The sequence below is a fragment of the Plodia interpunctella genome, chromosome 13 (assembly GCF_027563975.2).
Source record: "Plodia interpunctella isolate USDA-ARS_2022_Savannah chromosome 13, ilPloInte3.2, whole genome shotgun sequence".
In the NCBI taxonomy this organism is placed as follows: Eukaryota; Metazoa; Arthropoda; class Insecta; order Lepidoptera; family Pyralidae; genus Plodia; species Plodia interpunctella.
The window spans coordinates 153717-275612 of NC_071306.1; the positions used below are offsets into that span (position 1 = coordinate 153717).

The following is a 121896-nucleotide window of genomic DNA, read 5'->3' on the forward strand; positions in this document are numbered from 1 at the left end:
TTCCAGTAAATATTTCTTAAGAAGCGTCCGATGCAGTTGAAATGAAAATAAAACTATTTTTCAATGGCACAGTATTTCACTTCACCCGGTGTCTGCAGCGAGCAGTTAAATACGCTTTACAACTTTCATTTAATTATACTTCACATTTAAGTTCTTTTATATCGTCACTCAATTAGGTAATTGTATATTTCTTGGGTTTCCGTATTGGTACAGTCTACCACATGTAAAGTTACCCTACATGGAACTCTATGAACTCTCACATCTGAGCGTTCCCGGTTTTATCCCCAGACGTTGAGTATCTGAGCCCAGAATCCGCTGGAACTCTGTGAACTATGCGACGGTAATAATAAACATTATACGACCACGGTGGCGAAGTGGTAAAGTTCTTGCCACTGAATCGAGAGATCCCGGGTTCGATCCCCGGTCGGGTCATGATGGAAAATGATCTTGGATGTTAACACAAGTCTTGAACTTGCTTTGAGGCTAGCTCAATCTGTGTGATTTTTCCTAATGTTATTTATTTATTTATTATATACCTACTCTTATATCTTCCTTAGATTGAATTTGTTTTTGAATTGAATGTGTTTTGGTTTTTTGGTAGGTTAATATAAATAATAATAATAAGCGTTTAGTTATTAATATGCAAATGATTGCAAGAAAAATTGGCGGCGTTGTAGTACAGGATATAGGTAGTTGTGCTAGTATGTGAAAACCTTAGGGGATATAATAAAATTAATTTATATTCCATGATGCATAATTCGTCCTACTTATGACATTCAACATATCATTTATCGGAAATGAAAGAAATTTAAATAATTTTAAGTTGGTACATACTTTTCAAACCCGTTTCATACATCTTTAGCAAAGAACTGGTCTTAAACCATCCAAAGTTTGGAAAACTCGCCGATAAATATTGCAATTTATTTGTTTTCGTGTTTAAGAATTTATTACAGTTTCAAAACAATTGGAGAGCTTAGCTGTTTAAAACAAATACTATTTTTCAGTAAATCTGTACAAATGTTGAGTTCTTGAATTTAGAAGTTAAAAAACTTATTTTGGTCGTATACATCAGCTGCAGATTAATTTTCTACACAAAACGACCGACTTTAAGTATTAAGAACGACGCGATATTTCCTTCAAAATTCAGTTGCAAGACTACACCAAAACAAAAAGTAATATTCACATATATATAATGCAAGTTAAACAGGTAGGACGTTATATGTATAGATATTTTAGGATTACAAACACGGACAAATTTCACGTGTGTCTGGTTCGTATAATTGCCACGCACGGCCTAATTAAACCTCACACTCATTACGTGAACAAAAAGCTTTTACACATAATTTTGTTTTAGACAGTCCTAATTTATTATTAACTTTGTTTCAAAAACCTCAGCTTAAACAAAAGAGTTTATTTCAGTGTTGAGATAGTAAATAGAGGATAATCGCTGCTATCTATAAGTGAACTATTTCATAGAGAGGTATATTATTGTATACTTGGAAATTACTATTACTTAATTTAAAAATATTAATTAATTCGGCGATAAAAAATAGGAAATCAAATCATTTATTCAGAAATTAGGCCTTCACAGGCACATTTTCACGTCATATTCTAAATGAAATGTTTACCATAGCTTCAAACTACTAGCATTTCGGAACGACCACTGCTGAGAAGAAATGCCGAAAGAAACTCATTCAAACAGTGTTGGTCCCTATTATGCCAGACGGGCTTACCATTTTTTTAATATAAATTTATGTATAATTTTTTATCAGTAATATAACAATGTAAGTACACAATAAAGTATACTGAAACATATTATGATTGTGATCAAGTACTGATGAAAGGAATATATATATATAGAAGAAGTTAAGTTAAGTTAAGTAAGTCAGAAGTTTTAGGAAGGGTCCAAGGTTTTTTATCATTTAAATAGTCGCTAATTGTGTAATAAGCATTAGCCATTAAAGCATTTTTAATATATGATTTAAATTTTGGCATTGGCAAGCTAATAGCCTCTACAGGGAGTATATTGAACAATTTTACACTTTGACCCACGAAAGACGCGCCTAACCTTTTTAAGTCGGAATCTGTTCATACAAAGTTTATGCCTATTACGAGTGTTTACACTGTTAACATAGCTCAATGTTTTATACAGGTGTAAGTTAGATTTATCAAAAATAAGTACGTCGAAGATGTACTGAGATGAAACAGTCATAATATTTATCGATTTGAATAATTCTCGCAAGGAATCCCTAAAGGCTTAAGCCCATAAATAAAACTAGTTGCTCGTTTCTGTAAAACAAAAATTTTTCCTATGTCAGTTGCATTACCCCATAACAATAATCCGTAAGACATTATGCTATGAAAGTAGCTGTAATACACGAGCCTAGCTGTTTCGATGTTTGTACACTGTCTGATCCTTCTCACTGCAAAAGCTGCCGAGCTAAGTTTTTTGGCCGTGATTTCAATATGTTTATCCCACTTAAACTTACTATCCACAGTAATGCCCAATAACTGGGCACTGTGTACCCATTCTAATACTTTACCATTAACTATTAAAGGAATATCAAGTTGGGGTGCGTTTGAAAAAGAGAACTTAATACACTTGGTCTTGTCTGTGTTTAAAGCCAGGTTAGCCAGATAAGTTAAAATGTGCGACGTGCAATATTGTAATAAGTGCTTCTAGCTTTTATCCAAAATAAGCTAGATGTCATGGACGAGAAATCCTTGGTGACCTTGTGCCTGTCAAGTTTCTCGCAGGAAGATATTGATTCTGCAATGAGCTTATTGTTTGCGGCGATATCTCGAAGAAAAATAGCCAGAAAAAAGGGAAAAAATCAATGAAGGATCTACATGATGTCATAGCAGTGCTTAAAGAGTCGAATCCCAACGAATTACCAGTGTATATGGCGAAAGATTTACAAAAACTGCCACCATTGACATTTGATCATGTTGATGCATCGAGACTTCTTAAGGATATAATAGTGTTGAAATCTGAACTACAGAAAGTCAAAGATACATATGTCACAACAAGTCAAATGCAAGAATTAAAAGCAGAATTATTATATATGAAGAATGCATCGTTAGTGAGTCATTCAGATAGATTTGTAAATGATAAAAGAGGCGGTGGTATGCAAAACAGTTACTTTCTCGACAGTGGGCCCATCGGACTTACCCACCTACAAACTCAATGTCAAGTCAATGAGTCAGCTTGTATCGGCGACTGCGACGACGGCGGCGCCGCCGCCGCCGGGGGTGAGAATAGCCTTCTCGTTCGTAAGGATTCTCCATCTCATTCCCACTCATGTCAGTTGACGACAGTGACTTTGCAACATGATGCAGGTGACATTTCAGAACAACAACAACAACTGACATTAGATAAGTCAATGTCAAGGTGTTATAAGAACAACAATAGCATTGGGAGGTCTGAGTTAGAAACAATAAAACTCAAGTGGCATACAGGGCTCTGCGCACTCAGTATAATAATGCGTTAAGAGTGTTGTTGGGGATGCGCCGTCCTTGCAGTGCCTCGGGGATGCTGGCGGAGGCTGGAGTTGACAGTCTGTCAGCCATTATAAGAAAACGAACAGCTTCCCTGATTCACCGAGTGCGGAGCAGCACTAACATTCTGGTGAAGACGGTGGCGGCTAGATTGGACGTGGACAGTGCTATTATGAAACACTGGACTCGCGTTCATCTAGCCAAAGACACAACACCGTCAAAAAACTTTAATGTAGATTTACTAACATAGTTATAAGTTCCTCTGTTACTAACACTTTATGGGCTATGCCTGCAATAAATGATTTTATTTTAATTAATTTATTTAGAAATGGGTCTGTAATTAGTGGGATCGTTTTTAGCGCCCTGTTTGAAAAGAGGTATAATTTTCTGATTTTCATGAGGTCAGGGAAAACTCCATCTGAGATGCAATTATTGAATATAATAGTTAAGTGGGGAGCAATCAGATCAATAATAGTGCTAAGCACTGAGACAGATATACCCCACAGATCCTCGGTATTTTTCATGTTGAGTGCTTTGTAAGCAGATAATAATTCTTCAGGAGGAATATGTCTAAATCGGAAGGTAGATTTAGGAACTGAGGCATTTCTTTTAAATAAGTCATCTGCAACACTGGGACAAGACGAAAAGGAGCCCGTAATATTTTTAGAAATATTGGCAAAGAAGTTATTGAATTCATTGGCCACTTCGTCATTTGAATTAATGGTTTTATCACCAATTTTTAAAGAAATATTGTTGTCGCGTGAGTTAAACTTGCCGGTTTCTTTATTAATGATTGACCAAGCTGTTTTGATTTTGTCATTAGAATTTTTTATTTTATAAGTTAAATATGAAGATTTTGCTGTTGAACATACCTTTTTAAAAGTTTTAGAGTAACGTTTAACATATGATATAAATTCCGCATTAAAAATATACTGTTTTTGACCATAAAGTTCATACAACTTGTTTCTGCTAATATAAATACCATTTGTAGCCCAATCGCAACATTTAAGTTTCACTTTAATATTAAAGGTCTTAAGAGGAAAAGTGTTTTTGAATTCTGTTTCCACTGTATTAAAAATCTTATTATAATGTTCATTAGGATTTTTAGTTAAATCTAATTCAGGCAATTTCTTATTTATGGTTTCGCGAAAACGCATTTTGCGGTACTTAGTTAACGGCCTACAGATTACAGGAGCGGAGATAAGGTTAGACTCTTCGTTACGAATAAGTGACACTTGTTGGCCCAGGTGGTCAGACTCCAGACAGGCGAACAGCTTTTCTTCAGAAACAGTACAATCACAGAAAATATTATCTATACATTTGGCTGAGGTCGAGGTCAAAGAATGTGTGCTATAAATTAAATGAATCGAGCAAATTTTTAAATTTTTAAAGCCATTGCTTTCAGAACATGAAATCAAAATGTCTATATTAAAATCACCACATAAAACTATGTGCTTATTGCTGGAAGTAACCCGCCTGAGGGCTTCCTCTAAAACATCTAAAAGAGTTTCATAACAGGCTGTAGGAGGTCTGTAAGCACAAATAATAATATATTTATACAACTCTACACAGGAAAGTTCTATTTTGCATTTAACTGACAACCATACTATGTCTTTCCTTTCTTTATGCTTATAATTTCTATTAATTAAAATTAAGGACCTTCCGTGTTCAGAACTTTGTCTTAGGAATGTACTTCCTACTATATTTTAATTTCACCTTTAAAAAAATGTTCTGTAACACAAAAAATATCAACCTCTCTATGTTACAAAACTAAACAAATTTCATTATATTTGCTGGTGAAACCCTGTATATTTTGATGAACAAGGTTTATAAAAGAAGGTTTCACCTCTGTCTTATTACCTAGTTTAAAACTAAATTATTAGTACTAGTACTAATATCTGTTGACTTCGTTATATTTGATATAACGGGTCTATAAATATTGTATGCTAAAAGTTTAGCAATAGTCGACTTATGTCTAGGGGGCAGGTACACAGTACCATTGTTGTAAAAGCAATTATTAATATATTTATTTAAATCTAAAATATTAATCTTTTTTAAGTCCCAAGTGAGGTTATATAAACAGGTATTCATTGTATGGATATACTTGTTGTTAGAATAATTTTTAATATATGGGAAGAGAACTAGAATTTGGCCCACACCCGATTTTTCAATTTCTGCCAGAACATTTATACAGTTTAATAAATCTCCGCGAGACACATTCTTACTATTGCCTATGGCTACTATAAGAGTAGTGTTGTGATGAAATTTCTCATTCTTTATCTTGGACATTATTTGTGAAATATGTAATCCTGGCATATAAATATTGTATGTGTTCTGTGTAGTATAATTGGAAAGCAAGGGACCCAGGTTAGCACCTCTCCACATCAAACATGACATCACCATCATTTTGTGGTGAACTCATAAAAAAATTTTGAATAAAAAGAATGAAATGATCATTATGGCTTGTCGTGCCGCCCTAGAACTGGGAGGATATGGTGATATCATACGAGACGACTAAGGGACGCGACACAGTTGTGTTCTTGAAAGATAATAATAACATTCCCAAAGAGAGTGGACGTCAGGCAAGCTGCCAGTAGTAAAATTACACCTGAACCTTCAAAATTGCAAAGTACATTTGTTACGCAAATTCCAGGCTTCGAGGCCTCACAGCCCCAAAAATATCTGGGAACACGCGAGAATTTGGAGGAGGAGGAAGAGGTTAAAATATATTTTGTTCAGATCTTCAAAGCCTTGTAAATTTATAGTCAGTATATTTGGACCGGATATTTTGGATAAATTGGTGTAAATTCACAATATTGTTCTTAGCAACCCGCTTTTTGACTGTTTAGATATTATTATATACTACTAAATAGACAGGCAGACAGGCAGTATATAGTAATGTATAATCTTATCTCCACGGAGTCTATTACCGGAAGGCCATAAACATTTTAAAGCGTCTCTATATCGTGTTTGCTTAACAAAAAGCCACTTTACATCCTCCGCGAGCGACTGATAGCAAAAAGCTCGTATTTTTATAACGAATTTCCGTAGTTTACCAAGTTACTGCCTAACTTGGAAAATATGGGAAATGTCAAGGAACTTCAATGATGTGAGATAACTAGATTCTTAAATAATAATAATAATTTCTTAAATACTAATATCTAACATCAGTTTTCAAACAAATAAAAGTTAAGATAATTGAAAGTCTCAAAAGCGAATGAAGGTATGACAGGAAACAGACAAGAAAGATAAAGATTTTGAGCAGCGTTACACTATTTTTATTGTATTTTTCTATGCTATTTAATTCTAATATGGACAAAAATGTCATTTTTATTATACACTTATTTCTTGATATTAAACTAAAAAATAATTATTTCTATTTTAGATTTGGTAAGTAAGGTAAAGTACCTGCTTTCTATTACATATAATAATTCTATTGAACCTAATTAAAAAATAAGTATACGTCATGACTTCAAAAAATGGAAGGCAAAAAGTATTTACATTACAAAATGATACCACTACCGCCCTCTACGGACGGCGAAACACACTTCAAAGGCGAAGGACGATTTCAGGCTGCAGAAAACCGCCCTTCAACTTTGTACTGAAACGCCTACTATTGAAGGGTTCACGTAAAAACGAATAGATGGCGATGCTACTCGATAGAACAAATAATAGATGCAATCTTGTATTTAATTTTTATCTTAGGTGTAAGTTTCGGAATATTCCCATTTACTAGGGAGAATTAATAAAGTATGTGCTGTCACTGTCTCAAAGAGGTTAAAGAATCAAACAAACCATATATAGAACTCCGCACTCACACTAACCGCGAACAGTTCGTCGAACTTTGACAGATTCGATGTATATTGCACAGTTATAAGAACATTACATTATCTGTGATATATTGCTGGTTCATTACGGTAAATAAAAGCACTCATCCAACTTTGTAATGTAAATGCATTCGCGTCGCATCTGTCTGCGTTTGGCGACAGTGTGGAGCCAGCATTATGTACAAGTCTACAGTGAAATACTTCAACATATATTAACGCTATTTTCTCACGTCTCTACTCGGATAGTGTCAGTTTGAGTGCAATTTTATAACTCCTGAACTCGCCGCTATGAATAAAAGAATAAGTGTATGAATGACGTACAATTTTTCTGGCTTCATTCCTATTGCAATTCCGTGGGCGTAATTTTTGTATTTAAATAGTTTTAAAAATAATCACAATGATTTAATAAATTAAAAACAGTTTTTATAACAGTTTCACATAGGTAAATTATTTAAAACTCACAGTGGTAAATTTAGAGCGCGGCACCATTGCTCCATCGGCCGTTGTTGCTCTGATGTCTGGTCTGTCGAGTCGACGAATCAATGCAGAAATTGAACAATGCATGTAAATGTCAAAACCTATGTAAAAAAACCGTGCTATTCTCAACCTTGACGTAAAATCTGCAGATAAAACTCGAGTTAAACTCAATGTATAACAAATGGTAAAATAATTTAAAATTGGAATGCGTGCGAGTGGGCGTGGCCCTCGCGACGAGGTTACGCCGCTGCGTGGGCGCGTCGCTGCGCGTAGCCTGCGCGGGCGGCTGAAAATAATTTTTTAAATTGAACAAAATGATGCGTAATATCGAAATTTAAGTAAAAGAGTATAACTTACGAGTTGAATAATATAATAAAATACAACATAGAACGCAGAAGGTCCGTTATTATGATATGAGGTGATCTAAAAGTGGCAAAAACCGTAAAACCTAATAAAACACACAAAAAATTGTGACACAAATCACGATAAGTCCAGAAATTCCTTTAAATAATAATAAATAAGAACAAAAAACGTGGTCTCTGCTGTGGTGAAAGAATATAAAAGCATGCTCACCTACCTTTCTCGAAGCAGGATCCGCTCGCCAGGTCCTCAACACCCACCCTCGACCAGAGTCCAAAGGTTTAATGCACCCACCAAATTCTAAGTTCATACACAAAGCGACACGGCACTTTTTGAAATAACGCACACACACTTGAATATATCATATTGTTTGCAAATGAAGAAGAAAGTTTCAATAATACGCGGATCGCGAAATTGAGCTGGCAGGATAGACGTTCTGCCGCGATCGCGACCCATCGGATACTAGCATTTGAATCGAGCGATATCCGCGTGCCCGCACCGCGCGACGCGAGCGGCGCGCGCGGCTCGTGTGTTTGCGTGTGGCTCACAGAGGGCGCCATGAACTATTCTGTTTCGCTGCATGAAAATTTTTTGGTAAATAAAAATAAACTGTGATAGATGGTTTACTGATATGTAATGTCTGGTATCAAAATGGCTATGTATCTTTTAGTCGCCTCGTACGACATCTGTGGGAGGATCAGGATTGGTCCTAGTCTAGGGCGGCACCACACTTATACAGTTAACTATCTCTTTTATTTAAATGTATGGCATATCATTAGGTATACTCGTACATATCTAACAATTATCTAAAATAGGTTCAGTGCTATATCTAACTATATATCTGCATCCAGGTTGACCAACCATTCCATAGCTTCTGTTGAAAGATTGTAAAGGTTCCCCGGGTTGCCCCAATATCGTCTTTTAGGGCATTCGCCATACGTATCGTCTTCACACATACGTATAGCCGTTAAATAAAAACATATACCTGTGCACGCCTTGCTTCTATCTCAAACGATTAACTTTGATGTAAAAAGATTTTCGACACCTGTTTTGTGTAAAATAAATGATTTCATCAACTTCTGTTAAAACAATTATATTCTTGAAGGTTAATTAATATAACTATTGCCAAAATTAATTAACATCAAGTCATTGAACCGAATAATTTAAAGCAATTTAAGCATAATAAATTCGCAAACAATTTTCATTCGTTAAAATAACGGGTTAAAATAAATTGAAATAATATGGAAATATCAAAATTAACCAAAAGTTTTTAAAGTGTTAGAAAATTAACCTTACGAATTCAAGTTTATTCAGTAATTATTATTTCATTCAATTTAAAAACTTTCTTTTAATTGATTTGTTCGAACTGCCCAACAAAGAGTGTGATGTTTTCCGGACAGGATCCAAGATCTTTTATTCTGTTTAAACTGCATCAGGTATATTACACGTCCCAAGTCAAATATTGACGGGTACATACTCATCGATCCTATGAAATTCACATGAATTTCATAGGATCTGTGATTTAAACCAGGATCTCATAACATGTATAGAAGTACATGTAACAAATTCATGTAAACTGGTCTTCGATATTTCAGAAGGCTTTATGTCGGTCTGGGAATTTTTTATCAAACCTTAGCTAAATTAGAATAAATACTTGTAATAAAACGTAGCACGAGAAATCCATTTAAAAAGAATGAAAGTGTTGTTAACAAAGTTAAGAGTGTCTTCAGAAAGTGCAAAAACGAAAGTAATTAAAAACAAATTAAAAATATTACACCTCTAAAAGGCCGCATAAAACTGTGCTGCGATTTGAGCTAAATGTCTCTCAACGGGGACGTACCTAGGGGGGGTTAGTGGCCTCTAGGCCTCTCGCATCTTTGCTTATTCTCGGTTAAATTTTCGCTGTAACGCCGTGGAAGTCTAAATCAGTATAAAAAGTATACTTTTAATATTTTGAAGTTTTGCATGTGATTTTAAAAACCAGGCTCCTTGGGATAACTTTTGCCTATCAGCTGTTAATCTTGCGGTCTCGTACGACATCCACGAGGGGATATGCAGTCATCATAACCACACGATCATTTATCCTAAATTAATACTCGTCGATATTGATATAGGCGTTATTTTAGTATAAAATAAAAAAAGAAAAAAGCCAGGTTGGCAATCAGATGAACCCAGTATCTTGCTGTAACGATCAATGTTTGTAGCCTGTTAAGTAGATGGATCTTCCATATACTCAACGACTCTCGAACTCAATGGAACTCCCAACGACAGCATACATTTGTAAATATTTTAGTTTAGACTAGCGCCCCGTTCCGGCTTCTCTCGAGTGTTCATGATAAATTATACACCAAAACCTACAGAACCTAAGGAATAGCACCTATCTATTGGTGAAAACCGCATGATTATATGTGTAGTAATTTTTGAGTTTATGCGAATAGATAGACGCGGCAGATCATTTTATAATATGTAAGGATTTTGTATTTAGGCACGAAACATGAATCCGGACAGTTTTAGACAGTTAATCCCCCCCTTTACCGTTGAAAGCTGGCAATAGCTACGCCCATAGCTCTTGGAACGAAGTTTTGGATAACTTTTTATGGGGGCATTTTTACAGCACAGTAAATGTTAAATGCTGCTTTAACATTGAATGACTCTTAGACATTCAGTGGATTAACGGTTACGTTCCAGAATAATTTTATTACAAGCTTTTATTTAGTTTCGCTTCAGCATACATGTCAATGCGTCAATGATTGTGCACCTATTATCGGACCATGATTTTTTTGATTTATGAATTTTTAAGATCTATCAGTTATATTGTATGGCTTTCTAAGAAATATTAATCCGACATAATATCTTTCAGCTTTTCATTTTTGAATATTTGTAGTCAAACCTCGAAACCTTTTTAAATTTAAATGAAGACGTATGATTTCCATTCCAAAGAAAGAGAAACGCAATGTAGGTTGGGCAGCGCCTGATGGAATTTTAAAGCAACGTCTTGAAATGCATGGCTTGAGATAGGGGTTGTGCGAGTGACGTTTCAGTAACTTCTTACATGCATGCCTTAGCACGTCAGAATGTTTTGTCTACAGATTAAATTTAAATGAGAAAATTTGAGATATTGTTCTCAAATAGATATTATTATTACATCTGAAAAATCGATAGCGTTTCTCTATTCTGCTTAGATATTGATTGATATTTTTAAGACGTGAAGTCGTTGTGTGTGTTTAATTCCATGTAATAACTACGCCCCTCATCCATATGGAACACGACTATTAAGACCTCAAATGTAAAAACGGAACCCTTATATAATAATTTCGTTGTTTGTTTGTCGATCTGTCAAAAGCCTTTTTTCAGGACCACTTAGAGGTAGCAAGTTGAAATAATAAATAATCGGATTTCCGGTCCCTTTTATGTAAATTGAATGACGTGAAAATGAATAAAATTGAACGAATGAACAAATTCGTAAGTCGGCGCGATCAAAAGATCTGAAAAACGATGTTATTTGGGTCTGTTTACATGGAAAAGATTGAAGTATAATTATAATTTTGCACGCCAATCATAATTATATTATACTATTTATTTTGTAAGCATTACGCAACACAGTAACGACTTCGACTAAGTGAACACAAATTAACATCTATAAATTGGTAACATTCAGAGTTGCTCCTCAGGAAGCACTTAGCTCGTTTAAGCTATTACGAGGGAACAGGTCACCATTAAACTTAACTGGGGAAATTGAACTTGGATGTAACTTAGCGTTGCAATGAATGTCTTTGTATTAGAGGGAGATTCATGGTTAGGTGTACTAGAGTCGAGCAAATAGTTTATCTCCAAATACTTGAAAGTTGATTACGAAATGTATCGTATTGGTATTCAATATAGGCGTCGTGGGCCGGGTCGTGAGCTTCCCTCTATTATGGATGAGCTTCGCGTCAACTCGTGAACAGATGCTGCCAGGCGAAAACAGTACACTCGATTCTCATATATTTTGTTCGTTTTAACGTGTATTTTATTTTTCTATAAGCCCTGTATTTATTAAATTTTGAATTTATAGGGAACAACTGTTGATCCCTATATGAGCACACCGTTTTATAGCTATTTGTTCTGAAAATCGTCGTCGAAATGATGATATTACATTATCGATAAAAAAAGAATAAATAATGATATATTTTAGGCGGCATCCGTTCATCGAAGACTCTCGTGTTACTTTTGCGACACAATTCGACCATAAATCAAATAGGTTCCAGAGCAAATGTCCCGGAGTTTCCGGCCAGATTTGTGGCAGCCATCAATACAGCATTACTGGACCAAGTCTGGGACTTAGAGTAACTTATATATAGAGCACACATAACGTAAAACACACACACATACATAACGTCAAAATTGACCGTGCAACCCACCCTTAGTTTATAAAACAACAACAATTTTGAAGAAACTAACCAGCCATTACATAGACTGATAGTGATTGCCTGCGCTCGTTTTATCATCATTTTATTTGTATTATTAATTATTAAGTTGTATTATTTATTAAGTACTTGTTTGCACTACTTACTTATTTGCACTATTAATCATTAAGTAATATTAATAATTAAGTTAGGTATTAAATTAATTAGTTTTTTTCGCATAAGTGACATTAGTGCAAGCTTAACAGGCGCTCTATGGTGTATTAAATTTTATACAAACTCGATGCCGCAGCTAGAGGCACTACGTGATATGAAATTAACATTAGTCACGTTTTTCAGACAGTTGGGCCGAAATCTAGCTTCTTGCCGTGGGCTTGGCTATTCTATTACAATTCGAATTGGGAAGCATTCGTGCAATATGAGTCTTATAGAATTTTTAACGCTTTACGTATAAATAAATACCACCTCACTAGAAAATACTAAACTATACTAAATGGATGTAATTAAGACACGAGACGAGTTACGTGAACGAAGCTGCGGGCAAAGGTGTAGTCAAGTCTGGGATATAACAGGTTCGCCTAATGGTTATTGATAAAATAACTTTGTAGGACATAGGTACAAAGGGCTAGCAACAGTTCTGACGAAATTATTGGAAATCTAATCCTTGTTACACGATAAGCTCATCAAGCAAACCTATCCTTTTATCATATGGTTTCATTTACTATACTTATCCTTATGTTTGTTTGATTAATAAATAACTTACTAGTGTTGTCGATTGACAATCCACTAACGACGGTCTATCTATAAACTCAAAAGATTTTTGATGCAAAAGCAATAGATAGATATCAATATTATATCGATGCTGTCGATATTTCCAAGCAAAGTATCGATATATATCCTACTAATGTTATAAATGCGAAAGTTTGTGAGGATGTGTGTTTGTTAATCTTTCAGGCAAAATTTACTATATGGATTGTTATGAAATTTGCTACACGGGTAGAATATAACCTGCAATACATAGGGTACTTTTTATCCCGGAATTCCCACGGGAGCAAAGCACCGGGCTAGTTATCAATAGTATTGTTAATAGCTAGTGAAGAGCAACCTTTCAACAGTTGGCCATGCGTCACTAGCTGCAAGCTGGCGCGGGCAGGGGTACACTCATTTTGGGTCACTGAGACCCACAGCTGAGACCAGACAGTAAACAGCTGATGTGCAGCATTAACTTGTTCGATTCTTAAATGAATACAACTCACATTTTTTTTACCAATAACAATGAAACAACGTTTTGTTTAATAAATATCTATTGCAACTAATAATAATATAACATTATTGACTTCTCTTCCTGGTTTCCTTTTTTAGATCTACGACGTTGTATTCTGAAAAAAAGAAACTAAATTGAACATTTGCTAATAACCCATTTATTTTTACTTAGCAACACAAATACCATTGACGCCGTTCGTTATATACCTAAAAGAAAAATAATTGAGGTAGCTCCGCCTTAGAATAGGATCGCTTCATATCCTCTGGTGAATGTCGCACAAGAAGACTAAGGTACACTACACATACACCTAGGCAACAATGGCATTTCCAAAGAGTTGGAGTCAGGCAGGTGCTTTTAAAATTACAGCCGAATCATTATTTGTTATACTCCTATATTGTCTTGTACATCCTAGACAAATATTTTTTTGCCTGGTGTCCTGTATGACAGGTTCATCTGGATACCTAGTTCAGGCACCAGTTCTCCACAACAGATTATTTAGCAATGTGTGTATGTACACTGTACAGTACTTAGTTTTATTAAGTTAAGAGTATTGTTGTGGAGAAAAAATAAACTTTATTTTTCTTTATATATTAATCTTAAAAAAAAAATAATTTTGGCTTCGTGATTACACCGAAATAAACCGGAATCATGCGGAGATGAGAGAGCGATACCTAAAATGAATTAGACAAATAGCATCTGTGATCAATTTTCGTAAGATTAACCTTTTTCTCGGAGGTCCACGTGATCCCAGGGTTGTTTGTCAGCTGACACGAATATAACAAATATAGCATTTGTGACGAGGGCCAGCCCTGCCATGAGGTAGAACATCACGCGCCACTGATTTTGATTTGACTGAAAAAGAAAGTTGAATTCAACCAAATGTCAAAATAATTGTGCTTAGTTTGTATTGGACGGAAATACACAAAACGCGCTAGCGCTCTCTTGTTTCGGAGGTCAAGATCCATATTGCAGGCACTGATATTGTAGTCGACGTGCACCCAAGGACGTTTAGCTTCCGAAACCCCCTGATCCGTGAAGGCCAAAGGCATAAATAAGATAAAAATATAATAAACACAACGTAATATAATGGGTAAAAATAATAACTATTTCTTAATAATCATTATTGGATTTCGCTGCTGGAGTATTTTTACAAATGTAATATTCTAACCAATTTTCAAAACCAAAAAATTTGTTACCACATCAACGATGATGTAAGAGATGACCACGGGCAGCCCCATTACTAGAACATTTGTGATAGTGTTCCCGATAGCAAGTAGCGCGCCGCTGAAGTTGGACGATAAATCTATGTAATTTACCTGAAATTACAAAATTATAAGATTTTACAAAGATAATTAATGTTAGTAAGTAATTAAAAATAATTTATTGCACTAATACAAGATACTGATTTGAAAAAGACAACTAGAAAAATGTAAAACTGGCGACCTACTATTCATATTAATTTGCCAAATGTTGTGCTCGCTGTTAACTGGTGTTTATGTATCGCATTAAACTGCAACTATAATTTACTTACTATAATATTATATATGTAAACAATGAACAATGTAAGCGTTCCTAATATTAAATAAATAAATAAGTACATACCATCCAACCAGCATGAATGGAAACATGCGTAATCTGCGCAATCACAAGCAACACCAAGGCGATACTGACGTTCTTAGTATAGGACACTGCTACCAGACACACGGCTGTTCCGATTGTTGCTGTAGTATAATAAAAAAAATGACTAAAGTCAGTTTTGCTGACAAAGTTGCATGTATGTGTACCTAACAAAATAATCACGAGTAGATCACAAAATACCTAACTAAATATTACGACCATGCAATTCACCCTAAAGACATTCTATTAGTATCTATCTAGCCGCCGCATCCGTATCTAGCCGCACACGCGCTGCAAAAATATTTGTATTAATTTTCTTGGCGAAAAATAAAAAAAAGTATCTTGAAGATTATTATTTTGGACAAACGAATTTATCTTTTTTTCCAAAAGCATAATCTCAGTCAAGATACATAATCTGTCGGCTCTAGGGTGCGGCTAGATACAACTATAAGTTGACTGCTTAAATGTCATTGAGAAATTACTGTAGTTATGTTCAATATCAAATTCACGTTGCTGTGATGTCGGATAGGCGTATCCACTATCATCTGATCACATGACATGCCACGGATGTAGACAATTAGTTATATCTATATCGAATCGATACAGCCAATTAGGTTAAGATGATCCTTCGACGAATACATAAAGGGTTCCAGGAATAGAGGAAGACCTAAGAAGAAAATAGAAGAAGAAATGGATGGAGTGTATCAAGGATAGTATGAACAGGAAAGGAGTAGCAATGGATATGGCAAATGACAGAATGAAATAGAAGGAACTTACATACTGTGCCGACCCCACATGAGTGGGTTAGGGTCAAGAAGAATCCCAAATTCAAATTCAAATCATTTATTCAGAAATTAGACCTTCACAGGCACTTTTTCTCGTCAATCTTTATATTTATAGTTATTTCTCACAAGCTACAAACTACTGGCATTTCGGAACGACCACTGCTGAGAAGAAATGCCGAAAGAAACTGATTTGACATTCGTTTCTTACAATGTTTTTTTGTTTTCTAATAATATATAAAAAAACATAATGTACATAGTCAAAAGGTATAACAAAACAGGTTATGATTGTGATCCGAGTGCTGATTATAATATTTATATATATATATATATATATATATATATATATTGTTGTGAAACACAATTAACTTACATGAAAATATATGAGAAACGAGATGACCAGTTCCCTCTACGAATACATACGGTCAAATATCTTTGTTTAAATTGCCGTAGCCAAATATAAGAATAATTAATATTCCTAATGACATGTTAAACTCAGAAATACAACATGCTGCATTAGAACATTACCTACGACGTGTCGCAAGGTGAGCTCTACTTTGGATTGTTACACCACAGTAGCACGTAGTTAGTAGTTGTATGATAATAAATTGTATTTACATTGCTTAAATAAATTAAGAATATATTGATTTCGCCATCGTCAATAAGCAATTTCTTACTTCACACATAGAAAATAAAGAATCTCTGCTCGCTTATCACCTTCTAGTATGCGCTTGCAAGTCCGCCCGCGTGAATTTTCTATTGGAGCAGGTAAAATTTCAGGAATATTGGTTGATGTGATGATATTATAATGCTTTTAGTGGAATTCCATCAAGTCGGACGATCGCGATTACTATTAAGCTAACAAGAAAGTAACTGCTTGGTACTCACAGAGGGTGTTGAATGATCTCCTAGCATTTTTCACGCTGAGAACGTTCGTATTCGTTAGGAAATCCGAGAGTATTCCGTATGACAGGGACGCGATGAAGCCCGCCACGTATGGGAGAGACGAAATTAAACCACTCTGAAATAATTTAAATAAATCACATCATTTTACAAGCTTTTATTCAATTTCACCCGTTTGAGCGCATATCCGTCAATCGAGAAAGTTACTAATCTTAAGTAATTTTGACACTCCCTTCCTTTTCATGCTAATTTGACACAATATTGATTGTGTCAAATTAGGTATCTCTTCTTGGTATTCCTTTATTCCTGATAACTTTAACTTCCATCTTAACGTCCTTTTAGTAAGATAGTTTTCTTACCGTCTCAAAATATGACCATTCCATCCTAAGCTGTAACTATTTATCTTCTCATGTCGGTGCTACTTTCATAGTTCCACTTACATATTCACTTAAAATTTTGTCAATTCTTGATACTCCACTCATTCACTTCAACTTATCAGTTTTTTATACATAGCTTTCGTCGCCCAGAATAGGTAACGTATTAATTTTATAGCTGTCAGAATTGTATTAAGAATATTAATAAGAACTTTCTTGAAAAGTGTCTGTGTTTCAAGTTATAACTTACATTCTTAACGTCGACTCCCAAAGAGTAGTGGATATAGGATGGCACTTGCATGAACACGAACAGATAAGCGATTGTGCTCCCCATGTGTGACGTGAATATGGCCCAAGCTGGCTTCGATGCTAGGATCGCCTTTAGGGGCACACTGGGTTTCTGATAATAGATTTTTTTTAAAAAGGTTTCAAGAAAATATAGTGGCTTAGTTAGATGATTTACTTTTCGATATAAATATTTAAAATCAGTTTTAAAAATTTATGTTAAAGATTTATGACGACCTATTTAATATAAATGTAATACTGCTCAAATTATATATTCGAATGTTCGAGAACTTTTTTGGATAGATTTTGACAAAATTTGGGCCACGGGTACTTTAACCTATCGGGTGTTCTTTTTTATATTGAAATTTGCAACGAGAACTTTAGTTGTTATTTATGAAAATGTTATGTTTTAATTAGTTTATTTACTATTATTACCTTTTTACTGATGTTAACCATTGTATGCGTGATATAATCCCTTTCTTCCTTCGATATACTTTTATGTTCGTGGGGTGTAGCTGATGCGAACAGAGTAACAACCAAGAATGTAGCAAAGCACAATATTCCTGCTCCCCAGAATATAGATGGCCAACCCCAAGGGCTTGCAGACAATATACCGCTAAATTGGAAGGCTATGATTGTCCCTATTACTGGCCCTGTACAAATATAAGAATTTATAAAAAAAAACACATAGATGGTAGTTCTCATTTTTATCCGAAAATTGTATTCAATTGAATCCCCTTACCAGTATAGACGAAACTACTTAGTCTCGCCAGTTCTTTAGGCGGCACCCATTGAGCCAGCAAAGTTTGTATGGACGGGAAGAAGCCTGCTTGAGACATGCCTTGAAGAATGCGGCAAACGCACACGGCCTGCCAGCCTCCCTGCAGGTAGTGATGATTGTGGTATTGTTGAACATTCTCCATCACAGAGTTAGACTCAAAATTCTCATGTACTTTAATATGGACTAGTAGACCAGCTGATGGTAAAGACGGAATTTTTTTTTGATAATTATTGTTATAAAGTCTTGAATGGTTTGATAATTTTATCCGAATTTTCTTCAGATTAGCATTAAATTTTAACTTTTACATAGAATCGAAAGTACAATTTAATGAAGAAAAAGAAAATAATTATTACCCAAAAAGCAAGCCACGGCGTAGCAACAGAGACTACTCCATTGACAAACAGACCAATCTGAAGGGGCAACTTGCCTCCCCAACGCTGGGCGATCATGCTCATGCCATATTGCATGATGCAATAACCTAAGTAAAACGAAGCCAAAATCATTTCTTGATTTGGTTTGCTCCAAAAATATTTCTGAAAACAGTTTCATTTGGGATTCATTATTAATAAAATGGAACTAATGAATAAAATAAATTACCAGTAGATCGATTATGGAACTTAGTGGAACTAGTACTAGTATCACCAACGTGAAACTAGTGATAATGAATAAAAGATTTTACAATATTTTTTTGCTTTTTTAAATAATACTGATTTCTAATAAACAAACCTAAAGGCATAGTTATAGGACACAGAAGCATAATATGCAAATTTTCAGTAGGTAAAATATACTATAATTGATTTTGTTTATGTACTAATTTTTAATTACCTTGTAAATTCCATTTTCGTCACTCGCAACGTTTTCCATTTCTCTAGATACAAGATCGTCTATAAACTGAGTATCATTGTAATTATTTATAACTATATTTGTTATATTATTCAGCTCATGGTCATAATTTGGATGTTGACTTTTATTTAAATGGAAAGTAATATTATTTGAATAAGTTTTGTTGGTAATGGGAACATAGTAAGTCATAGCAACTATGCTGACTCCAAGATGAGCTCTGGCTAAGTAGCCAATCAGAATACTAGTTAAGAAGAGTAAAGACTGGATGTGTCGCACGCCATATCCATAAGAGGGTTCCTGTGTTGATGACTTTGATTCTGAAAATCACAAGATATATATTACAAGGTAAATGCAATAGGAAGATTATTTATGTTTAATGTATCAGTCATGTTATCCAATCCTTTGTTTCAAATAATTTACTAATACCTACATATTTTTATTTCCATATGGAAACTCGAAATTTGACTCTTGAGTAGGTCATAATAATTTTCCTCATTGTCTAGGTGTCTGCCAACAAACAACAATACTTGGGTTGTTGTGTACCAGGTTTTGCGGTTGATAGACTGCAGTGGCTAATTCTCATTAGATGCGCCATATACTTTTAGTAGTCTAATAGAAAATCAACCAAACACGATTATAATATCTTCCATAGTAGGAACTATAATAAAATATATTATTCAGTTTATCTTACCATTAATTCCTAGTTCTACAACTGGAACCTTTTCATATTCACTGTTCAGAGCCTGTACCATAATGACTTGGACAGAAATTGATACATTTACAACAACAGAACTACCACAACTCACTGGCAATAAAATTATCTAACAAAATAGTTTTAAACAGTACAGTCGTAGTTCTAATCTTATTCAAATAACTGACACAAATAGCTCAATAATATTTTGACAAAGATAGTACCTACAGGGCGATGCATCGTTTGGTTAATTTATAATGCAATTTTTCAAATGTCATTCTCATTTTTCTCAGTTTAATATTCTTTGTTTAACTAATCAACTGCATACTAGTACAAACTAGTACAACCTGCAAGTTCTATGCCAGTAATGATAACTTACAAGTGTTTGATCTTATGGATTAGCATATTTTTTTAATGTTGATACATGACACACGTGTTCATACAATTCAAAGTTTACTATCCTGTTTGGTCTAATTTGACCTATTGGTCTGTTGCCCATTTGGTTCCTTGTTGTTTGGTCAGTTGTCTCAAACTGTAATATTTTTTCCCAATCCATCTACTTATATTTCCGTGACGATTAGTCTATTTTCCTCATCAGTCTACTTGTCTCAATGGTTTTGGATATTGATGGATATTCTACATCAGTTAGTGGTTCATTTGACAAAATGCTTCATGTAAAAGTTATTCTAAAAGTTTGAGAACCGCTGAACTAAATCATTATAATCTCCATCACAAATCACTGAGCACATTTTGTAGGCAAGTTTGCAAATAGTTGATGTTGATTATGATAAAACGTTATCTTTTTCCTGTTACCTAACGAAATTATTATTTTGTGTCATGAAACCTACGTAATTTAGAAATAAATTTAGGTCGTGGCAAAATAAATAAATGCACAGACAAACAAAATCGTACAAGCACTGATACCTACTCAATTATTTATTACATAAAATAGTAGCTAGTAGGTAACAATCAAGTCAACCGACATTCCTATCGGGTTCGAGTTCTTTATATAATTCTCAAGTCGTAAAAGATCTCATTAGTTAACTCCCTAAACAACTCATATTGAGTCTAGATGCATGTCCTCTACAAAATTCTATGATTTATTCTTGAATAGCAATTCATCATACTTTTATTCCTTGAGCAACAAAATTGTGTTGCCCAAAGATGAGAAAATACCAGGTGAAAAATTGGATTGAATCGAGACGTCTTGAACCTCTACGATGCACGCTAGCAGTGTTGCGTTAGACCAAACTTTAGCGGTCTCTGACATTTTTTTGTATTATCCCAACAAATCCCACTAATATTAGAGATGTGAAAAACCCAGGTAATTTTTACCAGGTACAGCTGTTACCTTGGATTAATACATAGTAAGCATTCCCATAGGATTTGGTCAAGAAGTATCATAATTAATAATTATTTTTAATTAATTACAACGAGTGATAAACCGCGTTTTTCTGTCAAAGATGATAAATTTGAATCTCTGTATAGAAATAGCAGTTAAGTGTATGAACATAATGAAAAACTACATTTGAAATAGATATTGAATGGAATTTTTATCTATTCTAAGCATTACGCCTCTTGTTTGCAGTATAGCTGAAAGACAATATTTATTCACATTCATAAGTGACATCACAAACTATTTATTTTTTGATAAAATTAATCTACAAATTAATTATTTTGATATAAATGCCAGTGATCGAATGACAGGTGCTTGAGACTAAATCATGGCTGATTTTAGTGAAAATGGAAAATCAAGTGAAAGTAATGTTATAAGCACTCATGTTGATGAGAAATTTAAAGGTTAGTTTGTTTTATTCAATCACCATAGTTAAAATTTATTATAATAGAAACAAAAAATAGGAATGACATTTTTATAAGGTTAGAGCAATTAAAAAGAGAAACAATATTTTCGAACTTACCAACAATTTCTGTCGCCATTGAATTTGAAAAGTATTAATATCAACACTGTATTTATTAAAAGTAGATGACAATTATAACATTAAAAAATTATCATTTTTGTTATCTAAAATTGCTAAAAATATTAATCTAAAATTTAAGAGGTGCTGCATCTATCACTGTACCATTGTGATTTTCCCTTAGGATATTCCCTTAGGATACACTAACGCACAGTACACAATCTCCGCATCTCAAAACGACTGCTAAGAACAGATTTAGATGGCGTTTGCATCTAAGTATTATGTTATTGCTGTCATGTAATTATATATTTTTATTTATTGTGAATATCCACTTAATCAAAACAATAACAGTTATTGTCCATGCCGGGAATGGAAATGTTATGTAAAAGTGATATTATATAACAAGTTATTACGTCTAAGAGTGAAAATATTCTGTAGTTTCAGGATGGGGAGTTCGTCACTCTCAATGTTTGGTGCTGATGGCAGCTCTCACAATCGCCTACAGTTTAAGAGCTTGTATGGGAGTGGCATTAGTTGGTATGATAGAAAACCCTGTCTTAGACATAAAAAATAGCACTGAAACTAACATCAGTGCGATAGCAAATGAGACTGAAGATAGTTTTAATGTGAAGGGATCTGATTACGAAGCTCATGGATTTTTTAATGCTTTGATGCTTATTCCTCCAGTAAGTTTCTCATACCAAATACTAAAATAATTTGTCTTAACAATCTTTGATTTCCTATCTTTGACTATGTTAGTTGAAGAATTAGATAAATTTTGACGTAATTTTATTCTATTTTGATTATATTTTATGCAACAAATTTATTTATATGAGTAGATTCATCTCCAAATAAAGCAGTGAGGGGTTTTAATGATATTCTGTTTTCTAGTATCCTCAATTCGACTGGAGTAAAAAGACCCAAGACTTCATTATCTCTTCTTTCTTCATCGGCTACATGCTGCTCCAAGTCCCGGCAGGCCAACTGGCTCATCGTTTTGGAGCCAGGAGGCTGGTAGCTGGCGCCATGTTCATCAATTGTGCCGCTTCGGTGTTGTTTCCTACAGTTTCTTTCTACGTAAGTCTCACTGTTGTCTTTGCCGTCGATAAGTTATTATTCAAATATCCTATGACATCATCATCTTACAGTTACAAGAAATGTGCATCATTAATTAATTAAAATAAGAGTTAGACTCATGTCACCTTCCCATTACTAGTGGTTTTACATATTGATTATGATAAAATCCAACAGTGCATACCACTTACAGACCAGTCACTAAGGAGACCTCTAAAAATATTCTTTCAATTTTAGGGTGGTTGGATAGCAGCTGCTTCGTTCAGATTGACTCAAGGTCTGGCGCAAGCGTGTATCATGCCCGCTTGCCATACTTTCTTAGGAAAGTGGACGCCACTGGAAGAACGGGGAAGACTCAGTGGCGTGATATATGGAGGTAAACAGACTAATTATCGAGTTATTAATGTAATGAGTTTTATTGAAATACAAATAAGAAGAATACAATTGCCCCAAGTTTAAAGGTTTTTTGCACCGGATAGTTTTGTAAGTACTTAACGGAATCTTTTGCGTATTTTTTCCTTATGCTTATTGCACAATTCTATTATCGTCTTAACTTATGAATAAATATTCCAATTATATTTTTTTCAGCTCAAGCGTTAGGCCCTGTCCTCGGCCTGCCATTGACCGGGTTCATAGCGGCATCTCCCTTAGGCTGGCCTGGGATCTTCCGTTTCTACGGAATTCTAGCTGGATTTTCTGGTGCCATCATTTGGTTTTTCTGCGCAGACAGTCCAGCGCAGAATAAAAAAATTTCTCTTGCGGAAAGAAATTACATTGAAGAGGCCTTGAAGCAAAATGATGCCTGCGTTAGATACTATTATGAATGGTTACTTGGTTACCTTCAAATTGGGAATTTTGAAATATAGTTAAATGCGCTCATCGTATTCTTCTTAATAATACAGGGTTTATTGCTGGGGTTTTATGTGTAAATATTTGCACAACTAGGTGACTTATTTCCAGTTATGTATTAAAATTCAAATAGACGTTATGCTAAATCACCGGTAACAAAAGACGGTCTTGTACTTCATTTCTCTTTGCAGATTATATATATATCTCATGGTTTCAAAAACTGACAACTGACCTGACCAATCCAAGCATATACGTAGAGTTAGTACACGAGTGATAACAGAAAATCATACGTTCCAGAAACGTCTAAAAGTTCCCTGGAGTCGTCTACTTCGCCACCGCGGGTTGTATGCCATCATCATTGCCCATATCGGGAACACATGGGGTCAACTGACCCTATACTCGGAGGTCCCTGCATTTATGGATAAAGTCATGGGCGTCAACATTAAAGCGGTAAGTTTTATCTTCTTTATTAAGTTCAGCAAATACTTTATTAAAGTCAACATTTTCCGTAAATAAATCGGCAAAGCATTGCAAATGAGCACTCTGGTAGCGAAGCATAATCATTAAGAACAAATTAAGTCGTAATTTGCTAAAACATCTTCATATCGACTACAAGCTTTTACCCGCGGCCTTGCCTGTGTACATTTCCCACGAATACAGTTATTTTTCTATGCCCTTTTTATACTTAAAAGTAGGCAAAATTTTAACAAGATTGAGTAAATACAGCGTGAAGAGGTAACTAACAAACTTACGTTCGCCTTTATGACATTACTTAGGATTCTTGGAACGAGCTTTTTGTAACAAAATGTATACGTATGTATGTATTATACCTATGAGAAAACAATAAGTATTAAAAAGTTACCCGAACTAAACTCATTAAATTGGAACTTTACTTTTACTTTGACGTTAGTAGTTATTTAAGTAGTAACAATTTTTATTATAATTTTTGTACTTTCGACACTTTACTTCTTTAGCATAATATTTATATCCTGATATTGGTTTCGATGTTCTATGACAAAATTTGTAGGGGATCTTTTTTATGAATTACCTACTAACACAAAGAATTAATTGTGAAATACTTTTTCAAGATCACTAATAAAAAACTGGGACTATTATTATAATGTTAAAAAAATATGTGTAGTTTTCCAATGTGTTAACTGAACTTGATTAATTATACATAGTTATACACGTGCTACAAACGTTAAAATCTAGTACGTACAGGACGATATATATTTATTTCTCTTTAACATTAAATAATTATTTTACTTTTAGAACGGCTTGCTGACCGCTTTACCATTCTTGGTCATGTTCATCAACAACTTCTTCTTCGGCTGGTTATTCGATATGCTCATCGTGAAGAAATACCTCAGTGTTACGTGGTCGAGGAAACTTGCTAACTCTATTGGTAATGTTCTATCAATGTCTACACAATCTAATACATACATACAGTGTGGTTTTTTGCTTTTCCTTTCTTCAGCCGTTAAGTCGGAGTTTTGGATCCGCTTTACTACTTTTCTTTTTTTTCTTTGCACAGACTCCAACTTCAACATTAAATTTCTTGTTACAAAAAGTTAGACAAAGTTGGAAAATTTTAATTTCGTGTCATGTATTTCAGGTAATTTTGGATCAACATTCGGACTAATTGTGTTGGCATTTTATGGTCAGAATATCTACATGGTGGAGACTATCATGATAATCATTTGCGGCTTAAATATTGCTTCTCATTATGGTTTTCTGGTAAGTTCCGTAATATATTCCAAAATTAAATTGTATGGTAGATATTTTTGTTGCCTTAGCCCTGATGTTATCAAGAGCATCGATGCCGATGGACCAGAAAAGGGGAGGTTAATATCAATAATGATAAAGGTAAGCACTTAATTTCACGCATCAAAAATATTCAACGCAACTCTTATGAAACAGTTAGTAGGAATGGATTTGGTGAATTTATTGGAGTTTCGACGAATGTTAATGATAAGTGATGAATTCAAATAAAATAAACCCGTAGGGTATGTTATGATATACTTATACTATACTGTTATAACGTACCTATACCTATATACTACTCGTGTATCAAATTTCATCGAAATCCTTTCAGTAGATTTTGTAGAATTGAGTAACAATCAGCCTCACTATACACATCCATAGTGTATGTATGTTTTATGTCTAAATAAAAAAAAAAGAAAAGGAAATGTCGTGAATTAAAGATTCTTCCTCTACCGTCACTATATGTATATGAGCTAGCAGTATTTGTGAAATTAAATTTAAATCGACATGAACACGTAACATCAGCCCGCAATAGTGACAAACTCAGTCATATACACAAGACATATACATATAAACAAGACAGCAATGTTTGGTGCAAGTGTTTTAGGCATTAGTAATAAGATATTTAATAAGATGCCCAAAGATATAAAAAACTTAAATAAAAATATGTTTAAAAAGAAATTATTCGGTTGGTTGTGTGAAAAATGCTATTACTCTGTTACATGATTTCTAAATGACATATAAATTTAGACTACCAGCATCAATAGTATTTGACTTTTTTTTTCTTTCTGTGGCTTACTAAATTATTAACTATTAGACATATTTATGTCTATGTAATATTGAATTTTTAATGTGGTGGTTGATATTTTACCTATGTTATGTTATGTTAAGGTTTTGGTTTTTTTATAATGCTCTATAATAACTATGTATTTTCACTATTTTATTTTATGTAATTTTGCATATCTGCTTGAGGTAAAATGTATAAGGGACATATTATTATGATCTGAACATTTTATACCTACATTTTATGCAAATAAATGAATTGATTGATTGATTGATTGATAACAATTAATTTTACAATAACTTTCAGGTGAACCACATAGACATTTCGCCCAACTTCGCCGGGACTATGATGAGCCTGAGTAACTTCTGCTCCAACGGCGTCGGCGTGCTGGCCCCGAACGTGGCTGGACTGATCCTTACTGATGTTGTGAGTCCTTTTTCTACTTTTTTCAACCCATTGCACCGTACGGCACTCAAAATCCGCGCATTTTTCGGCCGTCACTGTCAGTGCCTCCACACAAAACTGTGACTTTTAGGGGCAGCTTCCGTTTCCAGGCGACAAAATGTTGGAATGATATACCACCGCCAATTAGATTCTGTGCCACAATAAATTCATTCAAGCAACAATTAAAATCTTATTTATTAAATATCCAAAAACGGAACAATCCAACAAGTCGCCGGTGACGGTCGTTGTCTAGAAATCCTTAATTAACGGACCATTACTGAATCTATTGCTTTAATAGTACATATTATATTAGCGTTTGTAGAATCAAATAAACAGTTTATTTATTTAACTATCTACCTATGTAGTATCGTATATATCTCACTATATTACTGCACTCATGTTTCGCAACAGCACCTACTTAGTAGTAAGGGCTCCAACTGAAAATCAGTGAATTGCTCCTAGAGTAATAACATCACTGAGTTGTGGCCTGTTGAGATCACTGCAGCACACACACCCATAATCACATTTTGTACTTACCCACGTTTTGTTTTTTTTTTATCTTCATTTTCTTTTTTTGTTATTATGTGTGTGTCTGTAGTTTTTTGAATAAACCTTATTTCTATTCTATACTAATGGTACCTTGGGACTTGGGTCTCTGTTGATGTGCCGTATTGACTTTACTGATTGGACTATCTATAATAATTTTCACCATTCGTTGACCATGACTAATGTATTATTATTATTATTACTTTACATAGATCGCTCTGTATACATATGTTTGGGCAAAACGGGAAGATGGTAATAAAGTATATAGTTTTTTATGTTACAAAATAGTATAATCAATAAAAAAATTGTGAAACAGACAGAACAGATCCACGACATAAGTTTCATAATTTATTAAATTCTTTCAGACAAGCATATACTTATGGAGGAAGGTATTCCTCGTCACCAGTGGTTTATTCTTCATAACAAACGTCATGTACCTACTGCTCGGTACGTCAGAACTCGCTGATTGGAACGAACCTGATCTTCCGAAGGCTGACGAAGAAGCAGATGCCATGATCAAGAAAAATGGGAATAAGTAAATAATTAAAAAAGGCAAAGAGCAACATCGTTATATTAAAATAATTTATTTGTATAATTTAATTAGTAGACTAGTTTTAAGTAATTTTTGACGTCAATAAGTGATGTACTTATGTCACCCTAAGTTGATATAAAGTATTTAACTATATATTCTATATTTCTTTTAATTACCTACCTATATAAGTATTTTGATTATATTTCAGTAATTAGTAGATACATAATTTGGATAAGCTTTCTTTAGTATGGATGTTGAATATAGACTGCAAGAGTGATTAGTGTTTAAAAATCCGTTCTATTTATCACTGTCAACTTTGACGTTAACTTTAACTTGCGCAGAAAAATATAAAGTACGCCATTTTGTTTGTTTCAAATATAAATATATTGATTGGACACGTTTGCGCGACGAGACCCGCAGCGGGAAATGGGAAATTGAGCTAAAGATGAGAAAAAAATGCGAATTTGAATCATATATGTTTACCAGTCTTACAGAGTAGGTACGCGATAAAAAAATTACCGAGATTTTACTATGAATTTAAAGCGGGCGAAGCCGCGGGCAAAAGCTAGTATGTAATATAATTTAAATTATCTGGAATTGATTTCTGTTTATGTTCTCATGTTTTAAATGTATGAAATAATAATTTGTTAATCGTAAATTTACTTGTATTGTGCATTAAAAACATTGTATCACAGCATGGCCATTAAATCAATAATATCACGATTCCTTTCCACTACATCGGTCCAGTTATAATCGTCCGTTTTTATCCTTCTCTGAGAGTATTTCCATTTCTATTGGGCTGTACACTGTAATACAATAAAAAAATGTATTTAATTTATATCTAGAAACATTACAATGAGCTAGATTCAGAGACAGACAAAATGTACCTTTATTGCCTGTTATTATTTTAAAAAATTTTTAAGACATTCATAAATTAATGTTACCTGAGTTATTCGGTCGTGTCTGGACTTTACTTTTAATCTCCATTTTGTAACTCGTAGCAAATTTGAAAAATATGAGATTGCAAACCACACATAGTGTTGTTAGAAAGAGAAATAGATTTTTCCAATTATGAACACCGCTCTAGAACACAATAATATTGACATGTATAACATTCACGCGAAGAATATTTCGTTCGATGATGATTATTAAAACAATATTTGTAGATTTATAAAAAAGAAGCTATATGATTGTATACTTGAAATGTCAATGTATGTTTGCATATGATTATTAAACGTTATTTCTATTACTTCATAATTAAGCAAGGCTATTCGGGAACGGACAAAGATGTGATACTTACGACATCGCTTCTAAGAATGAATCCAGAAATTAAAGGGTAGAAAGAACCCACAACACTCGCAAAGGTGGTGCACAACATCACAACGTCGTCTCTGTACTTGTCTGTAGCATCAGACATGTTCTCCTGATACATTTTAAACAAATATAAATTATAAATTTTTGAGGACTACGACTAAATAAGAAGATAGTGATAAAAAATGTTTGCAATTTGTAACCGCTTCAGTACTAGACATAATGTTGCTTTTCAATCATTATTGTGAATGTCAAGTATTGTGAACATATTATGTATTATGGTTGAGCTACGCGTCCCTGGCTGTCCCATGCGTCAACTCGTGCGTCAACTGCCAGAGGGAACTGGTCATCTCGTTTCTCATATATTTTCATGTAAGTTAATTGTGTTTCACATCGATATATATATATATATATATATATATATATTATAATCAGCACTCGGATCACAATCATGTTTTGATATACCTTTTGAGTATGTACATTATGTACTTTTATATATTATTAGAAAGAAAACAAAACATTGTAAGAAACAATAAAGGTAAGCCGATCTGGCATGATAGGGACCAACACTGTTCAAATGAGTTTCTTTCGGCATTTCTTCTCAGCAGTGGTCGTCCCGAAATGCCAGTAGTTTGTAGCTTGTGAGAAATAACTATAAATATAAAGATTGACGAGAAAAAGTGCCTGTGAAGGTTTTGAATAAATGATTTGAATTTGAATTTGTAATAATCTTGATCAAATCAAGGTAGTTTTTATAGTAATCTATGTATACGTACCAAAAACCCAAGGTACTGAAGTCCGAGAGCTGCTGATATCACCAACAGTAACACAAAAGCTGATACTAGAGAATCTGGTACGAGGGCAGATAGTGTTGGTAAAAAGAGAAAAACTGCTGCACCTGAAATTAAGATGTGAAAATAATGTATAACAGCAGTAAGGAACCAGTTCATACTCGTATATAGGTAGTATTATATATAGTAGGTGTATATGAAGACTGGTTACTAATAAAGTTGACAATCTTCCTCGGATTGACCAGCTGCCTGCTGAAGCTCATGTCTTCGTAGGTGTTGGGCACGAAGCACGCCACGAGCAGCTGAACTACAGGCTTCATGATCATGTACGTCACCCACAGTATGGCAAATGGTACAGCTGCCCAACATGCGCTCTGCAATTGACAGATTTTCTTATATTCTTATTTCATTTAAGTATAAGAAATAAAACATAATGCTGTTACAAAGATTGGATATTTTGGGAAAAATTTATGTTACTGCGTTTTGGAAGTCGGCAGTAGAAAAAAAAATTGAATAAAGAATTTTGATTTTTGAAAAAATAAGTTATTTTGGTTTGACTATATACAAATATCATATATATTTTTTTCTAAAAATATTGTTTGAATTGAAAAAATATATGGAATGTTACATACCTCTCTTAGTGTGAGTCTAAATATCCTCAAGAACAGAGGCACATCGGTTAAATAGAAAATAAATGCCGTGTTACTGAAGACATGGGCAAAAGCGATTCCCCAAAATTGAGGTGATTTGAAGATTTCTCGCCACGAGACTGTATTTTTCTGGAAGAAAAAAAAACATTGAAAAAAATACTGGCATCAAGACACGTCGGATAAGTATTAGAGAAGATACACAATTGATAGGGATGCTCAGCGAATTAGTGGAGAGTCCTTTGTCCAGCAGTGCGACACCGTACACTAATAACAAAAAGGTATGATCAGTAAAGGAATATTCCACCCATATTCAAAATAATGGTAGACTATGATATTATTTAAGTAATAGGATAAGAATTGAGCTAACTGAACTATATAACGGTGACCAATGATAATGTAAATAAACCACAAACCTTGTTGCTACTAGTAACCACGGATTCTAAAAACTCCTTCTCGGATTCTCCCAAGGCCGGGTGTTCGTCGGGCGAGCTGGCGGTCAGCGCGAAGGTGATCACGGCCATGGACAAGGAGATCATAGCCAAGCTGTAGTAGATGAGCTCCCAGCCTAGCTCCTCTTCAGAGACGCGGCCCGCCACGGGCAAGCCGATGATGATGCCGAATAACACACCTGAAATCATTCAAAAATCAAATCGATCAAAAAACTTTTATAAACATATTTATTACATAAATCCTGTATTTCATTACATAATATGATTAGACTTTAAAAAATGTTTACAACACATTTGATTTAGTGTAAGTACTGTATGTAATTGTTCTGCTTAAGTAAAGGTTGGGTTAAGTAAAAGATTGCCTCGTAAAATGGGAATTACATTTCTCCAAAGCTAAAACCGTTTTAAATTTAACCATTTTAATTAATTCGTCTGGCGTTTCTCAACAATGGTTCTAGCACGGAATTACAAAATTTACTGGCCTGTTGTACAGACCACGAATTTCGCAGGCTTGCTAGCGACAACTATAATTTATGCTCTACAACACAAATAAAAGCCCCCAACTGTCCTACGAAATATGCTAAGCCTATTTTGTCTTTGCATAGAATCATGGAATAAATTTCAATGCAATTGAAATTTATTTTGTAAAACATACCTACTCTCATATTATAAAAGCACCCTTGGAAATATTTTTTTTTAATTATAAGTGATATAAATTGAAAGAAATGTACAGAAATTATAATAATCCTAATCTTAATTTATTATAAATGCGAAAGTAAATTTGTTTGTAACCTCTTCACGCTTTGTCTACTCAACCATTCAACCGATCTTCTTGAAATAGTTTGAAGTACGGAAAATTACATAGGGTACTTTCATATCGCTTCCATGGAAACCGCAGGCAAAAACTAGTACATTCATAAAGTTGAAAAAAAAAACAGTGGATGCAAAAGATGCGTTGTATAATTAATTGTGTCAAAAAGAAAACTGTAGTATAGGGCAAAAAGGGAATAGGAAGAAAGGGTTAGGTAAGTAAACTCACCACCATAAACTAACCAGCTAAACTTGTTCCTCTCATCTGGTGGCAGCCACTTCTCGAGTAGACATCTATTTGCTGGAGACAGCCCGCTCTGCGCCATACCCATGAACAGCTGCGCGCTGAATACTGCTGAATAATCACCCTGAAAATTCCAATCCCAACTTATATTGTAAATGTGAAAGTAAGTTTGTTTGTTACTTCTTCACGCATTATCTACTGGACCGATTGTTATGAAATTTGGTACACGGGTAGAAAATAACCTGAAATAACACATAGGTTAGCTTTTTATCCCGAAATTCCCACGGGAGCGAAGCCCCAGGGCGCAGCTAGTTATGAATAAAAGCGAGTGATTCCAAGCACTATTTTCTATCAATCATATAATAACTTTCAATAATAAAATCTCATTAAACTATAGTGAAGCTAGCTACCCTATTGATAATAGTAGGCATAGCCGCGCACAGTCCGCCGCTGACGGCGAGGACGGCGGTCTGGATGTACCGGCCACCGATCCTGCGCAGCCACAACTCAGCCGGGACGATCATCGCGGCATAGCCGAAGAAGAACGCGAACAGAAATATGCCTTGCGTGGACCTGTCCCAGGTGTGGATCTGGAATTGTGAGACTGTTACTTTATTATTTGATTCAATGAAATACGGCTATGTTCTCAAGATTACCTTTTAATTAATCTACCCATCATCCACTAGGTATGATAGATACGGGGCTGAACGTGGACAATTAAGGCCAACCTAAGACAGAAAATAGACGCCTTTGAAATGTGGTGATGTGGTATTGACGGCTGGACAGATCGTCGCACAAACACCTCTATCTTGCAAGAACTAAAAATAAAAAGCGCTAATCGTCTGTCTACAGTCTGTCTGCAACGTATACTGATACTTCGGCCATGTTGCTCGTAGGGATGGCAACAATTTGGGACGCCTGATAGGAATGTGGAAGTGCCAGAGGTCGGAGCCCCGTGCGGTGTACAGACCAGTATCTCGGCAGCTGGATAAGCCTATTAGCGCTGCAATACATCACTATATGTCTCACAGATAAATATTCTTCTTCTGTTTTCTAATATAATGTAAATTTAGATATTCCTTTGTTTTAAACTGATATAGACGATATGCCTATTCAAATACAATTAAAAATTATCTCTCCTTTGTTTTCGCTGAATTTCTACAATTGATAACTTGAACAGACGTTTAGTTTCAAAATATTTCAATCTTGACATTGATAACAAAGATAAAACTAATATGTAAATGTAGCTAGTTATTACAATAACAACATTTGTTTATCATAATAATTTGTAATAAAGTTTTCGCTGTTATAAAAGCTTTAAAATGGTCACTCACTTGTAATTATTTATCGTCATAGTTTTGATCCCTGACCTTGTCATTTTCCTTTTCCTCAGTAACAAAATATAATTATCTAAAATCGATTCAGTAATTCTAGCACGGAAATCTATACACGTTTATTATTTTAATGTTTATTGCAACTGCAATATGTGTAGATCCATAAATTAATTTAACAACAGTCTTCGTAAGTTGATGAAGAAATGTTGTACCTTTATATAAGTATCGTTGAGCCTGCTCTCGTCAGTGAGGGCCAGCATGGTCGCGCCCACGCTGCCCCGGTGCAGACCCACCACTATCGATATCACAATCATGTACAGGATTTGTAGATGGCGCACGCCGATTTTGAATTCTGCAGAATATCAAAAGAATGTGCCAATGAACGGATGTTTAATGAAAATTGAGACTTGACAGCATTTTCTGCAAATGTTTAAAACTGATAGATGCAAATGTAAACGTTTACAAATTATTACGTTAATTTTGTAGCTGGTAAAAGATCTGTATCTTTTACCGGCTACATCACATTAACATAACATTCTTTTAACATCACATTATAATAATATATATATATAGGGAATAAATTATAGGTATTTTTCTCTGTCTCAATATAACGACAAATGAACATAAGGAAACAAAACAAGAGATGTCAAGTACTAGCACTGGGTACTCAAATTTTGAAGGGAATAGTATCATTTCGATTTTTTCTGTCATAAAGTTAGAACAATAATAATCTGTAACAATAAGATACAAGGAAACTATACAGTATTTATTTAAAAATTGCATTAGTATTTTTCGGATCCCAGGCCCTAACGTCAGCACTAACTGGGTGAGTCGTGAGAAAATCATTACTAAATATAAAAGTTAAATGATTCAATTTACAGAGGTTGAAGACTAAACATAAGTAATAGACACAATGATCTAGATATAAGTAGGAAATAATGTGAAAATCCGCTGGAGAGATTATAAGACTGTACTCACTGTGCGGAGTGACATTTTCGTATTTCTCCTCAAAGCGATATTTCAGGAACTCGACATCCATCGTTCAGACTCACGGTTATCTTCGGTCTGTCTGCCTGTTTGTTCTGTTGCCAGAGATGATGCTAGATAAGATATCTCGTTTCAATTACAATAAAGTAATTATGAAAACTCGATGCGGTTCCGTCTACTGATTGCATCTTTAGGTTTTCCAGGATCTTATCATATCTTTTGTTTTGTTTGGTTAATTATACATATATATATAAGTATATATATTTTCCTTTCATCAGCACTTGATCACAATCATAATATATTTCAGTATACCTTTTGACCATGTACTTTATTGTGTACTTACATGTTATATTACTGATAAAAAATTATACATAAATTTATATTTAAAATATGGTAAGCCCTTCTGGCATAATAGGGACCAACACTGTTTGAATGAGTTTCTTTCGGCATTTCTTCTCAGCAGTGGTCGTTCCGAAATGCTAGTAGTTTGTAGCTTTGGTAAACATCATTTAATTTAGATTATGACGTGAAAAAGTGCCTGTGAAGGCCTAATTTCTGAATAAATGATTTGATTTTGATTTTGATGATATGTTGTTTTCATGCTGACGTGGAAGTAAAAAAAAACGTAGAATATTCAAACTACTTCTGTTTCAAATTGTAAAATTATATTAAGGAAATGTGAAAAAAAATTAAGATTATTTTCATAATCAAAGGCGTTATTCGGTTAATAGTATTATATTTTATCATAGGTTTCTATTTTCACTGACTTTTCTAAGAATTAGTGATACAGGAGCAGTAAGCAATTCATTAAAAACTGAGGAACCCCAAATATAATAAGGTAGGCTTTACAATTTTTATTGTTGTGGCTACGAGAATTATTTGTCACAAAAAATGTTATTTGAGGATGAAAAAAAAACCCAATTGAGGAGAATTTTCAAGTCCTGTGATTTATAAGTGTTTATTTTATTTATCATTAATCGAGTGTATGTGTACAGTGTGAACTGATTGGTACGGTTTTAAGGTATCACTTTTTTTATTAAGATTAGGTATACAAGTGATTTATATAGATAAAAGTCGTGACCTAATGTAAAAAAATTGCTCTCGGATCTCATAGGTATTTCTATGAATTTTTGATTGCAAAGTTGGAAAGTAAACTTTTAAACTGACAGTGTGAGAGAGTGACACATAAAACCGAAAGAAAGGTTTTATGTGTCATTCTCTCACATTAGGTTTGTCTAGAAAAGATTTCTTAAATTTTTTGAATGAGCTCATCATTGGCCTTTACGTAGACGAAATTATTTTGTACGTATGCTCACGTACAATTAGCAAATTCTGTATATTTTCCCCTGAGAAATTACTTGTGGACACAATGAGCATTTGCTATAACATTTATTCCAGGCGTTTTCTGAGTTTAAACGAATATAAATACATACAACATCGCACCACAATGCTATCTCTATTTGGTCTTACGGAGACAAGGTTAAGATTTCTACTAACAACTAAATGCATTTTATGGTCTGGTAAATAAAGATTTATTATATTATTAATAGTACAAATAAAAAATCTTACGTATTTTTACTCACCAAGTTCACCATTTCTACGTACTTTTTTAGTGCAATAAAGTTTTATGTATAAATGCAAAGCGATTTTTTTTAAACAACTGTCATCAACAGTCCTACTGGAGTGTGACAGTATGATTGTGATTTTCTTTATCTCATAATTTTTAATTATCTTGGCAGATATTTATATGTTAGGCCCACCTTTTACGTGTCCTAAGTACCAATCGGTTTTAAATAATTTTCTCGAAATCCGTTATTAAAATATTGTGTTCATCAAAATCGGTTTAGCATTTACGACTAGTGAAGTTAATAGCCGAATCCACTATACAATTTGACGAACTGTTTCGCGATATATAGCCAGTATAATGACACGTTAGATTTTTTTTAAATTTAAAACGTATTGTTGACATTTTTATAATAATGAGAGGTCTCTTCGTAAGAAATTTCAGATTATTACCTTATTAATAAGTAAGACACATAGAAAATATTAAAGTAGTCTATTTATTAATAATATTTACAAAATTATCAGATATCATTAGTTGTCTCAGCTTACTTTGTTTGGCTCTGCCTCTTTATCTCCCTTCGACAGCACCGGCTTTGATTCCTCTGTAAACAGACGGAAATACAGTTCGGATTATTCTTTGAAAGTAACTAAAATGTCTCATTTAATATTAATAATTAAAATGTATCGTAATATATAATATATATTACGATACATTTTGAATTGGTAAGGTTTGTCAATATAGTCGATAAGAATCATGTAAGTAATAGGAAAAAAACAGGCAAACAATTCTGGAAAGGAAAAGTGTTTGTGGGAGACCGAGGAAGAGTCAGGCAGGCGTCGTGTCGTACCGAGGTGTGGCGAATACTCCACCGACAAGAGCATAGCTCTTAAATAAGGAGAAAAAGACAAAAACGCTTTTATATCTTACGTATAAGAAATAAGAAACAATGTTTCAAAGTACTTATTAGCATTCTCTTGTCAACCTAATGAAATTCCAAGAAATGTACCTAGTTATGTCATGTCATCAAAAATTCTAATATTACAATGAGTACTGATCAGGATATGTCAATTTTCTCATGGCAAATGGAACTACTTTGACAACATTGGATCCAATTACTGCTCTTATTGTTAAAATATGTTTATAGCTAAGTTAACCGTCGACTTTTAAACGTAAATGAAGAAAAAGTGACGTAACAAGCCATAGTGATTTCATCAAAGACATCAACTTAATAAATTTGAGTCTTTTCATTAAATGTTTACCGGGGTCAGCCTTAATCTTGTCAATAAAGTCAGGATCATCCCAGGCTTGTCTGTCAGCGCTGCCGAAGATCATGAAAACTGTATTCGACGTGATACTGATTCCTGCGTGAAGAAGGAATACAATTCGCCAGCGGCTCACGTCCATCTGTAAACAAAAAACACAAAATAAACATAGAAAAAATATGTATTTTTTTATTAAATTACAATCGTCCACACATAAGTAGAAAAGTTCAATGGAGGAAGGGGACTGGAGGGAAATACTCAAACGTAGATGAAATATTACTAGCTGTGGCGATATTTTAATACAGTTTGCATTTGATGACGAATATGTAAATGACCAACAACTAGCTTTAAAAAAATACTTACAGAATCTTTTCCCAAAATAAGTCCAGTGATAATAGGCACCATTATAGTAAAGATGTTTGCGATGAAATTCGTAAAAGCCAATAGTAAGCCAGCGTAGTTTGGGGAAATGTCCAGTTGGTTTACCTGAAATAAGAAACTAGTAAAATATTGTAAAAATAAAGTCATGTTTATACTCCAAAACAAATGTAACAAAATGCTTGTTTATCACGTATTTCTATGAAACAGCTAATTAATTGCCAGCATTAATTGTTAAAAAAATATATAGGCTATCTATCTTTCCTGTAAGTAAAGCTACAAGATGGGTGAAAGATTTAGGTACTAAAAATAATGATTTTCTTCATAAAATCGCCTAACCAAAAGGTAAGTACATGCGATATCACATACTAAAATCAGTAAACATGATTTTGTAACAAAAAGCGAACTAACTAAAAATGCGGTTATATTTGCGTATGTAATGTAATGTGTCATCGTGATTTACAGTCTTTTACGATTTATTAATGGCTTTGCTGATAGAAATGTGACGCTCTTGATAAGATAGCAGCTACTGTGTTAAATTTATATTTTATTGCCAAAGTAGTATCTCTCATTCTGGTATATTTTCGGTAACATTCGGAGTTGTTTGATCGCGATCTTGATCGCCTTAGGTTTACGTAAAGAAATGATCTGAATGTGAATTTACGACTGGCCTCTTGCTTAACTTCCACTTTTTTGGAAATATTATTGTTGCCTATCAGCTTCCAAGTCGCTTCATATGGGAAAATGTCTGGTGGTCGTATTCTAAGGTGGCACTTATTGTCATATTATTATATAAAATTTTTAAGACGAAACATAAAATAGAAATCTTTTTACCGAATGTCCAGCTGAACCCGCTCCACTAATAGATAAAGTAAACACCAGAGTAATCACAGCCAAAGTTCTATTCTCAGGTACCATGTAACTAAGATAAAGATATCATTCCTCCAGCTACTCCGAATAAGGCTGTAACAAAAGTAAAATACCTTACCATGTGCCCTGCCGATGCTGCACCGCTTATAGAAAGAGATGATATTAACACTGCTATAGCTGTGTTTCGGTTTTCAGGTCCGAAAAACGAAAGGGTGATTAATCCGCCAGCGAGTCCGTAAAAAGCTGTAATTTTAATTTTAGTAAATGTAATTATAGTAATATTATTGTAGGTAAATTATTATCAGTATAACTTTCATAGAAGTTCATTAAAGGGGAAAATGATGGTAGACAGATAATATTTTCCAGAAAATTTATAAAAGTAAACAATTAAAAGAAAAATACCTATTGAAGTGAAGAGTTTTCGAGAGAATATCTTGGAATGCCACCCCAAGTTGATCATTTTCTCAGCGACGATTGACGATACGATACTACTGCACCACATTCCAGCATACGGCAACGCCGACAATAAGGCACTCTGAAATGTTATTACAGTAGTAATTGAACTCTGTGCCATAATTTCTGTAATATTGTTAAAATAATTTATATAGTCATGAAAATTATATACTCACGTTTTTTAATGATATCTGCAGGCCTTTTTCTAAATATGTTGGTAGATCTACGAAAAAAAGGACAAATCCCATGGCGAAGCCAATATGTGGTGCTAAGACTGCCCATAATGCTCTTGTCTTTAAAATCGCCTTCCATGGTGTCTTAACGTTTTTCTGTAAAAAAAATTTGTATCATCGTTAATATACTAAAAATATAAGGAACACTTTTTATAAGAGTACTTATGAAGTACTCTTTGAAACAAACAATTTTAAAAATAGCTCCTAAATTGGCAGAGAAATCATTTATCACACATAAAAAAATTACACTCCAACATGGATATCCCCCTCCTTTCTTGGAAGTCGGTTAAATTTTATTATAAAAAAGGGAGATTAAAGTGTCTAACTCCTGAAATGGGAGAAACTGTGATATACCGTTTTTCAATATTGATACTCGACAATGACTCAACGAACCTTACATCCTCCAGAATTCAATCCAGACTCAATGTAAAAACGCTCCTCTACACTGATCATACGATGGAACTTAGGAGCACTAGCAGCAAACCAGTACCAGAAGGCTGCGGTCACGTAGAGGACACCAGACAATGTGTAGAAGATCATCTTCCAGCCAAGTGCTGTTTCGGAGAGGAACCCTGATATTGGCATCGTCAGGATCGTGCCAATTTGCACTCCTGTAAAAGTAAGTAAAAATTCATGATCAGAATTTTGTATCGCAAAATCTTCGTAACGTAAGCAACATAAAATAAATACACTCGATGTTACGAATCGAAATGATTATGTGAATGTAGAATGAAGTACTAAACCTTATATATAAGGTGCCTTATTGGTTTTTCAAGAATTTCTAAAAATAGGCAAAATATTTACCTCCATATACAACGCCAGTGAATGAAGTTTGTTCCTTTGGTGGTAGCCATTGACCAAGCAGAGTGTGACTGCCAGGAAACAAGCATGCTTGAGTGAGTCCCATCATCACTCTCGAAGCACACACAAGTGGCCAGCCACCCTGAAAATATTAAGGCTCAACGTCATTTAACTTCTTTCATTTAGAATTGCTATGCCTTTATTTGGCTTTTCTTTTTAATCGCTAAAAACTAACAATTTTAAAATATTTATAGATTATCCACGTAAATTTACAAGCATGAATTTACCTTTTAACCCCCTTTTTAGACATTATCAATAACCATCCGTAAGGAAATCGATAGGTTCCTCTATAAACTATTACTGAAATTTGACAGATGTGGAAGTGGAAAGTAGTGAATATAAGCTACATACCAAAGAGGCTAGTGTAGGAATGAGAAGACAGATAGTGCCGTTGGCCAGCAATGCAAATAATAATATAGGCTTCCCTCCAAATTTCTTGGCTATGATGCCAGCAGGAACTTGCATCACGACATAGCCCCAGAAGAATGAGGACAGAATCAAACTCTGCGTTCTTTTATCCCAGTCATATATCTGAAAAATGTAGTTTGATATTCAATTATACATATTTTGATCACATCAATTATTCTTAAAATAAGAAGTTTACGAGAGGCACTACGAAAATGGTGGTAGCTGAAGCATTTTTACTAGTAAGCTGTATAAGAGATATCTATGGAGAGGATGAAACGGTGGTGGTCCAATAGTTAATATGACAGACCGATGAACTTAAAGTTTTATAGCATTTATATAAAGTTAAACATAGTATATATAGTAGTTTTCACACTTAACGACTACCCTCAATGAGGAATACTGTAAGGAATGATGGTAGTGGAACATGAAGATCATTTCTCCAACGGGGCTCGAAAAGAAAATTATTCTTACCGTAACATTGGTGTCGTTCTTCCTGTTTCCATCAGACATGGCTAATACAGCCACTCCCATGCTGCCCCGCGCCATGAACAATGCAACTATGGTCAGTGACATACTGAACATCTGCAAATGGCGAATCCCGATCCCATATGCTGAAAACAGAATGTTTTGAACATTGTCACGTTCAGGTTAATTTGTGACCTGTCCGATTGGATTGGGAGCACACACATGCACTTTATAAATTTGTATTTTTATTAGCAAAAAATATTTAAGAATAAATGAATAAATACTTTTTCCTTCCAAGCCATATTTTTCTAAACATTCTACTTGTTTTTCGTTAGTCATTTTTAATTCAGGATGAGACTTCACGCCATCAGCGTTCTCTCCAAATAACTTCAAATGAATCTCTATATTTGATGTTATCAAATATTCCTATCATTTATTGTATTATAGTAATTGCAAATATAATTACAGGTAGACAGGAGAATGGTTTTTATTACAAATGTCATAAAGTTCCATATCAATTGTTTAATGTTTGTAGTTTCGTTAGCAAAGAGCAAATAACAAATTTAGTCCAAGAGAATTCACGCAAACACTTTGTAATCTTTTAATTTTAATAATTCCATGTTTAATACCAAGCGGGGATAAACTGCGTGACTGCTGTATAATAACGTATAAATATTTTCAATTAATAAATTAAAAAAGAAATGAGTTGTGACCTTTTATTCCTGCCCAACAATATGATTACTCCATATCATTATGTAGATGCCGTGCAAGGTGACTAAGAGACAGACAACGATATCATTCTTGACGAGAGCGAACATTAATAATTTAGATTACTTAAGTTAGTAGATATGAAAGTCAAAAGCAAGATTATAGAACTTTTACTCCGACGTACTTCGTACTTCAGTAAGATTTAGGAATTACTAATATATTTTGAAAGAAAAATGCCTTTCGCTTGAATATCTTTTTATTAAATTAAATTAACTCTTTGAGCAACACTTTTATCCAAAACACTTTATTCCAAAACTTTTTTGAGTTACCTTCCTTCTTTGGGTTGCCTGTAGTGTTCGTATGGCTGCCTATATGTGTGTCTGATTCACTGTAATGTTTTTATATCTGTGGTCAGATTTAGTATTTTGAAATAGACTAAATTCATAAATTTTGTTTTATTAAAATTTCTATTGGAAATTAATTAGAATATGAGAATAAATTAGTAAATACCAAAATGTCATGATATCTACGACCACGTCGACCACATTTTTCCTCCCTTTTCTCTCTCTTTCATTTTCCTAGTCCTTTCTTTTTCTACTATAACCTCAAAAGGAAAGTAAAGGACAATGAGTTAAGGCACTTGTACATTATATTTAAATGACTTCATATATGAACACAATAACAATAAATTATTCAATAGTCTTCTCAGCTTGTCTGCTTGGTCGCCTCTGCTTCTTTCTCTTTGTTCGCCAGCGCAGGCTGTGTCTCTTCTGACAAAAGACCAAACAAAAATATATATTAGCACTTAAATATTCTTCTTTTCGAGTCGCTATGGTTATTTATATAATTTAGCTCTAAGAAGCCGTTTATTTTACAAATAACTAAATTGTTACCTTGGAGTTACAATCATTAAAAATTTATTATGTATGGTTGCTATTTAATCAAAAGGTTAGATCTTTCTGATTAGAAGGAGCATTCATAAACATAAAAATTACTATGTTACGACCTGCATAATGCATGTACAATGTGTCCATGCCACTAGGTTTAGCAAGTCATCTTCAAGTTATACCTAGATCAGCCTTGACCTTGTCCAAATAGTCAGGGTCGTCCCAGGCTTGCCTCTCCGAGCTGCCGAAGATCATGAAGATAATGTTTGACGTGATGCTGATTCCAGCATGGAGGAGGAACACAATCCTCCAGCGACTCACGTCTATCTGTTAACATTAAATAAGTTCCATACTTGCGATGAGGAACACTAACAGAAGAATTCTATAATATTTCTATAACATATTCATTTATTCATAAACATCCAAGCTCCAAGTGAATCTGAAAGAAATCATTTTCGTCCCAGGGATCGAATATTATGATGAAGTTGTATAGTAATTTGTAATCAAAGTCATTCTTCGCATTCTTCCCTTTAAATAAAAGTGCTCAATATAAATATTTGTTTCGGCAAATCAGATAATATCCGTGTAAGGTGAATATTTGTAAAAAACACCTACAATTCCATTACTGGTTTTAATTACATAAAGGTAATACTCACAGAATCCTTCCCTAAAATGAGTCCAGTGATCAGAGGTACGCACACACAGCCAATATTAGCCACGAAATTCAAGAAACCCATCAATACGCCCGCGTAGTTGGGTGATATGTCCAGCTGATTCACCTAAATATATAGAGCATATTATTATAATAAGAATTGGAATAGGACTTTATTGTATACACTTTATAAATATTTAGTATCAAAATAATATTAATAATTATATTAATAATATAAATAAATAGCTACAATAACCTTATTTCTCCCTCGAAGCGAGGTGGTGCAGCAATAAATGAGGTAATTCTCTAAAGTTGAATATCATATTGCTTGTATAAGACGAACTTAAGGTAAACTGAATATTTTTTGATAATTTATAATTGGAATAGGTAAACTTCCGTTTTTTCATTACATCGAAGTATATCGTACTGTGTTGTTCTGCTTTGATGCATCGACAGATTCACGCAATGGAGGACGATGGAGGGCAATGAGGCCGAACCATTACAGACCCACTTTGGCCTTATTGCTTTTATCTCCAAATCGATTATTATTGTAAGAATTTGAATTTAATTGATGCTCACAGTATGGCCAGCTGTAGCGGCCCCGCTCAATGTGAGTGTCGTGATCAAGGTGGCAACCGCTGCTATTCTGTTCTCCGGTCCCATGAAGGACAGTGTGATCAGTCCGCTAGCCACTCCGAATAATGCTGAAATATCAATATACATACAATTCGTTATAAGATTATAGAAATATAATGAAACTGTAGATAATAAGAAATGAAGAAGTCGGCATTGATTTTCAAGAACTAAATGTCTGCTGTATTTTTTTTTATTATTTAAGGCCTGTTTCACCGCTTGTTACTTAAGTATCAGATAGCCAATATCAAACAGCGTTAAATCTGTTTTTATATGTGTTGTTTATTTAGCAATTACTTTATCTATCAGATTACAGTATGATATTTTATGAGAAAATGGTGTGATATGTCCTTAATGCCTTTAATTTACGTCATCCCATGCTTACCCACAGAAGTAAAAAGTTTCCGTGAGAAAATTTTTGAATGCCATCCCAAGTTAAGCATTTTCTGAGCAATGATCGATGAAAGTATACCTCCGCACAACATGCCCAAGTACGGTAATGCTGACAATATTGCACTCTGAAAAAGAAACAAAATTAACTTGAAAACTTAAATTCAAATTCAAATCATTTATTCAGAAATTAGACCTTCACAGGCACTTTTTCTCGTTAATTTTTATATTTATAGTTATTTCTCACAAGCTACTGGCATTTCGGAACGACCACTGCTGAGAAGAAATGCCGAAAGAAACTCATTTGAACAGTGTTGGTCCCTATCATGCCAGATCGGCTTACCATTATTGTTTCTTACAATGTTTTTTTTTCTAATAATATATAAGAGTACATAATGTACATAGTCAAAAGGAACTTAGGGTAAAAGTTAAATATTACACACGATATACATTTGAAGACTTTAGGTGGATGTTTAAGCATATAATAATGAAAGAACGTGTGTATCGTACAATGATTTGTAGCCAATTAGAGTTATATAAGACATCGATTAAAATAGTACTCAGTGCCATTATAATGAAAAGTGTCACGTGATTATGACTTACATTTTTCAATGAAATCTGCAGTCCCTTTTCAATGTAAGTCGGTAGATCAACGAAAAACAACACGAAGCTCATGGAGTAGCCCACTTGTGGAACTAAGATCGCATACACAGATTTTGTTTTCAGTATCGCTTTCCAAGGAATTTTAATGTTTTTCTGTAAAATAATATTAATAATTAAGAGATTAATCGTGAAAATATAATAATCATAACTATCCTAATTAATATTACAAATGCGAAAGTAAGTTTGTTTGTATATTTGTTACCTTTTCACCCTTTATTTGCTGAGCCAATCTCGAAATATTACATATGTTTAGTTTGAAGTATGGAGAAGGACATCTTTCCAAAAAAATACCTAAATGTTATCGCTGTAGTTGTAGTTGAAACTCTTTCTATCATCGTCCCCTGTTCCTGGTTGAATTCGCGGCTGTAACTACCCAATTTCCAAAGATCTAAATAATGCGTTCCTCTTTGGAAATGCTCTTGCAGTCAATTAGCTATTCATACATTGTTGTCCTTTAGTTTTCACGTACAACATCCATCTAAGGATATTCAGTTGTTGAAGGTCCACGCGTTACATAAACAATTATCACCAAATAGATCATCAATATTAGATAAAATAAAATTGGACCAACCTTGGAAGTAGGGTTAAGCCCAGATTCAATGTACAATCTTTCTTCTTGGCTGATCATGCGATGGCTTTTGGGTGAGCTGGCAGCGAAGAAGTACCAAAAGGTAGCAGTGGTGTACAGAACCGCGGACATGGTATAGAAGATGGTCTTCCAACCGAGAGCCGTCTCCGCAAGGAACCCTGAGATAGGCATGGTCAGAATTGTGCCTACTTGGACACCTGTAAAAAATATATGATTAGATATTTTACTTCTTAGAAACCTTTCTTCATAGTCAATCGTTCTAATTGCAACTGTTAAAAAAAAATAAAATTATTTTGAAAAAAAAAAAACAACGGCCAGCGCATAAGTTGAGCCCTTCATTGTAATCTCCGTTAAACATAAAAATTAACGGATTTTTCAATTTGCAAAGAACATACAACCGAATAATTTTGAAAAAATCTACAATATTAGTCAGATAGACAACATAGACAGACAGACTTTCGCATTTATAATATTAGTATGGAAGAATGGATGCATATAATAAAGTTGCTACCTCCATAAACGATGCCGGTGTAAGAAGTCTGCTCTTTGGGCGGTAGCCACTGTCCAAGCAAAGTGTGGCTTCCAGGATACAGGCAAGCTTGAGTCAGACCCATCACCACTCTGGAAGCGCAGACTAACGGCCAACCACCCTGGGAAGAGAATATGCAAGTGAGGTTATATACTATATTGAGGTTTAGAAGGGACAGTAAACGAGGTGACTTTAGTAACCTGGTAACAAAATTGCATAATTGCGCAGATTAAAATTAAGGTCTAAGTTGACTGGCGTTACCCACTCTAAGAAGCAATTAATAATTTCAATTGAATGGAACTGATTTACTATATCTAATTTCTCATCTAGCGTCAGCTATTTAGACTTATACAAAGTTCTTAATTTTTTTTATGTGTATTATAAAGAAATGAAACTTACCAAAGCAGCAAGAGTAGGAATCAAGAGACAGATGGTGCCGTTAGCTACCAAAGACACCAGAATGATGGGCTTCCCTCCAAACTTCTTGGCGATAATGCCAGCCGGCATCTGCATCACGACATAGCCCCAGAAGAAGGACGACAGAATCACACTCTGCGTTCGTTTATCCCAGTCATATATCTGCGAACCAGTATGAAGTTTGTGCTAGAAATTATGAATCTGAAGTGATAAACAAATCAATAGAATAGACAAATAAACAGATAAATTATGAGCTTGAGAGGATATTCCTATTGAAGGACACAATATGCAGCACGTTTAATTCGAAGGTGCAATGATCTCCTAATTGGTGATTAGGCATATCAATACTGTACCGTAACATTGGTGTCGTTCTTCCTGTTTCCATCAGACATGGCTAATACAGCCACTCCCATGCTGCCCCGCGCCATGAACAATGCAATCATGGTCAGTGACATGCTGACCATCTGCAAATGGCGGATGCCAAGTCCGTACGCTGAAATAGAAAAGAGTAGTTAGTTTGGTAAAGTAATTAAAGTAGGTAAAGTATTTTCTATTTCAGCGTACGGACGGAGTAGTTAATACTACTACTCTAATTTGCCTACCTAAATTGAACATGCTCCAAACGTACGTAAAATCCTATATTTTCTTTTTACCGTGCAATATTTGTTACTCGTATATGCATTTTATTACATCACATTTCTATCTCTATTTAGTCTTACGGATAAATAGATATGCAAACAGACACAGTTTTCATATCGAGAGGTGCTTCCATATTAAAATATTACGAATGCATTACGTTTACGTTACATTTACTTATGAAAAATGTTGACAAGTTGTTACATCATTATAAAAAATTATATGTTCTTCAGGTTTATTCGAATAAAATATATAAACTCGTCAAACAAAAGAAACCAAAACATTACTTTTTCTTTCCGACACTTCCACTTCGAAATCTTTTTCTTTCTTTCCATCTGTCATTTTGTTTGCACTAATTGACTTCACCCCGTCACCATTTAGTTTGAAATGAATAGTTTTTGTAACATTATCTTCTAGTCTATTTGTATTTAACTCAACTGCTTAAATGTGAACGGAAAAATATCCCTAATCTAGATATAAATAAAATACAAAATTGCCTCCAGTCCAATGTTTGTCTTGCATTGAACTGTCACGATAATTTTGATGTTGAAAATAAAAGTAAAATATTTATTACGTCTTACTACTAATAATAAAATTTAACGACAATATTTAGAACAAAGCTTTCTTAAATTTCATCTATTACGTTTGAAAATAATTAAAGTACCAAGTATTTATCTTCAAACTTTCGCTGACATAACAATAAAATAATAAATTTGGTAAATACTTACCATTACAAGTAGCCGATGGATTTGATCACGATAAAAGTACTAAACCTTTGTTACTTTGTATAAACTAATTGAACATGAACAAAAACATTTTCAAACAAATCTTATTTTAACAAATTGAAACAGATGACGCCGGTATACGTGTAACTTAATTAGTTATCTCGGGCTTTTAATGACTAAGTTTTGATACAAAGGATTATTGACTAAACGATGAATTTTATCTTGAGGAGATGGTCATTAACTTTAACATCTTGTATTACACCGCGTATGTAATATATTTGTGTTTATATTTAATCGTAAGCTTCAGTTAAGTTGAATCATTTATTTAAAGACCTTTTTTGCAAAAAATTACACATGGAGAACATAACGCCATATAACATCATCTCTACCAATATTTTTTTCAAGCGTATTACTATATTTCCAAGCTAAATTTATCAAATGACTACATTTCGAAAACCATTCTTATCAATCCTGAATTGAAAAAAATGTGATTAAAAGAAATTTACTTTTTGCTGCGCAAAATTGACTGCAAGGTTGATTAGCTAAACAAGACATTGAAAGATAAGACACAACGTCATTATGTCTCAACAAAAGTGTAAACATTGTCGAAATTAGTTTGTACCAGTCAAAAATACGCATTCTGAAATTCCAAAACACTTAATAGTAATATCATAAGTCTAGGTACTTTCTGATAAAATATCATATTGTAATCTGATAGGTAAATTAACTGCTAGATAAATCTGCCCGATATTAAATTGTAAAATAAAAAAATAAGTAAAATTTATAGAATTGATGGCCTTATCCAACACTTGAGAAGTCTGCACTTCGGGTTTTCAGCTAAAAGAAGGTATTTAAAATAAAATTAAAATCAAACGTTTACAAAAATACAAAATTTATTTACAGAAGCATTATATTAGAATATTATATGTACAATGTATTCTTATTGAACAACACAAGGAGATTGTTGTAGTTTAGGTGCGCATACCTCGTAACGTTAAGACTAATTAATTCACTACTTACATCTAATAGGCGTACAATAAATAATTGTTTATCTCTAATTAATAAATAAAGTGTGTCGACACAGCAACACTTGTGACATTACAGGTAAATTATCAATCCACAGTTTGAATTTGACTTCAAAGTCGCTGGCATCCTCTTATCCTTACGAAAGAGCTAAAGATTCCCAATACATATAATTTCCATTCTCGATTAAATTCTCTTTTAAATAAAAAAAAAAACACTAGATCAAAATCGGTTTGACCGCTATGATGCCACGGACAGACATTCGCACACACAAACATATTAAACTTATTACTTGTAACACCAGATTCGAATATTTGGTAAAGTCTAGTTTTAAATGCCCAAATCCTCTTTAGTATTATGAGACAAATATTCACCATTACAATTTTTATCTTCAATTTAGAGAGAAGTTTTGATAACATCTTCATTGTCGTATATGACCTGCTTAGATTCAGTTTTCTGAGGGCGAGGTGCTTTCTTTTTACCTGAAATATTAAAAGAAAATATAAAATTATCGTTCTCTTAAAGATGTAAACGCTAAGCCGCGCGTTTTGGCTTGGTTGAGAATTTTTGTTATTAGACTACGTTTTTCATGGTTCCAAAGATTCACGCATTAAAATAAGTAAAGCATTTTAATAGACAACCGAAATGAAGAATCAATCTAACTAGTGACTGATGATGATAGTAAATCACCTTAAAGTAATGACTTTTAGTTTAGTAATATCGGCACGTGAATGCGTGACTGACTGGAGTCAATCAGTCTTTTATAAAATTTGGAATAGATATAGTTAATGACCTGAAGTCTAACAAAGACCTCCGCGGGCGAAGTTACGGGATACAGCTAGTATTATACCTAAGTAGTAAAATAATAATTTACCTCCTAGTAAGAATTTTTGAAGGGTTGAGAAGGGCGCGTCTATGGCAATGCACAACACGAACGCAGCCAAAAATGTCAGCAAAAAGTCTGACATGAACCGGTACATCTGGAACACATGATGAACATAATTATATAACTGTTCTTATTGTATGTACCCGTCGCTCCTTTTGGGCATAGATTATAATTGTTTTTGTTTTGTGTTTTTGTTAAAAACTAGTCAAACACTATTTTGTTTACAATTATATTATGGAGCTTGTATAACAGCAATATTTTTTGACTCACACACTTATTTTGGAGTTAAAACGCATTCTTTTTAACCCAGTTATACAGCTAGTCAGTTAAAGTGTAATAAGTAATTAGTTATTACATAGACTGCTTATTGTCTGAAATAAATTAAAAAAAAAATATTTGTGTTAATTTTCTACAATTACTTTGGTTTCTAAGGTCAACTTTAAGTTAACAGTAACGTGCACAAACGCAACATACGCCATTTCGTGTAAACATCAGCGGCGCGCCGGTTAAAATCAACGTCTAATTTGACGGGCAACTCAACCTTAAAAGCTTATTATTATCCTAGCATCACATTGCCTACTGTTAAACGTGTTATTGTCAATTCGTCTTATTATTATTATTACTTTTGGGGAGGTCTGTGCGAGCGCCAGACGCGTGATCAGTCCTCCCATGATTAGGAACATATCACACAGTTTTATATTTTTTATATTCGTCTTATATATTTATTATTCTATCGAATCCAGACAGGAATATTTCTGATTATATCATTTGATAGCCTTGATATGTGATGTGAGGTGGATGTGTGTTGTTACTCTTTTAAAGTAACAACACACATCCACCTCACATCTATAGTTATTAAGATACGAAGTAATAGGGCTTAATACTCACAGTTTCGCCGTTGGTGAAGTAATGGGTCTTCAACCAGCTGCTGTTGGCGACCATGATCAGCGGCAGATGGATGAGATACATCGCAAACGACAGGCGCGCAGGCAACTTCCACATTCTCAGAGACAGCAACCAATTTATTGGACCTGAAGAACAGTATGTAAGAAATTGTTACTCGATTTTCGTCTTTACGTCTTGGATTTAAGATTCTAAGATTTTAGTTCTCATATGTTTTAAGCTACGTAAACAACCTGGATATTTTCTAATCGTATGCATTTTTCACAGTTTTATATCTTTTACGATGCTGTCACAAAGATTTAGATCCGATCCATTCGTTTAATATATCTTTAAGGATCTCTAAATGGACTGGGTTTTGCCAAAATCAGATTCAGCATTTTTATCTTACGTTCAACAAAATATGACAATAAATATAGTCTACAATTTTTTTGACGCAGTCAGTCCCGGGTTTCTATAACTTTTTACTAAAATCAGAACTTCAAAATACGTTAAATTTAATTAATATCCAAATATCTATTAATGAAATAATAGTCGTTTAAACGATTTTTAAATTTATCTTCAACCAGTGATTTACAACGCATATAAAACCTTTGCGATATAATATAGAAATACCATGCAACATACAACAGCACTGATTATTAGAAAAAGAAAATTCCCTTACCTCCATAGCCTTTGACACAGGCAAAGATAAGCCAACCCAGAGCACAAGCCCAAATGGCCCTCATGTACGCGTTGAGGAAGTTGTCGAAGGTCTGGGCGTCGTGGTCTAACTGCATCACCGGGTAGATGGTGAAGATGCAGAACGACATCATCAAAAGAGAGAGAATCCAGAGGAGGTAGACGTTTATCTATAACAAGACACACAATATCAATCAAATCACACAGATTGAGTTTGCCCCAAAGTAAGTTCGAGACTTTATCAAAGAATGGACGATATCATACTAGAATCATTTTAGGCAGTCTTTATTATAAAGTCACTTCATTGATGTTAATATCTAGTAAATTAACCAAATAAATTAATAAAATTAAGTGCTCAACAATATTATAATAAACCGCACTTACTCATTGAACATTTGTAATATTAAGTATAATAGGTATGTTTTTGAGAGATGCATCTCCAAATGTTTCTTATGGAAAAATGTTACTACAATATAAATGACATCTTAAATGTAATTTTTTTGTTGAATCATTATTTGTAGCAAATTCTTGCAGCGCTTAAGTGATCCTGCATTTTGCACACTGATTATAATATGATTCGACATTGCAGCACCTATATTGTAACATTATTATGTACGATTTCAATGTTTTGCAAATAATTATATTTATCTTGTTATCAGGCCTGTTTTTCATTTACTTCCTATTTGTCGTCGTTGTCATATGAATTGTCACCGCCTTATCCATTCTTGTCTTACTTTAGATACATTTTGTCATACTTCATTGAGAAATTTCCAATGTGGGTTGTAATGTAAAAAAAAAACAGTTATTGAAATGGACCTAACTTCTTATGTTTGAATATCTTGTTGTAACCTATAACTCCTTTGTGAATGGTGCAATAAAGAGTTCATCTATCTATCTTATTATGGTGTCATAACATATAACAAGTTGGTTAGACATGTGTACATTTATAGCACTGTTACCTTCGCAATTCGAATCTTCTGGTCCCGCCACGTGTGCAGCATATACCCATACACCATGCCCACGAAGAAAGGAGGAGCTCTCGTTAAAGTGTTGATGTAGTAGACTCGAATATAGTCTTGGAATTCTCCCATTCGTCTGAAAAATAAATATATACGTGAATAAACTAATATATGATATATTACATGAATGAATGAACTTAAATTATTTAAAAAAATAGCGGCCGTCATGTCACGACTTCACTCGAGTAAGACCACAATAAATTATACCTAAATGTTCCTCAGCGGTAAAACTATCTATTGGTGAAAATTGTACAAAAATTTGTCAAAACATATTTTATTAACGAATATCACTATGGTAGCATAGTCCAACAGATAACTTAGCCATCTAATTTTTAAAAGAACGAGTTATATATACATATTTCCGTCATAAGTAATTATAGTTTGTTGGTAAACATGTAAACAAACATTAATTGTTAGCAATATAGCCCAGAGTTATGTAGGGAGTGCAGCCATAAATTACAATTTATGACATAACCAGTCAATTGTTATGGTCAATTATTCACGTGTTGGGCGCAGAAGACATCTAAAGTGCCATTTCAATGTTATCTTGTAATTGGCAAACATAGCATAGCGACGAAACGTTCACCAATCAAATTTATTTATTATTATTATAGAAAACGATTAATGTACTGAACTTGTAAATTAGTTCTATCTTGAGGAAAACAAGACATATGTATGTATCAAGATATTACAATACCTATTATAGTATATTTAAATTCTGTCTGTTCGCGATAAAATCAAAAACCACTGCCCGGATTTTTATTTCATGATTTTCGCCTATATATAGTGTGGTTCCTAAGGAAGGTTTAGTGTATAATTTATTATGTTTTCACCCGAGCGAAGCCGGGACGAAAAGTAAAATCACTCACCCCGGATGTACGAGAGCTGCTGAGAAGTCATTCATAAAACTGATGACTGAAGACAATACAAGAGAAACCAGTAAGATGAAAGCCACGGCTACCCATGCCAGCTTCCTGGAGCCGAACATCCAGAACATGATGATCGGGCACACGTAGTACAGTTGCATGTCCACTGAGAGGTACCAGGTCTGAGCTAAGCACTGGAACAACAGATTTGAAGTGAAGTTACTAGTGGATTGCAAGATTTTTTTAGATTAAGTAAGTAAAAACACTGTCTTGCACATAAACATTTTTTATGCGCACGCCAGTCTGTCGTTATAAACCACCTATAACAGGTCTACTGGAAAATATTTCTTTTGTAATATATAAAAATTTTAGCAACTTTATGACTACAAACGTTTTACAATAGACGGCCTTACGTAAGACTAAATTTGAATTTTGAATTTCAGACTTAGTATTTTGAGGAAAGGAAACGATAACCCGTTTCCTTTCCTCAAAATAGCTAGTCTGGTCATGGGTTTATGAACGTTGGTTAAGTTGACCTTTCTTTCTTTTCCTATTTACTATATTTCTTCCTTGTTTCGTTGTGTACATAAACTGTTACTGTCAACGAGCGCATATTGGGTTTTATACAATTTCTGCTTACATATTTATCTTTGTTATTTTAAGTGTTTAATGTATTTGATTGAACAACTAAGTATTTATCAAATCTATTTATTTTATTACTGCAGGAAAATTATAGGCATTTTCGAATCAAAGGGCGACTGGGACCGCAATATCCTTGGACTGCGGTCCTAGTTGCCCCAGCACTTGCATTTGAATAGGTTTTCTATGCGCAGGGTATCAATCTATTGGAATATTGGAACATAATTTTACATTTAAAAGCCCGTTGAAGTCGTGATTTAGCAATGAAAGCTATTTTATTTATAGTATTTGTAAGATACAATTCGAATCACAAGAGCAAGACATTCTGCGCTGTCCCGTCATGTTTGTCTACCACTCAGTAGCTAGCCCGATATGTACAATGATCTCAATGTCGAGTGACATTTCTCCTTGTGTCAACCAGATAAACGGTTTACTATGTCTACTACCGCATTTTATATTATGTAATGTGTGTACATCTTATATAAATATCAGCATAGACGTAGCGAGTTTTAATGCAAGTAATGATATTTTAATACAGCCAAGCCAACATTAAATAAAACAGACCAAGTATTTACGATTCTTTAACGGTTGTATTATATTTAGATTTTTGCTGTTTTTCACTCGTGAAGATTGTTTGAGTAAATATTTATATGGCTGTTTATTGAAGCAAACAAAACTAAGATCTTCAACTCGTAAGTTTTTCTAGTTCACTGAGAATTTTCGAGCATTAGTAGAACAATTTTGAGACAAAACAGAACAGAACAAATCGTAGTACAAAATTAATGAATTTTTTCAGCTTTATACATTAGGATGCCCGATTGAACGACCACAGTGGGTCAATCGATCCATTCATTGTAATATTTTGTCTTCCCTTAATTCGATAGTATAAAGTATCTTGAACTAGAATTCGAAACACTTACCAGATTAAGAGTATTGACATAATTCTGGACATGCAGCAGTGCAGACCACCAATACTTCCTACAGTTCTCAGTGGCCTGAGCTGTGTTCTGCCAGAAAGGACCATCTGACACGTGATTAAGGACCGAGGCCTGGAGCAAGATTACAGCGGCCAGGAGCGGGAACATCCTCAGGAGGCGGTTGATGTAGAACAAGTGGATGCTTCTGATAAAACGACCTGTGACAAAAGAGATTTTATTCATATATTAGTAGGCAATTTCAAGTGACCGGGGACAGAGCTTAATGGAGACTGCTATAAAGGAGGCATTTGTCAAGGACACACTAATCTTAGAAATATTCTTTGAAAACTTGCAGGCCGCCTACAACTTTTACGAAACGATTCCAAAGAAACTCAGTTTAATTTAGGAACCTAAAATGAATTTTGGAACATAGGTTATGCATACCGATAACCACTGTTGCATTGCGACTTTAAAAAAGAGCGATTGACTCTAATACTACATACCCTATAGAACATATGTGATAACACCCTGACATGTTTTTACCGCAGTTCAGCAAAGCGCTGCAAATTTTAATAAAATAAAAAATACCTACTCATTATTTTATCAAACACATTTCCTTTATCTGTTTATAATCAATACATTTCATTGTTTGAACATCACTCATGACGTTATCAGTTTAATCTAAATCTAATTAATGTTTGATTCAATCATTAACGTATAATAGATTGATGTTATTGTAAATTGATTTTGGAATTACCGCGCAAATAAATGACGTTCATAAAAAATGTGTACATTTAAAAGTACTGTAATAATTTCAAAAACCCTTTTCAGATTTATCCAAAATTTAGTTTATATTGACATATAAACTAAATTTTTTTGATTACAATAAGATATTTTATCAGTGAGTAATGAAACTAACACTAAACCGCTCAACCAACATTGGGTACTATAGAACTTACCTGACCTTTTTCATGATACTTTTTCCATTGATTAACCGTGGGTCGCTCTCGGCCCAGGAAATTAATTATGCTGCCATCTGGGTGAAGTCCCGTGACTTATAATACTTATACCCGATGCGATATACATTTTAGTATAAGATAATAGGTACAGAAGCCTTACTTCGACTGATCTTGCCAATAGTACTGTAAACAGCTAAGATGCCGCTGAGCAGGAAGAATGTATCGACGGTGATGGGGGCTGCGTTCACCCAGGTGCTGGAGAACTGACGCATCCACTGCAAAAATAAAACTTTAAATTAAATTACTAAAACGATGATGAATGAAACGATGATGAGTGGCTTCATAAGAAATGATATTGATGAAACAATCCACATGTGTTAAGTTGCTGATTAATAGGAGGACGATTATATGCAGCAGGAGTAATAAGTGAAGTTGTACGATCATTAATGTTCCCGGTTGTGTTCAGAGCTATGAAGCCCAGGGTCAGCAAAAAAATAAACCAGCACCTGCTTCACGTCTCAACTCAACCCTCCTTGAGAATGCTATTCTTGCCGATCAGGTGATATCTGCGAAAAGATATGAATTGGTCCAATTCTAGGGCCGCACGGTGTTCAGTCAGTTCATTAATTTTGCAGGTAATAGTGTTTCCATTATATTTATGTCTATTAGGAAATCACTATCAAATCACAAATCTTACCAAGTATTCACAACGTCAAGGCGATAAATCAAAATTGTTATCAATGTATTATAATATCACATATTTACATTATTTTTAATGCATGTTTCACAGCCTATGGACACTTGCAATACCAAGGGCACCAAGGACACGCAAACCTCAAAACCTTTTACTTCGAATTATTTTGTAACACTAAACTTACCAAAAGAATATCCGGAGCATTGTGAAGGAATCCCAGCAGAGTCATAGAGTACGTGTGGCCGACGACGACCCAGGCCATGGAGATGGCTCTGATGCCGTCCACGCACTCCAGGGCTCCAGGCGGGGAGTTGAACGTGAGGAATCTACGCGTGTTTGTGTAGACGGAGAAGCAGCGGTATAGGGGATTCGGCTCTGGAGGGGAAATGAAGTGAAACTTGAAAAGTGGCAATTAAATCTTGTTAGTGTGAAAGAAGGAGAACCTTACTCAAAGGATTAATACTATTTAATTAAGTACAACCCAGAAACTACTCTACTATCGATTTTAACATCATAATTATTTGAACCGTCAACAGAACCTCAACTGATATTACTTCCGTATATAATTTTAAGCAGGGTAGGTTATGCGGATAATTGTACATACTTTTTTTTTAAATCACATGATAAATTTAAAAGATATATGCACAGTGATTTATGTGTAAAAGTTAATGAGTTGATAACGTAACGATAAATATAAATCATCGCAAAATTTTATTAGCGAATTAGAAATACATATTTGACTAGTCCTTATCGAAATCAATTGTATTGATAAGTCTTTTGTTAACGAAGGACTTGGATTTACATTACATTAGATGTATAAGTATCATTTTACGATTGAAATACAAAGCTTCTAGTTAGATGTAAAATCTAATAAAAACACAAGGCAAATTTAACATAAAAAGTACTAGATATAAGTCGTTTTCCACAGATTTTTAGTTTGACGTACGTGAATCTCCATGCAATTCCTATGTTGTCCGTCGATGGAAGTCAAACGAAGGAGCGGAACGTATCAAGCAATGGCAATGGAGCCGGGCTCCAATAGTAAATAGCGTTGAAAGTAATAAATCACATACCTGTCTCCAAATAAAAGACGCAGGAGAGATCATATGCAGTACTTAAGACCAGCAAGATTGCGATGACGCCGAAAATTGCACTAAAAATAAATAATAATTTCAGTCAAATTCGAGTTACTCCTCAATTTGAAATACTAGAAAGTACCATCAAAGTCAAGACAGATTTTGATGGCTCTTATAAGTATAATAGTAAAAATATAAATCAAATAATTTATGACACAGATAAAGCTTAGCTGCATGATGTGCGTGCTATTCTACTATTAGTATATGATGGAGCCCATTGAATATAGATGTGCTTTTAGCGTTAAATCTGCCTATTATGCTTTTACGAATTGTATTATTTTCCAGTAAAGTTTGAATAAATAAAATAATGAGTTAAAAAACTTACAAAGCAGTGTAGTCAGCGGGCGCAAACGGTTTATCGTTAGGGAGACGACAATAGTATTCATTGTAGGTGAAGTTAAGGAAGATGAGTCGTTGTTGTATGAAGTCGACCGCCTGTCTCGTGCTGCACACCTTGGGTATACAGAACGCTAGGGTCGATCCAAACGTCGAGATCAGCATGGGGAATATTCTGGAAATGTGGAAAAAATATTTTTTTATAATTCATGTGATTTATTGTGGAGAGGGTTGGTGGTGTCACGTAGGCTACTGCGGGCAAGAGCTGGTATTATATTAAATTATTTTTTATATACTTTGGATAAAAAATATTCTTCTTCTTAGCATGTCGGCTCGGCTAAATTAGTAACGACCAATACGACGCCACATGATATAGCATTATCTGCGGCGTCATACAGGTCTCAGTGTGCAGGCGGTAGGGCACGCAGGGTACAAGAGTAAGTGAGCAAATTTGCAGGAGGTGCAAGAGCTGTAACCTCATCTAGAAAAGTTTTCTTTGATTCGGCCAACTTGTGTAGGATTTAATATCTCAAACTTCCTAAGTCTGGATGTTAACCTATTATATGTACGATGTACGTATTAATTATTATCATTGTTTTATCTCCTCGATAAATTGCACGTGTCACAATCATGAGTGTATCGTTGAGATTAGAATTCGTGTAATTGAATTAAAAAGTACCAGTATCAGCACCTACTTAATTCGATAATCACTATAAGTAAGAAGAAATACTTTTTTCATAATCAATCATATATAAAAATAAAATTACTCCAACGTCTGTTTAAAAAAAAATTCTTCGTGTAAATATACACTTACTAATAATAAATTATATAATTACCTTCCTTCTGCATTTTCATTTGCCACTGATTCCTCTCGTCCAACTCCTGCTAACGTTCTCGAAAACTTCTGCAACTGTATCATTTTCTCTAAATTCATCATAAATTCACTATCAGGCGTCGGCCACTCGGGTAACTCAGGCCATGTGATATTCTCCGGGAGGGTTATATTCAGATCTGGTATGTCAGGCCATTCTGGAATTTGTATTGGTGCTTGGTCCATAGGCATGATGACAGTGCAGTATTTGCCTTGAAACTGCATGGCTGATTCTGTCTGGTCTATGGCCAGACATTGGTAGTAGTCTCCGAGATCATTGATGTTGCCCGACACGATTCCTGAAGGGATCTTAGCACTGGCATCTAGGACTGCAAGAAATAAATGAAATGAATTTAATTTTCAATGATAAATCGAATCTTCAATTATTTGATGAGAATGATTAAATCACTATTTTAGGTAGGTACCTTAACTTCAAGGTTTATTTGATGTAGTAATAAAGGATCTGCATTATATCAAAAATAATATAGAACTACTCCATAAATTACCATGACATTTTGTGGTCAAAGAAAGAGAAAGTAAAATATGTAAGAGTATTCTTGAAATATTGTATAAGTTTAGAGCTATTATGATAGATTACGCAGCCTGTTTTTCAGTACCTACATACAAATATACATAGTTATATAGTTGGAGGGAAGAGAGTAATATAGGCAGCATTTTATTGGAACCGCAGGCAAAATCTAGTTCGTAAATACGTTTCACTTTATACTTAATTATTGTATCAAACTCGTGTTTGTTGTTAAAATATCGTGAAAAGTGATGACAGGCTTCAGTATCGATTTAGGCAGATATAATAATCTTTTGTGACTCATATTTCGATGATTCAGTGATTGCAAAATATCTTTAATCACTACGGAAGATTAATAATAATAATAATTAATATAATTAAAAATCCGAGAAATAAAAAAAGCTTTTCTTTCTTCATATCGACAGGCTGTGTGTCGATGTGATGTGAGGCGATTATAGCATGAAGTATTACATCGCTTGGAATCCCAAAGAATCTTAGCTCACTCAGATTTTTAAAATATAAATTGTATTTGGTTATTTGTTTTACAAATCTCTGTTGTTTTTCCGAGATGACGATATTTAAGTAATATTTATCAAATCACTTAAAATGTATACAGACATTTCTAATTAGCTTCCATATCAAGAAATAAATAAATATACTTACAACGCAGACCTAGCGAGCTGTTTCCCAAATAATCGAGCTGTTCCCTGCACTGAACATCATCAATGACACTCTCATATAAGTCCGTATCGAATGCATTTCTGAACGCACTCGCTCCACAAACGTACGCAGTCAAAAGCAGAAGTTTGAAATCCATTGTTGCGCCTGTGTAAACTGAATCTGCCGGTTGCAATCAAGTTACCCAGTTTATATGTCTGAATATAATTTGATAAGCCTGCTAAGTGATTTAGGGATCAGTAATTCATAATTAATTTATTTGCAATTTATTTTTTCGGTTTTATGTTTGGGCAGAATCAAGCTTATTAGCCAATTAATTGACTGTTTTCAACCTTCCTGACTTACTTACTGAGAGGAGTATAAAAGATCATTTGAAAAATCAAACACGTTCACTCATTCGTAACGAGTGTGTTAGGCATCTGACATGACTTTTACAGCAACCTACCGCCATCTAGTGGCATGAAGTCGCATATACACAAGTAAACTGTTCACTAATGTGCAGGTTTCCTCACAATGTTTCCTTTACGCGTGCAAGTGGTGGTCTAAGAAAACGATTCAAACCTAGGATTACAGGAAGGCGGTCTTAACCTTTATTTCCTCAGCTCCTGGTATTCATTCGAAATAATCTACGGAACCCACGTAACCACAAATGGGAGAGATAACATTATTTCCTATTGAATATAAATATTGCGTTATTCGGTGAAAATAATCAATGCTGATAAGGTAATTGACTTGTTCCATGTGTCTATCACACTGTTACGGTGAAACAAATATATATCTTTTTATAACGCCATTCTTCAATCATCCCAAAGGTCATTCTGTGTTGGACAACTTATCTGTAAAGTGCATACATTTTATTTATATATAATACAGTTTAATCAAACAATGTAATCATTACATGTTTAGGTGTTTTACATTCGCTTTAATAAAAAATACTTATTGCTATAACCACAGTTACCTAAATTAAATCAAAATAAGAATTATATAAGAATAAGAATTATTTATTTCTCGAAAAGAATTACGTGTATTATAAAATAACAAATGATCCCACTCTAGGCTAGGCCTGTGTTGTGGGCATCGAGTACAAATCGTTAAACAAATGGAAAAAAAATCTAAATTAATTTGAATCAATATAAAATAAATCTTTGAATAACAAACATATAGGTATTGTATTTATTTATTTTTAACTAATTATGTTCCATAGCTGACGGTCATGGTCTCTATTATGAAAGAAACACAAAACGACAATCTTGACAATATTATTGAAAAGTTTTTCGGCGTGTGGACCCGCTCTAGTATAGGCAGCGGCGAATATCTTGCAAGGACCAATTTCCAAAGAATCTATAATTATATATTTTCACGTAATTTTTTGCTCTGCCTTTTCTTCTTCATCTATGCTTTGGAAGTGAGATAGAATATTGTTATTGTTTTATGAACTACTGACTAGACTTTGCTCTATTTATTGTACTGTTGATGATAATATCCGTATCCTTGATGACTAAAGCGCAAAATCGAAGTGAGTCGATGAAATCACATTTATCACAGACATTTTAATTTCAGTTTCTTTGTCTACTGTCAAATGTTGTGAGAAGGGGAAGGGGAAAATTTACAGGCTTTGTTGATAATTTGCTGCATTTGTTTAGCATAGATAAGCGATTATCATAATGTGATCAAGATCAATGCGACGAGCGAAAGTTTTTTAAGTACTTCTAGGCTTGTTTACATACATAATAATTGGAGCTCTATTTGAGTAAACTCCTTTGATTCAGTGTAATTTTTAATTGAAACATTCGAATTCCAGTGTAAATGTATAAAATCATAAAAATACTGATATTGCTCATTCAATTGCATTCAATCATATAGTAAAAAAGATAAGCAATTTTGTTTTTATCTCCAGACGCGTTAATCCGATGATTCACAAGTTAATAACAATAAAATTTATAATGTCAAATCATGTTCACGACAATTACTAGAAATCGAGACAGGGTTTTTATAAATGTGTCATAATTCGTCTTAATTTTAATATATCTTAATTCTCAATTTATATAAATGTTGTAAATTTATACAAAAACTTTTCCTCAAGATTGACAAATAATAAATTTGTTGTATACATTTTTATTTTTTATATTTCTAAATTATTATTTACCATTGGATTATATTAAATTATAATAAAAACTACATATCTTAGAAGTAATTTATAAATACTTATAAATTACAAATATCTAAAGATGGCTTAGGCAAATGGTGACCATCCCACAGACAGCATACCCGCGCTGAACTGCAATGAAAATTCGCTGAGCGAGAAATCTACCCGCGCGAGGATCACCCGTTGCCTCCCTCAGCGGTTCGCTGCGCTCTCTGTACAACCCCCGTGCGCTACTGTCCTATAAACCCAAAGTCTCGACGCCAAAGGCCACAAATTCGTACTGAGACGTAACTATATTTTTATGTCTTTAAGCATTCCCGGGCATCTGCCGCCTCTCCCGCCTGTACTCGTTGCAGGGAGGTAGGACGCCGCCAGGGCATCCATACTAGTAGCGTCCCAAATTAGCACAGGTCCCATCCTCCATATCCGTATCAAAGACATCCCATCTGGGCGCTAACTATCATTGAACTAGTGCTTATTATATTTATATAGAGTTTATTCTTTATCGCCCTTTTCCCTCCCTTAGTGCCGCTATCGCTAGTACTTAGTCACGTATAGTATTTATCTTTATTATCATTTATATGTATGGATTATATATGGACCTGTAATGATAGCTATATAGCTACAAGCATATTTCTCCTTCTCGACATTGGCTACCGTTTCACACACTCATTGTGTTCGCATCTGAAAATTCGTGGATCACCTCTGGGTGACATGTGTACTGACATTTTGTTCTGCTGCAACACAAACATTAACTCGTATTGCTGTTCATTTGAAATGAACAGCAGCACGAGTTTGTGTTTGTGTTAATTACTACAACACAAAACATACAGATTTATTGTGTTTTGTGGTGTAGTAATTACAAATAAATCTATCATCATCATCCGGCACTATCCGAGGTTCGAGAGCTGCGGATTCGTTGGCACTGATGATGTCATTGCGAGCGGCATAGCGGGATTGATGGCCGGCACTTGAGGAACAGGCGAGTCTGTGGTGACCAAGACCGTCTACGACGCTCCGTAGCACTCCATCCGGCACAGCTGTGACTGACATATACCTCGGCCCGTGTCGGAGATATTATATACATATAGCTAAGTGTAAATGGGTCAATGAAAGTGCCTAGTGCAGGCATGGAGCCACTGTCCAGACACTTATCTAGACACTGCCAAAGTCCCGCCTTATCTTTAATTGTACTGTTATAGCAGAGTGACTGTGAAAATTGATATAATATATAAAAATTGTGGAATTTGTTTAATTAAATTGATCAATCAATCATTATGTTTGTTAGATTACAGGTGTAAGATTATACGTCACTAGATTATCGATAATTTTCCGTTTCCCGTAGCGATAGGCCTCTGCTTTAGATGCCCGCTTGTCGCAATCCTTACTCTCTAGATAAATAATTATTGTTCGGTTAATTGTACTGTACACCTGAGGGAAGGAAATTCCTAAAATTCAATCTTCTATTTTGTAAATAACATGTATGAAATACTCCGAATTCCAACTTCAAATAGCGACAATACGTTGATATATTTTATTTTATTTTTTGCTTACTACTCTGTCCCAGCTTCGCTCGGATAAAATCATAAAAAATATAGAATTAAACTTTCCTCTGGATTCACATTAGTGAACACCATACAAAAAACTGTTCGGTAGTTTTTGTATTCATCGTCATCGCTATCATACAGACAGAGACCAGAGACAGAGGTCCTTTGTCTATTGTAATATTTTGGATTGTTCAAGATACTAATGAGAAGTTATTTTCAGAAATCCTTACTTTAAATTTCTTTGTATTAAATGGCATGTACGGTATCATCACTATCACTATATATTATAAAAGGAAGTCACCTCCCTCTCTGTCCCTTTGTCGTCCATTAATCACGTGAGGTTTGAAAGGGGAGGGAGGAGGGGTTCAGTAAAAATATTACAAAAGGGTGCAGTAAGATGTTATTTATTATTTCGTCAAACGCACTATTTCAAAACCGAAAAACGGCGTGAAGTGCGGTATGACATTTTTATTAGAGACTAGCTGATGCCCGATTTTAATGCGGTTATCACCAATAGACAGGTGATTCCTAAAGCAGCTTTATGTATTATGTGGATACCTGAGCGATAGATACATTAAAAAGTCCTGAAGCATTTATGCATTTTCATAAAAGAAGCGAAGAAATTAAACTTGTAGCAGAGTTTAAGATCCAATTACATGGTTTGTTCCTCAACTCGTCTCAAACTTGGTATAAAAATTTACTTTGACAGCGACCAGTAAATAATTTCTTACTTTTTTTTTTCGTAGCCATTATTTCTTTATACTCCTTACATCAGAGTTAGTTAGTGAAGTTTTCTGTGAAGACTGTCAGTTTAAAATGGAATGAGAATTAACCTTCTTTAAATAATTTTTAATTTTATTAATACACTTGTTATCGTCTAAGAAAAAAAGTATTTTATTATTATTATTTAGTTAGTTACCAACTAGATGAATGAAAGAAAAGATGATGAAGAGCTGCTAGTTAAAATTTATTGATTAATTGTAGTGATTAAGGTATTCTGTCAGATATTTTCAATCAGAAAGTAAGTAGAAAAATAGCGACTCGTTTTTCCAAATATCTTTTGATATGATAAATTAAAATGTGGAATTAAACTGGTAATTATTATATCATAATAATCAAATATGGTTTTATATTAATCCGAGATAATTACACTATTGTATGTGTCATAACTATGATAGTTCTTTAAAAATTAATAAGAATTTAAGAAGTTTGTGTATTCAATTCCATTTTGCACTTGGATGGGAAAACATGAAATTATTTACTAGTATTTATACAGGGTACTCGATACTACGTATACTCGTATATACGTAGTAAAAAATACGTTTTGCTAAAGTTTCTTTTCCAACGATCCTCACTTGCACCTTGCACCATTAAAATTGGACGTTAACTTAACCGACTCGCCGCCGCCTGATTAGATAAAATGGCGTTCATTGCGTCGTTCGGTCAAAGGTCAAAGTTAACGTCAATGTTGACCGACAAACCTCCTGAATCACCGACCAACCCTTATCATTTTTTATGTGGGGGTTTATAAAATTAACCAAGATTTAAAAATATTTTAAAACTAATAAGCTAATTCATGCCTAGGGGAATAATTTTCCATGTAGGTAATAATATTCTTGGCAAAAGTAGCGCGAGGGAATCGCGTAGTACCAGTTTATAAAAATAAATGATATTTTCCTTAATATAAATACAGAAATATGATACATACTCTGTCTTCATTCGTTCACGAAAAAATTTTATATTTTTTATAAATTAATTGCACCAGGAGACTAACAAAAATTTTCTCAAGCTAGCTCATTGTCTTAAATGGTTTTCGCTGTTGGGTGGTTCTCAGAGCGTTGCGACCGCTGCGGCCGTGCTGTCATTACGATCCGTAATTTTTTTCGAGAATCATACTATTATAATATCAGTTCATTATCTAGATTTACCCAATAAAGGTTTAAAATTCACTTCCTTTCAATTTCGCTATAAATGCAGTATCATTTATTCAAAGTTCTTTAAGGTGTATAGGTATCGTAAGTACCGAAATACTTTAAAATCCAATAAATTGAAGTCCTTGACTATGTCACTGGTAGTATGATCGGATTTTTAATACCTATCCTATATACGCAACTAAATATTGAACCTAAGAAGTGAGGTTGTGAAGGAGATGAAAAATATTTGAGTGAATATCTTAGAAAAATATTTGAGTGAATATCTTAGAAAAATATTTGAGTGAATATCTTACCTCGCAAAACGTTACAAATTTTAAAGTTTAATGGCTGCATTTTAATATAACCCCACGACTTAATGGGAGTATGTCTGGCTTATTATAATGATTTAAACCCCAATTTATGGTTATGGCGTGATGTTGGTAATAGCTTTCAGCTAATACCTATGTGGAATTGGAACCTATTTAGTTTAGTTTGTTAGCAGGTTTTAGTATTCATTCCCTCCTTCTTCACATTATAAATTGAATAGACACAGTGTTTGAATCACGTTTGCAGTTGAAAAAACTCAGAGTTTTCATATAGTTCAGTATATCCTTATATAGCTAGGGAATAAATAAAAATAGAGGTTTATTCTGGTTTTTCTGGTTTTAATTTAGATAAAAATGTTAGTTCTTTTTTTAATGCTCGATTTAATTTGTTTCAAAGCATAACCTTATTATTTCTGTAGTCAGTTGAATAATTGTGAAACCTTTACCATTTGAAAACATTAAGTCAATTATCTCCTTCGGGGCTTTGAAAGCAGAAAATGACAGGAGGCAGGTACAATTTACAGAAATCTTTGATGGTAATTTTTGCAATTTACGATTAAAGCTACTGAACTGAAAATCATTGGATGCCTACTTGAGTACGACGAGTGGCAAGAATAGCTACACCGTTCGTAAATAAAGCATTTGTATTTAAAAATGGAAATAAAAGTTAAAGATGTTGCTAGTATGCAATTCAAACCGTTTCACGAAACTTTCCCATACTGTACTTTTGGATTGGCTCTTTCTAGCATTTATCCAAATAAGTATAATATTAAAAAAAGAATTCTCACTTTTGTTACTATTATAACATTTTGTGTATTTCAAATATTCTGGTTCTTAACTTACACGATCAATTGTTTATTGAAACTAGACATTTTGAATTTCGCCCGTAACATGACTTTATGGATTATTGTCATATTATTTTTCTTCAAAACCATATACGCAATTAAATACACCGAAGATTTCGCTGCCATTTTGAATATGATCAGCAAAGATTTTGTGAAAGCAAATGAAATGGACGCGGATTATCAGGAAATTTTCAAAACTTATCTCAAGAAAAGTAAATTTGGAGAACTGGTCTGGTTAGTGATACCGATAATCCTGAGCTCACAGTTCCCAATATATCCAGCGATTTTGATGATAATGGAAAATTTAGAAACAGATTCTCCAAACAGATACATGGTCCACGAAATGGATATGATATATGTTGAGCACATACAATACACAACGCCGTTTTTTGAAATTTACTTTGCTTACAACATGACCCAGTGTTTATTTCTTTCACCGATTTTTACAGGATTTGATGGGTCTTTCTGTATTGCAACAAATCATCTTTGTTTAAAGTTGAAACTGATGACGCATAAAGTACGAAGAGCATTCAAAGATGCAAAAAACTCGGAGCAATTGAGAAATAAAATGAAACAAGCTATACGTGATCATCAAGAAGTTCTGGACTTTTACACCCAACTGTCTGAATTCTACGGTTTTTGGCTTTTGGTTTTATTTTTGGTAGCTTCTATTGGAGTCTCTTTCAATTTATATCAGATTTATATGATGCGTCAGATAGTACCGAAGTACGTGATATTTATGTTCAGTGCTATCCTACACATTTACATACCTTGTGTTTACGCAAGTAATGTTACTGAGGTAAGATAAAATACTTTCCAGTTTATATTTGACTCCTATTTCACAATCACATTACAATTGGCATTAAACATAAATTCATTTATTTGAACCGAAAATTCGTGAATAAATGCGACCGATTCGTGAATTACAAAATTGTTGTTTGTTAAAAATATACAAGTTTATATAACATATACATATAAATCACCATAAAGAAAAAAAAATGTAATGTTTTCGTTTTTGATGTAATATTTAAAATTGCGGGTAAACAACACAGTAAATTAAAACTAGATTACCAAATAGTTGCTATGTTCTTTTGATTCTCAACAAATCGCACTTTCACAGATTGCGAAAGAAACAGCAGTGGACCTGTACAACACCCCGTGGGAATCTTGCTACGATCCGGTCGTCACCAAGTACCTCATCTTCATGATCGCCAGGTCGCAACGAGACATGATCTTCAACGGGAAGGGTCTGGTCAACTATAACATGCAATTGTTCATCTCTCTCATGCAGTCCGCTTACTCTTTCTACACCCTTATTACAAGTTAAACTTATTATTTCTTTAACACAATAAGTCCCTGATTGAATTTTTTGTGAAATCATTATGATCTTGTTATTATAATATATATTTAATCATTATAGTCGAGTCTTCACGGCGGCAGCCAGTAGCTGTGCTTTCTTTACTAGTGCTTTCCAGGCAATGCGAACTTGTATTAACAATGCGATTTATATTTCATAACTATGTTTTCAAATCAAATAAAGTCAAATTATTTATTGCAAATTATGTTTTGTATCATAATTACTTATCATAACAAAAAATAAAATTATGTATGCTATATTACAGTCGCCATTGATGCTAGAGCTATTTATTCATTGAACCATGTTTAGTCAAATGTCATGTCAAACAAATAAAATTTGAAAATCTTTGTAAAAACCCATTGTATATATTTTGTAGTGAATGCCATTTAACTGTAACTATAAACCTATACAAACATAAAATATTTATTAAAAAAAATATACTTCACATAATTACTAACATATTATTATACTTTTGCACAAGCCCACAATGTTTTCTAAAATAAATTAAGGTAATCTAGTCTAATCTCATCTAACGTAATTATTTTAAATTTCACAATAATTACCTCAAACAAAATTATTTTCAAATTACTAAATTGTAAAGTAAATGAAATATATCTTACAATAATAATTTAAAATTAGTACTTATTTCCTACCCATTAGAGCTGTATATATGCCCATTGACAGCTTTAGTATCATCATTGGCCAGTACCATTTATATAAATGGTAATAATTTATCTCCTTTTATCTCATTCGTTATTAAAATGTGAATAGCAAACGCTCATCGTATGTACATATTGAATATACTCAAGTTAATATGAACATATATGTGGCCATTCAATATGGATCTAATATATGTCATTCATGCCAAGTCCATACATTCGCCTAGGCCGGAACATCCCAAAATAACTGGATCCAAACGCAAGGAACTTTCAACTGTATCCGGAGGGCATAGAAGTTGAGTTGGCTGAATTTAGTGAAATGCGATGGAAAGGTCCCGCTTTGTTTCGTTGTAATAGACGAATAGATGTGACAGCTGACTGGTATATTCACTGGTATTGGAGTAGACTTGAGATATTGCTTTTACCGACATCGCATAAAATAACACAGCTAGATAACAATAAATCGAAATTAGGCCGAGACTTGGATATTGAACAATAATTGATAAAGCTAGTTTAATCAACTTATCATCTATTTTTGTTCAAAAACCATTTCTACTCACTGCTTGATTCTACTAATAGATCGTATAACTTACAAACATATAAAGTTTCATACAAATCTTTAACATAAAGTTACTATTGGACAATTCATTTGCTCCACAACTCTATAAGTTGGTTAAAGGTTGGATGTGAATTTATATTTCTTATTCACGGTAAATGCAAATATTTTCATACTTCATGTAGACTAGTACCCATCTCCGACTAACAAAGAGTTATGTGCAAAAAGCGACTATTTTCCATCCATTTGACGAAACTACAATAGAATCTACGAGCCATAAAGCCCGATAAGTGATAGCTTCAAAGTAAACCCTCCCAGTGGACGTTTCAGTCGGATCATAGGAAAACAAAAGCTATCCGATCTTTTGTTGCACTACTAAAGAACTGGAGCAGATAAAGCTACGTAGTAAAGAGATTTTTATTACGGCTACTGTTAGGAGTTACCATCACATAATGTATACCATCACATATTGAGTAATGTAATATTATGTTAGATTATGGAGATCGTCATGCACACTCAACTGGTTGAGCTTCGCGATGGCTGACTCACGCGTCAACTCGTGACCCGTTCACGAGTCTTTTTTATATTTTGTAATTATATATATTATATATATATTCCTTTCATCAAAAATAAAATTCCTTTCATCAGCACTTGATCACAATCATAATATGTTTCAGTATACCTACCTTTTGACCATGTACTGTATTGTGTACTTACATTGTTGTATTACTGATAAAAAAATATACATAAATGTATATTAAAAAATGGTAAGTTTGTAGCTTTGGTAAATATCATTTAATTTAGAATATAACTTCAAAAAATTCCTGTGAAGGCCTAATTTCTGAATAAATGATTTGATTTTGATAATGGTCCGATTTCACTTTTATGTTTTGTTGGTACAATTATATACATTAGTACATTACATTTTTTAATTTTCATAACTCATTACTTTATTTAATAATGATATTTATTAACAAAATTTATGTTAATAAATTCAAACTGCCTCAATGAAGACATTACAGTTATAAGAAAAATATATTTAATACAATAACATTAAGGCGAAAAATTATATTACAAAATTTATATCTGACCATGACCGGAGACCATGCAAGAAAAGGATCATAAGGCGTAAATTTTGTCAGGATCTTGGCAAGCGGAAATCTCTTGTATATACCAACTCCCATGGGAAATAAACGTGATAATAATATGATATTTATATTATATCTTCGGCTACGAACATTCCTGAAGTTATCAGTTCCATTTTTCCGGTAGACGCGGGAGAAGTTTGAAGTTATTTTTTGCTTCATGACTCACGACTTCATGTTCGCCGGAATTAATTGGCAGGCTTTTGCGGGGAAATATTAAAAATTTCACTTCAAATTCTTAAAATATTTGTGATAAAATAACGCATTATAGTATAAATTCATATAATGTTTTCATTATTACATTTTACACTGGTTTCAAATAATATCTCTCAATTTTAAATGACAACATATTGTCGCTAATCTTCTAATTGTTGTAAAAACTGGTGTCAAAAGTCATTCAATTTGCTTTAAGACAAGACTATCATATCATCTAAATAGATTGTATGCATCTTCGTTTATTCATTATCTTTACGTATTTATTGTAAATAACATCAGATAGGAGCTTGAAGAATATACCTGAAAGTAAACTGTTTTATTCCGAGTGGAAACTTAGTCACCGATTTCTAATTACGATAAAGATAATAATGCCTTAGTTACTCCGTTGTTGAATCTGTGTTTTACATAATGGTTATTAGCTGAAAGCTGATCTCACTTGGGGGTAATTGTTGTTGAGGTAAGAGTTCTTTAACAAAGATTACGTGGATGATGTTGTGATCTCTATTCGGGTCGGTAAAAGTAATTTTCAGAAATTCTCGAAAATTCTAACTTCTAAAGAAAATTTTGTTTGTTTGCTTTGGCTTTTTACTGTATTTACTGTGATAATATCAGAAAGTATAAAAGTAGTTTATTAATGATGTAATTTGTAATTAAGTTCCAAGTGATGATGTCTATCACAGCTAAATCTTCAAAATTTAAATGTCTTTTTGTAAGAAAGTGACCGAGACGAAAACAGAAATAATTACAAAAATTAAAAAGTGATTGTTCCATCGTCCTTCGTCCTTTCCTTAAGAAAATCATAAAATTTTATTCAAATTCGAATAATTTATTATGTAAATAAGAGACGTCGTCGGTATCTTTATGAGTCAATTTAATTCGGCTGATGTTGCCCGAGTGGCTCTGAAAAACTCCATCTTGTTTTTTTAATTTACATCCCTGGTTTACATAATGTTTTACAGCCGGACAACGCGCCCGAATTAGCTAATTTTCGGGATAATATAAAAGGGGATGAAATTTTTCGCATTGTTAATTTTAGAACTTGAGATGGTATTGCTGATAATTTTATACCTGGAAATTGCCTGATTGTTGGTTTTTGTAGATCTGACAAATTTAGTAAATATTTTTAAATATCATTATAATGTGAAGAAGGTAGATACACCATTAATACTATTATCAAAACGTATAATAACGAAACTGTAATAATAACGAAATACACTACAAAGGTTAGGTCATAAGGTTGAAATGAAAAGTAGATAATAGACAACAAACAAACTACAAATTCAAATTCAAAATTCAAATTCAAATCATTTATTCAGAAATTAGACCTTCACAGGCACTTTTTCTCGTCAATCTTTAAATTTATAGTTATTTCTCACAAGCTAGAAACTACTGGCAACTACTACAAATATATGATGTAGTAGAATAAGACATATATACAATCATGGAGACGATGATTATGATATGGACTAATTACATACAGATATAAATATTATCACATGCATAAGCATCCAAGTTCCAAACAATATAACAAAAGTTTACTATAGTACAAAAGGGTATCAGAACCATAAAAAGGATTGTAGCCGTAAGCAATCAATTGAACACTTTATATGTAGCAATCGTCAATAAAAACAAACAAAGAAATATCTCATAAAGAACATGGAATTTAAATGAAACCACAACAAGCGTTTATAGAAAACGGACGGTGAAGAAAAATAGAGAAATAATTTCGTTCGTCGGTGCGCGATGGATGAGACGCATTTTTTAGAATAATCCGCAGACGGTGTTCATTTGTAATTGGTTTGGCCTAAGTGTTAGAGATTAGCGGGAAGAGTTTTGGTCGTATGTCTATAAACAAATAACTCAGCTCGGGGAACAAGATACTGTAGCTTAAACTGAAAACCAGTGATTGCATGCCGAATTTAGCCGCGGAGTAATATTTGGTTCTAAACTGGCATTTCTGGTGCTTCTTCTTTGCGTGTCGATGATAAATCTATAAATGGTATAAAATTGTAGCAAGAACTTGACTAGAACTACTTCAATGACTTCATGAGAAAAGCTGCCATCAAAAGTTTTATAAATGCTACTTACCCTGCTGTAACAAATTTTGGTTTTACTTTTTATTTGTTTCATATGTTTTATATTTTTATCACAACACCAGAGTTATGAAATGGGGAAAAACAATGACAATTCACACTTTACTGACACATCAGATTGCCTTTGGATTTATCCATCACGTAATTTTATTACATCAAATTAGCTGATTCTTTAACTTGACGAAAATTTTGTACTTGAACAAACTTCACTGTTTCTTATCAATCATCATTTTTCATAAAAGACCTACCTACCAAAAAGAACACGATCAAGTTCTTGTCTCTTCTTGTGTATAAAAATAATATAAGAAAATAAATAAAAAATAATAAAAAAAATCAAAATAAAAAGGTTACATTGAGACCTTGGTATACTTATTCTTACTAACATTAATTAATAATTTTAAAAGAAAACAATCTCCAAACGAAAACAAACATTTACAAGTATTGCATCGTAATGAGTGAGTATATCCTATAAGAAAACATATTTACAGTAAGTTGCCTTTTATTTGACTAATGTTCAAGTGGTCAATACAATTATTTCTACCCTGCGTACTAGTGAGCACTATATGACTATATATTTGCTAATACTGATTCTTCGATAACTTAAGCCATCCATTCTTACGTCCACTGGGAATAAAAAATATAGAGCGATGTTATTCGATTCTAAATATAGTCTCAAATTCATTATTATGATTGTAAGTGTCCGGATTCCGATCTCTTTTGCCGTCAGGTCGAAGGGTTTTATCATTAACTATCTGTCCCAATGCTTCCTTTTCATTGAATTTTCTCAATAATAAGTACATAACTACTTCAAAATGTAAGGGCAGGTATTTTTAGCGGATAATAAGATTTTCAATTGAGTAGCAAAAATCGGTAGTAAAAAAAACAAAACCTTTCAAAATTTTAAGTAAGGTTGTATCTTTTGCTAAGGCGCGAACCGAGTCGCACTCTTGTAGTGGTTTATATAGATTGAAACCATAGTCGGCGTCTCATGTTTTTGTAGTATGTTTTTTTAGGAGTTCCGGGTCCGATACTGAGTGCATGATCAGTGTACGCGTATCGTTGGCTCAATTGGTTGTAGATATCTGCTTCCAAATTTAGTTGCAAGATTCCAAAACAAACATACTTATTTGCAACTTTAATGAAAATTTGTAAGTATATTGTTTCCTAACTTATCGAAATTGACTGGAACAAGTAAGTAAACACAATTACTGTCCGGTTTTAATTACTTCCACACAATACAGCCCATAGACAAAAGACCTGCACGATAAAATGCATTCAATTAATGGTTAATTGAGAGGACAACAGCGTAATAGTTTATTTATCAGTTGGATACAAATAAATTATCATTCTGTCAACACCATGCATTGCCTGTATGATTTACATGATTTAAAACAATCATGATAAAATATATTTAATTAAGTTATTTATGTACTTTTGTTGAAGCATAATTTTTTAGTAACTACGTTGGTACCTAGTTAATTTTTTAATTAGATATTATGTTTGACCATCGTTTGCATTTAATCAGTGTAAAGCTCGATGTTATACTTTTCTTTGATCACTTGATATGCGTGGTTTGTGATCAACTTTAAATCTTTGTTTAATGATCTATCGGCATTGTTGCAATGATCTTAAATATATTAATTTTATCTAGAGCATATATATTTTTAATAATTTTCTGACCTTGTCATCTACCCAATTACGTTTGTCCCAAAAAAGTCGTAAAGTTTACTGCACGTAGTTCGCTGACGGTCGTTCCACACCCGCCACTTGTACACGCTTTAATGACTTCTGTTATGGCACCCTGTTGTTGATAACCTTAAACAGTAATTAGAATACTTCTTCAATTGTATAAAAAAATATGTACAATCTAAAATGGTGGTGGAAGGTCCTAGGTTCGAATCCTACTTATTCCACGTGAGTTTGTGTCATAAAATTTCTTGTAGCTAAAAGAGTAAAATGTATTCCAATTTATTTAAGAAAACACACAGATCATATTCGATCATTAAGCAAATATGAGTAGGTACTTTAAAAAGAAATATGAAATCTGTGTGTCTTCATAAAAGAGAAATTTTACTCAATCAAATCAAAGTAAATATATTTTATCGAAAAGTATCTCGGGCTTATTGCTTCTTAACTGAAAGAGTATTAATTCTAAATCTACTTCGGTTCCACATAGAACCGTAATAAAATGAGACTGTATTGAAATGTCGAGACAATAAACTACAAAATGGAATATCTTCAGCAGCCAAGTGCCTCTGAAGTAGAAGAATATATCGCTCTTTAAGTAGTTCAATCCGTTTCCAACTTGAACACAAAATAAATAGAATACAGGAATGTATATCCGAATTAATTGCTTTGGCAAATAATTTAAAGTGTTAATGTGGTATTAATAAACTTTAAATTTCGAGGATTTGTCTATGATTCTACGACCGGCCACCTGACTGTCGCAAATCCTAATTAACTTCAAGTTTTTGTTGTCTGTCTGTTCTTATCTCTCCATTGTCCTAATTTTTTTACGAGTTTTAAGAGAGTATATTCTAGAGCAGAATCAAGCAAGTCTTCTTTTATCTTCAAGTATGTTATCGCTAACACTTGTGTCAGATTTTAATCAAGTCGCCTAAAGACATCTGGCATGACTTTTTATGACTAACAATAGACAAGTCAACTAAAACACAAACTAAAAAATATAAAGTACCATTTCTGTACTCTTCTATAATTAGTGGCAGCAGATTTCAGATGCGACGTGTACGTGCCAAGCATCGAACCGGGATACCAGATGGAGAGATTTGGAAAAACATCGCTCAACGGGAAGAACTACATTCTAATGTTGCAGTTATTATTATAATACCAAGAAAAGTGAGACAATGGAAAGAGCTCAACGGCTGCGAAGAAAAAATAAAGATAAAGGAAGAGGGAGTAGCAGCCATCAAAATATATAGGCATAACTAATTAATTTAGCTTTGATAATTTCGCTTGGTGTTTTCCATAAAGGACACCCAGAAGCAAATAAACGTTAACGAAAGCAAAGGTGATTTGAATTCTTGATAGGTTACTTTGCTCTGTAAAAAAATTATATAATAAGTACCTTATATAGATCCATCAGTTTACCAACCGCGTTTTATTGAAGAAAAAGAAAATGAAATTTTCATCCATATATTCATTCTCAAAAATGTTCAAAGTTAACATTGAATATAGTCACGGTCGATGTGTGGCGAATTTTTCAAGTAGATATATCACGATCTCTCTAGCGTTTAAGACGATAAATCACAAATTCCCAGTTAAGTTTCCCAAACTGTAAGTTATGAACTATCGGAGCCGACCGTTGCATGCAAATAACTCTCAAGTCCGGTTTTAAGTTATTCTGATATTATTTTGTAGCTTGTTTTTAAATCTAATACTTTTATTGATTACGATATTGTTGCAGCTTTTTAGCACTAAATACTCGGGCGTGGTGTGCCATGACAGACTAAGCAATTTTCACTTAGCAGAATTTGCACACTATACTCGCATGAAACCTGGATAAGTAGACCCCACAGATATAAACGCGAAGACTTTACAAGGTCACAGTGGCGGGTCAGGTAGAACAGAGGTGGTGGTCAAATGGTTAAGACTCGCCTGTGTCTCATCTAATGATATCAATGCAATATTTTATCTATCCTCAACTCAGCATTCGAAGAGATCTATATAGATAAATCAGACATACACTTACCAAACTCTGACTTATGGAGCGTGCTGACTGCATACAAATATGGCTGCATGCGGCAGTGCAGTCACTGCGAGGCGACAGCTGCGGCCCCATATTATGATCACATGCACTCGCAATGCCAAATTATGCATGATATTTTATACACAACTGTCTTGTGAGGGTCATGTTTTTAATGTATGGCGAAAATTTCACATATCAACAGGTGGCGATAATTGAATAAATATTTATTTATTTTAGAACTATAGCTATACAATACTCGTATAAGATTACTGTTAATTTACTTTGAAATGTTGTTGGTTTTCTCAATAAAAATAAAATTCAAATGCCAGGTTCGATTGCTACTAATGTAATTTCAGTTTGTTGTACCAATCTAACTCTGTATGTAGTTATCATAAATCACTTCTTTCTTCCGATGAAGGAAAACTTCGTGAGACTGCACACTGTCCATAGTTATTTATCTAGTTCACTAGCGTGGACGCAACTACTTGGTACTAGATGCCTTTTAATGTAATATATATGACAGATGCCTTTCAAGTCACAAAGTCAAAACTTGGTGATTTGAATAAAATCGGACACCGGTAATAGCAATAAAATACACTCGACAAGAAAAGTGTTTCTAAGAATATTTAATTATTTAATCTAGAAGACATTAAAAAACTCCGTTTATACAACTTGTTGACTCGATACCCTGTGGAATATATGAAAGGATGGATCCATTGTTGTGTGGACAATAGGCTGTCGTCTAGCATCCCCAGACAATGGCAGAAGCCTGACATTCCTTTACTTTGGCATGCAATCTGCAATTTGCAATCTGCCTAGTTGGCCTAAGTAACTATGGAGTTAATCGTATAAGGGTATCGCAAGTTGAGATAGGATTTCAATTGAAATTTGGTCCTATTCTTTTCTTGCCTCTTCCTATTGTTTTCTTCGTTCTCATGCGCTAGGTTGGTTGATCCTGGGTCGTCATTTGATTCATCTGTGCCTGTTTTATTTCCCGCCATTGCTATTTTAACATTAAATTCCCGAGAGTCTCTCTTTCTTACCAGAGCTTGCTCCCGATTAAATTTACGGCTCCAAGAGATTGCTTAAACATTACATTTTTAATAAAAACAAAATCTGTGGCTTTCCACCGGCAGTCTGTGTGACGTCTTAAAGCTTTTATTATTTAGTCACCTCGCACGGAATACGAAAAGGATGATATTACACTATACGTAGAATACAGGTTTCCTCATAATATTTTTCTAAACAAATCAAATACATACCTAGGAACTTTCAATCACATCCCATCCTTTTTGCATGCTAATAAATTTTAGAATTCAAAGTCAAACTTCGCATTTCTCACTTAAACTTTGATTTAGAGAAAAGGATCTAATTTTAAAAGAAATATTTCAATCTGTGGTCCGGCCACTCGGGAAATTATCGCCACTAATTGACAGTAATTTTTAAAGTAAAACGGTCATAAAACGGAGACGAAGTAAAATCGAGGTGGATAAAGATAGAAATCTGTTTTATTCGATTACAGTTCTTTCAAGGGTTATCTCCAGATTCCCTAGCTGCTTACCATTAGTTGGATGGTATGGACTGTTTAGATACAGTAACACGTGTTTATTTCTTACGGGTTAGACAGAGTCGATAGTTTCGCAATTCGGTGGCTAGCTATAGCTGTGTGGCGGGTTTATTTGTGAAATTGTTGGAATTTTATTTGTTTATTTAAAATCTTAATTATGCAAAATTACAAAAAAAAAACCAGTCAAGTGAGAGTGAAGTCACGTGACGAGGTTTACGTACAATTTATAGAATTCTTATACAAGCAATGAACGATATTTTGTTTCTTTTTTCAAACTAGTCACCTATACAATGAACGACCATTGTAAGAGTGTCTTAACCGCAACTATCACAGGCCGAGCGCACTAATTACTGCGCCATTGTGCTCCCCAAATGATTCATTTGTTGAGTCCTTTTCCTCTTGATTGATAAGAAGCAACTAGCACAGTTTTACGTTTAAATTTTAATCAAAATCAAGACTTGAAAGTAATAAATAAAATGTCTGCACTAAGTCGCTTTACATACAGTAATATATTCCAGTCCATACAACTCCAAGCGCGTTCCGTCAAAACGTAAAATAGCATTGCTCTGGCCTAGTGTTATGCAAATTGGGCTTATTTCGAGCTTTGTGCATATGAGGCAAAGTATATACCTAGTACAGCTACAGAATGTGTATTGTTGGGCTTCCATGTTCTTGTGTTAATGGCATTTACACTACGGATATATCGACCTTGCAAATATTCTAAAGAAAATTATGATCGTAATAGCGACTTCATTTATCATTTCTGAAAAGATCTAGCAATGATATCGACACACATTGAAGGAATTTCGTCAATTTTGAAGAAATAACTGTTTTTTTTTTTCAGAAACATTCATTGGAATAATATGTCCAGAAACATCTGTGAGAGCGAAGCCTTAAATCACATCTACTTAATTTATATTCTGATCAGATTTCACCGAAGTAAGTGAAAATTATTCTAGTTAAGTTCGTCAACTTCGGTTTTAAATAACTATATAGCGTCAATAGTACCAAGAAAGTCGTGGTGTTTCATCACACGTAATGAACACGACCCTAAGCCATGAGGAACATGACTATGAAGAAGAAAATTATAATATACTTAAGTTCTGTAAAACAGATTAAGCTTTACCTACTAAAGAATATTTCGATAAAATCTTGTTCTTAGATTTGAACCACACGACGAAAGATTTCCACAATATATTTTAATCAGACCAAACGATTACCCTACTTGCTGCTTACAGTGAAGTTTTCATCCAAAAGGATAAAATTAAAAAGTCTATAAAATAACGTGAACGAACGTGGCCAAAAAAATTTTGTTTTAATATTTTTCTGTTTAAATTTATAAATTTGTAAAATATAAGTCATAATATCTGTATTAATTTTATATTCATTTATTCATGAAACTTATTATTTATATTTATGTCGACCAAAATTTTATACACTATATCTAAATAAAATTAACAACACTTAAAATGTTATTATAGAAGGAATTGAATAGAAGAAAAAATAATAAATAAATCTACATTATTATGTACAAATTGTATAACATTAACTACATACTAAATAAATGACAAAGTAGTTGGTAACAATATATAACAATTTCGTGAAATTCTTATTAAAACTATTTTTTTTTTAATTATTCAATTTATTACATCTTAAATTATTCTTTGGCATCATACTACTTTCTCCGCTTTGTGATCCGATGAATCTGAAAAAAAACATGAGTTAAATAAAATTAAGTTCCATTTCATATCTGACACCGTAGGAATCCCTCTAACGTTGTGAATTATTAAGGTGAGTTGTATGTCAACTTTGACGTTAACTTCAACCTGCGCAAAGTACGTCATTTTATCTAAACGCTCGGGTTAAACGTTGAAGTTGACTGGTGCAACTCACTCTCAGAATAATATTTTCGACAAATCTTAACGCGCATATTTTGGCTCTAGAAGCTGCGGATATTTTAAAGTTTTTTGACGAAGCGTGTTGCTGATTTTAATTTGTTTTACTTTACAATATGAAAAAAGAAAAGAACTTTACAATATAACCCTAAAACATTATTCATTAAATTTCCTTCATCTATTTTCACTCACACAATCCCAGAAATATCAACGCTGCATCGAAATAAAATGATCATTGAAGAATTTTCATCAGGGTCGCCTTTCGCTGAATAATCTAAATTTCAAAGCGACTCAGTTATTGGATTTTCGTCTAATCTCTTAACAATAGGACGGAAAACGTAATCTGACAGGTGAAATCAGAATGGAGAATAGAAAGGGTTATGTTATCTGTTATATCCAATCCAACATAATTGTTAAATAAATGTTTCTAATCTATTTGGTTTTCGAATAAATAACACTAACAATACTTTAAATTCAAATTAATTCAAATTCAAAATTCTTTATTCAATTTAGGATTATATACATCACTTATTGACGTCAAAAATTACTTAACTCTTATATTATAATTGGAGCCCAGAGTCTTATTTCCTACTTTTTTCTTCTTCAATTTGTACAGTCTTCGGCAAAGTTAATTGGCCATTTGCAGGCATCGCATATTTTCGTTGACGATATCAAGCCAGCATTTTATCTATCACTTTACTAGTTTCTTGACTATGATAATACTCACTTTTATCATTCGCACTGTCTTCAACAGGTTCATTCCATTTCTGTCTCTCACTGGTCCCGAATATCACATAAATTGTGTTGCAGATGACAAAAATGGCGGACGCGACGAAGAAAACCTTTCGCCAATCACCAGGGTCCGTCTGCAAAAAAACATGGCGTCGAAATCATTGACACGGTGTAAATCATAGTTCGGATCGAGGAAAACGGAAATAACACGGGGAATGGGTTTTTGTCAGCTTTTTGCAACGATTGTGTTCTATTTCACGACGTTTTCGTTTTTAGTTTGTTTTGGTGAGATATGTCCCAAGGAAATTGACTTTATTGTGTTTTATATGTATTTGATTTGTAAATTCTAAGAGAGAGAGTAAGTAGTGTATACGCACCGCTGTAATGCAATTCAAAACATCTTTTTACGAAGGCAACAAATTGTAAACAATACGTACTCGGGTACGGAGCTAAAAAGCAACCTATGCAATTTATTTCAGTGTATATTTTACTCGTGTCATCGAAATCCATGATTGAGTAAAAACATCGTCACATGCAACCAAACTTACGCATATAGAGGTATAATTAGGATTTATCAATATTATCCAAGATGCTATACCTCATCTTTTAAAATAACTCCAGCCACCAGCGGGACAATAAGCGAGACGATGTTCGCGATGCAGTTGGTAATGCCCATGAGGGTACTCGCGAAGTTCGGAGCCATGTCAATGTGCACCAGCTGGAAGAGAAGCAGAAAATCTATTCAAATAAACTTTAACCAGGAAGTAGACGTCCTATACAGCGCATTATATTACGAGTACCTCGCTTGGTTTTTCATCCTGATTGCTTTGTTATTTTACAATCTGTAGCTCATAGAACACGATTTTGTGCATGAGACTTTTACAACCTAATCCGAAGGTTACTCCGGAGTTCCATGCACAATATGCACATATGTATTACCTGCCTATTTGCCATGTGTGCAGGCAAGTTAATATATTATGTGTATGTGTATGAGTCCTATAGGAGTAGAAATCCCTGATATCTAGGATTTTTACTTAAGTAAATGTTGAATTTGCTGTCTTTGTATTCATAACTCATATCATACATGCTTTTGGATTATGGGTGCTCCCAATTTTTGGCGAAGTCGACGGTCGACTATTTACCTCCGCTTTATTGTACATTTTCATGTTTCTTATAACCAAAACCCAAAGATTTCGGTCAAAACTTTCATGAAAAATAGCATAGAGGACAATATCCAAATACCAAGATTAATTATGACGACGTGCGATCAAGGTGTACTGAGCATAGGTATCCAAATTTTTTTTTTGCGCCTGACCACGTCTAGTTTACTTCTTAACAAGATGCTTCATGAATACTTTGTTAAAGGCTACGAGAAAGTTACTCACCAAATAGCCAGTGTAATGGCCTGCATTAAGGCAGTTGGTCAAAGTCAAAAGCGATACGGCGATTGTGACGTCAGCGGGCGCGTACGACAGAATGATGAGGACGATGGCCGGGCCGTACTGACCTGAAACAATGCAGCTTGAGCTATTTAACAGTAGGTGAGGAAATAAACTCAAGTGCGGCATGTGGTTACAGCTCCAGGATAGGACCGTCATACGAGGAACTGATTTTGTTTTGTGTCGGCCATTTTGTGATGACTAATGACTGATTTATTTATCGAAGAACGAAATAATGTTATCATCATTAAATATAAGATCAAGGTTCTTATCGGCAGATTTCCTTCCATTGCTCTCTCTTCAAAGCTTTACTTCTCGACATTTTTTCTTTTATTTGCCCGATGTAGCTGGCCTTGGGCGAAAGACCAAGATGACTACTAAAACTTCACCGTTTTAAAACTTACTGATGGAGTTACTGATCTTCCTCGAAGTAGTAATGCTGACCCACTTCTTCTTCAGCACGTAGTCGGAGGTGAAGCCCAACGGGAAACTCATGAGGTACATCCCGATGTACGGCAACGCTGACATGACGCCATTCTGAAGAATATTACAAAATTGGCTCTCAGTAGAAAGTTCGTCACTTCACACCTTCTCTGTTTGCTTGGCCGTGCAGTCTGTCTATAAACTCTCGTAACTCGCAACACTAGTCTTCAACCAATCTTGACAATTAGAATTTGGTCTTGCAATAGTACTTTGTACTGTTTTCTACTCTTTAAAGACGGACTGTATCTGAAAATTTTAATATATTTCTGTCCCTAGTATGCTCCACCAGCACACTAATAACTACAAAATAAAAATAAGTATAAATCATCAACTATATGGATCGTATTTTCTTTCACCAAAGATGTGTCAGTTCTTTTAATTAATTTGCTAATAACACAAATACCGCCTGTTATCGTATTTTTATGTTATCAGTTTATATAAATAAATAAAACGCTTGTATTTGTGTCTAATAGTTGTCTAAATAGTTCAATTCATTAAGTGAACATAATTTACTTTTTTGTTATATGACCAATTACAATCTCACTTCGCACTATCGACCTCAAGTCAAAAAGTTTATAAATGTGTAGGCCGACAATAGAATGCTGCTTCGTAATGTGACAAGACAGATTAGCTTCTAGATTTACGAGAAAACTTTCCGAACATGTGTCTCGCACTAACTTTATTGAGTCTGAAAACAATTGACAACTTAGATCTACTTCGTTAAGTGTTCAAATAGGTTATTTGAACACTTAGGTATTCGAGTAACCTTAGCGGAGGTAAAAGAAAATACAATTGATTCGAGAAATAAGGAAAATTGACTAGAGGGCCAAGATATTTAGTTGATTGATATATAACATAATAGGTAACAAAATACATTGGCGTAAAATGTAACACAAAAAAGAGCACTTAAAGATAGAGTAATCCGTTTATCATACTCTTACCGATTTGATGTCTACTCCGAGTACTTTGCTCATGTAGGAAGGTATCTCGGTCATGAGGGTCCAGAAGCCCCAGTTGTGGCCGCAGTGCACGATCAGCAACGACAAGAACGGAAGAGATGTGAGGATAGCTTTCCATGGTGTCTTCAGTTTCTGAGTAAAAAGAAAAACAATCGCGGATATTTTTTTTAACCATTTCAAACGTTAAATGCGATGGCTATTGTGTAGAATACAGTTGCAGCTGAGCAAGATGGGAAAATTAGCAGGCAAAATATGTGTTGATCAATGGAAAAAGACTTGACTACGTAACATTCAGAGTCTCTCCAAGAATAAATAACAGCCAAACTTTGCTAGTCAGAGAGGGCACCAGAAGAAGAAGAATAGGTAGCTAGAGGTAAGGAAAATCGAATTCTATATTTTTGTCGCAGGATAGAAACATGACAATATATTATATTTGCATCTAATGTTCGGAACTAGTTTTTAGCAAATCAGCAAATTATTTAATATTTATTTAGACAAAATACATTTTGAAAGAAATACTGCAGAGAAAATAAGTCTAACTTCGTATTGGCAAAATTAAAAATGAAATAAAATATTTCTTCAGCGTCTACCTTTTGCTCCCCAACTTGTCCTAGCGAATGCTCGATATACGATTTCTCTTCTTCGCTGATGATCTTAGATGTCTTGGGCGAGGACGACCCGATGAAGATATACACGACCGTCCACACCACGCCGAAGCACCCCATGGTGTAGAAGATGGCCGGCCAGCCCCAGTACTCCGCTATGTAGCCGGATATCATGAGCTGCAGGGCTGTGCCGAGCTGGGCTCCTGGAATTGTTGTCATTTCAAACATTTGTCATTTTTATCCATTATACTCTATCACCGCATGACACGAGGTCGATTGTACACTACTTCAAAGTGAACGAGACATACTCACTCGCGTTTCTCTTTATTTTCTTTAAAAAAACATATTCAGTCGCCTTATTTTAAATGGATCCCAGGGAAACGAAATTTTTACTAATGATAATGCTCACCTGAGTATACTAGCGTTCCAAGCCGACTTTTTTCTTCCAACGGGACCCACTTGCCAATCAGGCAATGCATTGATGGGTACACAAAACCTTGTGAAAGGCCCTGAATAACCCTACATGCGCAGACCAGCTGCCAGCCTCCCTTTAAATATAACGACAACCAGTTATGTATTTCGGTAAAAACTAATCTCATTGTGCTTAACAGAAGGCTATGGAGTGTAATTCGCCAATTCCACATTCTTAGTCATCATAATATTTCGTACATTTCTATTATTTGATAAGACCCTTCGTTAGATCGCATTGAATCACTTCAATAATTTCTTATAGATTGTAGGTAAGATTGCACAAAGCACAATGTTGCTTTCGCCGTGATAAATTGTTTCGAGTGCGTGGTAGCGGTATCAGGCTTATTAGAGTCATTGCAGACTTGGTAGAGGGCCTTTGAAGAATATATTTTTAATTATAAAGTTGGATCAAACAGAAATATACTATGGTATCCTGATGACTACTATGGCCTAATGGTCATCATAACGAAGGACCAGGGTTCGAACTGCCGTTATGTCAAGGTGGAAAATTATCTTTTTCAGATTGACCTGAATCTTGGATGCTTAGCTAGCTATATGTTATTAAGTTATAAAATATAGTATCGTTGAGTTAGTATCCCATAAGACATATCTTGTACTTACTTTGGGGTGACTAAGTCCGGGTGATTTGGGCGTTTGCATTATTTAATCCTAATAATGTGCTTACATAGTGAGCAGCAACGGGCAGCAGCAGCGAAGCAGCGGAGTTGATGCCAATGCTCAGCACGAGCAGAATCTTGCTGCCGAACCGTGAGGCCAGCTCGCCGCCGGGGATCTGCAGGATCACGTAGCCCCAGAAGAAGGACGACAGAATCACGCTCTGCGTTTGGACGCTCCAGTTGAATGACTGGAAGAGACATGTTCACAATATAGAGAATAATTAGATGTAATGCAACAACTTCAAAAAAAGTGATATAACAATATTCATTTTCGAATTTGCGCCCGTTTTATTTTCCTTTTTGCATTTTCCTTTTTTGAATACAAAATAAGGAAAATGAAATAGTTACAGGATAATATATGTACAGTTTTTTTAGGCTTAATTAAATGCATCAAATAATTTATATAATTAAAAGTCAATAATTAAAACCTCTTAATCAACGGATATGGTGTTTGTATATACTAATCTTCAAAAAAAAACAGACATGTTTATAGTTATAAGGGCATATAATCGCAATCGGAAATTGTGCACAGAAGTGAGCCACAAAATTCCACCTGTTGTTTCTTATCCGTTACGGAAAACGCCTTGAAAATTGCACGCGCACTATAAAATGGTCATTACCTCGATAAGGTTGGCTGTACGTGACGAATTAGAAATGTAGAATAATGGTCTTTATTGCCGAGTAATTATATCTATCTATACTTAATTGATAATGTTGTCTTTTACGAAACGTTACTTTTGTCTTTCTGGTCTTACGATTGTTGAAAATGATCGCTAATAATTTCCGTCGACGCCATCCGTCCTTGTCATGGGCCATCCTTAAACAGTTGCCAACATTTTTCTTGCATGTACAGACTAGTTTCATATATTTTCTTTATCTCAACAGTGAAATAATTTTCACGAGCTATTATAACTAACGATATTTTATCGAGTCTTCAACGTGCGAAAACGTTGAAGACTCGATAAAATATCGTTGGTAAGACTTTATAGTTCACTTGTGTTCAGATAACTTATCCCCACGTGAGAGTAAGATAAAATACTTGAATATTCTAATAACACTCCAAAATGTACCTAGATCAAGGATCAAGGATTTTAATTTTTGTACTTGCATAATAATATGTCTTTTGAAATTTGCCTTTTTGTTGTTAAAATTTTGTTTCCTGTGTACATGAATTTGTAAATGTACCATCGCAAATATCGATATTAAGATCGAGGTATTTGACTATATTTCACTTCGATTGTGAGGAATTATTAATAATTGTAATACTTTTTTAATTACTAATAGGTATAATGAATATTTTATTTTTGCATTAGGTTTTATTCACGTCATTGATTAAACAATAAATTAATATGATGATTTTATTTATGTTCTGTGGCCAAAAATGTAATTTTATTCGATATACAAACAATATCAAACTTGCATGAAATGCGAAAAAGTTATTTTCCTTTGCCTTGCGGACAAAGCTGCGGGTTATAAATAGTAATTAATATCACGTGCGCTGGTTAGTCTTCCGTAGAAAAATGTTACACAATATTACTTAAATCTTTGAAAAAACTTGGTTATGTATGTTTTCAAATTATCTTAACATGATCTGACAGAATTGATTACCTATCTATTGCGATTATTTTATCGCCATAATATGATGACTGCGACGATCTGACAAATCAATGGGAGCTCGAATGTATTCAAATAATACAGTAACGTTGTATAAAGTAAGAAAGACGAAAATATAATGAAATCGAATAAATCCCTCAAACATTATCGCGGATGATGTATTTCTCATACACAGTACGATATTTCTTACGAACATAATTAGAGTTAGCGTTCAATTTCAAATTCTTTATATAAGGAGTATATATTGTAAGGATGATATACATCACTTATTCACGTCAAAAATTTACATAAAACTAAGTCGAATTGTTCCTTGCATAAGATGAAAACCGAATAAAAATCATATTTTGCGGTTATTGTGTGATTATTATAATTTAAACTTTTACAGGATCATTAGCACTGGCGGGGTCAGTCATAGCTACGATAGCCATGCTCATGTTGACCCGCATGCTGAAGCTAATCGTTACAGCTAACAGACAATCGTTATAGCTATCAGAACAAACCTTACATTAGCACTGGCGGGGTCAGTCATAGCTACGATAGCCATGCTCATGTTGACCCGCATGCTGAAGCTAATCGTTACAGCTAACAGACAATCGTTATAGCTATCAGAACAAACCTTACATTAGCACTGGCGGGGTCAGTCATAGCTACGACAGCCATGCTCATGTTGACCCGCATGCTGAAGCTAATCGTTACAGGTAGCAGACAATCGTTACAGCTAACAGACAATCGTTATAGCTAACAGAACAAACCTTACATTAGCACTGGCGGGGTCAGTCATAGCTACGATAGCCATGCTCATGTTGACCCGCATGCTGAAGCTAATCGTTACAGGTAGCAGACAATCGTTACAGCTAACAGACAATCGTTATAGCTAACAGAACAAACCTTACATTAGCACTGGCGGGGTCAGCCATAGCTACGATAGCCATGCTCATGTTGACCCGCATGCTGAAGCTAATCGTTACAGGTAGCAGACAATCGTTACAGCTAACAGACAATCGTTATAGCTAACAGAACAAACCTTACATTAGCACTGGCGGGGTCAGTCATAGCTACGATAGCCATGCTCATGTTGACCCGCATGCTGAAAGCGATGAGCATAGCCAGGAACAGCATTATGGCTTGCACATGACGAACGCCAAACATTGCCTCTGAAAGCAAATAATCAAAATGTCACAGAAATAATTATTTTTTATAAACTTTAAATTTTCTGATCACAATTTTTTTTTTATAACAAACCTATCAAAAGCCGAGTGAGAAGGTGGGGTATGTCTTGAATTTTAGATGGATGCAAGGACATATATAAATATAGCTACTTATTATGAGAATGGGTTAGGTTATGTTAGATCATGTCATATTAATATTATAGTTATAATGTGTTGCGTAAATCGAAATGTAAATGTTATACCTAATGGAAATAGAAAATACGAATAGTTCACAATAAACAATCGACATGAATAATCTAACAGCGAAAAATATTCAAAATTAGAACAGTTCTAACTTTATATGTTTGGTATAATATTAGTGGCCAGTGTAGTTAATTTATTGTTATAATATAAATCCTGAACACTCACAGACCAGCATGGAAATATAAAATATACGTATAACAAATAATTATAGTATTTGGTAATACATTAGTCTAACATTACAGTTATTCCTTACACACACGCCACACCACCACCACTATCGAGAACAGATTTACGAAGACCTTTATTCGCTAATATTTTAAAAGGGAAACTAGCGAAAACTAGAATAAGGCGAAATAAATACTAATTAGGTTTACAATTTGCAGCAGACTTTAGATTTATTTGTTGGCACTGCGGACTGCGTACGCTGGCATTCTTCAAGTGCTTAGATCAAAGAAACAAGGCAATATGGAGTTGAGTTTTTTTTTTCTAAATTTTAATGAAATTTTTTTAAAGAAAAGATATAGCAATTCGACAAAGAAACAGGAGACTACAGTTGAAACCTTATATCTAACTGTATTACAGTAAATTTATTTTCTGCTAATATTACACATAATAAAACTTGTAATTTTTATTTGTCATAATTAAAATTTATCCGTAGTTATTATCTACTAAGTAATTACAGAATAACTTAAAATAAAGACGTTCCATAATAATAATATCAGGTTAAGACTTTTTTCTAGTTATATACTTATTTATTTACATTATAGTCAATCAATAAGTGCTATGAAAAATGTGTTAAACCCTTAGTTTTAATACCTTTTGACGTCAAAAATTTGTGCATTTAACCCGAAATTAAAATACAGAATTTAAACAAGCGCTTTAGTTTTTGGTAAAGTTTGGTCAAGCCATACATTTTATATCCTAATACGACACGAGACGCCTCTCTCATCTCTTTCACGCTCGCATAACCTCTACTTCGGTCTCTCCGGACCCTTCTTTCAACATTCTAGCTATGGCCGAATCACCTTTTTCTGTGATCTGCGCCAAATTAATGATAGTTCGTGGCCATGCTAAATAGTTATTTTCTTAGTTCTTTTCCTATTATGCATTTAAATAGCTTGAAATGTTCCAGCTATTCAGTTGTGTTACTGTATAAAACTCTTTGTGTTCAGTAATTACGCTCAAAGTGAGGACTAACTACAAATATTGTTATTAGGTCGTTCCGATATAAATTTCTTTTTTTTCCAATAAATGGCAACTGTGATGTCGCAGAAGAAGTTAACTACAAAACTATATAAAAAGTGCCTTTGATAACAACTTAACAATATTTGTTTGAAAATAATAATGAGCTGTAAAAATCCTGGAATCGAACTGCAAGAAAGAAGTACTTATGTAGATAAAAAGCCACATACCATTATTTACATGATACAAACCAAAACGATTAATTGTTATCGAACCAAAAACATTTCAGCAATCTTTTTCAATGTAAACAAACTTTGCAAGGCTGTTATGTTATTGGCTATTGTTTTGTGAGAACAGACGCCGTAGTGCATATTTGAAATTCACTTTTACTATGAAACATTCGGTATAACAAGCGGTGGTGGTGTAATGGTGAAGACGCCCGCCTGTGGATCAAAAGGTCCCAGGTTCGAATCCTACTCGTGCCACATAAGTTTGTATATCAATCTGACTCATGTATTGTAGTTTTCATCGACCACCACTTGCTTCCAGTGAAGGAAAAAACATCATGAGGAAACCTACACACTAGTTGATTATTATCTTGTGTGTTAAATGGAGAAGGCAATGGCAAACCACTCCTTTACTAATCCCAAGAAAGTTGTTGTATGTGTTTAATTCCACGTAATGGCCACGAGCCTCAGCTATGAGGAATACGACTTTGAAAAAGATGAAACATTCAGCCGACAAATCACTTTAGTATTGTTATCGTCGCGACACAATGCCACACTAGGATTGCTTAACTGCGACTCCCAGCGCAGACTCGATAGTGAAAAGTGAATTGAAGACTCGCACTATGGCATCAGCCAGATTTTCCTTGTCAATTGGCGATCATTCTGATCCACAGGCGGGCGTCTTAACCATTACACAACCATCGCTTGTAAATGTATTTTAAGTTTTATTAATAATATAGCAAACATTTTATGATACTTACTTGGTTTGACAGCATTACTAACAGTCTCTTTGGCACACATTTTTATAATTCAAATTAAGTAACTTAAAAATATACAATAACTCGCCCACAAAAACCTCTAACGTTCTAAGAAATTGAAAATCACTTTTAAATCATTTTAAACAACGAATTTTGTTTAGCAATAAATAAATTTAAATGAAGAATGAATAAAAAAGTACGCAGACGCGCACTCCGGCGCAGCCACACTGTAATATCTGAAGGTTTGCACGCTGGTTGTTGTGTCACAATAGCTAAGTGTTTCAATAGCACTCAATAACTCGATAGCATTAATTCAATATTTCTTATACACAGTGTACATTGTGCGAGTCGATCTGCCGAGTATTTGTGCACTCTCTTTATTACTGCGAAGTAATTAAAATATTAATTTTTAATCCTAAAAAAATAAATTCTTTAATATGAAGAAATCACCTGCGTGGATATCATAATTTATTTTAAGTACATAATATATGACTGGCGGGATACATATTTTTAGATGGCGAACCTCTGTTAGCAGAGGCTCTTATTCGTAGATTTTGGCTTAATTTTAGTACTATTTACTTACATAATTACACTACGCGAAGACCTTTACGTGCATATTTTTGTGTAAATACAATGTTTTATAATGTAAACGAGTTTTATAATGTAAGATTTTATTAACCAACTATTAAAAGATTTTTCTTTCTATCGCTGGCGCGTTAAACTTGTGACAGTAACATTTTTGTTTTCACATCCTCATAGAAGCTATTGCCTACTGTCCAGTCAGTAGCTCGCAAAGTGTGAACTTTCTATTAAGTTATTGAATATATATCTTAATCGAGCAGTCTGTAGGTGATGTTTGTCGTATTTTTATCTGACATCCTAGGAAGGTGCTTATGTAAACACGTGAAGCAATTTGATCGATTCGATTGTCAGGCTATCAAAAATTGTTATGAGGAATATTTACCCGCGGTTTCGCCCGCGTGAGTTTTCAAGGGAGCAGTAAATTATATACCAAGCATGTAAGTATTTAAATATTTGCATGTTAAACATAGCGAACTGAACTTAACGTATACGAACAGTAATTAACTTATATCTATATTACTGTTCGTATGTTTGACAAAAAAGGTTATTGATTGATATTTTTTCAGGGTGAATGTATTATATAATTATATACAAAAAAAAATAATTATAAACCGAACTCCACAATCCATACCAATATTGTGAATGCGAAAGTCTGTCTGTTCCGCTAAATCTAAACCACAGTACCAGTTTTGATGAAATTTGATATGCATGTAGTTGAATCGTAGGCTACCTTTTAAATCGGCCCCCAAATAACTATAATTGGGGGTGAAAGTTTGTATGAAAATCGTGTGTGTTTCATTTCATCAGATATTCCTCGGGCAAATAACAGTTAACACCTATAAATTTTCTCTTAGCTATGATAATTAAGTAGGTAGTAAAGTTAGTATTTTCTTCCCTGTCGTTTCCTTGTGACTGGAGAACGTGACGACCACAATCGCACACTTGTGCCACAATCTTCCCCTTGACCTTCCACATTAGTATTACATGAGTTTCTTTGATTAGCATAAATACGACCAAAAATGCATAATTGGCACGCTAAGCTGTTGGTCCCGGTTGTATGTGTGACACACACACATACACATTAACTAATTTAAAATTAAACTAATTTAAAATTATTATTTAACGACTGTTAAAACCCGGTAAACGTGGTGAGTCATGGTCCTTGCTCCTTATCCGTAGCCATGGTCCCACAATGAAAGGATGCGACCCGTCTTGATATAAACTCGATCGATTTGGAAAATAAATAACTCAATTTCAATTAGCGTGTAAGATAAACACGTTTCAAATCTTAATTTTTAATTCTTCAAACAGCATAACATTACTTACAACACGTTTGGTATTTGTAATCGATATTTAGTAATTTTTAGGGTTAGGTACCATATCTCAAAAGGTATGTTTGTATGCTAAACATAGCGAACTAAACTACGAACAGTAATTTACATATATCTGTATTACTGTTTGTTTGTTGTTGTATGTTGCTTTATGTTTGGCAAATAAATTATTGATTGATTGATATATTTTCAGGGTGAATGTATTACATAATTATTATAAATGACAATAATTATAAACCAACCTCAATGCGACCCTTTTTTGATAACTAAGTAGGCTTTACTACGGGTTTCTATTACAAGTCCTTTTTCTCAGACAATAAGATATTCCGTGCAATATGAAAGAAAATTGATAAATTTTATATATAATATTAAAGAAAAGGTTTTTGAGCCTGGTATCTCTATTAATAATACATGTATCAAAATAGAGACCAGAATATGAATTACCCTTCACCGTCGGGTTATCAATAAGGAGTTATTGGTTTATATTGTTGCTTAATATAAGCAGATTTTCCAGATAACCTAGTCCTAGAAGAAGAGATAAACCCAAAATCCAATTTATTTTGACGCAGCCAGCCCTTCTTGATTGTCCAATATGTTGTGCTTATTATTTGTATTCTATCAATTTATTTTTATGCTAGTTTTTGCCCGCCGCTTCGCTCGCGTGTGTTTCATGTTTCTCATTGTCAATATGTTGGGTTGTAAGCAACGTATCGCGATGAAATCTATACCAGATTTTAAGTTCCATCTGCTATAAAATTTTCTAAATCGCATCAAAATTTTGTAAGTAGTCGTTTATGCTTGATGCGTGAACAAACATACATTCTTGTCTAAACGTCAGCTCAGTTAAAATCAACGTTAAATTTGACGGTGCAACTCACCTTTACAGTTTTATTTTAACTTCTTATATTTAGGTACCTACTAAAAATAATTAATAGTTTTATTCACATAATATTTGATAGCGAATACTTTGAGCATTTGAAAACAAAAACTTCGTCAAATTCTTCTCCACTTACTATTGAAAGGGACGGTAAGCAGGGATGGTTTATGTCCAGGAATAAGTTTAGGCCGTTTTTACAACCGGGCATTTTTCCATGATATAATTATGGCGTAGGTTAGACAAATTATCTATTGAACTTATGAGACAGATTTGTAATTATATTCTTCATACTTGATAAATTTCATTAAATAAGACAGAACACATAAAAATTGCAGCATTTTATTTAAAAAATAAAAAATAAACATTTTACATTAAATTTTATGCAACACGTGCTCCTTATCTTGATTTAGATCTGAAATAGAAAGTAGCGAAGTTAATAAATAATATCAATATGATTTACTAAAAAGATTACCAGTAAACATTATAATATTCTTAAATTTGACGACCTCACAGGAGGTCCCGGGTTCGATCCAACATGGAAAATATATTTTGTGGATTGACCTGGGTCTTGGATGTTTATCTCTATATGTTATTATTTATTTATCCAGAAAATACGTATATGTTATCCTTACATAATTATAAAACAAAATCTTCTGCCGCGTCTGTTTGTCTGTTCGATAAACTCAAAAACTACTGCACAGATTTTCATGCGGTTTTCACTAATAGATAGTGTGACTCCTGAGGAAGGTTTAGGAATATAATTTACTATGTTTTACCCGAGCGAAGTCGGGACGGGCCGCTAGTAGAATATAATATCATCGAGTTAGTATCCCTTAACACAAACCTCGAACTTACCTTGGGGCTAACTCAATCTGAGTTAGCGTGTGACACCCCTGGAGTTGCAGACATCCAAAAGCAGCGGTGACCACTTGCCATCAGGTGGGCTGCTCGTTCGTTTGCCGTCTCGTACCATAAAAAAGTATACCTTTCGATCACAAGCGGGCGTTTTAACAATTTAACCATCACCGCTTCAGAAAAAGGCAAACAATGATTCTTTTACCATTTGCAATACCGGTTTCTTTGTGATTCCCTTCTTCTGGTTCATTCCACGGCTGTGTCTCACTGGAGCCAAAGATGACGAATACAGTATTGAACACTATGTACACCGCTGACGACAGATAGAACACGTTTCGCCAATCATCCGCGTTATTCTGGGGAATAAATAAATCATATGTTATAATTGAGCTTTTCGGTGAGCAGAGTTTCGGTGATTTGTTCGGACAAAATGCTTACGTGTGTATGTTATGTTTACTCATAGAATAAGAATGTATTCATGCTCTGAAGATTTTATATTCATATTTTATACTCATTTTAACAAAAATAGGAATGGTTTTCACACACTGTTCAATGAGTGACTGAAAGGCGCTGTATATTGCACTCGTAGCTTTTTTATTCCGAAAACCAACATTTACCATCACCATTGGTATAACCTAGCATTATACCACAATGTCTATGTACCATATTATAATGGTAAAAGTTCTTTATAAATCCTTACCAATTCTTGTTAGTAAATCCTAGGATTTATTTGTAAAACCTAAGATTAAGTTTTGACGACCTCGGTGGCGCAGTGGTAAAGTTCTTGCCACTAAACCGAGAGGACCCGGGTTCGATCCCCGGTCGGGTCATGATGGAAAATGATCTTTTTCTGTTTAGCCCGGGTCTTGGATGTTTATCTATATATGTATCTATTATAAAATATAGTATCGTTGAGTTAGTATCTCATAACACAAGACTTGAACTTACATTGGGGCTAGCTCAATCTGTGTGATTTTTCCTAATATATTTCTTTATCTTAACCAGTATACGGGACTTTTACAGTAACATAATATATAAACCTCATCCTTGATGATGGCTCCGGCGACCAGCGGGGCGATGATGCCGATGATATTGGCGAAGAAGTTAGTGATCCCCATCAGAATGCTGGCGAAGTTTGGCGCCATGTCTATATGCACCAACTGTTGAATATAAACACACAGAACTTTATTTATAGATGTATTTGTAAATAAATAATAAGAATTTGTAAATAAATGAATAGACCAAAAACGAATGCTAAACAAAGTTTAAGTGGTACAAGTAGATGTTTGAGACACATTTTGACGTTATATAAGTTACAGTTAACACAGCTGTACAGCTGTGTTAACTCATCGCATTCAAATTAACTAAATAGGCTATTTGAATGTACCAAAAACTAATGCTAAACAAAGTTTAAGTGGTATAAGTAGATGTTTGAGACACATTTTGACGTTATATAAGTTACAGTTAACACAGCTGTACAGCTGTGTTAACTCATCCCATTCAAATTAACTGAATAGGCTATTGTCTTGAATCCATCGACTCCTGGCAGGCAGGTTCACATATTTTATGTTTTAAATTGATATGAAAAAAACCATGGTGTTTCATTTTTATTTACGTGTAGATCAAAATAACCACTACTGCTATACTACGACTGAATTCACGAGGCAACCATTTTTTAATTTATTAGTCAGCTCATCTTGGAGTGGAGTAAACACTAAAGAATTATATGAAGTACTAATAACAATTACAATTATTTAATTTAGAATTTATTTATTTTATTTATTTATTTATTTAGTTGATACACAAATAGATAATCAAAACAGGTCTTAAGTATAGGCATAAAGAGAAGTTAGGCACTATATTGTATTCCGGTTACATGTGTATATAGAATCAACATATTTATGGGCAAGATCACAACTTACAAAAGCCAAAGTAACAGTTATTAGTACAATTATGTTGCCTAAGTAGGAATGTGCAAACAGTTTAGTTAAGTACTAAAAAAAATGTTGTAGGAAACAAAACGACAGAAATCCAAGTGAGCATGATAACACTGATATGGAACTATAGATAATACTATAGATAATACATTACTAAAGAGGTAAAGTTCGACCAGTTTCAAAAGAAAGTAAATCAAAGTACCCTCCCTGTGTTAGCCCTGCGAACATGAGAGTCTTGGGATCGGTTAAAGAACAACATACGGAAGTATGACCACTAAACACCGGGAAGGAAACCCACTCATATTATGATACTAAGAAACAACAGTTTACATAAGGGCAACAATATAACATATGCAGGTCAATCCAAAAAGCAATGCGAATTGCCAAAATGTTCAGAAAATATTTCGTTAGACATTCCTAGTATAGCTAGGTATTATATAGTTAGCAATATCGATCTGTTGACCATGACACACTAATTCTTGCGATGTAAGGTAACAGATAACTGCATAACATGAAACTAATAAAAAAATAATAATAATAAAAATCATTTATTTACTCTTCATAATGAAGCGCTTATAAACTAGTAATATACCTAAGTAGCTAAGCACTATGACTGCACTTGTAAACTTTGTGAAGAGACTAGTTCCTGAAAAAAGACTCCTAAGAGTCCTGTGCTACAGGTAACTAGGCCCCTCCCTTGGAATACTTGTTTTAGTTACCGGTGCTTGTATAAAAATATAATATGCTTATCGTTGTTATATACATGTATGTTTAACTTGGTATTTATCTGTCTATATTTATCCTATGCTATAATTAGCTTACACTATTGGCTTTTAGATACTAAGTTGGCTGATAAGTTTGTATAGTGTGTTTGTGTGATGAGGTATGTGTGTTTTGTGGTTTTCGTGAATAGGTATTAGGTGTGTGTGGCGGTAAAACATATAGGTCGAGGGTTTCGGTGGAGAGTTAGCATGGGGCATAATTGGGCTTAAGTGAATGGTTCAAGTAGTTTTTCTGTGGCCGTGTAATCTAATGTTTTTAAGTAATTTTCAACAATTTTTTTACAACTATATTTGGGGAGAGGGTATATATTTAAATGTTTATTCAGTTTATTGTAGAGGTATGGTCCGAGGTAGAAGAAAAATGAGGTAGCAGTTGATGTGTTATGACGGGGGATTACACAAACAGTTCTGTCTCGTCGCCTGTCTTTAAACTTATTGGGGTCATATGGCATTAGAGAGTGTTGTGTCAGTGTGGAGTATAAAATAAATGTTTGTCTGACGGTAAGTACGTCCCAGCGCTTAAAGAGCTCAACCGTAGGGTGACGAAACGGTAGGCCAGCAGCTACCTTCAGAATGGCTCTTTGGGCTCTCTCTACTTCTAGGAGGTTTGATTTAGCTATTCCGCCCCAAGTAGTGATGCAGTAGTTACTGCAACTATTCAAACACAATACAATATTTTCTACTACCGCTTCCAGGATAGTCTTTTTTTACATACATTTTGTAATTTTGTACAATAACGTTTTTAAAAAAATAAATGAAATAATTCTACTAAATGCGAAAGTTGACTACGGCTGATTAATTGTACAAGTTTCATTCAGCACGCGGATAGAATATAAACTGAAAAACACATAAACTGCTTTTTACTCTAAAATTCTCACAGAGGAAAATCCCGGGTTGCAGCTAGTTCTCAAAATATAATAGCAAGAAAGATACTAGAATTTTTTTAATAATATAATAGTTATCATTATAATGTGTCCATCGTTTGATATACGAAAAAATGGTTGCCTGTAAAGTCGGTTTTACGGGCGAAGATTTTATGTGACAACGTCTTTTTCTCGGTAGAATATACGAACGAGAGAGAGGCCCGCCGAATGCCTTGCGTCTCTCTCCCACGGTGACTCATCGTAACGTTACCGGGCGTTACACTTTTTCATAAGTGACTCCCAGCCGCAACCTAATTTAAGACGTTGTCACGTCAAAATTGTCCATTAAGAATTAAGTAAGGAAATCTTGACTTACCAAATAGCCAGCGTAATGACCAGCATTGAGCACCATAGTCAGAGTGAGAAGACAGACGGCAGCAGTCGTGCTGGCACGCACATAGCTCAGTATGATAAGAATTGTGGCTGGACCGTACATTCCTAAATAAAACAAAGAATAAATTAAACCCTAGCATAACAAAGTAACTTTAAATTTAGTTTTTCTTTTAAAACTAGTGTGGTAGGTACATGTAAATAATATATTAAACGTACAACTAAATGCGCATTAACACAAAAATTTGTTTTCAAGACAATCTGGATGAGACCGGATGTAAGTACATTAAAAAAAAGTATATGATATAGTAACCATAGATAAAAGAAGAATGATAGTCACTCACTACACGAGCAGTTACCCAACGCGTGTAATAAGTAATATGTGCATCAATATACGACAATTAATTTATACATGCTTATATAGACGACCTCGGTGGCGCAGTGGTAAAGTGCTTGCCTCTGAACCGAGAGGTCCCGGGTTCGATCCCCGGTCGGGTCATGATGGAAAATGATCTTTTTCTAATTGGCCCGTGTCTTGGATGTTTATCTATATATGTATTTGTTATAAAATATAGTATCGTTGAGTTAGTATCCCATAACACAAATCTCGAACTTACTTTGGGGCTAGCTCAATCTGTGTAATTTGTCCTAATATATTTATTTATTTATATAAATCACCTTAATCTATCACAAGAAAGAAGAAGAGCAACCAAGGCGCTCAGAAGCGCAGCCCAGACAGAACATTAGAGTGTGTTGCATTTTCTTCTTTCAATGTATTTTTGACAACCTCGGTGGCGCAGTGGTAAGGTTCTTGCCACTGAACCGAGAGGTCCCGGGTTCGATCCCCGGTCGGGTCATGATGGAAAATGGTCTTTTTCTGATTGGCCCGGGTCTTGGATGTTGATTTATATATGTATTTATTATAAAATATAGTATCGTTGAGTTAGTATCCCATAACACAAGTCTCGAACTTACTTTGGGACTAGCTCAATCTGTGTGATTTGTCCCAATATATTTATTTATTATTTATTTATTATTTATTTTCTTTGTGCATGTGCAATAAAGAGTTTACAAACATATATCAAAGTATTGATAGTTTTATAGCTATACTGTTTTGCATTGAAACCATACAATTGTTGCGTTGTTGATCGATTTACGTCAATAAGAGGGGCGCGACTGAGCAATACTTCATGGCGCTTAGTCGGTGTGATCTGGTATTGTGCCTAAAATGGAATGCACTATCGTAGATCTCAGACAGATGCCGATGCAGAATGAGTGAACATTGCGTTCTTTACCGCAAGGAAAAACTAACTATGTACGTCGGTACCAAAACTGACGCACTTCCCCATCCATCAACAATGCAAATGCATAGTTAGTTTTTCCTTGAGGTTAATAAAAGCTCTCATACAAACAATGCAATGTTATTATGTTATTATTATATAATAGCGTATAAAATCACTATTTTGTATTCGAGTAGTTTGTTATTAGTATTACAATTTAAACGCCTGTTTGATCCAGGCCAGTGGTAAGTAAACACAGTTTATAACAAGTTTTCAACTGTATTTCAGTAATAATCAGTACTGAATTTAGAGATAATTCCCAGGCAAGTACGGATCTACAGAACCGCCTTGAATAATAATCCGTACTTGAATAATAAAATATTATAGTATTTAAAATGCTATTCCTGGAGTAATCGATTGATCTAAGAGTCTAAATTTAAGGAAAAAAATATCGTCTTACCAATGGAGTTGCTAATTTTTCTAGAGGCTGTAACGCTGAGCCATTTCTTTTTCAGAACATAGTCTGAAATATATCCAACGGGGAAGCTCATAATGAACATGCCAAGATATGGTGCAGCTGACATCAGGCCGTTCTGAAAAGCAAAAGGTTTAAATGAGATAAAGTAGAACTTTATATACCTAATCAAACAGTGAAAATACTTTTCAAAGTTAAAGAAACAAATATAAATTTTAACATTTACATCAAATACATCTTGTTTTTTGAACAAAAATTGTTTATTTAGTACTAGATCTCTTGTAAAACATATCAAACGACCCTGCGCTCAATCAAATTTCGATTATGTAAGGCTTACATTAGTATCTTCACTGAGATGAATTGTGTACTTATCAAAAATTTTACTATTTGAATGAAATTTGTATCTAAGTAAGAGCCTTGCCCATTAATCAGTCGTGCTCTGTTGCGAGGGCGGCGCAGCACGTCTCAGCTTCGTTGTTTCCTATATGTTTTGACACTGACGTACGTCGAATCTCCATACAATTTCTGCATTGTTCTTGTCTATCTGTTGACAGACGTCAAAACGCCTGAACCCGACTGAGCAATAGGGGCTCAGAACAAGTATAATCGTTTCAAAAATCCGCCTTTTTGCGTCTGCGGCTATTTTGCATGTAGTGTGGTAGATGACGCCACAACTAAATTATAATTATAATTTTTGTTATTTATGTCTTTAATTGTTATTTTATATAACTTACAGACTTGATGTCCACGCCCAGCACGTTGCCCATGTACGATGGAGTCTCAGTCATCAGAGTCCACAAACCCCAGTTCTGCCCGCAGTGCGCTATGATCAGCGATATGAATGGAACTGACGTCACTATCGACTTCCAAGGCGTTTTCAGCTTCTGTCAATCACATGATTATAGTATTATTTATATCATTGTATAAGTCTATATAAAATAGCCTCTCGTCGCATTTGAATTTCTGAGTTTCAGGTTGCAACTAAAACGACGGAATAATGTTCAAAATTTCAGTGGAAGTTCCAATTTTGTTTTTAGATTTCGCGTAAAAAGTTATTTCAGAAATATGAGCTTCACAGATACTTTTTCAGATTTTTGTAAATATTAATCAACCTCACTCGAAAAGCTTAAAAGATTCAATGGAAATTTTTAACTCAATACTCGAACACACACACATACTTGCATACATTGCAAGTTAAATAAAAGCTTGTCATTTAGTGAAATTAGTTGAATATGATCTGGTGAAAAAGATCTGCAAATCACCTGTTGTTGACCAACATGTCCCAAAGAGTGCTCAATGTAGCTTTTCTCGTGGGCACTAATGATTCTCGAAGTTTGCGGCGAGCTAGATCCCAGGAAGGCGTAAATCACAGTCCACAGCGCGCCGAGCGCTCCGGTGGAGTAAAAGATGAAGGGCCATCCCCAGTACTCGGAGATGTAACCCGCCGCCATGGATTGCAGAGCTGTGCCTAACTGACTTCCTAAAATAGACTTTTTTTATTTCATCATCATCATTATACTTAGCTCACATCTAAATAAGAAGTCGAGAACTTAGGCCTCTTATTATTTGCACCATCTTTTATATTTTCGAGTGTGTTACTGCTAGTACCGGTGTCCGATTTTATTCAAGTCGCCCAAAGGCATCTGTCATGACTTTCATGACCAACTATGATGTTAACGTGGCAAGCAGTCGCATACACACTAATGAACTTGAACTGTCAACATACATGAGTCACAATTTTAAAAAATATTCTATAATGGTCACAACACTTGGTTATTTCGTTTAACTTTAAAAGTGCCACTTCCAACGTACCACCAGAGGTATCTCGGGCTTTGGTCTAAAGTGTATGTTTGATAGGAGACTGCTATGCTATTTTTCATATGTAGGTATTTGATTTGAAGAAGGATTTTTTTAGTGGATAGTCATATCCACTTGAGTAAATGAAAACATAAAATAGTGTTACAAACCTGCATACATAAATGCACCAAGCCGACTCTTTTCTTCCAAGGGTACCCATTTCCCGATCAAGTTGTGCGTGCAAGGGAAGAGGAATCCTTGAGATAGACCCTGGACCACGCGACAGGCACACACAGACTGCCAGTCTCCCTGTAAGATGTGGTGTAGACAAATTAAATATCAAAGAACAGTTTTGGTCAATATATACTGGAAGTCGATAAACAATTTTATCACATGGCAAAGAAAAGATTTTAGAAGAATAGATTTTTGTCTTATCTCATCCATCTGATCATGACTGATATCAAAGTACATTTCTACTTTGATATCAATCATGATCAGATGGATGAGATGAGACAAAAATATGTTTTAAAGGAGGCTGCTACGTCCGTATGTTTTCCGTATAATAGTTTAGTTGAAACTGTGATGGTCCAGTGGTTAAGACTGTCCGCCAGTGGTTGAAAGGTCCCAGATTCGAATCCTACTTGACTGAACTGAATTGTTCGTAAGCGTTCGTAGTCCAAATTACCCTTAAAGAACAATATCAAAACGAACAACTCACATAATAAGCCGCAACAGGGACCAACAACGACGCCGCAGAGTTAATACCAATGCATAGTAGCAGCAGTATCTTGCTGCCGAACCTCGCAGCCAGTGCCCCACCGGGTATCTGCAGCACGACGTAACCCCAGAAGAATGATGATAGTATAACGCTCTGTGTCTGCATGCTCCATTCAAAGGTCTGTAACACAAAATTCTATTGACACAACATTAAATGAGTTTCTTTCCACATCAGATATATATCATTTGACTTAAAAAAAGAAGTGTATCCGCAACATGATTCGTCAGAAATTGTACAGAAATACACACGTTCTGAAATGCCTTTGACTTTGCTCTTTGAAAGTACTATATAATTTTAAATATGACATAAGTAAAAAAGTGCTTGTGTAAGTATACCTTCTGAACAAATGCTTCGCTATTGGTTACCAATTGTGTATACCAAGTGATCCAAGTGGATGAAAAGGCTTTTAAAACTTGTACTAGCGAAAAAAATCGAGTTGCACTCCGGGAGTGCCGGCAGAAGTGAAAACTTGAATATTAACGTTGTGCATTTTTGACCTCTTACGAATTTTCGATGAGGTCACGTGTCCTGACGTGAGTTCTACATTTGTTACCCATCACAAAAAGTGCACAACGCCGCTAAAGAAGTTTTCGCTTCAAAAACCTAAAGGTGAGTATTGCATTGTCTAATTTGACGTTGAAGTTTAGGAAAACTGGCATACTTTGCATTTTGTGTTTTCACAGGATAAAGTTAACGTTAAAGTTGACTGGTGCAACCCACTCTTAGGTGTACCTGTCGTATTATAGCAGCTAAAATCAAGTTTCGTTTTTATGCTCTTTATGTGTTTGAAGTATTTTAACAGTAATAGTTTCACCGACGTCGACCATTTTATTTATCATGATTGCTTTAACAAGTAATATATGCTACCTAGTAGCAAATGCGTATGTCTTAGAAAAATGGTCTATTCCAGCCTCAATAGAGATTATTTCACTAAAACTTTACGGATGTGCGAGTCAGATACTTTAGTCATCCAATAGATTTCCCATTATACACAATAAACGTAATGGGAAACGGTCAATCTCATGATAAAATTTTATCTAGTTTATCTTCAAACTCATGAGATCATTGTCAGATATAGTTTACGTATACATATAAACAAATACGGTGGAATCTGACACTAAGGACAACCGGAAGACGACTGATATGATATGAAACCCTGCAAATACTTCATTTAAGAAGTTTCGATGACATTCGCTGACTGTCGTCAAGAGCCCTTACTCCGTATCCTCATTGAGCAAAGTTCACAATGCGATGCGATGCGGCACGTTAGACAAAGGTTGCCTCGTAACTTGTTAATGCGGCTATACTTCATTCTCATCATAATAATGTTATAATTTATTGTTATAACAACTGAATTGAACTTAGAAATTTCAATTTTATAGTAGTATCTAACTTGCAAAACTAGATTGCAAATAAAATAATAGATTTTGAAGACGGAACAGTTAAAACGGAGTAAAAATGGAGTTGGTGTTGTAAAAATGAGTCCCTTACATCCTCCCTGCTCGAGTCTGTCATAGCAACAATGGCGATACTCATGTTGACCCGCATACCGTACGCGATGACCATGGCAAAGAATAACATCACCGTCTGAAGGTGACGGACTCCGAGCGAAGATTCTGAAATATAATTGAGGAAAAAATATACCTATAAGAGTTTCAAACAATCGCTTCTGAGCTAATCTGGGAGCGAAGGAAGAACATAATGTATCAGCTGCTTGAAAAATAATGCATAAAAAGAATCACAGTATAGAACTAAAACAATATTTTTTCGCTATCTGTTACTATTCGTGAAATAGTATAGTGGTAAAGAAATACCATTGGGTAAATATATATTTCTGTACAAACTAACAATATTTTACTTATTAAATAAATAATGATAATAAATAAATGAAATTAAATCTACCATTAAAACTTTTGTGTACTTACTGGGCTTCTCTGCAGCTTCGTCATTTTTTATTTGTGAACTCATTACGTTATAACAAAACCAATTTACTTTACCTAAAATTATACAGGTTATTCATTAAATATCTCCTTTATTTTGTCATTATATTCGTGCTCTCTCTACAAGCAACGAATAAATCCTGCATTGTTATTGAATAAATCTAAAATGTATTGATCTAATCATCAGTTTATCTCAAGTAGTTGGTATATGGGCGTGAAAATTATCATTATTCAATTTTACTTACCACCGGTCTAAATTATATTATTCTAACGTTATCAACATTTTCATGTTTTATGATAATTATTTTAATTAAGTATTTTTTAATATTTTTCTCATATATTGCATTAAAGAAGAAGATTAGAATTATATTGAAGACAATCATGCCACGCCATATTCTTTCTATTTTATCGAGTGTGTTTTAAAGTTGTCAGTTTGCTTTTATAAAACCGCTATCTAATGACGGTAGTAGTCATATACACTTGTAAACTAAATAGTCTAGTGTCTAATGTAGATTTCTTCACGGTGTGTTTCTATATCGGAAGCATATGATTGTCTATAAAATAAATGAATCATATTTGTAGAACGAGTAGAATTTTTTATCCCACCACCACTTCCGATCGTGTGATTGAAACACATAGTTTGGAGATAAAATTGCAAATAGCAGTAGATGCTTTTCCAAGTGTGAGTATTTTATCTAAAGTTGTTTTGATATCATTTAGAGTTACGCACGATTGAGCGCAACTCAACTGTGACAATCTTTGTGAAATTGTTGATCTTGAAAAAATGAAGGTTACAGATCTATATTTCTAAAAAGATGAGACGTAGTAGATAATACCATCTATTCAAACAATCGAATAGGTTTTTGGTACTATCAATAAAAAGTGTGATAGATACGAAAAGTGGGGCGTGTCCACAGATATCAATAGATCTTGTTTTTATATGTTAATGATACATTCAATCTAAAAATATGTTGTTATAATAAAACAAATGTAAATAATCTAAATAGTTTCTCTTGATAGAACACGACGCATACTTTTATCATCACTATTATGAAACTGTTTGTCTTATTTTAAAGCTCTTCTCGTATCGAGTGTAAATACAACAACTACTTATGATGGAAAAGGAAACATCAAACAAATTCCTGCAGATGAGAGTTAAAACTTTTTACTTGTAATGATTTCGGTTATCAGAAAGCAAGCAAGGATGTTCGATAAAAGAAAGTCTGTTTTATATTTTATAAAAATATCTAACAATACATGGACATATAAAAATACCTACATCAACATTAAGAGTTTTATAAGCATTATAAAAATGAAGTAATTCCTTTTACGAACTCAAAACGAGACAAAACAAGATTGGTAACAAGACTATGTTTATTGTAACTTCATATTTAACTTATTGTAACTTCATATTTAACATTTAATTTTACACCAAATTACCGCTGGATGTACACCGCACTCAGGTTCCAATGAACCTGAGTGAGGTCAGGTCATCCAGCGATAATTTGGTGATAGCAATCTATCAGTATATGCATCCCGTCGTACTTTGCTATGTGCAGCATTTTTTTACGTTTTATGCATTTTATTGCGCAATAGGTACCCACGTGTATGTACCCAGATGAAAGAGACCCACGATTTCAAGAATTAACGAAGAAAGGAGACGTTTTTCATCGTAACCATCGCAACTGAAAACTAGGAAAATCTACAATGCGTAAATGAAAGATTGTGTAATTTGTTTCATTACGTCTATTTGCTCTCATCATCAGACAAGAAAATACTATATCAAACATTCATGTAATTTGTCTTAAATCTGTAATCAATGTATGTTTATGAATAAGATGTTCAATGTGAATGTATCGCATGATTCAAATGGTATAACTTCTTAATTTAGATTTATTGTTTCGTAGTTTTTTAAATTATAAACGAAAAAAAAACAATAACTAACAAGATTTCTTCATAAATAATAAAGTGTATAATTAAAAAAAATATTTTATTGTGGTGTACACGAGAAACAAACACTAGGTCTGCAAAATGATTATAATACCCGATATACCTAGTTTACTTTGAAGCAGTAGTGGACATGTTCAGAACATTTATTTTTTTGTTATGGTGTAACTTCTTGTCGGGAAACTGCGCCAATTCTCATTTCACGGAGTTTCACAAGATGATACCGCATATTAATTCAGTCTGGCCATTACTACAATCAATAAAATTTGATATGAGACATTTCCCGAAACAATACAAGATCCATACCTTATCTTTATGTACTAATATTAACATGATAGCACCGTGCAAGGTATGCCAATTGTTTAAAATAATGAAAATATTGAAAGAATACATATAAATTAACGCATCTCGCTATATTTTGATTAATTGATTTAATTTAATACAAATAAGCGTCACATTCTTTTCAGAACCTTTAGTTCATACAAACAGGTATTAAATAAAAATGCTTCTAACTTAAGGATATATCGAAAGATAAATAAAATAATCTTGTTTGTATTTTTGTTCAACGTTTATTTTCGGCACACTTTATGTTTTATATGTTTAAAAGGCAGTCCTTATTTTGTAAATATTGGTATTATAGTTTTCAAAACGATATGAGTTTTGTATTTGCACAAATAAGATAAGTGTCGGCGTTGATTTTTTTAAACTAATGACACGATCTTGCATAATAATTTTCTCAGTTGCCAACCATGCCGCCTTGCAATAGGTTGAACAAAATTACAAAATTATAAATTTAAAAAATTAGTGCATTAAAATGGCTCCAATAAAAACCAGTGAATATGAAAAAGTTCCAGTTGTTGAAACAGGAGAAAATGGTAAGAAAATGTATATTAATAATTCACTAGATATTGTTTCAAATAATTGATTAGTAAATTAAAATAACTGTAGATTGGTGGGAATATAAAATCATAAAATATTTTAATTATTTGAAAATCTTGTATTTCAGAAACGAATAAAATTGAAGAACCAACTTATGGGTATGGCGTTAGACATGTTCAGTCATTAATAGTCTTTACAAGTCTTTTGATTGGGTTCATCGTCAGAAGTCAACTTGGAGTAACCATTGTTGCTATGACATACTATATTCCTATAAATACTGATATTACTAGTGTAGATAACACTACATTACAAACAATACCAGTCAATATAAGCAATACAGATATTGGTACTGTAATAGAAAATAAACCAGTTAATGTTACTTTAGATTTAGATAGTATTAATATTGCTGGGAATATTTACACTGACTTATTAAATAATACCATTGACGAAGATATAATCTTAGAACTGGAAAATAGTACAAGTGATGAAAATGGGATTTATAAGGTAAAATTATGTTTTAGATTTTTGAAATTAATATTATTGAGAAAATGTTAATAATATACATAAAATGTAGTGAGGAAATAATTGTGAGGATATATATTTTTAAGTTTCCTATATATCTGTTTTTAGAAATACGTTTGGTCCAAGCCGATCCAGGAGACGATTTTGACATCATTTTTCCTCGGATACTGTTTAGCACAGTTCTTCATGAGCATGATTGCCCAGCGGTGGGGCGGCAAGATTCCACTGCAGATTGGTCTGTTCGTGAACGGATTTGCGTCTTTTGTTACACCATGGTGTGCTTTTTGGGTAATACTTTCAATTGTTATTTAAATTTAATAGACATTGTTTTATTGATAATCTTTCGGACATTAGATAAAACAGATCAAGAAAGAAGCACTTACTTACCTTTTCTTTAAGGCTTCCACATCCTAACTTTCTACATTGATAATAATAAAAAACATAATAGTTATGTATTTTAAATTAATAATGAACAGTTTGCGGCTTGCCTCGTCCGTAAATTTAAATATATTAGTTCGTACTCAAGAAATCATAATATATAGATTTATAAGTAATATTCCATAGACGTCCATAATTTACAATAGTTTTTACTTGTTTGTGGGTAGGGAGGCTGGAAGGCAGTCTGTATCTGTCGCATCCTCCAGGGCATATCTCAAGGAGGCTTCTTTCCTTCCATCCAAACTCTGCTGGCCCAGTGGATTCCGCCGCGAGAACGAGGAAGACTTAGCAGTTTTGTCTACACAGGTATTACAATTAATTATTTTCTTAATTTTATCATTCAGCAAACTGGCATAAACACTTAATGAAAAGTGGTCACTGCAGCTTATGAACGTCTGTCACACGCACGTTGCCGACTTTGTGATCTAAGCCTCTAGGTCTTTTGCCATATACCATGTAATTATATCGCCTCTCTTATCCTTAATTCTCACATTTTTATGTGAGTATGATTGATAAATGGTGATGATTTATTGCATATGAAAGCTAAAAATATATTTTTCAATATTTTTTTACGGACATTTAGACTCTTTTTAGATTAGACTTGATGTAACTTGGAAAAAATAATAAAATACTGTGTAATTTTTTTTTATATTCTCTCCTTATCAACGACTTCTTAAAATGTGTTAACGGAATTGTACATAACAAGATTTTTATAATATGACTTTACTAAATTTTATTACATTTTAATTACTCTTTTCACAGGAACGACTTTAGGTACAGTTTTAGGATTCCAAATCGGTGGAATCCTCTCAGCCAGCCCCTGGGGATGGCCGTCAGTATTCTGGGGAACGGGAATACTGTGTCTCTTGGGTTTTGCAATGCTCACAATATTTGGAGCAGCCACGCCACATGAGCATAAAACAATATCTGAAGAAGAAAGGGTATACATTACTCACACGATGAACAAGTATAGCAAAAGGGTATAACAATTTAATATTGAAGACTATTTTCTAATATAAACTAATCTAATTAATGAACTTGTAAATAATCTACATTTGTCCACTTATAGATACAACTATTATACATAAAAGCTCCACATTTGTTGATTGACATCTTTGAAGGAAAGGTTATATGTTAAAGTGTGTCGCGTCGGTTCTTCTTCACCTGCGCTTTTGATGTCGGCATTAGATTTAGTTTTATGTCTTTTAACGTCAATAAGACTAAGTAATGCATGTCAACCTAAATTGAATAAACAATTTGCATGTTGATTGTAAAATAGTTAATTCAAAAGTTTTTATAGCCTGCACTTAGGTAATTATAAATGGGAATGTTATTATTTTAGAAACTGATGGTGCCGCTAAAGGCGCTGAAGTCAAGGCACACATGGGCAGTGTTCGCCACACACGTCGGCAGCAGTACTGCCTTCGTATTCATCTTCATGCAGTTCCCATCTTACATCCACTACTCCCTGGGAGTCAACGTGAAAGATGTAAGTCTAACCTTTCCAATCTTTATCACCTTTAATTTCAGCCACGCTCCTACCTCCTGCACTACGGAGGATTTGAACGAGGCTAACCACAAAGTGAGCAACGTGGCCATATGCTGGTTGATAACAATTTTAACAGCCATTTCGACTCGATAAGATCTCAGTAATATTATGTCTACTAAACGACTTACCGAGTTTACACTAGTACGCTTCTGTCAATTGACACAATAGCTTTAGTGGCACCTGCCCACGACTGTCTTTAATAAAATATAGGATTAAAAAAATTTAAACTCTTCCGAAATCATAAGTTTCTCATTTGCACTTTATATGATGTTTGAAGTTACAAACTACATGCAAAGCATTGATTTTGATTCAAGCTAAAATATTTTTGACAGTGCGATATGAGATTGGATGGTAGTCAAAGGAAAAAGCAACATTAATTTATACGAGTAGCATAGTTATTTAATGTATTTTTCATGAAAGCCCATGAAGTGAAATAAAGGTAATTATAATATTCGTAAGGATTTATGTGCTTTTTTTTTTTATAGAGCGGCCTGTTTTCTTCGTTGCCATATGTAGTGAGCTTCTTTGCGGCAATCTTTTACGGAATAGCATCAGACTTCCTTACCAACAGAAGTATCATCAGCGTGATAAATGCAAGAAGATTCTTCAACTCTCTTGGTATGAGTTTCGTCGTTTATTTATTAGATGATAATAATATTGTTCGTATTTATTTTTACCTTAAAATATGCGTTCTTAAATGAAATTGACCTTCACAGCCCCTTTTTTCACGTCACTTTTTATATTAAATAGTTATTTCTCACAAGCTACAAACTACTGGCATTTCGGAACGAACACTGCTGAGAAGAAATGCCGAAAGAAACTCATTGGAACAGTATTGGTCCCTATCACGCCAGAAGGACGACGAATAAAATATATCTATTTGTTTAGTTTCTTACACAAGTTGTAAGAAACTAAGTAATCTAAATTTTCCCATCCAAGGGTTCCATAACTTAACTTTGACGTTAAGTTTAAGCTCGTCGTTCAGACAAACTAACATACATTGCGTTGTTCTGCGCAGGTTAAAGATAACGTCAATGTTGACAGGTGCAGCCCGTCCTAAGTTGGTAAAAGTTAATCAGATCATCATAAAATCATCTTTATTCGACCAAACAACCGTGTTATTTTATTCCCCAGCTCAAATTGGAACCGCAATAAGTCTCATGGCGTTGTCCTACACGAAGAATGTCACCCTGGCTATAGGACTGCAGGTCATTGTGCAGGCGACACACGTAGCTACTCATGTAGGATGGATGGTAAGTGCAATATGCATTGTAGTACATAACTGTTCAGTTCATCCACTTGAAGCTAATGAGTTCGTATGCAAATATACTAGTCTGACCTAAATTGTCATTTAAATTACTGTCCCGCCCATTCGCAATTACCCCGCGAAGTGAATCATGGCCTATGCTCCTTCGCCATCCACAAGGAAGTCCAGTACCATAGTAATGAGGACGTTAAAATTCCTAGTGATGATGATATGTTACTGACAATTTATGGTAGAAGGAAAAAGAACATATATGATAGATATCGTAATTTTTTTAACACTTTTTTTTTAATTTTAATATATTACTGTGTGAAATGGAGAAGGCAAACACGTGGCATACCATTTCATCAATATGGCCGAGTAAGTTTTGTGTGTTTCATTCAACACAATGGCCTCGACACGACAATAAGAATAAATAATTCATTCACCAAATACTTTTTTCGTTCAGAATCCGACAGAGCAATGACAGAACCACTTTTCCGCTCCGTCTGCAGAGGTAGCGTCCAGCTCGAAGCGAATGCCAATTATACAATAATATTATGTATTTTTTCAGGTAAACTACATAGATTTGACAGCAAACTACAGCGGCGCTTTGCTCGCAGTAGGAAACACTATGATGAATATGTTTTCATTGATCTTGCCAGTAATGGTCTCTAATATTGTTATTGACGTGGTAAGTATTTTCAAAAATACCTACTCACAGATAATTTATTACATATCTAACAACTAAACGTTACTAGAGCCAAAAGAAGCGAAACTAGAAAGCTAGACGCCACCGAGACAGGGTTATCTGCGGCGTGAAACAGGTCAATACCCTTCTGAAATTGTCACAGTGGTTGTTGTAAGAAAATCACTAACAAGTTTTCTCCGATGTGTAGACCCTATTTATGTCCCTTTAGAATATTACATACATATATTTATATTTCAGGCCAATCAATCTCAATGGCGAGTGATGTTCTACCTCATCGCAGGTTTTGTCCTCATTACAAACGCCATATTTGTGTTGTTCATATCTACTGAGCGGCAACCGTGGGATGACGAAGACTATCAAAAGACAGGTATTGTTTTACATTTATGTTTATGTTAATTATTATCTTATGACTTTAACTTCTACTTATCCCGATTTTTGTATTTGGACTTGCTGTAATTTGATTCATAGCTCGACTTGTAATTAAAAAATAATTACAAGTCGATATAATAGATAAGTATATTATCAAAATTAGTTTATTATTTTACACTAGACGAAAAAGATAACTTACACTTTTTTAATTTCTTTTTTCAGATTCCGAATATAAAGAAAAAAAACTCGAAGTTTTTTCAACGGACATTAAAAAAACTGAAGGGTGATTTATGACAAAACGTTAAAAATGCTCCATCGTCGAAAGTATGTTTACTCAATAGTATAGTGTTTTATTACATTTCAAATTTAGTTCTAAATAACTGCATCGAAATCTATAACGTGGTTTGAAAGAAGAAAGTGACTCTATAGTGATGATTGCAGTGGGTTTGGACTTCAATCTAGCCTATGAGATAAAGAGAGAGAGAGATGAGGTCTAAGGTATTATTACATGGAAACTTCTTGCTGTAAATGTCTATAAATTGTAGGATCCGGAATAAATCAATTTGGGGAGAAAATTCCTAATAATCTGTCTAATCTTTTTTGTATTATCTGCATATTAAAAAATATTTTTTTAATAAATACAGTATTTTATTTTTAGTAAATTAACATCAATAAGCAATATGGCTTGTTCGTCCCTTGATTCGCTTGTCGCCTATTTCCTTTGTACTATTAGCAATGTTAATATTCATTACATTATTTTAAAATGTATTCTTTGATATTACTGATACAATATTGATCTCCTCTCAAATATTCGTGCTGGAACTGAACCTAAACATTAAATGAAAGAAAAAGGTCACCTAAGAATGTCGGAGCTGTTGCTAAATGAAATTCCTGCGTTCATGAAAATTAATTGTTTTAGACTATTTCAACCTTTCCGTCCATTAGTCCTGTGAAGGTTCGGACCAAGATTTTGTTTTCAATTTTAATATTATGTGCTGTAGGCGAATGATTATGTAAAAAGTTTAAAAATAAGAGTAATTCAAATATTATAAGAGTGTATCAACAAAATTGGTGAAAATAACAGTTACTTGTCAAAATAACTTTCTTTGTGTTTTATGTTGTTTTATTAATTTCTGAAGTTCACATCACGTTATTTGTCATTGTTGTACAAACCTCTCCTTTTTCATCCCTTTGTTATTTCATTTTCGAATATCATCTTGTTAAAGACCAAGTTCCTAAATTAGTTTTCGAATGGCAATGAAACACTGTTATCTGAATTATTTTATCACTCGTGCAACCTCCGAAATTACTTTTTATCATAATAATATTATGTTATTTTAATATAACAAGTGCCGTTGACAAAACTTTCCATAAAGTATTTATTTTTATACATACGTTACGGCATACGGGTATTGAAAATATCTATGTTATTTATTATTGTATTAAGGTTAGCCTTAATTAAACATTCCTACGCCTTATAGGCAGAATATGCTGTACCTTATTACTGTAACATCGTTGTACACCATATATTCATTTAAATGAGCTACATGAAACATTTTGAGATACTAATGTCCATTAAAATTTGAATTATAGTAAATTGATTATTTCAACTATTTTCCACCCACTGCTGAGCATAGTACCTTCTTCGCGTACGCCACTGTCCTCTGTCCTGTGCCTCTCTCATTCATATACAACTTGCGACTTTCATTATATCATGAGCTCATCTCACTGCAGGTCGTCCGATACTTCTTTCACGACAAATATTATTAGTTTCTTTAAATTGTCACTTACCTTTGGTATAAACATTATAGCATTAAGGAAACCATCAGCTTTGTAATTATCACCTTAATATTCCACACACATCTTTGGTATAATTTTCATTAGTGTCATTATATTATATCTAATGTAGTGTTTGTTTCAACCATTCCAACTGAGGCCAAGCCTTCATGCTGTAAGCGATTGTTAACATTACAAAAAGAATCATACATTGCTTGTGTCAGACGCCAAGTCTTGCAACTGAAAAATATAAGGTAAGTTTATTTTACCATACTGACCAAAATAGTAGAACTAAAACAAATCAAGATGTGACAATTGTCTTGTGATTATACATAAACCTCAAGGATAAAAAATAAAATCCCTCAAAAATGTTTACAGAAAATTTCGTTGCGGTAAAATTATTTCCAATTAACGTCACAAGTACCTTTAAATTCCTCATCAAAGTTCACTTTTTTATGTCCATTTCCACAAGATGACGTCATAACGCATTCACTATAATGAATTACATATCTGACGCGTTTTTTTTGGAAAACTCACCAGATTATATCGGAATACAAATAGCCATAGTTATCAATATGTAATTAAATAAAGTTACACAATGATTTTAATTTTCCTTGTAATAAGGTGTGAAACACGTTACGTTATTAGTGTCCTCTTTACTATGATGGCGTGTAATCTACTAGAAAATAATCTTCAACTTCATACCCGTACAAGGTGACTACGGGACACCTATTCTTATACTAGCGGCCCGTCCCGACTTCGCTCGAGTGAATCCGTTATAACGTAGCCAAACGTTTGTCCAGTAATTTTTGAATTCATTAGTATGGAAATATATACATATTTCCCTATACAGGGATAAATATAAATAATATGGATTTCTTTGCTTTTATATCCGTAGGGAAAGCCGGTGTCCCAGTAGGAGGGCGATTAAATGGCTAATGACGAAAGATTTATTTAAATAATATTTCAAGCAATATATAAAGGTATATTGGCAATATCTAAAATTGTGAGAAGTTGATTATAAACTGAATGGTTTGTCCAAACATTCCCAGAATGGGTTTATTTTAAGCCCTAATTCCCAGGGTTATTTTAAGCAATTAAAATGTTTGAATTGTATTATAAATTTGAATAGAGGTTTTTATTCTTCCCACGTTTATATAAATGGGAATAAAGGAGAAGAAAAACACATTTGAAATAATTAATTTTATTTACACTCAATGATAAGTAAAAAATAATAGGAACAGAAATATAGAGTGAGAGGGATAAAATTAAGAATAAGTTAATTATTAATAATGTTTTGTAATAACAGCATCTCTTACACAGTTTTAATCTTAAACAATCACCCCAAACACAAGAACCAATTAAATTAAACTTATTATCCACTAGCGTCCCTCACAGATCCATTTTTAAATATACCTAAAAATTTATAGGAAGAGCAAGTGCTTAAAAATCTCTTCAAAATTTACATCGAAATAATATTTGTTGTAAATTTTCAAGAGAAATTCCGAATTTTTGAAATACCGTAAACAACTGTGCTGAAATTCCGTCATCCTTTCGTTTAGATTTTTTTTGAACAAGTGACAACTTTTTAACGAGTTTCTTTAAAATTTGAAAAACTGCCTTTGAATTTTTTCCTCAAAGCTTAGCGTGAATTGCACCGTCAACTTTGAGGTTTCATTCAAAATGAAAGTTTCATTTCACTTCTTAATTTTCCAAAGCCAAACGATGATTTTGCCAAAGATGAGAAAGACACTGTGATTATCACAAAAAATTATAATCAGTTAGCAATTCAAAGCAGCAATTGACCGCTATCCAAACGCAGGGGAGACATAACGCAAAGAACGTCATTTTGTCTAAACCTCAGCGCTAAGTTGTTTGGTGCAACTAGCCCTTACTGTCGTTCAATTTTTAATTTTTCTCCTCATTTCGGATCATGGCGTCTGCTTCTTCATCTTTCTTCTCCGGTTCAGGTTCATTCCAATCAGCCAGTTCCGCAGTACCAAGTAAGCAGTAGACGACGTTGGAGAAGAAATATAGACCACTGGATACGAAGAATACCTTTCTCCATAAGTATACGCTTGTCTGCAAAGATCAATCAATCAAATTATAAAACTCTTCTATTCTGACTGACAGACAAGATAAAGTTAAAACTACTTAGCTTAGTAAAGAACAAGCATGTGTTTTCAAAAATTTACACTTAAATAAAACTGGACCACTGCATATCGTACCATGGATGTGGTACGAGGCGACTAAGAGACACATACCCTTGACAGTAGATGAACAATTAAAGCTTTCTAGAAACGCTAGGCAGGAGGTTGATAAGGAAGATAAGTTGTAAAATCACTTTCTGTCAATTTTTCAAAGTTAAGGCTGTTGTTTTAATTCTTACACTGAACATAGTTTTTTTTACGGTGTCACAGTCCCAAATCCAAGGACATCTAAAAATGAGAACTGAAAATGAATGAACTGAGAATGAATTACTGAAATTTATTTTCTTAATCAGTCAAATCTAATTGGATCGAAATTATAAGACAACCACTTACAACATCAGTAAGAATCAGGCCAGCGACAATAGGAGCCAACACGCCAACGGAATTTGAGCAGAAATTACTCAAACTCATCATAGTGCCGGCGAAGTTGGGCGAGATATCGATGTGATTCAGCTGAAAATGTTGATAATAATGTAGGTATTCAAAACAATATACGTTAGTAATAAATAATATAGAATATTTTCAGCATTTTCTAAGAAACAACTAAAACATTTGCTTTTAATGTTAAATATCTGTAACATAAATGCACTGAACGTTAATATGATTTAGTATTTTATCTTACTAAATGTTGAAAATCAATTTTTATTCTGTCTTGATTTTAATTTAATTTTTTTAACTCACCAGAAAGCCATAGTGTGCAGAAATCTTGAACCCACATAAGATAACCATGATAGTTTCTACAACATAGATGTCCTGAGGAGCATATGCCAATATAATGAGACCGACTGATGATCCCACACAACCTAAAATTATTAAAACATCATTGAAATAATTTATTACTTCAGCAGGTATACAATAATATTTATATTTTTGCAAAGTTCTAATTTGTCTTTTTGATTTATCAATTTCAATGTCTACTTATATAAGATCTACAAAAAAAATAATATTGGCTGTGTCATGACATAAAACAAAGCTAACCTAAAGCTAACCCTTATCTGGATAAAGATAATAATAGAAAACCAAAACAAAAGCCAACACTTACCAATAGAATTAGCTAGTTTCCTTGACCAAGTGACGCTGAGGTATTTCTTGACGATGAGCATATCAAAGAACCAGCTGAAGAAGAAGTTAGTGAAGTACATCACCAGGAATGGAAGAGCGGTCAGCATACCATTCTAAAAGTTGAGGATATTGATTATTAACCTCCGATGACAGAAAGTGTGGAGTTTAACGTGTCTGTGTTTATGTATTGTCTGTCCTTGGTATCGTTGAAGCCGAAAGTTGAATCAATTTTGATTATTTTTTTTATTTGAAAGAGAATTTAACCGAGAGTTTTCTTGGCTATGTGTGGAATATATGTGTTCAGTCGTTTGAAAATCGTCCACTCTTTCTAGTAGATGAGAGGATGCTAACAACTTCGGAATCGAGAGATTTTTTTTTTTTTATATAACATATTTCTGTTCTATGAACAATGTAATTAAAAAAAGAAATTCCGACAAAATCATATCCGTCATAAGAAAAATTTAATATTTTGCAAAAATCCTAGGTGTAGATTTACAAAATTGATGCCATTAAATATTTGCTACTGGACAACCATGTAAATTTCCACTACGTAGTAAAACTGGTTCTTACAAGATTTAAATGATAATATAGAAGTTTATAAAAGTTATTATTGCCGCAATGAATGTCATAATAGTAGCTGATACCACAGATACGTTTAATACAATAAAGTTTATCAATTATAATAAACATTAAATCTGCCACTGTACAATAAGATTTAACTTTATTATTTTACTACCTCAGCAATGAAAATCGGCAGATAAGATAATACTAACCGCCTTAATGTTAACTCCCATTACTTTGGCCATGAACGCCGGAACTTCTGAGTAGAGCGTCAGTTGACCCCAGGTTTGGCCGATGTGGGCCACAATGATGGCGTACAAGCCACGGTGACAGAGAAGCCGCCTCCAAGGAACTTGAAGACGTTTCTAAAACAGACGATTGTTTGTGTTTAGTAGGACCTACTACAATTCTGAAATATCTAATTTGTTCGCTCACTTGGTGGACACTTTTTCTTTATCTAAGAGATACAGTAGTAAGTGATGTGAAATGAACATAAATAATTACATAACTTTTTCCTAATTCTTCCTGAAAAACTTTGTACAGGTGCCTTACCACGGCTAAATAGTCCAGTTACAGACTGGTAATAAGTTAAAATTGTAAGCAATTAATAAGAAATCATTGATACTAACGGTGACATTCCCTTTCTGCCTCAAGGCCTCTTCAATGTAACTCCTCTCCGTCAAAGAAATCTTCACGTGTTGCGCAGGGCTGTCGGCGCAGACATACCAGATGATGGCACCAGAGATCCCGGCCAATATTCCGTAGAATCGGAAGATCCCAGGCCAGCCCAAGGGAGACGCTGCTATAAAGCCAGTCAGAGGGAGGCCGAGCACTGGGCCGAGGGCTTGAGCTGGAATTTGGAGAAACTATTGTCACCGATGGATGAAAATACAAGACTTTAACAAAATTATGAAAGGTATTAGTCAAATAAAGAATATTTAATTAAAATGTTCAAGTCGTTTAGAAATAAATAACGTCAAAATATCATGTTTGTAGGTAGTTACATAAATATTCGCGAAAATTACCTATGGGAATCTAATTGCCGGATAAATGCTTGATTTTCTATAAAATTTATTTATTAAACCTGAACTCCAAAAACATGTAATTATATTATGAATGTCCAAAAATCACTAATGTGTGTTTATGTGTGGTGAACTCTTTCTTATATTGCTTGATTTAATATATTTTTATTTTGTCACTATACATTTTTATTAGTTTCTGAGACTAAAATTAAAATTCTATTGTTGATTTACCTCCATAGATCATGCCACTCAGCCTTCCTCTTTCTTCTAGAGGAGTCCATTTTCCTAAGAAAGTGTGAGTGGCAGGCATCATGCAAGCTTGAGACAGACCTTGGATCATACGGAAGGCAGCAGCAGTCTTCCATCCTCCCTTGGAAATATATGTATTAAAAAAATCAATAAAACTGTAAAAGATTGCAGTATATTTTGATTTAGGGTATGATTGGTCAAGTCTGGTTATTGAGAATATAATTTACTGTTTATCTATTTATTTATTAAAACTTTATTCTACAAAATTAAAAAAAAAAGTCTACAAATGATGGACGAAGACGAGCGAACGTCAAAGTTGATTGGTGCAACTCATCTTTAGTTGTAGCTTATAGGTTTTTTCTGAATGCAAATTGAATTTGTGTTTGCACAATGAGTAGCATTATTATCTTGTATATCATTGTGTGAGAGGTTGTGTGTAAAATTGTAGTTAGTTGCTACACCCTGCACGTTTAATTGCATATTCTTTTGTAATCTTTATATTTACATATTTGCCAATAAATTAATAATAATTATGAGTTACTTACATAAAATGTAACAGTAGGGAACAAGATAGAAGCGAAACAATTGATGAACATAGCACCAGCTATGAGTCTTCTGGAGCCAAACCGATGAGACAGCTGGCCACTCGGGATCTGAAGCAGCATGTAGCCGAAGAAGAACGCAGAAATTACTACATCTTGGATCTTTTTACTCCAATCGAATTGAGGATACTGAAATCAAATAAAAATAGATCAATAAAAATTAAAAAAAATGTTAAAATCACCATATAAAAGCAACCAATATAAAATTTAAAAAGTTACTATTAGAAATGATGTGGCATGTGGTTTTGCTCTAGAATAGGACAACTCCATGTTTTTGGTGGATATCGTAAATGGCGACTAAGGGACATATAGCACTGGCAACACTTATTGACATTGCATTCCCAAGGAGGGTTGGCGTCAATTTGTTTACAGCTAAATATTCAAGATTTTAAGGTTTAATTTAGATGTATTTTTAATAGTAATGTAATGTTTTAAACTTACCGGTGGAGTAAGCATCAACGCATTTAAAAATCCATGAGCTTCATATTCGGACCCTCTTACATTCAACCCATCATCTATATTATGTGCATCAATACTGACATTAAATTTAGTTGTATTCTGTATAGGTTTGGTTTCTATCATACCAACTAGAGCGACTCCCATACATGCTCTCAAGCTGTAGGCGATTGTCAGTGAAATCATAAGCATCACACATTGTGTATGTCTGATTCCCCATCCTGCAACTAAATGATGATTAAGATTAGTCCTCAAAATGTATTTCAATAAAAATATAAAAGTTTAAACCTAAGAAACATTATTAAAATGATGGCAATTTTCCTTGCTTTTCACATCTTCACAATATGTTGAAAGTCAAGTAATTTATAAACAAATCTTTTGCCGTAACTATCCATCTGAAATCATCACAAAATACATCGACACATGTATAATCTAACTCACCTTTGAATTCTTCAACAAATGCACTTTTGGTATTATCTTTATCAGAATTTCTACTGTCGCTCATCTCGAATAATGATCTCAGTTGAACCTCTCGTTAATAAGGTCTCTTAAATGACTGATGTATTTCTCTGAGTTAATTCAATATTTCCTTATACAATCTTATCATAATTCAAACAGTCTTTATTATTCTTGTTGTATATCTTCATCAATATTGGCATTTCGTTTAAATTCAAGAGCAATGAAATTTACTTTTAAATAATTTTAAATGTTATCATCAAAATACCATTTGATATAAATTTACGTGTGATTTCCGCCTGCGCAAGTTTCACAATCAATTTGGAACAACTTATACAAATAATTTGTGACTATGGCATTTAATGTTCTAGTTACTGTCGAGCTGGAAAGAGCAAAATGTTAAATATTCATATATATGTTATAAACATACAAAATTTAAAGCAATTTATTTCTATGATAGACTTTATTGATAAACCTGAAACTTAGGCAGGTATTTCTTATTTAGATTTTTTTTTATTAAGTTGAATTTCGGTAAATTTGTTTTTTTTTTTTTACAGTTTAATTCAAATATATTTTCATATATATCCTTCCACAATCGACAGCTCTCCGTGACCCACTGATAGGTATGTGCTTCCTTCCATCTACGTCAAGTCTATCCTAGACTATCGTTATCCAGTTGTTGTCCATTATAAGGTTCTGTATATAAAATAATTACTTTATTGACAAACATTGTGTTCTATTATGTTCTATTAAATTTTATTTTTGAGAAGCTTCCAATACGCAAACGAAGTGTAACTCTCAAACAGAGATGCAGAAGACTCTAATACAATAAAAACACAACAAACAAAGATTTCCAGAAAGCTGTTAGCAGTTAATCCGGGAGGAAACTAACTGACAGCCGCCTGCAGAGTTTTTATTACTTTAGTTTTAATTAACATAATCTTAAGTGTTGCGTTGATAAGTTTCTATGGCACTGCTAGTTACTACAGAGCTTACAACTAAAGATATCAACTTTAACGCTTTAGCGTTAATTTGAGAGATTTTCCAAACAAAGCTTCTCACATTCATATGACCTTTTAATTTAATCGTGTGAAATAAAAAGTTAATTAAATATAGAATTCATTTCGCCTGTCATGAATATTGTCAGTCGCCGTCAAAAGTCAATTTGATACAACTACAAAGGGACACTTTTAGACGTGAAGGGTTACGAAACTGGTTAGTTTTCAATTCATAAACTTAGCTACAAAGATGGCAGACTTATTTCTTAACAAATTTATTTTTAACTCAACGAAAATTTTGTGTGACCATTCGGCTTAACAGTTCCTTGGGGGATTACTGACTTACGCAGAGTTGAGTCCAGTTTGCGAGAGGCCGGGTATTGG

At 33.9% G+C, this 121896-nt stretch overlaps 10 protein-coding genes across 15 annotated transcripts; 3 read left to right on the forward strand and 7 right to left on the reverse strand.

Moving 5' to 3' along the window:
* Positions 1-13857: 13857 nt before the first annotated feature.
* Positions 13858-20229, reverse strand: LOC128674845 (putative inorganic phosphate cotransporter). 2 transcript variants are annotated; one of them, XM_053753791.1, is made up of 12 exons: positions 20106-20207; positions 19845-20023; positions 19397-19731; positions 18925-19104; positions 18533-18671; positions 18226-18443; positions 17756-17905; positions 17117-17249; positions 15432-15550; positions 15026-15145; positions 14552-14681; positions 13858-13944 (listed from the first exon to the last, which is right to left on the reverse strand). In XM_053753791.1, exons 3-12 carry the CDS (start codon positions 19601-19603, stop codon positions 13895-13897), a joined length of 1446 nt encoding a protein of 481 aa, XP_053609766.1. In that variant the 5' UTR covers positions 19604-19731; positions 19845-20023; positions 20106-20207; the 3' UTR covers positions 13858-13894. The 2 variants fall into 2 exon arrangements, with proteins under 2 accessions (XP_053609766.1, XP_053609765.1); XM_053753790.1 differs by lacking the exon at positions 19845-20023 and having other exon boundaries at positions 20106-20229.
* A 1566-nt stretch (positions 20230-21795) lies between these two features.
* Positions 21796-28167, forward strand: LOC128674848 (putative inorganic phosphate cotransporter). 2 transcript variants are annotated; one of them, XM_053753793.2, is made up of 10 exons: positions 21796-21905; positions 22466-22707; positions 22913-23098; positions 23333-23471; positions 23684-23901; positions 24242-24394; positions 25217-25349; positions 25560-25681; positions 26799-26918; positions 27848-28167. In XM_053753793.2, exons 1-10 carry the CDS (start codon positions 21830-21832, stop codon positions 28019-28021), a joined length of 1563 nt encoding a protein of 520 aa, XP_053609768.1. In that variant the 5' UTR covers positions 21796-21829; the 3' UTR covers positions 28022-28167. The 2 variants fall into 2 exon arrangements, with proteins under 2 accessions (XP_053609768.1, XP_053609767.1); XM_053753792.2 differs by having other exon boundaries at positions 21797-21905; positions 22460-22707.
* Positions 28168-28657: 490 nt separating this feature from the next.
* Positions 28658-34726, reverse strand: LOC128674849 (putative inorganic phosphate cotransporter). Its single transcript, XM_053753795.1, has 11 exons — positions 34582-34726; positions 33816-33955; positions 32680-32859; positions 32255-32393; positions 31180-31394; positions 30749-30895; positions 30328-30490; positions 30102-30223; positions 29315-29437; positions 28959-29097; positions 28658-28820 (listed from the first exon to the last, which is right to left on the reverse strand). The coding sequence occupies exons 1-11, from the start codon at positions 34640-34642 to the stop codon at positions 28762-28764; spliced, it is 1488 nt and encodes a 495-aa protein (XP_053609770.1). The 5' UTR covers positions 34643-34726; the 3' UTR covers positions 28658-28761.
* Positions 34727-36629: 1903 nt separating this feature from the next.
* LOC128674879 (uncharacterized) lies at positions 36630-47586 on the reverse strand. The gene is made up of 22 exons (XM_053753860.1): positions 47476-47586; positions 46906-47045; positions 46535-46714; positions 46118-46256; positions 45589-45803; positions 44958-45110; positions 44350-44482; positions 43911-44035; positions 43336-43458; positions 42862-43006; positions 42519-42562; positions 41369-41510; positions 41091-41230; positions 40563-40742; positions 40155-40293; positions 39744-39961; positions 39294-39446; positions 39067-39199; positions 38783-38907; positions 37780-37902; positions 37414-37558; positions 36630-36755 (listed from the first exon to the last, which is right to left on the reverse strand). The coding sequence occupies exons 1-22, from the start codon at positions 47528-47530 to the stop codon at positions 36694-36696; spliced, it is 3012 nt and encodes a 1003-aa protein (XP_053609835.1). The 5' UTR covers positions 47531-47586; the 3' UTR covers positions 36630-36693.
* A 1198-nt stretch (positions 47587-48784) lies between these two features.
* On the reverse strand, positions 48785-60218 carry LOC128674650 (O-acyltransferase like protein-like). The gene is made up of 13 exons (XM_053753369.1): positions 60030-60218; positions 58806-59169; positions 57959-58144; positions 57571-57650; positions 56682-56872; positions 55964-56078; positions 54848-55062; positions 53292-53482; positions 52363-52498; positions 51387-51573; positions 50711-50853; positions 49811-49916; positions 48785-49418 (listed from the first exon to the last, which is right to left on the reverse strand). The coding sequence occupies exons 1-13, from the start codon at positions 60181-60183 to the stop codon at positions 49333-49335; spliced, it is 2154 nt and encodes a 717-aa protein (XP_053609344.1). The 5' UTR covers positions 60184-60218; the 3' UTR covers positions 48785-49332.
* A 6362-nt stretch (positions 60219-66580) lies between these two features.
* Positions 66581-68804, forward strand: LOC128674652 (odorant receptor Or2). Its single transcript, XM_053753373.1, has 2 exons — positions 66581-67620; positions 67942-68804. Exons 1-2 carry the CDS (start codon positions 66631-66633, stop codon positions 68146-68148), a joined length of 1197 nt encoding a protein of 398 aa, XP_053609348.1. The 5' UTR covers positions 66581-66630; the 3' UTR covers positions 68149-68804.
* A 10680-nt stretch (positions 68805-79484) lies between these two features.
* LOC128674651 (putative inorganic phosphate cotransporter) lies at positions 79485-90862 on the reverse strand. Of its 3 annotated transcripts, XM_053753370.1 has the most exons (11): positions 90578-90862; positions 88025-88149; positions 85390-85569; positions 84643-84781; positions 84219-84436; positions 83611-83760; positions 82591-82723; positions 82133-82254; positions 81346-81465; positions 80743-80881; positions 79485-79825 (listed from the first exon to the last, which is right to left on the reverse strand). In XM_053753370.1, exons 1-11 carry the CDS (start codon positions 90615-90617, stop codon positions 79791-79793), a joined length of 1401 nt encoding a protein of 466 aa, XP_053609345.1. In that variant the 5' UTR covers positions 90618-90862; the 3' UTR covers positions 79485-79790. The 3 variants fall into 3 exon arrangements, with proteins under 3 accessions (XP_053609345.1, XP_053609346.1, XP_053609347.1); XM_053753371.1 differs by lacking the exons at positions 88025-88149; positions 90578-90862 and adding an exon at positions 87501-87580; XM_053753372.2 differs by lacking the exons at positions 88025-88149; positions 90578-90862 and adding an exon at positions 87385-87480.
* A 2825-nt stretch (positions 90863-93687) lies between these two features.
* On the reverse strand, positions 93688-104597 carry LOC128674995 (putative inorganic phosphate cotransporter). The gene is made up of 11 exons (XM_053754041.2): positions 104447-104597; positions 104013-104137; positions 102462-102641; positions 101914-102052; positions 101209-101426; positions 100681-100830; positions 99932-100064; positions 98178-98299; positions 95260-95379; positions 94425-94575; positions 93688-93776 (listed from the first exon to the last, which is right to left on the reverse strand). The coding sequence occupies exons 1-11, from the start codon at positions 104487-104489 to the stop codon at positions 93736-93738; spliced, it is 1422 nt and encodes a 473-aa protein (XP_053610016.1). The 5' UTR covers positions 104490-104597; the 3' UTR covers positions 93688-93735.
* Positions 104598-107143: 2546 nt separating this feature from the next.
* Positions 107144-112763, forward strand: LOC128674665 (putative inorganic phosphate cotransporter). Its single transcript, XM_053753404.1, has 11 exons — positions 107144-107283; positions 107415-107791; positions 107918-108097; positions 108415-108553; positions 109010-109227; positions 109590-109736; positions 110282-110414; positions 110931-111049; positions 111614-111733; positions 111989-112118; positions 112343-112763. The coding sequence occupies exons 1-11, from the start codon at positions 107223-107225 to the stop codon at positions 112405-112407; spliced, it is 1689 nt and encodes a 562-aa protein (XP_053609379.1). The 5' UTR covers positions 107144-107222; the 3' UTR covers positions 112408-112763.
* A 2341-nt stretch (positions 112764-115104) lies between these two features.
* LOC128674814 (putative inorganic phosphate cotransporter) lies at positions 115105-120653 on the reverse strand. Of its 2 annotated transcripts, none has more exons than XM_053753722.1 (10): positions 120500-120623; positions 120044-120279; positions 119546-119731; positions 118983-119121; positions 118359-118579; positions 117942-118094; positions 117149-117281; positions 116788-116909; positions 116440-116559; positions 115105-115978 (listed from the first exon to the last, which is right to left on the reverse strand). In XM_053753722.1, the coding sequence occupies exons 1-10, from the start codon at positions 120561-120563 to the stop codon at positions 115805-115807; spliced, it is 1548 nt and encodes a 515-aa protein (XP_053609697.1). In that variant the 5' UTR covers positions 120564-120623; the 3' UTR covers positions 115105-115804. The 2 variants fall into 2 exon arrangements, with proteins under 2 accessions (XP_053609697.1, XP_053609696.1); XM_053753721.1 differs by having other exon boundaries at positions 115106-115978; positions 120044-120285; positions 120500-120653.
* Positions 120654-121896: the final 1243 nt, after the last annotated feature.

Bases quoted from the DNA above. Each gene is read 5' to 3' on its own strand.
- LOC128674879 (XM_053753860.1), bottom strand. From the start codon at position 47,530: ATGACAGATGGAAAGAAAGAAAAAGATTTCGAAGTGGAAGTGTCGGAA. The intron at 41,511-42,518 runs GCGACCAAGCAG...AATAAATGATAG, and splicing joins ACAAAGAGAAAGAAGCAGAG to GAATATTTGATAACATCAAA. The intron at 39,200-39,293 runs GTGAGTATATAA...ATAACATTTCAG, and splicing joins TGCAGATATCATTAAAAAAC to AGTGCCTTATTGTCGGCGTT.
- LOC128674814 (XM_053753721.1), bottom strand. From the start codon at position 120,563: ATGAGCGACAGTAGAAATTCTGATAAAGATAATACCAAAAGTGCATTT. The intron at 119,732-120,043 runs GTAAGTTTAAAA...ATTTGATTTCAG, and splicing joins CGTTGATGCTTACTCCACCG to TATCCTCAATTCGATTGGAG. The intron at 118,580-118,982 runs GTAAATCAACAA...TCCAAATTCCAG, and splicing joins GAGTGGCATGATCTATGGAG to CTCAAGCCCTCGGCCCAGTG.
- LOC128674995 (XM_053754041.2), bottom strand. From the start codon at position 104,489: ATGAGTTCACAAATAAAAAATGACGAAGCTGCAGAGAAGCCCA. The intron at 101,427-101,913 runs GTTTGTAACACT...AGTCTATTTTAG, and splicing joins TGGTGCATTTATGTATGCAG to GAAGTCAGTTAGGCACAGCT. The intron at 94,576-95,259 runs GTTTATATATTA...TTTATTCCCCAG, and splicing joins GAGCCATCATCAAGGATGAG to AATAACGCGGATGATTGGCG.
- LOC128674650 (XM_053753369.1), bottom strand. From the start codon at position 60,183: ATGGATTTCAAACTTCTGCTTTTGACTGCGTACGTTTGTGGAGCGAGT. The intron at 58,145-58,805 runs GTAATTATATAA...CCACATTTCCAG, and splicing joins AATGAAAATGCAGAAGGAAG to AATATTCCCCATGCTGATCT. The intron at 55,063-55,963 runs GTAAGGCTTCTG...CTTTTGTCACAG, and splicing joins TATTGGCAAGATCAGTCGAA to GTCGTTTTATCAGAAGCATC.
- LOC128674665 (XM_053753404.1), top strand. From the start codon at position 107,223: ATGGCTCCAATAAAAACCAGTGAATATGAAAAAGTTCCAGTTGTTGAA. The intron at 107,284-107,414 runs GTAAGAAAATGT...CTTGTATTTCAG, and splicing joins TGTTGAAACAGGAGAAAATG to AAACGAATAAAATTGAAGAA. The intron at 111,734-111,988 runs GTAAGTATTTTC...TTTATATTTCAG, and splicing joins CTAATATTGTTATTGACGTG to GCCAATCAATCTCAATGGCG.
- LOC128674652 (XM_053753373.1), top strand. From the start codon at position 66,631: ATGGAAATAAAAGTTAAAGATGTTGCTAGTATGCAATTCAAACCGTTT. The intron at 67,621-67,941 runs GTAAGATAAAAT...GCACTTTCACAG, and splicing joins ACGCAAGTAATGTTACTGAG to ATTGCGAAAGAAACAGCAGT.
- LOC128674651 (XM_053753370.1), bottom strand. From the start codon at position 90,617: ATGTGTGCCAAAGAGACTGTTAGTAATGCTGTCAAACCAA. The intron at 82,724-83,610 runs GTAAGAGTATGA...AATATTCTTCAG, and splicing joins TCGGAGTAGACATCAAATCG to AATGGCGTCATGTCAGCGTT. The intron at 80,882-81,345 runs GTATAGCATCTT...GTTTTTTTGCAG, and splicing joins GAGTTATTTTAAAAGATGAG to ACGGACCCTGGTGATTGGCG.
- LOC128674845 (XM_053753790.1), bottom strand. From the start codon at position 20,166: ATGGTACAGGCTCTGAACAGTGAATATGAAAAGGTTCCAGTTGTAGAA. The intron at 19,105-19,396 runs GTAATTAAAAAT...AACTGTTTTCAG, and splicing joins ACGAAAATGGAATTTACAAG to AAATATTTTTGGAGCAAACC. The intron at 15,551-17,116 runs GTGAGTACCAAG...ATTATACTACAG, and splicing joins GAGATCATTCAACACCCTCT to CAACAATCGGAACAGCCGTG.
- LOC128674848 (XM_053753792.2), top strand. From the start codon at position 21,830: ATGGCTGATTTTAGTGAAAATGGAAAATCAAGTGAAAGTAATGTTATA. The intron at 23,099-23,332 runs GTAAGTCTCACT...TTTCAATTTTAG, and splicing joins TTCCTACAGTTTCTTTCTAC to GGTGGTTGGATAGCAGCTGC. The intron at 26,919-27,847 runs GTGAGTCCTTTT...AAATTCTTTCAG, and splicing joins GACTGATCCTTACTGATGTT to ACAAGCATATACTTATGGAG.
- LOC128674849 (XM_053753795.1), bottom strand. From the start codon at position 34,642: ATGGATGTCGAGTTCCTGAAATATCGCTTTGAGGAGAAATACGAAAAT. The intron at 31,395-32,254 runs GTGAGTTTACTT...GAATGATTTCAG, and splicing joins TAGCTGGTTAGTTTATGGTG to GTGTGTTATTCGGCATCATC. The intron at 29,098-29,314 runs GTAAGTATCACA...ATTGTGTTCTAG, and splicing joins TCATTCTTAGAAGCGATGTC to AGCGGTGTTCATAATTGGAA.